The sequence below is a fragment of the Perissodus microlepis genome, chromosome 7 (genome assembly GCF_051167445.1).
Source record: "Perissodus microlepis isolate ML-2025 ecotype Zambia chromosome 7, ASM5116744v1, whole genome shotgun sequence".
NCBI classification, from domain to species: domain Eukaryota; kingdom Metazoa; phylum Chordata; class Actinopteri; order Cichliformes; family Cichlidae; genus Perissodus; species Perissodus microlepis.
This window is the reverse complement of record NC_140467.1, coordinates 14,222,630-14,359,822: the sequence shown is the minus strand read 5'-3', so window position 1 is coordinate 14,359,822 and position 137,193 is coordinate 14,222,630. Positions and strand designations below refer to the sequence as shown.

Below are 137,193 nucleotides of genomic sequence, written 5' to 3'. Positions count from 1 at the left end.
GTGTGAGCCCTCAGCATGGACATCACACCGTACGCCTAAGACCTCCAGCAACAAAGGTAAACCAGCAGAAGTCTGATAAAGAAAAAAAACGTACATTTAGCTGCTTTAAAAAAAACAAAAAAACGTCTCTGCAGGCTCATCACATGATTGTGATTCTAGTTTATTCCCGTTTTCATGCAGTATAAAAATAAATTAAGTTTAAAAAGCAAATTAGTAAATGCTACAGCAAAGTGAAATCAGATGGTGTTTAAACCTGTAACTAGCAGAACCTTTTTTCTTTTGTCGCATCGCTGTTTGGCTGCTCTTTGAAAACCAGGACACTAGAGTTCATGCAGAGTGGCTAGCATATGACTGGAGTTTGCTGTTTTAGCATTGTCCCACAGTCTTTGTGTTGGTTACTCAGAAACCTTTGCCCTTTGCTGTCAGTGATGCTAGATTGGTCTCAGTCACGGGTCATAAAGAGAGGGCCTCAGGCATCTATGTGGGGGAAAGAATATCCTATTTTCATAGCCTGATGTGCTGGGGAGGTTGTTTTTTGTTTTTTTTTTCCACCAGAGCTGAATTTTAGCTTTATATTTACACATTGTTGTAAAACACTAAAACCAAAAGGGAATTCTTGGTTTGACTGCAGCGTCAATCCATTCTTTGGCTGCCCTGTTGTTATTGTTTTTTGTTTTCTGTTATGTCAGTAGTCTCATAATTCTCATGAGTGCTCTCTCTGCTGCCTTCTTAGTGCCTTCAGCCCCTATTCTTCAACTTGAAGCTTTAAACTGCACCTCCATTGTGGCACGCTGGCAAAGCTCCCTTGAATCTGTGGCTATTCAGGGCTATCGTCTGTGTTACCATGAGGAAGGACAACCAGAGCAGCCCGACATCCAGCTGCAGGCTCAAACCAATACGTACACGATTGGTGGCCTTGGTGAGTGTGCCTAGAACCCAGGAGTAAATTAAAAAAATGTTTACGATTAGTGAATTTCCTTTATCTGCACCTGTGCTTTGGACAGGAGACAGCAGAGAGTGATGGGCCATTTTTGCATCAGTCAAATTTAATTCGATGGGCAGTCGGCTTCTGCATTTGCATTTCCACCCCCTATCCTGATCAATATGTGCTGACCCCTCCTGCCTAACCAGCAGTACTCTCCAGTCAGGCTGGAGTACGAGGCTCCCAGGTTTAGAGGTCAGGTTCCAGATGTCCCTCCCACCGCTACTAACCATCTCGGGCCTTGCATAATTATGCTTAGCCATTGTGTTTTGTCCAGGGCCAGACGTGGCATGTAAGACCCTGGCTGCTACCCTTTTTTCAGATGGACACTAGTGCACATGAACAAAGACCAGAGCAAGCCACTGACCTCTAGCCATGGGACAGCACACTTGGATTAGTACCCTACCCCCACCAGTTGTCTCTGATGTCCATTTAAATAATCTACAGATTTAAAAAAGAAGAAGAAGAAGAAGAAATTATATATATGAATTAGTCTTTGAGCACAATTTGATTTCTAAGTCCCAAATAAGCTGAAACGGGAGAAGTTTGCATGTTTCTGTTTGGAAATCTATTTGTGTTACTAACCTGTCTAAAAATCCAAAACTCTTCAGTATTATTTAAGTTAAAAAAATCACAAGTGGCTATTAGTCTGATATTTCACAATATCGCTGAACTTCTTTTGTTGCTCCAAGTTTAAAGCTGTAACACAAAAGCGATAGAAAATAACAAAAGAGGCCCACCTCCTATCCCACAGTCCTGCTCCTGGATTCTTTCTGTTCTTGGCCTGACCCGGTGACCCCAGTCAAACCCCCCTCCTGTCCCATGGGCCCACAATCCCAGCAGCTGAACGCTGCCCCTACCCCAGCCCCCACAACAGGCCTGGACATATTGCCTTCACTGGTCAATACCCAAAGGATGACCTTTCACTCCAGAAGCATTACAAATTTTAACGCTCCCTAAAAGCATCCTGATTTAGGTGCTGAGGAAAAATGATAGTTTCTCAAGTTAAAATATACAATGTGACAGAATATTTTTAAATGAAAAGTTCAGACCTTAAAGGTCTTGTTTACTTCAGATTTTTTGTGGCTGTCCTGAATGTCTTATTCAAATATTTTACCTCATCCACCTTTGTTTATTTCTGTGGACATCAGTAATTTGTATTGTATATTGAAGCAAGCTTGTGGTGTCAGAGCTTCATAGTTGTAAAGTCAGTTAAGTGCAGAATCATGGAGTGACAACATTCATGCTGGAGATTTGAGCGTGTCACCTTATTTACATTGGCTTGGGCCTGGTTGAGCTTTCTCATGGTCGTTACACATGACACCACGAGACAAATGAAAGGTTGGGGTGACTCAGGAGGCCATGTATTGTCCATACATGGGGGATGGCCAGTTAAGACCAGCAGTTACCCTCCTGCAGCTAATTGTCCTTATGTCCCCCTCTCACTCTCACTTTTTTTAAATCGATCTTGTTCCATTTATTAACCACCATGATCTCTCAGCTAAAGCAGCTTTTTTTAAATTATTAAATGTTTTATTCTAGCAAAATGTCCATTAAAATGTCTAAAATCTGAATATTATCTTTCCAGATCCACGGAAAAAGTATCACGTCAAGATTCTGGCTGTCAGCAAAGTTGCAGATGGTCATCAGAGAGACCAGACCATCAGTACCCCAGGATGTGTGTGTAAGTATTGGTGTAAATCATCCATTCCCAAAGACTGCTCTTTTGCAGCCAACCCAAACCTTTATGTGAAAATCTTGTCAACACACAAGCCTTAGATGAATAATTTCTTTGTGTTTTCATTCATTCAGTTTGGTCTTCTGATGATGGTCTTGTACAATATAGTGTATTTATAGTAAATGACTTCAGTGCTTTCATGGCTGACACTAAAAATGAAATACAACCTTTGCCTGTAAATTAAAAAAAAAAAAAAAAAAAGATTCATGTTCTTTCCTCCTTTAGCGGCTAGAGACCAACTTGCAGCAGCTCCTCCACCTCCAAATCAAGTCACTGTTTTGGACGGCAATTCATCTGCAGTGTCTCTGCGCTGGAGTCATCCTCCTTTCCCCTCTGGCAAGGCTGTCAGTTATACAGTCCGCTGTACACCTGTGGGCACTCATAACGTCTTTGCAATACGCTACCTGCAAACGTAAGAACCTCCCAAATGCATGAGAATTGAAGCCTGCTTTTAGTTTGGTTTGATGAGTACATCCCTTTAATAATTCACATCTTGTATTTCATGTAATTTGTGAGAATGTATTCTGGGCTATTTCCTGCCAAATTGCCATGATGTGGGAATCGTGTTTCTCTGCAGTACGAAGCAAAGTGTGACAGTTCAGAAGTTGGATCCAAACACTCGTTATGAGTTTGTGGTGCGCCTTCATGTGGACCAGATGTCGAGTCCCTGGAGTTCTGTAGTTTACCATCAAACCCTCCCAGCAGGTAACAAACTAGATATCAGTGCAACGTCATTTTACTGTAAATGTGTTTCTTCCTGTTTCTTTCTGATCATTTCATTGCATATTTTTCACCAATGTACTCAGAGTTGTTCTGTGTTCTGTGTGCCTAGCACCAAGCCAACCTCCCGCAGGAGTGCGAGTAACTCTGATTGAGGAAGACACCGCTCTGGTGTCCTGGAGGGAGCCCACTGAGTCCAACGTGGTGATTACACGCTATACCATCCTGTATGCTTCACAAAAAGACTGGATTGCTGGACACTGGCAAAAAGTCCAGAGAGAGGGCAAGTAGTTTACTTTGTTTTTATAATGTGTTAAATAAGTTTTTCAGAATAATTCTTTGGGGGATTGAATGATCCAGCCATGGTTATTGTAGTTAAGTCAAACTAAACTAAAACTGAGTGTGAAAAAATGTTTCGCACCCAGTTTACCTCCTCCTTCTGGTATACTTTACCTCTTAATTGCATATGATGATGTTGTCTTTGCCTCCATACTTAATTAAAACATACAATGAAAACTCCCAAATTTATGATCTCCTCGTTTGTGACTGAAATATTTTGCGAAGCAAAGTTGGACAAATTGGATCTTCTGGTGTTCTAGTTCTGTACCTCTGGCCATATGTTTGACAGCCATGATCTAATCTCTACTGTGTGATTGTGCTGTCATTTATAGGGAGTCATACGATGGCCTTGCTGGAGAAGCTGGAGCCAGGAAATGTCTACCTTGTAAAAATAGCTGCCTCCAGTGAGGTGGGTGAAGGTCCTTTCTCTGAGATCGTGGAGCTGGCACCGAAGCGAGGAAACGTCCACCGAAGCAAAAATCCCAGACACTCTGACTGGTTTCCAGATAGTACAGGTCAGACATGCTTTTATCTGGCTTTGGTTTCTAAGGCATTGCATTTCTATGTCTGAAATGAAATGGACTGAAAATCCCGTGTGGTAATTGTGTTAGGATTGTGTCTTTAGGTTTAATTTCAGTTCATTTTTATTGAATGGACGTTCCTTTTGTTGACAAAAACTGTTTTTTTTTGTTTTGTTTTTTTAAAGAGTGAGATGAATCACAGAAGCAAAAACAAAAACTGTGGGATGTATCTCACTTCCAAAGAACTTCCAAAATGCACATAATGTTTTATTCAGTAAGACTTGAAACAAGTGACTGATCGCATAAATTCGACAGGAAAGAGTTTACAGAGGTCTGGGCAAAGGTCTGTCCCATATCATCCAGTCCAGTGTATTTTGATATTTAAGGGGGGAATATAAGTGTTTTTCTAATAAATGCCTGGTGGACTTCACTTCAAGTACTGCATGCAGTATTGACGGTGAACCACAAACATGCAGGTTTGTTTAACAGGAGTTTGAATATTATAATAATAATAATAAACGGGTACGGCTGCTTTCCGTCTCTTAGATGTATTTTAAGTTAATCCTATAATATAGCAGATCTTTAATTGTTCTCTATTTATCTTCCAGTATTCTCTGATGGTCTCTACCACATAGACCAGAGGTCTATGACGGGGATCATCGTTGGTGTGAGCATCGCTTTGACCTGTATAATTACATGTGCTTTGATTCTGATCAGTAAGGGGAAACAAAGGTACTGATTATCTGTATTTTAAATGATGAAAAAATACTTGGAATCATATAATAAAGCATAAGCATTCTTTCTGATATTTATATATTTATTGTCATTTGTTTAACTAATAGAAAATCTTCCAGTCATAAAGTCATTGCTGTAGGAGCTCCTGAAGGTCCACGTTCTGGTTTTCCCAGTGAACGGCATTCGGAGAATGTTGAGGCCCTTATACCCATGATGAGTGATCACTTCATAGATGCTAAGGTGAGAAACGGAACAGTAAATAGGGTTCTCGTGATTACACGTCTGTTGAGAAAACACTCTCATGTAGTTTCCATACGTTCTCTCATTTTTACAGGGTGGATCTAGTATCATCATAAATGGTACGGGTCCAGTCAGCAGCAAGAAGTGGCTGCTTTTCAACGGAGAAATCAGAAATCCAGCTGACAGCGATGTAAGTGATGTGGCATTGTTTTTGCTTACTCGGCTTTTTCCCCAAATAGATTTTTCTTTTTGAATCTTAATTTAATTTTGTCCTCATCTTCAGATCGAAACCAGAGCCAGCTTGTATGAAGCTGGCAAAACTGTTCTGAGATACGAGGAGCATCTCGGTTCAGCGCCCTTGCCGCCTTCATCACGGGAGATCATCTACGGACCTCTTCGCTCAGAGAGCTCTCACACCAGTGAGGGCAGCCAAGAGACGGGTGACTCTGGACACTACTCCAACGAAGAAAGCAACGAAGAGATGAGCAGCCCGTCGAGCAGCCGAAGCTCTAGGCCTGAATCTTTAGGGCCAGACGACAGCATCGCAGTCTTGGAGCTGAAGCAGTCGTTCAAAGTGGAAAAAGAGGTTGATGCTACCTTGCTTCGCGGCATCTCAGAGGCTCATGTGGTCTCCAGTACTTGTCAAGCCAGCTGCTAACATCATCAGGCCTGCATCTGCTCTCCCAACAGCCAGAGTCATGCCACTTCTACCTCATCCGCTTCCTGATTGGAAGCCCTTTAGGTATCTCCTGGGAAACGAGGGATCAGGAATCCTGCTGCTGCAAAGGAAGATGTGTGCGTTTGCTTTGGACTTACCTCAGGATTTTGTACGAACATTTGTCCTAACATTTTTATTTCCATTTTTTTAAAACAACTTCCTACCTGTATTTCTGTGTTTGGCATGGTCTGTCCTAAACCAAAACTCACCCACGATGAATGTCAAAAAAGAGAATGTCAGAAATGTACTGCGGTGCATTTTCATTATATTTAACTACTTTCCACTGGAGCGGAGGATGTAGTTGAGCCTTTTTAGACTGATTATCTACCTCAGTGTTCTATTCTTTATATACATTACTACCTCCTTTTGTTTTTAACCACCTATTGTGCAGTATTATCTCTGACTCAGGGGACAAAGTGAAAACACTTCATTGCCACGTCTTGTTACCGTGTTCGAAAGTTATCGCGTAGTTTTTGTTTTCATGGTTGAAAGGGCTTTCGTTACATGTTGTTTGTCTTTGAATCCTGTATGTTGTGAAGATGAAAAGTGCATTCAGTTTTTTTCAAACCTTGTAGAGCTTTATCAAACAGTATTGTTTGGCGTTTCCAGTGCACTGAACTTCAAGCTTTAATAATGCCTTAACGTCAAAGGGCTTTGCGTACTTTAGATGATGACATCCAAAGACGGGAAAAGTTATACCCAAAGAGTTTTTGATACTACAGAAGATATTCTAAGGCAGCCAAAAACTTAGTAGATTTACATTAAGAGTGTACTTGCCCAAATTTTGCTTGTGCCAGTGATGTAAATTTCCCTTTAGAATGCTGATTTTCCTCTTTGTAAATTTTATTAATGCTTTATTCTGGTGAAAGCTTTAGCACGAGTCTCCGGGGCTTGTTTCATTTGCCTTCTAGACCATTGCTGAGTGCAGCGGTGATGCCGATGCTATTATCCAAAGAGTTGTCTGCTTCCTCAGATGGGTACAGCCTTTTTTCTTTTATTCAGTTGATCCTTGGTACGAAAATGTTGATGCCAAGACCAAAGATCCAGCGTCCCAGTGACAGATGATGAGGTTTATATTTTTCAGAGAATCATCTGTCACCTTTCACAAATATTGCCGTATGGGAAAGACTTATTTTTCTCTCTCCATAATGTTTCCTGTCCAGGTGCGACAATGAAGGATTTTGACTATCATAATGAAAACCCTATGTGTGAAGAGCAACATAATCAATTTTTGATACCTTTCTAAAACAAATAATGCTAACCAAAGAATATTGATGTGTATTATTTAGTAATTTTCTTTGGTTTTCATTTACATTATATACATTATTTGCATTTAAATGTGATAATATCTGTGGGTTTGGTTGCTGAAAAAGCATTTTACATAGGGTTTTTTTTCTTTTGTTTTGTTTTAAGCTTGAGATGTCAAAAAACAGTGCTTATCACCAAAAAATGTTTTTACCTGAGTAATATGTTTAAATAGTTTAGATGACCCATTTTATAATAATGTCAAGAAAAACATTTCCTAATTTTAATGTGACATTTTGCAAATTACGGTCAGTTTAAAGTTTCTCTGTGAAATGCTTTAATATGAAAGATTGCGTTGTAAGCCACTGATAATTTTGCAGACTTCATTCAGGTTCAGAGTGTAGATTTTAGGGTGTAGATGTATTTGTTATTATTTAAGTTATGTTTTGTTTTTTGAAATATTTCTGCTTTTAAATACCAAATTACATGTTTGATCCAAAGAGAGCAACAAAACAAAGAATTTGTGTTTTAAAATGTTCCAAAAAGCCTTTTTTTTGATACTCTCAAGATGATCACACTAGTAGATGATGATGATGATGATGATAATAAAATTCTTGGAAAAAATAATGTGTTGCGCTTGTTTCCGTTTGTTTTTTGTTTTTTGTTTTTTAAAAAAAAAAAGCTCATGAGGTTTGCTAGGACCACTTAGGTTTTCATTTTTTGATCTTGTGCCTCTATAAAGGTAGAGGTTTTAGCAGTATTCAGGTATGTATGAACAATGACAAAGCGCAAAGTAATGAACTTTAAGAAAAAACTGCTGCTGCCTAGCAATTTAGAAAGGGTTATAGGGCCATTACCAAACAATTTTTAAGTCCATAATTATTCAGTGAGGAAGATTATTCACAACTGGAAAATGTTCAAGATGGTTGGCAGTCTTCTCAGTAGTGCATGTTCTAACAAATTTACCTCAAGGTCAGACTGTGCAATCTTCCGAGAAACTGCAAAAAGACACAAGAGCTACACCTCAGACTCTGCAGGACTTAGCATGTTAAATGTTAAAGTTCATGAAAAATACTGAACGTGTGGCTTGTTATGAAGAGTTGCCAGGAAAAGGCTTCATCTCTCTAAAAGAAGAACATGGCAACGTAACTTGTAAAGTTTCATCTGAACAAAATGCAAGACTTCTTCATCAATATTCTTTGCACAAGACCATAGTCGGGGTATCTGGCTATGTTTGGAGAAAATCAAACACAACATATCAGTGCAAACACCTCATGCCAACTGTCAAGTGTAATTGTGGAGGGATGCCCAAGTCACCTAAGAATCACTTGGTTCCCCATGGACTCCGCTGTATACCGAAGGGAGGTTATCTCTCTGACAGCATGACTTCATGAAAAACAATCTTGTATAATTTACAGAAAATACTAAAGAAGCAAAGGCATTCGGTCTTAGCTTTATCTGTAGTAACTTAGTTTTAGAGTGCATTAGTCAGACTGTGAGATGTAATAAGTTCAGGACACTACTACTACTAATAGAAATACTAAAACACAACAGTACAAACACTCGAAACAGTCACACAGGCACCCATTTCTTAGTAAACATTTCCATCCAATGCCACCAAATTCTAGCTGTGCTGACAAATTTGACCAAATGTACAAAGATTTAAGTTAAATGTGTTTCTGGAAATTGTTTATTTATACTTTTTTAATACACAGAAATTAGTTTTGGAATTATATAATATATAATATAAATATAAATCTATTTATTTATTTACATTTTTGTTACATATTTTCTTCCACAGTTTAGTTACGATGCTTGGGAAAACCTCCGATCTCTTGAAGGATAACTGCAGTTTCAAGTCTCGTCTTTAGGTGGCGGTAAAGACACCAAACTGCTGGATGTCAGGCAACAAAAAGAAGCAGAAGAAGAGGGAACGGTCTTGTTTTTGTCAGCGGCCACACGCAGCACTCCTGATGCGAAAATGCGCATCGAAAAGTGTTATTTTTGCTCGGGACCAGTGTACCCCGGACATGGGGTGATGTTTGTACGGAACGACTGTAAGGTATGGCGCAGGTTTTTGCCCGAACAATGCTGTTAATTTTAACCGAAGCTCCTGTTTTGACTGATAATGGTGGCTCGTTAGTGTACGGCTAATACTAGCATGCTAACATAACGTGCTGGATTCATTCACGTGGGTCCAAAGCAGGGAGTTAGGGCTGGGAAACGGTAAATAACAGTCGTAAATCGTATTTGCGACGGAAAAGGGAAGAAATAGACAGTAAAGTTCTTTTTAAAACACATTGCTTTATTTCGCAAACCTAATGGACATGAAGTTGTTGGGTGAGTCTGGACGTGTAAATCGGAGGGCCTCGGCTTTTCCTGATGGAGTGAGTGCGCCCTCTTATGCTTAAGTGTGAAACCAGGAGCTTGGAATTGTAGGCTGTAAACAAATGTTAATACAAACACTTGATGGTCCTCATAATCCTGACTTTTGTTCCACGGTAATGGTATTTATAAACATCTTAGTTTGTAGGGAAAATATGCTATATGTCATTAAACTTGCTTGTGTTTAGTTTACGTATGTCTCTTGTCTTCCGGTTATTTGTGAATATATACTCAGTAGTACAGTTACAGCAATGTTTCATAACTTTGTTCTTAAAGATAAAAATGTATAATGTAGTTCTTCTTCACAGTGTATCTGATTTCGTACACAGAGAAATCCGGAAGTCAAAAAGACTGTTTAGATAAAGGATTTAATAATGTACAATAAATGTAGGTTTAAGTGCTAATAACAAGCAGTAAACGTTTTGAAAATGTATTTTTAAGTTGTAAAGTATCAACTATATCCCCTATATATGTATGTATGTTTGTATATGTAAATTCATAATTTTCCTGTTATTTTTGGAGGTCGTCTTAAACCATTTCTCCAATTTCAGCTATTGATTTTGCCAGTGCACTTCCAATCTTGAAATTTCAATCATTAAATTTTCAGCAAATGTAATATCTTTACTGCTGATAATGTCTCACTTTCTATCATTAACTCATGTGCTTGTTTATATCCACACATTTTCTTATCGGGTGATCCCTAAATTGTTTTTCTCTCTTTAATAAAACAGACATTCAGATTCTGCAAATCAAAATGCCACAAGAACTTCAAGAAGAAGCGCAACCCAAGAAAAACAAGATGGACCAAAGCATTCAGAAAGGCATCAGGAAAGGAGCTGACAGTGGTAAGCTGTTCATCAATGAGGACCATCTCGTCGTTCATTTGTTTGACTAAACCTTAACCAACACACTTGCTGTCTTTCAGGATAACTCTTTGGAGTTTGAGAAACGCAGAAATATTCCTGTTAAATATAACAGGGAGCTTTGGGATAAGACAGGTAATGTATATATTTATTTATTAGAAGCTTTTTGGGCAAAAACGTTCACATTAATTGTATGTATACCATTAAATACCAACATTAGGAATCTCAGAGCACTTAAAAAATGTAAGGTTAAGAGTTTCAAATACAGAACCCAGCTCGGGGGCCCAGTTAGGGGAAAGAAAAGGAATAACATGTAAGCACGTAGAGAGGCAACAGAAGGGAAACCACAAACTGTGAGACAGACTAGAAACAAAGGTAATGGTAGCATACAAACACACGAAGAATGAAAGATGCATGAAAATAGGTAATATAGTTGGCAGCAATTATTCAGGATCATAGGATCTAATCTTACTTTTAAGCTTTATCAACAACAAAAGTTTGAAGTTTAATCTCAGAGGAAGAGGGGCATCTACCTGCAAAACCCAACCCAGGCAGAAGAGGAGCCTGATAGCTGAAGCCTGTGTACAGTTTTTATTGGGTTATTATAATCCTCTAAGGTCTTTAAGGTATCATCGAGCTTTGTGAGTAGAAAGGCTTTAAATTGTATATAGGTACATATATATATTTTACATTTTATCTAGCAGAAATGTGATCTGTCTCATTAGTTGTTCCTTCTCTGACTGCAGCATCTTTGATCAGCTGAAAGCTTTCAGGGAGGTTTTAGGACAACCAGTAACAAATCCATGGGCTAGTTTTTCAAATATCACTCTATAACAAGATGTTCTGATTGTCACATACATGAAAGAACACACTCATATAAACCTCTGGTTATTGTCTCATTCTAAGCAATGTGTTTATGTTCTGATAACTTTTGCAGTGGAAGCAATGAAGAAAGTGAGCGAAATAAAACATAAACGACAGGCAAGATTTATCATGAACAGGTGAGCTTTTTTTTTTTAATACTTTAATAGACTTTCTTCAGATTTTTGAATATTAAATATGATACTTTTAAAATCTCTGCAAATTAGGGAAATATGTTTAACGGTTGGGATAAAAGCACTTGCCTTGCCTAAACCATTTCTGTTTCTGTTCTGTAGATTAAAGAAGGGCAAAGAGTTGGAGAAAGAAGAGGCCATCAGCGAAGTCAAGAAAAACATTCACCTCATCAAAGCACCACATGCAGGTAAAGACTCATGAAGTTATCCATATGACTGTGCATGTAGTGAATTTGGTGACAGTGATTTTAGTACAAGTGTCTTACAGCCAAGTGTGACTTTATCAGACAAAACAGGGTAAGGGTCAATGGTGCAGCACTCTTTAGGTATAAAAGAGATGATGAACCAATGTCTGCACATAAAATAGAAATAAGATTACTATTCTTGCTTTTCCTTTCTTCAGAATGGAGGTTCTTCAAGTAGAATCATTATAAATGCAGTTACTGATCATACATATTTGTTGGTTACTTTTCCATTTAATAAAGATAATTTCAGCATGGTTTGCACTATCTGTTACAGGAAAAGCCAAACAGTTGGAAGACAAAATGATGCAGAAGTTGCAAGAAGATGTGGACATGCGGGAGGAGGATGATTAATCTTCTGTTGCTTTTTTTTTTTTCATTTTTTTTTTTTTTTCTCCTAAAACTTTATTGTATATTTGTTTGGAAATTTAAGTTTGCAAATAGCAGTTGTTGTGCTGAGTAAAGCATTTGGCTTTCAATTGCTGTGAAAGATTTGAAGGTATTGACTTCATAAAGGCCTTAGTTCAAAGCAGCAGCCATTAACTGCAGTTTTCCCAGTTGTTCTGTTTTGGTTTTCACTGTGTGGTATTTGGAGCAGTGAAGAAATGGATTTAACCCTGTTGCAAAGTCTAATGTATTACAGTTGTTCTGAAAATATTAAGATTGCCGATATATTAAAAAGCATCTTTTCTGGAATTTCTCCTGCTCTTTATTTTGTGAGATGATCATAATACCAAATAATACATGAATGAATATTAAAGTTGCTGCCAATAATAGATTCAATTTTGGAAGACTAATAGACCATAAACAGTGTTACTTTTTTCAGCAGGTTATTATTTGGCATGAGCATCATAAGAGATTAGCTGCCATTGTATATATTGTACAATGTAAACATTTAATCCTTATCTGCAGTAACTGTTATACAGCAGGAAAAAAAACTATAGGCCTGTGCCAGTCATTCAATCACAACTTGTCTGTACAGAGAAATTGTGAGGGTCAGTTATTACTATACTGTTAAAATGGTGGCTGTGCCTAATAAACATGTTGGAAGTTTCAAATAATGAGGTCAGAGTACATATAAGTCCTACTTTTGGCTCTTTATGATGCCAGGAAGAGCAGATATCCTTCACATGGTCATTTTGAGCATGTAGCTCTTCACATCTTTAAAACAAATGTAATTATTCATAGGTGGATTCAACAAGCTGCTGGAAACATTGCTCAGATTTTGGGCTGCATTGACAAAATTGGCATCACATAGTGGCTGCATATCCATGATGTGATCCACCACGCCCCAAATGTGTTTGATTGGATTGAGATGTCCTAAGTGGGGTCATTTGAACTCATTGTCATGTTCAAGAAACCAGTCTGAGATTATTTGAGCTTTGTGACATAGTTCACTATCTTGTTTAAAGTAGCCTTAAGAAGATGGGTGCACTGGGAGTACACTGTAGTAAAGGGATGGACATGGCCAGCAGCAGCAGTGAAGTAGGCTGTGGTATTTAAATGATGCTCAATTTGTACTAAGTGGCCCAAAGTGTGCAGAGAAAATATCCTTCTCACTTTTTCAAAACCACCAGCCTGAACTGTTGACACAAGGCAGGATGGCTCCATGCTTCCATGCGGATTATGGCAGATTCTGGCCCTATCATCTGAATATTGCATCAGAAGTCAAGACCAAGTACATTTTTCCAGTCATCTGTTGTCCATTTTTGTGATCCGTTGTTATAGCCTCAGTTTTCTGTTCTTCCTGACAGGAATGGCAGCCAATATGGTTGCCTGCCACTGGTGCTCATCTGTTTTAAGGTTCAGGGTGTTATGCTTTCAGAAATGCTCTTCTGCATATCTTTGCTATAATGAGTGGTTATTTGTTTTACTGTTGCCTTTCCCATCAGCTGGAAGCAGTCTGGCTATTCATCTGCCCTTAGAGATGGCTGTTTGGAAATGGCTCCTTCTGAACTACTCAGACCAGCCTATATGCCAACAACAACTATGTCATGTTCAGATCCACTTAAATCACCTTTCTTCCCCATTCTGATGCTCAGTGTGAACTTCAGCAGGTTGTCTTGGCCGTGTCTACATTACTAAATACATTAAGTTGGTGCTATGTGTGACTGATTCGATATTTGTATTAATGAGCAGTTGCATAATTTCCTCTGGGGTTAATAAACTATTATGTTTCTTATTTAACAGGTGTACCTGAACAAAGTGACGGGTTCAAAAAAAATCCATATACAATGCAAAATAAAATTTCAACAACGCTATCATATTTTTTACGCGTGAATTAGTCTGAAGAAAAACAACTTTGTTATTAGCGCCTACAGATTCTATGATCGCTATCGTCCCGCCCATCTGCGTCTCTAGCATCGATTCACCGGCCTGTTGCTACACAGGCTGCATGACAGGCTGCTGCTGTCCTCGCCCGCTGCTTTGACAGTGCTACCTTTTATCTTCCCGAAGAGGAGCTTATTCGGCCATAACTACAGTTTTGCGAACAGAGCGGGAATACAGCACAACCATGTCCGAGGAAGTTGAAGAAACGAGAACTTCGGAGGAACAGCAGGTAAACTGTAACCACTAAATGGAAAATTACATCAAATTAACACCAGTTAGCCAGTGCTGCTTGGTAAGCTGGCGGCTAGCACCAAGCTAGTTAGCCAGCTGCTAACCTTGACTGAGAGCCTTAGCGATGCTGTCGCTGAATTGGCTAATATTCTGTTAGCGTTTGTTGGTAGAGTAAAATTGTGCTGTTTTGGGTCTGGCAAACAGGTTTCTTCACTGTACATGCAAAATTGTACAGTAGCTCATCATGCTAACAGTAACTTTAATGCTAGTGCAAACAGCAGTTTACCTCATGGCGGCGCCGGTATCTAATCAAACAAAGTAATCTGTGACCATAGTATGTGCTGCTGTCAGTATACAACATATTGAAGTTTCGTTATTGTCACGCTGATGCATATGGCTGGAAAACCGAATTGCAAGTCGAAAGTTTTACTATCCTTACACATTGCACTCTGTCAGCAGGAAATGGAGGACAAGGTAATCAGCCCAGAAAAATCAGAGGAGGCCAAACTGAAGGCCAGATATCCCAACCTTGGAGGCAAGCCAGGGGGATCTGAATTTCTCAGGAAAAGACTCCAGAAGGGGGTGAGTTTTCTCACCTAACTTTGGCTAGCTACTACAATTAAAAGATGTCAGCCTTATAGAGATCTCACTCTGTTTATTCTTGTTTACAGCAAAAGTATTTTGATTCCGGGGACTACAACATGGCCAAGGCAAAAATGAAGAATAAACAGTTGCCATCCGCCCCAACGGAGAAGACTGAGATCACAGGGGGACACATCCCAACACCTCAGGACCTGCCTCAAAGAAAAACTTCCATCGTGGCCAGTAAACTGGCTGGTTGATGGTTTTATGTTTACTGTTTTGCTACTATTCCCATGTCCATTTAATATCTACTTCGCACACTGTTTACATTTTGTTTATTTTTCTCCTTTTGTTTGTATTCTGTAAGAACAAGTCATGTAACAAGCCAAATACTTGAAGAATTGGCAACTGTGAGGCACTGGGGCATCAGTGAGACAAATTCAGCTAAGTGAAAGTGTTTCTCAGGCTCTTACAGACTCAATACATTGATATTTCCTGAACAGGTATCGCACTTATATATTTAGATGTTATGGCTATCTTATGTTGACAAATTATTTCGCTTTTAAGAATATATGCCTCCAAAGTAAATGCTTGAAAGCTTGTGAAAAGGTTCCGTTTTCCTCTTTGTTCCTGCTCATTAGGCTAGAAACACAGAACTATGAACAGAAAATTGAATTTACAGATATTTGAGGGATCTCATGCTCTTATGGAGGCATTTTAATGGTAAAAAGTCAATAATCCTCCATTTGTGTTTTTTCCTTCTACTCTGTTTACGTCCCTCGTTTTCTCTGTCATGCTACTTGATTCCATGCTTTTGAAGTGCTCAAGACTAGCTTTGTATCCAGTTGTGTTTAAGTCTAATTAGTAACATTGGTTTGCATTGACTTGCTGCTGGTCTCAATCTCATCCTGACCTCTAAAATGGCCTTAAAATGAATGAATGGTTTCTCTTGAGCAATATTTGCTCCCTCTGTTAGAATATTAGTTGTGAATCTTGCCTGAAATGTCCTTCACTGTCTGATTGGGATTTATGATTTTATGGAAACAAACTCCCCTGTCATGTCTGGAGTGTGCATGTGCATTTACTGTGCAGTCGCACTGTGCCATTTGTTTTGTAAATAAAAATAGTTTTGCATAATAGCTTACACTTTTTCAGTGGAATTTGTCCTTGCATGATTTTTTTTTTTTATGCTTCAATTTTACTAAGAAACAAAACTACAGAAGAACTGCTTGAAATGTTTCTATTGCATTGATATATTTATAAAAATGATATTTTACTTTTTATATTGAATATTTTTTAGTTAGTATACAGATACATTCTGAGGTGTGCAAGTAAATTACCCCATGTCACTGAGCTGGAACCTGTTTATATTACAATGCCCAAAACCATTGGATGAGAGCATGAATAGAGTGGTGAAATGTACCTGTACTCTCAAGTATTTCAATGGTATGCCCATTTCTACATTTGCTCCATAATATTTTGTATGCAAATAATATGCATGTTAATGAATCAATACCGATGATCCAATGATGTACACTCACTTGCCACTTTGCTAAGAAGACCAGTTCAACTGCCATTAAGCCAGTTTGTTTGAGATTCAGCAGGACCACAGAAACTCAGTCCAATTAGGCATGTGGACATGATCAAGACAACCTGCTGAAGTTCAAACCAACTGTCAGAATGGGGGGAAAGGTGAATGTGGCATGGTTGTTTGAGGCAGACAGGCTGGTCTCTATCTTTATTTCAGAAACTGCTAATCTATTGGGATTTTTCTGTGAGCGTGTAGGATTCTGTGTAGTGGGTACTTTAACTTTTTGCACTAACACTAAACAGGACTTTGACTTCAGGTAAAGACTATAATCAAATGGAACCGGCCCATGAAGCATCTCAATCTGGCTATCCTTAAAGTGAAACAACCTCAGCCTCTCATCAACCTACAGACAAACGGAAGCATGGTGGCAATAGTTTGACTTAAATGACTAACAAAAGTCCATATTGCTATTTCATTCAATTCATTCAAAGTGCTCCACTCATGTTCAGACAAACCTATGATGAAAGAATATTCATTCTAATAATAATGTTTCTACAGCATTGACGCAATCTTATGTCATTGTTGGGTTTTGAAAAACTCACTCAAATGTGTTTTGACTAACAACATTTCCTATATTTTAACGTAATTTAATAATGTGATTTTCTCTTCATATCTAAGAAGCAGACTGATATGAAGTAAGTGAAAGGTCACATTATGCACAGCACATCTTACTCGGGCACAGAAAAAAACCGTCTAAATACTTTTTCCACTGCCCTGCAAAAACAGTTCGTTAATACAAGAAGATGTGATCTTCTGCGCAGTGCCCCGTGATGCTCCCTGTGGACAAGTAATGATTTCGAAAGAGTAATATTTTCCACTATAATTAGTAGTTCCGCGGTTACAGTGTGGCGTTGTCCTCGCGGGCTGAGATAAGTTTGCTGGCCGCTGGGAGGCACTCAAGACGCACGAGAGCAAACCGTGCCTGAGCACGCGCATGTGTTGAATCCCACTCTCCGCTAGGCGCTCGGAGTCCCAGAGAGCGGAGGAGGAGAGGAGAAAAGTTAATGGTATTCTACTCCGGGAGTCAGTAAAAATGCTCGGCGCCTCTCTTCGCGGTAGGAAAACGTTTGAGCAGGCTCACTGAGGACGTTAAAGAGATGGCAGCCGCTGAACTTTACTCCAAGGTAGGTTTGAATTTGACTATCAGGTATCCAGCTTCTCCACCCAGCTGAGTTAGTTAACTTTTAGGTAACTGTCAAGTATGGCGTTTTTCTCATAGGAGTGTCCGCTTAAATGAAGAGTTTACTAAATGAAGAGTATAAGAACTCTTCATTTAGTAAAGGTCTTTAAATCAGACCTTTAGACTGTGTCAGCGCTGATGATATGAGTGAATGCTGTCTGGCAGCTTCATAATTGCTATTCTTTAATTTTCCTGTCACTGATGTTTATGCTGTAGTTTTTTGTACGGTTTCTGTAAGTGCAATGCTTGAATGGCTCTGACCCGTTTCCCCTCAGTATGCCCGTGTATGGCTCCCAGATGCAGCAGAAGTGTGGAAATCAGCAGAGCTTACCAAAGACTACACTCCTGGCGACCAGACGCTGTCTCTGCAGCTGGAGAATGGCACGGTGAGACAATTAAATACCAACTACTGTACATACGGGACACACAAGAGTTTCACACAGAGGCACTGAAATGGACATTGATCTTCTGTCTGAGAGCCATGCGCACATTTCTCTGCAGGAACGCTGGCAACAGAGCCTCATAAATTTCTATGTGCCCTGAAGGATTATTTGAGACAGCTGAGTTGTTTGATGAGCGCACAAAAATCCTTAAAAAACACTTAAAGAAGTCAACAAATTCATTTGCTGGCTTCAAAATAGGTGGAAAATAGGAAAAAATTATGTGGTGAAAGAGTTATCCTCAGCTATGCTGCTGCCTGCAGCTATGATGTCGAGTTTGGGCATGCACAGCAGGTATGAAAATGAGGCCAAAGCTTTATCGTGAGTGAACATGAACAGGGGGAGCACAGTGGCTGCTTTTTAGCTTCATCATTAGGCACACCTGGTGATGCCATTCCCTAAAAGTGGAAGCAACTTACTCTCTTCTCTTCTTCATGTTTTGCTACCTTTTTGTGTCTTTCTAGAAAGTGGAGCACAAAATAGACCCACGTACCAACAACCTGCCACCACTAAGAAACCCAGATATCCTGGTGGGGGAGAATGACCTCACAGCTCTCAGCTATCTCCATGAGCCAGCAGTGCTACACAACCTCAAAGTGCGCTTTATCGACTCCAGGTTGATTTACACATACTGTGGTAATGAGCGACATTTCCTTTGACTCGCACTATCACTGTCACTGTAGACTTTGGAGCTCTGCTCACTGTACACTCTGACATAATCTGCACTACGTTATGCTGATGTATGTGCTGCAGGTCGCTTTTGAAGGAACACAGCACCATATAATACAGGATACTTCAAATAAGTGAATTAAGTGAAAGCTAATGGATACTTGATTTTACCACCTTGTAGCCGGCGGTTGGTTCCCAGTGGACATTCCTGTGCTCCTGTTGCCTACAATAATGTGAAAAACAACGTTTATTTTGACTGTAGGCAGCCTGGGCCACACATTGGCTCTAGAATATTTTGGTGAACTCTGACTCCAAGATGACCAGATCCTGTGTGTGCAAACAAGCCCAAATCATCACCCCTCCACCACCATGGTTCAAAGTTGATTACAGGTGTTTGTGCTGCTCTGTTTGGTTTTTATATGGTGCTATGGTGGTCATATTTGTGGATGATCAGTTAACTACAGGTCATTTGATTAGCTGAACCTGCTTTTTACCCTGTTAATGCCTATACCATCAGTAAGAGCATATTTAGATTTTCACAGGACTGCATTGAGTTCTGTGAATATTTTGTTTTCTGCATGAGTCTAGGTAAGCCTCTAATATATTTACCACCCTGTCATGTAGTTCCAGATCCATAGTTAGTTGGATAAAACCACATTTCTTTTGAAGTATTGCCTCTCAACACCAACAACACCTGTGGATTTTCATATAACAAATTTTTCAAACAATCAAGATGTGATTGAATTGCAATTTTTCAGCTTTAATCAAAGGGGCGTTTTTCAGAGCTAATTGTTAATTGTAAAACTAACAGTCATTTTAACAATAGAGATTGTTTTTGATTTCTGGTTGAAAATCCTGGTGCTTGTTTGTGGATCTTTCTAGATTTGGTTTTGTCTTCAGTAAATAAAAGCATGCTCTTTTTGGGTTGAGATCAGGTGTCTGACTGGAGACACTGAATTGAAGACATTCACAAGAATATGCCTTACAAAACTCTTGAGGTACTTTTGCAATATGCTTTGGGTCATTATCCATTTACAATATTAAACTCTGTCTGATCAGTTTTGGTGCATTTGGCTGAATCTGAGCAGAGAGTACAGCCCTGCACACTTCATCCTGTTACTGCTATCAGCAGTCACATCATCAGTAAACACTAGTGGCCCAGTTCCACTGGCAGCCATGCATGGCCACACCATAACATTGCCTCCACCATGTTTTACAGAGTGTGTTATGCTTCAGATCAAGTTCACCTTTTCATTTGTACAAGGATTTTTTTTCTTTCTTTCCAGAACTGTGCTGCCTCTGTTAGACGATTTCTGGCAAAATCTGGTCTTCTTGTTCTTGAGTATAACAAGTGGTTTGCATCTTTTTGTAAACCCTCTGTATTTATACTCATGAAAGTGTCTCTTGATCATAAAGCTTGACATTTAGTCGCAGAGTGTTCTTGACTTGGTTAGATGTTGTGAAATAGTTTTTCTTATCCCTGGAAATAATTCTGTCATCATGCACTTTAGTGGTCTTTTGTGGTCTTTCATGTCTTTTTGTGTTGCTGGACTTACTGTTGTTGTTTTTTAAGACTGTTTGTTGGCTGCTCCTAAAATTATTGCTATCTCTTTGACAGGTTTATTTTTAGTTTTTTCCCCCAGCCTAAAGAGTTCCTCTCTTACTTGCACTGACATCTCTCTGAGCCTCATATTTAAAATTACAGTGAAAAGCTATAATATGCAAATTCAACGTTGAATTCACTTCAAATAATATGTCGTCTCAATTTGTCTTGAAACACTGATGGTACAGGCCTCACCTAGCCCTGCTTGAAAATAAAAGTTGATAAAATTTCTAAAACAGTAATTGCCATTTTATTTTTTAACTCCTTGAAATAAAGCTGGAAGCTTATGCTTCAGTCAGATCTTGATTGTTTTAAGTCCCTGGTGGTGGTATACAGAGACAAAATTACAAATATAGCTATTGTGCAACAAATTATGGATGACGAATGTCATCCCTTTCTAGGGTCTCTGGTTGCCAGAGTCACTGCCTGTGTGTGGATGTGATGAGCGAGGTGTGGCTCTAACTGTGAAACAACATACTCACTGAAAAAAGACGTGCCAGTCAGAAGTCATTGTGAGCATATCCTGGATTATTTTCTCCCAGACTCTTTCACAAGTCTTTTTTCATCCATAATGGTATCACGAGGCTGAAAACAAAAGGCGACAGAGCTTTTGTAACTGTGGCCCCCAGACTGTAGAACTCTCTCCCTTTGAGCTTGAGATCTGTGGACTCAGTGGTCTCTTCTAAAAAAAGGGCTAAAAACTTATCTTTTTAAACTTGCTTTTAGTTGATATTTGTTTTTATGTTTTAGCTTCACTGTGAAGCACTTTGTGATTTTTATCTTGAAAGGTGCTATATAAATACATTTTTACTTACTTTACTTACCCCCTGGTGGCTGTCAGAAACAATGCAAGTTTAAGTAATACATACACATGTGTGTGTGTGTATATACACATACTATATATATGTACAGACTTCTTTCTAGTGGAGGGCTTAACATCATTTGTCGTACCCAAGCTGTTTTTTCCCCCCAAAAAACTATATTATCAGCTTTATCAGATTAAGAGACTGATGTTCATTCATGTTTGTTAATTTCTGTCATATTTATGTATTTCTGGATATAAAGAAAGTGAAATTGTTTTGGTTCCACTGTAAATACTTTTGAGATATTTTCATTTACCAAATTTGAGTAATATGTTTAACAATCCAATAACCAGTCTGCTTTTGCAGCTTGTTTGCCGTGGTGGAGTTTAAATACATGGGAAGAAGTAGTTTTAGACAATTCATGATGTTGTAATTGAGTGTGAACATTTTTCTTGTGGTTGATTTTTAGGAATTGTCCTGGTTGCCATCAATCCGTATGAGAGACTGCCCATCTATGACGCTGGCATCATTAATGCCTACAGCGGACAAAACATGGGGGATATGGATCCCCACATCTTTGCAGTCGCAGAGGAGGCATACAAACAGATGGCCAGGTGTTGACATTTCAAAGTACATATCATGTTAAACTTTAAAGCAAGTCAATTCTTTTGTATTTCCTCTTACTAATGTTCAGTCTGTATGACACTTTCATCCAGGGATGAAAGAAATCAGTCCATTATAGTAAGTGGTGAGTCTGGGGCTGGCAAAACCGTCTCTGCCAAGTACGCAATGCGTTACTTTGCAACAGTCAGCTCCTCTGGAGAGGCCAATGTGGAGGAGCGAGTTCTTGCATCCAGTCCCATAATGGAGGTAAAGGACTTAGGACAAAAATAGAAGATATTAAAAGTTACTGAACATCTGTACGAATATTGATGTTATTTATGTTATACACTAAATTTGTACTTGTGTCATTGTTTTCAGTTTTGTGTCCAATTTTGTTGTTGTTGTTTTTAAAAAAAACTTATTTACCCTTTCATTTCATTTAATTGCAACTGTAGTGTAAATCATGATGCAACTTTCTCTGCCTGTGGTCTACATGTCTCTGCAACAATTAATTTAGAAATACCCTTTCACTGTTGGGATGAACACTCCTGTCACAGTAGAAATAACACAGCGTTGCGTGGGTTGATTCTGATCTACCCTGATGCCTACGTGGCTTTTGATTATGCCACTAAGCACTAACAGATTGTTTGAGCACGACAACTGCAGCAAGACAAATAAATTAGAAATAGATTAGAATTCAGAACAGCAGACCGGGACCTTTACAGAAAACCCTGCAACTATCACTTCTGAGTGCCCAACACATGCCTGATCATCTACATCAGAATTCCCTGTCCATGGTCAGAGCTTCATCTTATTTTAACTTGTTGAACTGAAACTTTTTATGTTTTATGTAGGCCCTCGGAAATGCGAAGACAACAAGGAACGACAACAGCAGCCGCTTTGGAAAATACATTGAGATTGGGTTTGACACGAAGTATTGTATAACTGGGGCTAACATGAGAACCTACTTACTGGAAAAGTCTCGAGTTGTGTTTCAGGTAAATTTCATTTCTTTGGATTTTACTTGAATATTTTATCTTTTTATATGAAGCATTTCTCCTGAATATGAAGCTATTTTAAAGCACTGTAATGTTTGTGTAACAGTGTGTTTAATGCGCAGTGTAGTAACAATGAACCATAAACAACCCACTGTTTGATCTGTCTGGGAAAACACCAGCTATTTTTAAGGCAACATTTAGTTTGAATTTCTGCCTAATTTTACTAAGTTTTCTTTGTTGTACGTTTTCGTGGTAACTATGTTACATCTGTATTCACAACTTTAGGCCCACGGTGAAAGGAACTACCATATATTCTACCAGCTATGTGCCTCTTCACATTTACCAGAGTTCAAAGCCTTCAGGTTAGGTGTGCAATTCTCTAAAATATAAATTTCCTTTAGGCATTTAAAAAAATAAAAATAAAACATTTTGCAATTGCAGTTGTCTGTATTAATATAGTATTTTCTTTCACTAATGAGGTAAGGTTGCGCAGATGACTTCCCCTGCACTAACCAGGGTCAGAGCCCAGTCATAGATGGAGTGGATGATGCCAAAGAAATGTGCAATACCCGTAGGTCTTTCTCACTGTTAGGTGAGTGTTTGCTGTGTTTTAGTAAGGTTTACATGTGCATGTAGAACAGATTGTTTGATGATTGTGTTGTAGAGTTTTGTTTGACACATAAGCCCAAAGTGGAAAGGACGCAACATTTAATTCACATTATTTTCATTTTCAAAACTATCAGTGACTCGTGAGATCCAACGAGTCTGGCCATTTTCTTGCTGAAAGAACAATTCCCTTTGGGGGAAAAATGTTTCTTTGTAAAGATAATAATTTAGAATAACTTCGTATTGAGTTGGAGTTACTTTTGCTTTAAGGCAGTGGCATCAAACATGTTGCCCAGGGGCTAGAACTGGCAGGCCAGTAGGTCTAATTCAGCCTCTGGATAGCATGATATCTTCAATTTTGATGGAGTGATCTGAACACTGTGAAAGAGTGATATTAAATTGTGCAGAAAGTATTTTTGGATGGCCACAAGTTGTTTGCTTCATACACAGTAAAATAGTTACACAAACTGTACTCTCTGTGCTTTGCAGGTCCAGTGTGAATTATAATGTGAAACATTACAGAAATGAACTTCATGTGGTTCCTTAAATGCAAACATTGTAGAACATGCATGCACTTCTTTACATTAAGTAAACATGTTTTCTGTCCAGCCCACTTGAGATTAAATTGGGCTATATGCTGGCAATTAACTAAAGCCCCCCTCTTATAGAAATATGGGATCCCCTCCCTATAGGGGTCAAGGGTTCATTTGTCATTCATCTTTACAGTCTTGGTTTTGGACTCAGTGACATTATAAATCCACATTTATTGTCTCGATTGTAGGAATTGGGGAAAGTGATCAAATGGAAATTTACCAAATTCTGTCAGCTATTCTTCATCTTAGCAACGTGGAGGTAAAAGAACAGTCAACAGACAGATGCAGCATAAAGGTAAACATTATTTTTCACAGGACACAACATACAATTTTATAATTTTAAAAAATATATAATTGTATGAATGTTGCTTTGAGGATGTGTAGGTCTTTATCAGATCAATGTTATTCATGTATTTCCAGCAGGATGATGTCCACCTGATGGTTTTCTGTGACCTGATGGGAGTGCCTTGCGAAGAAATGGCCCACTGGTTATGCCACAGGAAGCTCAAGACAACCACGGAAACCTTTGTTAAGCCTGTTCCCAAAGTTAATGCGATCTATGGCCGAGATGCCCTAGCCAAACACATTTATGCCAGACTCTTCAGCTGGATTGTGGACAGTATCAACAGTGCCTTAAAATCCACAGTGAAGCAGCACTCATTCATTGGTGTGCTCGACATTTACGGGTCTGTTTTTGAACACTAGCTTTGCTGTTCATTTCTCTGTTTATACTCTGCAGTTCACCAGATATGTTTGTTTTTAATTTAACTTTGTATTTTTCCTCAGGTTTGAAACTTTTGACATCAACAGCTTCGAACAGTTCTGCATCAACTATGCAAATGAAAAGCTTCAACAACAGTTCAACCTGGTATGTGTCTTTTTCTCTTCAAAATGGTTTTACATATTTATTTATTTAGAACAATAATGACAGATCTTATTATCTTATGTTTTGTTTTTTTGTCAAAACATACAGTACCTGTAAATCATTTTTAGCTCCCATTCTTTCCAGCATGTCTTCAAACTGGAACAAGAGGAGTACATGAAAGAGGAAATCCCTTGGACACTGATTGACTTCTATGACAATCAGCCTTGTATTAATCTCATCGAAGCCAAACTGGGCGTCCTGGACCTTCTGGATGAGGAGTGTAAGGTAAAATGCCGTTTTTGTTTATTTTCTTCCCACCAGAAGTGTGTCCAGCTGCTTTTCAGACTCTCCGCCACACTGTGCTTGGAGGTTATGAGTAATGCCGTGACTAACTGATGTGTCAGCTCTTCCTCTTTCCACAGATGCCCAAAGGATCTGACGAAACATGGGCACAGAAGCTGTACAACAACCTCCTGAAGCAGAATGCTCACTTTGAAAAACCAAGGTTGTCAAATAGAGCTTTCATCATCCACCACTTTGCTGACAAGGTGAAAAGGAATTGTATGGCTTACGCTAATGTGCCCTTGCTTCAGCTTGAAGGGTTCAGGATCTTTTTCTGTTTTGTGTTCGTGGGTTTTCTCCAGGTGTCTCAAATGAACTTTAACTGAATTGCTTGTGTGTGCAAATGTGTGTACTTGTGACTTGATTGGTTACTGACTACTCTGTGGTATAAACCCATGCTTTTGCCCAGTGTGTGCTGGGATTGGCTCCAGCTCTCCATATCCTGAACAGAACAAGCAGTGTGGAAACAGACGGATGTGTGACTCATTTACTAAGCAAAACTAAAAACAGTGAAGTTGTACCTGTCTGCAAAGTCAAAATCCATACCTTTCCTACAAATGTTTGATTCATATGATTCTGTTTATTGAAGCCATACCACTCAGTCTGCTTCAGGCTTTGGGTGAATATGATCTTTGCTCTTTTAGTGAGAGAACACAGTCTGACCTGGTCCTTTGTGCCTAGGTGGAGTATCAGTGTGTGGGCTTCCTGGAGAAAAATAAGGACACAGTCAATGAAGAACAGATTAATGTGCTGAAAAAGAGCAAGGTGAACTTATAAACTTTCTGTTGTTTATTATATTCTCATTTCTGCTAATATTCAAGGTTTTTTTTTGTTTTTGTTTTTTTGTGTAAAAGTATTCGGAAGGTTTAAATTTCAGCATCACTTAGCCAAGATCAAATGTCGTAAGTTTGTGGGCACACACCCTTGAATTGTTCAGGCATAACTATTGAAGGAAGTACACACTTGTCCGCATTGAAAATGCTGCCATCTGCTGTTCACTGATTACTTCTGTTGTTTCAGTTTGATCTGCTGCTGAAGCTATTTGAGGATGATGAGAAGGCAGCAAATTCTTCTAACAAACTTACAAGCAGCATTGGAAGGGCTGGATCAGCTAAGAAGGATACTAAGAAGACTGTTGGACTGCAGGTGAGAAAATGACTCACAGGTAACTCTTTGACTGTTTTTTTTTTTTTTCCCCTTTTTTTTTTCAGTCTATATTTTGGTAGAACATTAACGAGCAAACAGGAAATTAGGGTTAAAGTGAGGGAGGCATGAAGAATATGGTCTGGGGTGGAACCCAGGCTTCTCTGGCCTTCTCAGCATAAAGGTTGGATGTACAGCCAGTTGAGTGGCAACTACCCCAAGGAACTTTGACATTTCCACTCACATAACTCTCGTACTATAGACGGCCATGACATTGGACAGAATTACAGGGTTTTAGCTGGTCTTTCTTGTAACTGTGTGCTAATGAATTCTGTAAAGTGGTACAGTGTCTCATTATGTAAGCATAACCATTGTAAAGATGAATTTATCACAGTGTTAGTTAAACCTGTAATAACCAGCTTGTGCAGAACAGACAGAGAAGCCGATATGCTTTGATTTAACTGTTGATTTGTACTCCATGTTCACTAAAGTACTCATATTTAAGGTTTATTTTGCCCTTCTTTATAACTGTTAAATTATAAAGAAGCGTTGTGAATGTGATGTTTGATAGTTCTGAAGTCCCTGTTCTCAAAGCCTGGAGAGCATGCATGATTGTGGACATTGTATCAGCTGTTCAGGTTCAAGTCTATTTAGGATCCTTGCATGATGGGGGAGAATTAAAACAAACGTGGAAATTTATAGTAATTGACCATATTAATTATTGTATTTTTTTTATTCTCTTAGGAAGAATTAATTCTTGTCTTTTTATTCAGTTTCGACAGTCCCTGCATTTGCTGATGGAAACACTGAATGCTACAACTCCTCACTACGTGCGCTGCATCAAACCAAATGACCATAAAGCTCCGTTCACGTGAGGCAGATTTTGCTTTTTGTTGTTGTTTTTTTTGTTTCCCACTTTTTCTTCATACAGCTATGTTCGACAAGAACAGATTAAAGGTTCTGCGCTTATGTTATTTTAAATAAAGATTGGACCCTGTGAGGGCTGTACAACAGCTTCGAGCATGTGGCATCCTCGAAACTATCCGGATCTCAGCTGCAGGCTTCCCATCAAGGTAGCATATCAGCAAGCACTTCTGATACAGAGCAAAGAGCCACGAGAAGCTGTTAAAAAATGTTTGCAATAGATAATCCTATATAAATTATAGATATAATTTATGATCTGATTATTGCAGGTGGACCTATCAGGAATTTTTTAGCCGCTATCGGGTTCTCATGAAGCAAAAGGACTTGCTTCCTGATAGAAAACAGGCCTGCAAAAATCTCCTGGAAAAACTTATAAAGGTATGGGTGTGTTTTATAAAATCAGCTTTCACAGGCTCACTTTAATGTGATGTAATACATATTGGACTGTTTTTTTTTTGTTTTTTTTTTTTAATTTTGTTTTAGGACCAGGGGAAATACCAGTTTGGCAAAAACAAGATCTTCTTCAGAGCTGGCCAGGTGGCTTTCTTGGAGAAGCTGCGCTCGGACAAATTGCGTATGGCTTGTGTCTCCATCCAGAAGACTATTCGCTGCTGGCTGGCACGCAAAAAGTACCTGAGGATGAGGGAGTCTGCCATTACTATTCAGAAACGTGTACGGGGTCACCAGGCACGCTGGTAAGTGGGGATGCCAAACAAGAGCAGAAGTTTGATTTTAGAAACTTTATGGATATTTTAGATGTATTTCTGAAATGCTTTTTTCTGTCAGTTATGCCAAGTTTCTGCTGCAAACCAGAGCAGCTATTATCATTCAGCGCAATGTGCGAATGTGGTCGAAAAGGAAACTCTACCAGCAGCAGCGTTCTGCAGCTATCACTGTTCAGTGCTTCTGGAGGGCCCACATGGCTAGAAAGCAGTACCATAAGGTAACATCATGTTGATCTTTAGACGTTTACTATATCCTACCTATTTTTTTTTTCTTCTGTATTCATTGAGAGATTTGAATGCTAATCAATAAACAAAAAAATAAACAATATAAGTTGACCATATACCGACAAACTAAATATGGGAAAAAGAGCATCTTTGCCTAATAATGTGGGATATGTTACAAATGAGACGTATTTAGCATCTGAACACATTATATTTAAAGGCAGTCTTCCCAACCCCTTCACTAAGTCAATGCAGTGAGCATAAAAATAAGCTAAAGTTTAATTCTTATGCGTTATGTCTTTTTATTCTTATGTATTCTTCTGTTTTTTTCCTGGGTAAGATTTAAAATGATTATTTTAATAGCTGTTTTTGCTGGTAATCATCACTGTAGCCATCAAGTAGTATATGTTTTGAGCTTTAAGTTTCTTGTGAGAACACAGACAGTTATTAGAAGTTTCCTGATTTTAGCTGTAGCTGAACTTCCTTTTAATTGTGGTATTTTTCATTGAATTCAGTGCGGCTTGTGACCTTGTGATGATGTGCTGTTTTCCGCCTTGGGTTTTAGCCCCCGGAAACCCAAGCCTGTCATCCCTTCCATTCAGTGAAAGCCAGATTATTTTTTTTAATGCTCCTGCCTTACAGCAGTGACTTTTGAAAACCTCTCATTACGAGAAAGAAAAACACAGTGCAGACCCACATAAAGAAGGATTTCTGCTCGCTCTATTTCTATATGATTCTCAAGTTAAAATCTGTAATTAATGACGTTTGAAACTGAAATGGTCTGGGATTATTCGTGTAAGACAGAGATGCACTTCTAACAGACTTAATTTTTTTAATATATGATAAGCACTATGTACAAGTAACTGTATTTTTTTTAAGTGAAAGTCTTTTACTTCACTTTTAAATATGACGTTATGGACTTGCTTTTGCCCTTCTTTGTTTTCACAGTTGATGTATGAGAAAAAGGCAATAGTCATTCAGAAGTGGGTGAAAGGCTGGCTGGCCAGACAGCATTACAAGCGCATCCTGGCAGCCATTATCCTGCTGCAGAGTTGTGTGCGTCGCATGAGGGCAAAGAGGGAACTAAAGAAGCTGAAAGTAGAAGCACGCTCTGTGGAGCACTTCAAGAAGCTCAATATTGGCATGGAGAACAAGATTATGCAGTTGCAGCACAAGATAAATGAGCAGGTGGGTATTGTGTGAGTATGGAGGTCTAGATTTGTACGAGGTAGGTATTTGATTACTCTGTCACAAGAAAAAAGTTCATTGGGAGTTGTCATATCACATGAACAGCATGTGTTTGTACCCCCCCTCCCGCAGCAAAAGGAAAACAGAGAACTCAGTGAGAAGCTGAGTGTTATGGAGAAAGCTCAGACTATGGAGATAGAGAGACAGAGCAGTGAGATAGAAAACCTGCGTAGATCAGAGCAGGAGGCCAGAGCTAAAGCAGAGAGGCTACCCTCACTGCTGGAGCAGCTCTCCTTCCTCCAGCACGAACTGGAAAACACCCGCAGAGAGAAGGACGACCTGGAAGAGCAGACAAAGGTCTACAAGGAGCAGACAGAGCAGGTAAGCCGTTATTCCAGTCTTCGAGATTTGCCTCAAACCTTGACCTGACTTTCTTTCATACCTGTTAATTATAAGAAAAGGTGACATCGTAGATTAATGACACAATGTCACATGCAATTTAGATAATATTGTATTCCATAACACCTCAGACTATAGAGAATAACAAGTTGCCTTACTGTAAATGTTGAATAAAGAGTGTTATATGACATATATTTGGTGGCAAGAGGACCTTAAAAATGTGTCATTTTCCAAAGAATGAACAGAAATAATATCTGATGATTATGTCCACTCTCACAATCAGGTGGTAGATGAACTTAACACGAAGAACAACTTGTTGAAAAATGACGTAGATGAACTGAACAAGCAAATCACTGAACAAGCACAACAGCTGACAGGTACTAAACGGTTACCGTCAGGCCTTTACTAGTCATCGATAATTCCTGACATTTAGAAAAAAAATATGCATAAAGAAAACTGTTTTGACCCAGAGATTCAAACCAACACTGAGAACACCAAACAGCTGGAGCAGGACTTGACTGAGGAACGTTCTCGATACCAAAGTCTGCTGAGCGAACACCTGCATCTGGAGGAGCGGCACAGAGACCTGAAGGAACAGATGGATCTCAACACTGTGAGGAACTATACTTAGTATTCAAACACACATTAGGAATTTCAAGCATAACTTACAAACCATGACCAGTTTTTACATGGTCACAATGACTTACAGAGCATACCAAAACCAGCTATAAGTACTAGACAAAGACTAAGTGCTGCAAACATAGGAATGCTTGTCATGTTTACTCCCTGTATGACATGTTGTCTTTTTCATTTTCACCTAGACTTCAAGCAAATCTAGTCTGAAGAGGACAGACTCCAACTACAGCAGTAACTCATCTGAGTTTAGTCAGAGCTTAGGCTCTACTGAGGGTGAAGACAGCTCTGTACAAACAGAGGTATGAAATACTCGCCTGTCTGTCAGCTTTGAGGTGGCTGTGAAGCATTTTGTGGGATGTACTATGAGGAATTTTACAGGTAACACGTTTTTATGAGGCACTTCAGAGGACGGTTCTGGGTAGAGTTCGCATGTTATCTATGTGGGTTTCCTCTAGGCACTGGATACTCCTTCCTCAGATCATCTGTGGGAAGATTTCTTTCTGGCAATGTCTGTGTTATAATCCTATTAGTGCAGCATTCTTAGTTAGATTCTAAAGAGATCAACCAGGGCTTTCTGTGTTTTGTTAGGATGAGACCCAGACTGCAGTGGACCTGCCAGTCCTCTTGAAGCTTCAGAGGAGAGTGAAAGAGCTGGAGCAGGAGAAACAGTCACTATGGCAGCAGCTGGATAAACGAGAGGAAGACCAGCAAGAAAAAGCAAAAGTATGAATGCAATTTTTCTCTCTCCAAAAATGTAAAATTGCAAAATATACATAGCTGCTTTTTTTTTTCTTAAAGGGTTTTGGTGATTTTATTTATTATTATTATTATTTATTGATATTTTTCAAAATAAAAGGAGGTCGAGGAACAGAGAACAAGTGGAAGAGCAGAACTGGACTTGGAAACACTGAAGGTGTGATGCTCTGTGGTTCAGTTTCAGCATACCAGAAATAAAATGCCCACAAATAGTTTTAACATATTACCACAGTCTATAATAACCTTTCTTTGTACTGAAATACTGAAAGATGATTATAAACAAAATATATTTATTGATTCTTTTTGTTTTTTTGTCTTTCTTGTTTCTAAATGTCTCGATGCAGCGGCAAGAACTGGAGTCTGAGAACAAGAAATTGAAGCAGGATCTAAATGAGCTGCGAAAGTCTCTGACTAATGAGAACAGTGATTTAGTGCCCCCTGCCCCTGGTTCTCTGCCCTACAAAGTCCTGCTGGAGCAACTCAATTCTTCCACGGAGGAGCTGGAGATGAGGAAAGAGGAGGTGCTGCTCCTGCGGTCGCATTTGGTGCGCCAAGAGGCTCTTAAACACAAGGTGAAAAATTGAATGATACTGTTGTTATTCCCATTAAAAGAAATGGAAATACATTCATTTAAAACACAGTATTTTCATTAAAATGTATAATGAACAGTAATTAGAGGGATATAATATTGATCTGACCTGCAGGACTCTGCACTGGGAGAAGGCGTGAAATTGGATCTCAGTGAAATCCCCTCATATCAAGACGTTCACAAGTAAGACCTCCTGGCTTCTGCTGAAATATTAATGTTCCTGAAAAATTTGAATGCAATAAATTCATTTTCAAAAAGGCCATTAAAGGTAAAAAAAAAATGTCTTCTGTGTGCTGGAGGTAATATGAGTAATAATTTGTGATTTTTGAATTTGCACACAGAAGGCTGGTAATTTTTTTTATTTTTCTGGGGGAGGTGAAACACTGTCACTACTGAAATGTCTCGTGTGTTAAGCAAAGATAATTATTTGTTTGGTTTATCCATCTCTTTTGGCTTTAATACTTGTGTGCAATGTTCCCTCTAAGCTGCGCGGGTGCGCAATTGTGCACTGCTGGCACGATCTCTGCGCACAGAAAATCTGCGTTGCGCACAAAAAAAAAATCTACGTGAAATAAAATTAATACTTTAACAATTCTGTTTTGCAGTGTTAGTCAGTAAGTACTGGCTGCTCCCGTATGGGATTACAACGATGCCACCTTATCCCATAGTCCAGCCAATAATGCGATTCACATTCGTATATACGCAGCTAATCAACGTGGTTGACAGGCTATGACAGCGTCCTTATGTGCCGACACCGGTGTTTTAGCTAGCAAAGCGGCGTGGGTGATGTGGAGTGAAGCCACGTTAATGACAACGTGTACAACCATTGGAGATGTGAGCAGGAACGACGGAACAATTGACGGAAAAAGTGTGGACTTTATACCAGTTTTTAAATTGTGTTGATAGGCCACGTAAAACCAGAGTTATGATAAAAATATATGCAATGTTTGGTTTTCTTCCTGAATACTATCGTCGTTTATATTTACTGCGGGAAGAAACGGTAAAAACTGCGTTTTATAAGGAAAACGCTCGAAAGCTAGTGATGTGCGGATCGATACTGAAATATCGATTCCTGATACAATCATTAATGTTCTAGAATCGATTCTCACATTAAAATATCGATATTTTAGTAATTTAGGGTAAATTTGTAGTTTATCATTAACAGGAACACAGTGGAAAGAAACTATTTCATTCGGATTGTCTACAATTGGAAGGAACTACTTCCTCTTCCACCTTTCATAGTCATGTGCGAAATATGGCTGTATAAATGTGGCAGCCCCGTGGCGTGCGCACTCACAACAATGGCTGAGCGTAATTGGAGTCATGTGCGGACGTATTTTACATCCACAAACAGCCGAGACATGGTTTGTGATACATGTGGCAAGAAAGTGAGGTGTTGTGGCAACACCACAAATTTGTCAAACACCTCAGAGTAAATCATATCACAGAATATGACGAGCGTTAAGGCGAACTGAAGAGGAGTGGACAGGGACAGGTGCTGCTAGGGCGAGACAGACGTCTCTCACGGAGTCCTTTAGTGCTGCAGGCAGGCAAGGTGTTCAAATAGCGCACAACTTCAGGTTCTTTATTTCTATATGATGAATTCTGCATTATTAAGTGATAAGAACAAGTAATCTGATGTCCTGTAATCATTATGAAACTATAATTTGAGATACAATAAATAAAATACGTTTTTGTACAAAGTATCGGTATCAGATCAGTATCGTAGATACCACCCTGAATATTACTTGGTATCAGATCGGAAAGGAAATCGGTGGTATTGCACATCACTATCGAAAGCCCTCTCCACCTGTGAGCAAAGACAAAACCAAAAAAAATCCACTCTTTCCTATTGGTCGAAAAATGTACCATGTCGACCAATCAAAAAATGATATGCCAACATGGCATTTAGTTGTTTAGGAAGAGGGACGTTTTAGGAGTGACGGCAGTGTTTTGAGATGTGAGAGATTTGCGATGTTTAGCGCAAATCTTATGTTGTTAGTGTGTAGTGTAGTCAATAGTGTTGTTGTGTGTGTCAGAACAATGAGGCGACTGCTGAATGTTACAGGTGTTACAGGAGTGATACATCTCCTGTTGTCAGGCCTGCAGGTATCAGGCTGTTGTTCTCCTTTATCTCATAGTGGACAGAAATTATTTTTTGGAGCGGCACAAATGATTTGTGTGGCATCAAATTTGATGCAGAACAGCTGATTGTTCTGTAAATAGTTTGAAATGTTTATTTAAAAAAATGCCTTGGCTGCATTTTTAGGTAAACAGCTGCAAAAAACTTTGTTTACATAACTCAGTTACTTTTTTGAAGAAGTAACTATATAATTAATTGCCCAACATTGGTCATTATTTACTGTATTTTGCAGACAGAGAGTTACAGGACTCTCTCCCAGACCACAGACTCATACTCATAATACAAGTCAGAAAAAAAAAGAAAGTTGTGTTTTCAAAACTGGAGTTCAAGTTATTTTTACTTCCAATAGTGTGCTACATGCTACACAGGTCATGAACAAGATTTTTTTTTAAATTTTCATTGTAAGTGGGCTAAAGCAGTTAATTAAAAGTAGTCTAACATAAATGTAAATGCTGTAATTTGATTATTTTAATAAACCATGTAACTTGGATGGATTCGATGCTGGCGTGACCACAGTGCACACGTCTGCTGTTGCTCACAGTGGTCCAAGGGACCGCTCAGAGAGTTTGTGTGTTCGCTCAGACACATGAAAAATTAGGAACATTGCTTGTGTGCATCAGAATCTGATTAATTTAGGTAATTATTTAATTGTAAATTATTGTTGTATGACTTTTGAAAGTACCACAAAGTACCATAAAGCTTTGAAGGATTTGATGCCATATCATCTCAACTGCCCTTGTGTCATACTTTAACTTATGAGTTGTTATTATTTATTATTTGTATATTATCTTATGTGGAGTTAGAATGTCTTAAAATGAACTTTCATGTTGTGATGCTCCAATTACTCAGATCCACTGACATCCACACACTGAATGAAGATGGAGAGCTGTGGCTGGCTTATGAAGGCTTGAAAGAGACAAATAGGTAATGAAGTAATAATAGTCAGGACTTATTAAAGCAAGTTCATGTTCAAGGCCATTGAAAGCTATCCCTCCATCCTGCAGGCTTCTGGAGTACCAGATGCACGAGCAGGAACGGGTTCACAATGAGAGGTACATGAAGCTGGTAGAGGAGATGAACAAGCTGAAGGATGAAAAGGAGCAGCAGCAGAAGATGTTGGCTCAGAGCCTCCTTTTGCCTGAAGATGCCCGAATTGAAGCAAGCTTGAAGCTTGAGATTACACGGCTGACCAGAGAGAGCCTGGTGGGTTTATCCAACATCTATCACTCTGCCTTAAAGTGGTAGTAATAGCAATATTAGTAATACTTTTAGTTTCACAGTTTCAGTAACAAATACCTCTCTGCCATGTATTAGCCTTAAAGTAATAATGTAATCATGGAATTTTAGGAACTTCTGGAACAGCAAGAGAAACAAGACAAAACCATAAGAAAGCTGAAAAAACAACTTAAGCTTTACATGAAAAAGGTTGAAGATTTTGAAGGTAACCACAAAGAACTGAGTTTGTACATAGTTACACTTATTTTTAAGAGCATGTTAGCAATAATCCTGTCATTGCTCATGTTATTGCTGTGTTTAGTGAGCACTGAGCAAGAGAACAGACGCTCAGTGGTGAGTCCTCCTGGCAGAGCAGTGAACATCACCCGCAAGGAGAAGGAGTACCAGGGCATGTTGGAGTACAAGCAGGGTGACGAGAGCCGGTTGCTTAAGAATCTGGTCATAGGTGGGACAAACATATGTTCAAGGAAATAATAAAATGTGGTTGATGTTTTTTGTAATGAAATAGTTCAATCTGCTCAGATCTGAAGCCTCGCGGCGTTGCTGTCAGCTTCACTCCAGGCCTTCCTGCCTACATCATCTTCATGTGCGTACGATATGCAGACATTGTGAATGACGATCAGAGAGTTAGCGCTCTGCTAAATTCAACCATCAGCAGCATCAAAGGGGTCATCAAGGTGCAGTATATAACTTAAATCTGCATTATTAAAGTAAGTGACGCTTTTAGTTTGATTTAATTTTTATAATCTTTCTGCAGAGGAGAGGAAATGACTTTGAAGTGGTGTCTTTCTGGCTGGCTAACTCCTGCCGGTTAATGCACTGTCTGAAGCAGTACAGTGGTGATGAGGTAAGCTTGAAAGTTTGCCAGTATACCAGTGTTATGTATGTAGCTGTACATAGAACTTAATTAATCCTACATATCTGTACGACTTTTGTGGACTTCAGGTGTTTATAGTGCACAACACGGCTAAGCAGAATGAGCACTGCTTGACCAATTTTGAACTATCAGAGTACCAGCAGGTCTTTGGCGATCTGGCCATTCAGATTTACCGTCAACTCATCAAATGTATGGAGGACATCCTGCAGCACCTCATAGGTGAGGAGACGTAATCTAATGATACTTAACAAGTAACAACATATGTTATTAAGTCTGTCATCTACAATTTGTGTCTTATGTGTAGTTTCGAGCATGCTGGAGAACGAGACAATCCATGGTGTTTTAGGGTCCAAACCAACAGGCCTGAGGAAGAGGAGCACCAGTTTCTCAGAAGAGGGGGCTGTTACAATGGAGGTCCTCCTGCAGCGTCTTGGCCTCTTCCACACCACCATGAGTCAGCATGGGATGGACTCAGACCTCATTAAACAGGTGGTCAAGCAGCAGTTTTACATCATCTGTGCGGTCACACTCAACCACCTGCTGCTGCGGAAGGACATGTGCTCCTGGGGTAAAGGCCTGCAGATCAGGTACAGCCAAACACACACTGGGCATGAAAAACAAAAAAAGATGGTAAAGAGAGTGAAGATAAAAAATTAAAAAATAAAAATGATAGTCTATTATTTATATCAGGCAAGATTTCTGCTTTATCATCAATCAGCATTCAAAAGTCAAGACATAAAATACACGGCTGCTTGTCGTATTTGAATTACAGGTATGAATTTCAAACACAAGACCTCAGTCCCATCTTACTGAGTTGTGTTACATTAGCCTTATATGTTTAGACCTTGATTTTAATCTGAAGTTTCCCCCTTTTGACACAGACTGATCACGTACTGCATATAATTTACCTGGCTGTCCAGGTAAAGAAGATGCTATTATTTTATAGCTGCATCATTACATGAAATATAAATATTCCAGATATAATACAAAGGAGGTTTTTAAACACATTTCACCATTTCTTAAGCAAACACATTTGGAAAACAGTTCATATGATTAACAAGTTCAAATGCACAATGGTAACTCAGGAGAGATGGTTAAGATGGGGTCTGAGGGGAGCCAGGTTCACCCAAACTAATGTCAAGGTCACTGATGGCACACTGAATGAGATCTAGCTGGGAGAACGATGGGAGAGAAATCTAGGGACCCAGCTTTATTTCAAAGAGCAAAATGTAAGGTAATACCATTTGAGACAACTTTTTGATTTGAGTTGGGCATTCACCAGAGAGAAAACATGAAGAGGGCATCAACTGATCCTAACATAAATACTATATTAATTGACCTTTACCCTTGAATATGAGGTTAACAAATAGCACTGCCAAAATCATAAAGGTAGCAGAGTTTTCAGGTAATATAATACATATCTGTTTTTTATATTTGTTTTAATTTCTGTGGTTGGATAGAAGAATGATGGAAGAACTTACCTGGGCAGTATGGAGCTTAATCTGTATTCTCTGGGTTCAGGTACAATGTATGGCAGCTGGAGGAGTGGCTGGCTGAGAGAGAGCTGACAGACTGCGGTGCAAAAGAAACTCTGGAGCCTCTCATACAGGCTGCACAGCTTCTACAGATCAAGAAAAAGACTGAAGCAGATGCCCAAGCCATCTGCAACATGTGCACTGGCCTCACCACAGCGCAGGTTGATCATCAGTTAAGACTCAGCTTTGTTAATCTGTAGACAGTTAATCCTGCTCGTGCTCTGATTGCCGTTTGTTTATTGTTGACAGATTGTCAAAGTATTGACCTTGTACACACCGGTGATTGAGTTTGAAGAGAGAGTGTCACCTTCATTCATCACAACGATTAAAGTGAGTAAAGCTTTGTCCTCTTTTACTATTATGTTGATGTTTAATATGTTTCTTTATCTGGCTTTGTTTGTTTGCTTTGCATTTTAGAACCTTTTGAAAGACAGAGCTGAGTCATCCACTTTGATGATGGATGCCAAGAAAATCTTCACCGTCACCCTCCCGTTCACACCTTCCTCTGTGGCTCTGGACACCATCCAAATCCCGAGTAGCCTCAATCTGGGCTTTCTTACTCGCATCTAGACCTGTAACTTCTGACACTTGCAGTATAAAAATATCTTCACAGTTGGCTTTTATTGGACTCCAGAAACCAAGGAGAGGCCGTGTACATGTTATCTGTTTGCTTTTAGTATGAAGCATAAATGCTCTTGGAACAGTGAATATAAAATATAGGTCTCTTAAGGGTTGCAAATCTTGTGTTGCTGACTGTATTGTAAACACACTGGTTCATTCTTGTGTTCATGGGTCGGAAGTATGGTATTTATGATTACATGGATTCATAAAAGTGGAGTTCATATTTTTAAATTTAGTAAGAAATTTGGGAGCACTCCAGTATTTCTTTATATTTTTATAACTGCTGATGTAACGTTATCCTATTTATCCACGTCATGGCAAGGGGAAGGAAGAGAGAGTTCAAGTACATATATGTATATGTATTTAACTGATGTTGTCGCTCACATTAAAGGCTGGCTGATCAGTAACATGATGATGTTAAAATGCTGCACAGTGTTTAACTACCTCGTGAGGTATGTCAAGCTTGGTGTTCTGTTGAATTTTCAGAACAATCAAGAGTATTTTAGTTATGGTCAATATTTCTCTTGACACTGTAATGCATCCACTTCTCTTTGTAATAAGGTATACAGCTGTGTCTAACTGTAGACATCCTTCATTAAAGAAACTGGGAGTAAAATTTAATTAAATGTGCTGGCCCAACATTGCCTTTGTAGCTGCACAGCAATGTGCAGCTAAATAGCATGCTATCTCCTGTTCGCAAGTGCTGTGAATTTGCAAAAGTTTAACAGATGAAATGACCTAAAAATTTATGAATGATTAACCTGCTGCCCACTGGGGATGTGTTAATGTGCTTCCTTGCCTTTCTGGTTCACTCTTTTGTGAGTCTTGGGTCGGATTGACTTAAATGTGATGAGTTAGTTTTTAAAAAAGTTAAGTGTTTGTGTGCTTACATCTGCTCATATATGGTGAGGTGGCCGACGTCAGCATCCTGTTTCTTTAGGAGTGAGAATCCTTGATCAAAAATGAGCACACCCACTCTGGCAAGCCGCTGTCACAAGACGGGAGGGCGGAGTCATCCAAAGTCCGGAGCAGGTGAGCGACAAGGCACCGAGAAAATGAGGAGACAAACCCGGAAGATGACTGATCGGTTTTTCAGAATGAATGCAAAAGCTTTTTCAACCGCTGCAGTCCCCGGCCTTCACGTGTGATCAGTTAAACCTATGACTACATGAGACTTTTCAAATGATTTATTGATAATTTACTTCTAAGTAGTGACAAAAACTGTGTTGACAATAACTGAGATCGCTTAGAATTAAATATCAATATAATTCAAACAATCTATGAAAATATTGTCAATGTTTAATTGTTCTATTTCAATGCTTTTATATATTTGTTACAGACTGAATGCAGTGGTATTGAGACAACAGACAGTAAACAAAATTATACATGGATTTGAATCTATTTTGGATCAACTTAACCAGAGAGGATTTAGAGAGGTTTTAATAGTTTACCGCATCTAGGTGTCCAGGGAAAGAGCTTCAAGTAAAATGTAAAAATTGATCTGTACAGCAGAATTGCTTTTCACCCTTTTAATCTTTTGATTCTTTCAAAATGGACAGTAACAGGCTACCAACAATAAAAAAGTAAATTTATAATAAGTACAATTTAATTGCTTTGAATGATACAAAACAGTGCAGACGAATAAATTAACACAAATAGATGACGTAACGTCTGTAATGATGCAGAAAGTGTATTTCAAAAAATGCCTTAGGGTGACTCTTATTTTGAAAAAGATCATCGGGAGTTTGTAATCTAACTTGACAGGTTATTCCGGAATATTTGTGAGGGGCGGGGAGGAAACGTGTTGCTAACCTGGAAAGCGGTGAAACAGCAAGTGATAAACACACGGACCAAAAAAGTTACTAAAATAATGCACAAACATGGCTGTGCTGGAACTGTACACCAAGGTAAGAGGGAAAACAAGCCTAATCTTTTAAAATACACGTAAGATCATGTTTCCATACAGTCTAGAGGTTGCAAGTTTACAGACGCATATGGAAACTTTGTCAGCGCTCTGAAAGGTTGTAAAACAAACAGATCCACAGGAATTTAAAGGCGAAACACTTAGCTACATCTTTTTATAGTATAATATTATGAGGTAGCATATATGATGGAGTATTGGTTCCTATTGGGTGGATTTTCTCTTGCATGTATTGGTTTTAGTCACTTGTACAGTAAGCCATGGCATTAATAACTGAAATAATTATTTGTCACTTTTTTTAATCATTTTAGTACAACAGAGTGTGGCTATCAGATGAAGAACATGTGTGGAAATCGGCAGAGATTGTAAAAGATTTCCATTCAGGAGATAAAGTTCTTGAATTGCTTCTGGAGGATGGCTCTGTAAGTAAAATGGAAAGTGACTAATAATACCCTCAATATATGACTGTATTACATTTATAATGGTGAGAAGCACCAGCTGACCTGATTCTCCTACATCACCTATCACTGGACAGGAGTACTGCTACACTGTTGACCCGTCTAAACCACAACTCCCTCCTCTCCGAAACCCAGACATCTTGGTGGGGGAGAATGACCTGACAGCTCTGAGTTACTTGCATGAACCTGCAGTCCTGCACAATCTCAAAGTGCGATTTGTGGAGTCCAGAATCATCTATACCTACTGTGGTACAGCTGCAAGAAGCCTTAAACTGACAAATGGGTGATAAATTAAAGGAAAACCTCTCACGCTTGACCCTTACGATGAGGTGGTCCTGTGGCTCTGTAATGCATTTTTACTGTAAATTCATACGACGTTGCTCCAAGTGATCACAAACAGGATACTGATGCAGCTGATGCAGCCATGATGAATCACTGAATAACATGATAAGTATACAAATAATGACTCACATATTATGGCTTTAAGAGTCATCAGAGATTTTTGGCCAACATAGTGAGCCAACACCTTACTAAAACACTTTATGCTGTTGTTGTTTTTTTTTTCGTTTTTGTTAATTTGTCACCCATTTGTGTAACTGAGTACTGAGGTGTTAGCAGGTTAAGTTTCTTGCTCAGTCTGTGTTGTTCCTTCATTTCAGGTATTATATTGGTGGCTCTAAATCCCTATAAGCAGCTTCCTATCTATGGAGATGCAATCATTCATGCCTACTCAGGACAGAACATGGGAGACATGGACCCTCATATATTTGCAGTGGCAGAGGAGGCTTACAAACAGATGGCTAGGTAAATAAAAGTTGAGATTGCCTCATTTAAGTTTTATAGAAGTTTTACATCAGCGAGAACTGATGACTGTATGCAGATTGGAGGCAGTGAGCATGAGTCTGCAGATTTAAAAGGACTCTACTAACATATGCATGGGGCAAACTTTCTTGGTCAGCACCAAGAAAGTGTTAAAACATCTAAATAACTTGTACTTATGTACAGTTGTTTGAACTGATGCTCTTGGAATCTGCAGATCACTGAGTTCATTGGAGTCTCCCATTGTTCTGAGTATTAGTCAGTCCAATAAGTGCTGTCAGGCAAATCCTTTTTATGCTGGAAAAGGGAAACTGACAGTTGTAGGCAATCATGATCACTAATGAGAAGTTAACAGACCTTGGCCTTGTTAAGATAATTAACAATGTACAACCTTCAGCCCCACTTATTAGATTTGAGTGAGTGTATGTATATCTATTTGACCCTGTGGGGGTTAGAGAAAAGCCAAACTCACTTCAAAATGCGCCTAATTATTGTTGTTTTTTTTGTTTGTTTTTTAAACTCATTAAACATAATCATTCCACCCTGGAAAAAGAAAAGTCCAAAGAAATAATTAAAGGCCCCAAATTGCCATGACATCACCTGACCACAACTGTATGGTTGTGTGCTATGCGTGCATGCGTTTATGTCCTGGTGATCATTAAAATGAAAGTTAATCTAGTCAATAACTGCCCAAGTAAGTCCCAAGTAATGCTTCAAGACACAGTGGTGCGTATTTTGTTTATATCCCCCTTTTCTTTCTCAGAAACCACAAGAACCAGTCTATCATAGTCAGCGGTGAATCTGGAGCTGGTAAAACGGTGTCTGCTCGATACGCTATGAGGTACTTTGCTGTTGTGAGCAAATCTGCAAATAAGACACGAGTTGAAGACAAAGTCCTGGCATCCAATCCAATAACAGAGGTACCATCTCGAGACTACACAAAACAGCTGTTGAACTAAACAGGCAAAAATGTTCACATATTTATTCATACACAAAAAAAATCTTAGAATAGTTCTTATAATTCATTTCCTCTTAAGGCAATAGGAAATGCAAAGACCACTAGGAACGACAACAGCAGCCGTTTTGGGAAATACACAGAGATCAGCTTTGACAGGAAGTACCGGATCATCGGAGCAAACATGAGGACCTACCTGTTAGAGAAATCCAGAGTGGTCTTTCAGGTATGCATGATTGTGAGATCAGGATTCTTTCAAGTTTCGTTACTGTGTTTAATCCATAATACTAATCTTAAATTCTGTTTTTGTTTCAGGCAGAAAATGAGCGTAATTACCACATATTTTACCAGATTTGTTCCTGTGCAGACTCACCAGCGTTTAAGAACCTGAGACTACGTAAGTATTTGCACTGAGGGTTTATTGTGGATCTGTGACACTTAACTGCTGCTGTTTTATTACTATTTAAACTAACTCACCCAGAAAACACAACTAAGTCTTGCAGTAGTTTATTATAAGCAGCATCAGTAATATAATCTTTCATCTGCAGAGAGTGCAGACAAGTTCAACTACACCTGCATGGGTGGTGACATAACCATTGAAGGTGTGAATGACAAGAAGGACTTGGAAGAGACTCGACAGACCTTCTCACTTCTGGGTAAAGGTTGCTTCGGCATGACTGAAACCTCCCTTTATCATTTTAAAGTTTTATCTTAGCTTTAACGTCTTTTCTCCAGGATTGAAGGAGGACTTTCAGTCAGATGTGTTTAAAGTTCTGGCAGCCATTCTGCATTTGGGTAATGTGGAGATTAAAAACACAGGCGATGACAAATCATTAGTTCCCGTGAGTAGCTGTTCATAACTTGTGTGTGCGACCGATCTTGAATCATTCACCAGGTTAAGTACAAAGCTTGATTTGTATATCTTTCAGCCCAGTGATCCACACCTGGCTGTCTTCTGCGAGCTGCTGGGGGTGAGTGCAGAGGGGCTCGTACGCTGGCTGTGCCATCGGAGGATCGTTCTGGTAGCCGAAACGGTTGTGAAGCCGGTCCCCAAAGATCGGGCAGTAAATGCCAGAGACGCTCTAGCTAAGCATATCTATGCCCATCTGTTTGACTGCATTATAAACAGGATAAACACAGCACTACAGGTGCCAGGAAAGCAACATGCTTTCATTGGTGTTCTGGACATTTATGGGTAATGCAAGCGCAACTCTTTTTTCTTTTTTCTTTTTCAATATGTGTGCAGCTTTCTTTTGCTGCCATTTTTAAATGTGCATTCTGTTTTTTTTCCTTCAGTTTTGAAACATTTGACATCAACAGCTTTGAACAGTTTTGCATCAACTATGCAAACGAAAAGCTTCAACAGCAGTTTAACCTGGTCAGCAATGCCTTCTTCCACATTGACTGCTAATTACCACACGCACCTCTTTACCAGCTTACACGTTTATTCTCTTGGGTCTTTTCAGCATGTATTCAAGCTGGAGCAAGAGGAGTACATGAAAGAGGACATCCCGTGGACGCTGATAGATTTCTATGACAATCAACCTGTCATCGATCTGATTGAAGCAAAGATGGGGATCCTTGACTTGCTCGATGAAGAATGTTTAGTAAGATCTGATTAATAATATGATCTTGGTGTTATCAGTCACAAATTGCATTTTGACTTGATTGTCAGCATCTTTTTTTTTACGTCTTTCTGCTTCACAGTTCCCTCAAGGCACCGATCAGAGCTGGTTGCAAAAGCTTTATAACTACCTACAAGCCAGCCCTATGTTTGAGAAGCCCAGGTTATCAAATGAGGCCTTTGTGATTCAGCACTTTGCAGACAAGGTGGAGTCTAATCACCTGGCATTTGCACAATATAGCAAAAAATTCCCTGCCGTTATAAACTTTATGAACTGTTTTCTTACATACGTATTTCTACAGGTGGAATATCAGTGCAGAGGTTTTCTCGAGAAGAACAGAGATGCTCTCTATGAAGAACTCGTGGACATGATGAGGTCTAGTAAGGTAATCAAAAGCCTTCATGTATGTTCACTTTATGTTTGCTTTTCCTCATTTTAACAGATTCCTCTTATTTGCAAATGTTATCAGTTACCTTTTCTGGCCAACTTTTTCCAAGAGGAGGAGAAGAATGCTGCGATCGGTAAGAGTGTCAAAGTGAAGCCCGCCAGGCCTTCAGTGAAACCAGCCAATAAACACCTGAGAACCTCAGTGGGAGATAAGGTGCTAATGTTTGCTCTGTTTCTCTGCTTTGCTGTAGGCTGAACTCACATTCTCACTGAAGTTCACATACTGTATTGTTTCCTATCCAACCGGCTGAATTTGTATTTCTGTTCTGTCTCTTGAACGATGTTGTTGAATGCAGTTTCGCAGCTCCCTCTCCTTACTCATGGAAACACTGAATGCGACCACGCCTCACTACGTGCGCTGCATTAAGCCTAACGATGAAAAGCTCCCATTTGAGTATGATTACTAGTGAATCTTTAATTCAGATGTTTCACTCTTGCGTCACTGAAGTGTTTGCTTATGTTTCTGTTTTTGGTGTTTTCTCATGTTTTTAGGTATGACTCCAGGAGGGTAGTGCAGCAGCTGCGAGCCTGCGGAGTCCTTGAAACTATTCGTATCAGTGCACAGAGCTACCCATCCAGGTGACTTTATATATATATATATATATATATATATATATATATATATATATATATATATATATATATATATATATATATATATATATATATATATGTATATATGTATATGTATGTATATATATATATATATATATATATATATATATATATATATATGTGTTCATGCAGCATAATTACAACTTATAGCATGTTCAGCTCCATGTCATCATGCTGAGTATTGGCATGGTTTTTGTTTGTAGGTGGACATACATTGAGTTTTACAGCAGATACAGTATCCTAATGTCGCACGTGGAGGCAGACCTCAATGACAAGAAACAGACTTGCAAGAATATGCTCCAGAGGTTGATTCACGTATGTTGTATCATATGGCACTCACTAATGTAAGTGTCATTCATGGCCGTACGTCACTTTGTCCTCATGGCTTGCTCCCCAGGACTCTAACCAGTATAAGTTTGGCCGGACAAAGATCTTCTTCAGAGCTGGTCAGGTAGCTTACCTCGAGAAGCTGCGTCTGGACCGACTTCGAGGAGCCTGTGAGACCATCCAGAAACATGCTCGTGGATGGAGCCAGAGGAGGAAGTACCTGGCCCTAAGAAAGGCTGCCATCATTCTCCAGCAGTATGTCCGTGGAAAGAGGACAATCCGGTTAGAACCGTTCACTTGTTTGAGTTTTGTTGACCTGCATCCTGTAAAGATTCCTCTTAAGATTATAAAATGAATATACACTTATTTTGTTTGTAAACCTTCAGTAAAACAGTGACTGCTGCGACACTGAAGCAGGGCTGGGCAGCATTGGTGATACAGAGACACTGGAGAGGCTACCGCCTGAGGCAGGTCTACCAGGTAGTGCGTCTAGCAACCATCACCATCCAGGCCTTCACACGAGGTTGGATAGCTCGTAAACGATACAAGAAGGTCTGTAACAGACAGTTTGCGAATCATTTTCATCACTAAAATAAATATTGTTGACAAATTGAATGTAACCTCCTGATTTATGTAAACCTCAGATGATAGAAGAACACAAAGCGCTGGTTATCCAGAAGTATGCCAGAGCGTGGCTGGCACGACGGCGATTTCAGACCATGCGTCGGCTCGTGCTTAATGTCCAGCTCTCCTACCGGGTGCAGCAGCTCAGAAAGAAGATTGAAGAGCAGGTAACGGTGCTTCGAGACAAATTTTAGCTGTGATTTTCTTTTTGTTTTTTGCAGATAATGTAATTTAATGTGTTCCCTGACAGAACAAAGAGAATCGTGGATTATTGGAAAGGTTGACAAGCTTGGCAAACTCACACTCCCAAACTATGGAAAAGCTTCAGGGTCTGGAGACACAGCTGGAAAAATCAACCAACCAGAAGGCTTCTTTAGAGAAACAAGAGAAGAAAGCTAAAGAAGATGCCAGTTTGGTTAGTATTGAAGTTGATGCCTGAAGTCTGTTTGTGTCTTTGCTGCATTTTTGTTTGCAGAGGAAGCGCTCTGTTTGAGATCCTTTAGGAAAACCTGTTTTTCTTGCCTAGACAATCGCACAACTTCAAAAGGAAGTAGAAGTTCTCAACCTTGAGAAGGAGAAGTTGGAGAAAACATTTGAAGCTTCTACCAGAGATGCCAAAGGTAATAAGAGTTGAGATTTCTGTATAAACACCACAGTGACTGCGTTTGCGTCACATTTGTGACCGGCCTCACAATCTTTCAGAGACCTTTGATCAAGTAAAGAGGAACCTTCTGGAAGAAAAAGAAAATGAAGCAAGGCTTAGAAAGTAAGTATTTAAAAAGTGAGATTTATCATCTACAGCTGGGGTTCCAACTCCTTTTAGTTTATGTGCAACACACAGCCCAGTTTGATCTCAAGCGGTGGGACCAGTATAACAATTGCAGAATTCAATTCAATTCAATTTTGTTTATATAGCTCCGCCTATGAGCAAGCACTTTGGGGACAGTGTGAAGGAAAAAGAAAAACACTGCTGGTGTACAGCATGGTTGAGCAAATATTTAAGCTAATATTTTCCCAGCTTCTTTGGTTTAATCAGATAGCTTTTTCTTCTCTGAAGGATCGCGGAAAACAACATTGAAATTCAGAGACAGGACCACGAGGCCGAGGTGGCAACCCTGAAAGAGGAGATAAAAAGGCTGAAAGAAGAACGAGTCATCCTGCAGAGAAAGTTAGAAGAGGGGGCGCAGGCGAACTCAGACCTGCAGGAGCAGGTCATCCAGCTCACCAAGCATGTCAAACTAATTCCCGAGCTACGCAGAGATCTGAACAACCTGCAAAATCAGAGAAATAACATGGAGAGAAAGATGAAGCAGCAGTCGGAACAAGCAAGAGGTGTGTATAGAATTTTATGTAAAAAAATAATCTCCGTTGTGTAAAGAAAAAGAAGTCGTTTGTTGATGAGCCTTGAATGTTTTCTGCAGGTAAAGTGAGTGAGATCGCAAGGCAGCTTCTTGGAGGTGTTGTTGAAGAGGAAGTTCTTCTGGGGTAATCCAGATATTTTGAGCACTGTGTTTCCTCACTTCATCTCTATTAGTCATTTAATCTGACACATTGTTTCTCCAAAGGATGACTTCTGACGAATCAGAGAAGATTTATGAAGTTGAAGATTTGCTGTCAGCCTTTGAACGCCTACAAAAAGCCATCAGGTCTTCATTTTTCAACCATAGCAAACCACTTTCTTATTAACAGAAACGTGCAGCTTTCCTTCTGGGTGTCTGTACTTGAATTTGTTAAACGTCTCACATTTGTTGGCAGGATTCTAGAAAACCACCAGAGGGAGCAGAAGGAAAGCTATGAGACTCAAGTAGAGGGCTTGAAATTGAAAGTGGACCACCTTGAGAATGAGAACAGCAAGCTGCAAAACCTGTTCCAGGAGAAAAGCAATGTCAATGAAAATATTTGCCAAGAAGTGTCCAGACTCAGCAGTGAAAACTCAGTATGTCATTGCACGTTTTATTCAATACGTCACGGGTTAAAGGGGCGAGCTTCAGAATGTAACTGTGACGTCTGCTTTAATTTCATTCGCAGGTGATCCCGGAGCTGAAGCTGCGGGTTTCAGAGCTGCAGAGACAGAAACAAGAGCTTGAAGGCCTTGTCGAGGAGCAGAAAAGAGAATTAACAGGTGCACTCTTTTGTTCAGGAGTCTCGCTGTGAAGCAGATTACTGTTTTAACTTGCTCTTTTGTTTTTATGTCATTCAACAGAAAAAAACAAAGAGATCTCTCACAATCTTCAAAAGAAGATTACAGAAGAGAGCTCACAACGGAGGTAAATTACTCAGCGGTAGTGATGTCTTTCTTGATTAAAGTAGTGATGGTCATATCTGGTTCATCCTGATTTTGGATGTTTTCTTTAGGTACTTTGAGGAGAAAGCTGAAGAGCTGGAGGGGGAGAAGAGAGAGCTTCAAGGCAGAGTAGAGGAGCTGGAAGAGGAGAATGATCACTTGAAGAGACAGCAGCTGATGGAGAATGAGGTCAAAAGCAAACTCAGAGAGGAGACTTCACGGTTAACTGCTGAGAACATGGTGCGTTGAGCGTACGAAGGGTAGAAGGTTACAGTGAGAGTAAACCAATAACTGATTCCACTTTTAATTCAGGACTTTGACGAGCTGCTCGACCAGAAAGACAGATTAATAAAGAAACTTCAGACTCAAGTTAAGAGCCTCGAAACGTCACAGAGAGGTAGCACCGGAGCTCCTGCGCCACATGTAAACAAAGAAATCGAGTCCATACAAGCTGTCTCAACTTTTTCATCACATTTATTGTTTCTCAAACAGCGAGGCAAAAAACTGCATCCACCCTTCCCAAAGATTACCTTGGCATGTTGGAGTACAAGAGAGAGGATGAACCAAGGCTCATTGAAAACATCATTCTGGGTATTCTTCCCCTGCACTATGTCTGCAATATGCCCATGTTACCTGCCTTTTATTTAATAATCATATAAGCTATTTGATCCATGGATGTGAGCAGGAGTGAGGGTATTAAAACTCGGATGAATGGATAAACCATATTCTCTGACAAATTTGTCCCAATTTCCTCGCAGATCTGAAACTCAAAGGCGTGGCGGTCAACATGATCCCGACCCTGCCAGCTTACATCCTCTTCATGTGCATCCGCCATGCGGACTACCTGAACGATGAGGCAAAACTCAAGTCCCTTATGAATGCAATCATTGGTGGAGTCAAGAAAGTCATTATGGTAAGGTTAACTATTTTTGTAACCCTTGTTTAACCAGGAAGTAAAACTCTTGAGCTCAAGATTCTCGTTTGGGGTTTTGCACCCCAGATAGGTGGGGTTAAGCTAGCTGAGAAACAAGTCCTAGCAGGAGGAGGTGGGGTAGACCCAGGACATGCTGCAGAGATTATATCTCTTGGCTGGCCTGGGAACACCTCTCTGTTCCCCTGGATATATATGGATAGACTGGTGAATGGATTGATGTATTTTGAGGTATTGTTTATATCTAATAATGTAAACAACATTTTCCTGTTTTAGAGTCATCAAAAAGATTTAGAGTTCCTGTCCTTCTGGCTCTCAAACACCCACCAGCTCCTCAACTGTCTGAAGCAGTACAGCGGGGAGGAAGTACAAATTTACTTTTTTTTTAAATTCAGTAGTTACTGTTTCATTTCTGTCTGTTGATAATATCATATACATATTAAAATGCTCTTGTTTTCCATCCTGTTAACAAAAGGAGTTCCTGAAGCAAAGTACACCTCGCCAGAAAAAAAACTGCTTGCAGAATTTCGATTTGTCGGAACACAGACAGATTCTCAGCGATCTGGCCATCCAAATCTATCATCGGTTTATCTCAGTCATGCAAAAGACTCTTACTCCCACTATTGGTAATGTTTTTTCAAATGTAATATTTTGCAAAAAATCCTTACTATGACTTTTATGAGTAAGCTAAACCCTACTTATACACTTTCTTAGTACCCGGCATGCTGGAGCACGAGAGTCTACAGGGGATTTCTAGCATGAAGCCGACGGGCTTCAGGAAGCGTTCCAACAGCTTCTATGAGGAATCAGAGACCTACACCATCTCCTCCATCCTCCAGCATCTAACTGTCTTCCACTCCACCATGAACCACCATGGTCTGGACCAGGGCCTCATCAAACAAGTGATCAAACAGCTGTTCTACCTCGTGGCTGCGATCACTCTTAACAACATCATGCTCCGCAAGGACATGTGCTCCTGCAGGAAGGGGATGCAGATCAGGTCTGTGCTCGCAGATCAGGTATGTGCTTTGAATAAAACTCAAAGAGAGTTTCGTTTAACAGCTGCTTTCTCTTTTCAGATGCAACATCAGTTATCTAGAAGAGTGGCTGAAAGAGAAAGAACTTCAAAACGTGAATGCTATGGATACTTTGAAGCCACTGGCTCAAACTGCGTGGTTACTGCAAGTCAACAAATCCACTGATGATGATGCCAAGGAGATCATTGAAAAATGCTCTGAACTCAGCCACGTTCAGGTACTTCCATCTGTTGTTTAAAATGTGGTTTTGGTGGGGGGGGTTTTTTTCTTTCATTTTTAAATCTCGCACTAAACTCCAACCTAACATTAAAATTTGTAGATTGTCAAAATTTTGAACTCGTACACGCCCATTGACGATTTTGAAAAAAGAGTGACATCATCGTTTGTCCGCAAAGTTCAGGTGAGCCCAGCTGTTCATTTTCAAATATAAAAACCCTCCTAGCCAAAATAAATACAGTTGACTAAGCTGTCAATATATTTCTCATTCCAGTCTTTGCTCCAAGACCACGAAGGCTCCGCACAGCTGATGCTGGACGCAGATTATCGTTTCCAGGTCACGTTTCCTTTCTGCACGTCCACACAGGCTCTGGAGCTGCTGCAGGTCCCAAACAGCCTTCATCTCGACTTCCTCAACAGGATCTGACACACAGATCCTTTGACATTTTTACTCCTTATACTGAGTCTTGGTCAGTTTGTTTAAAGTTGCACTAGATTGTAGATAGAAATATTTAAGCACTTTCATTAAAACCCTGTACAGCACATGTTTAAAACAAAGAACAACTGAATAACATTGCAACATTTTGACCAAACACGACATAGCAATGATATTTTATTCTTGTGTACTGTATATAATATGTGTGTGTGTGTGTGTGTGTGTGTGTGTACATTTTTATTTAAATTGCAATAACATGCTAAATAAATGAATAAAGGCATTATCTTGGATTAAAGCTATACCAATGCAAACCTATTTTATACTATCATATACTCAGGTTAAAATACAGCAAGGCTAAAATATGAGTTAATTAAATGCTCACTGTGTATTTTTTTCATATGTGTGTCCTGTAGTTGAATCAGAGGATGTAAGATGTGAAAATGAAGTAATATGAATTAATAAAATGGCATGCCAAATCACCAACTCATAACAGCTCATTAAAAAAAATGAAGAAGAATAAAATTACTTTAACAAACAATATTACTTGTTTTCTCAGTAATTCTTTTTTGGTTAAAATGAAAACATCTTTTCTCCATTTCAGCATATTAAAATGCCAGAAAGCCCTCTCTCCCTCTCCCTCTGCCACATTAATGCCTTTCAGGCAAACGAGCTTGTCCCTTCTCTTCATGTGGGCAGTGTGAAAAAAATGCATTATTAATCTGAGTGTAGTGTTGCTTAGGGGATGCATCCTGTGTGTGTGTGTGTGTGTGCGGCAGCATCACCGGGATGCAGGATCCTCCTCCCCTGGAAACTGGAGGAGCATCTTCGCCCTCTGACGTCATGACAGCAGCATCAGCTGTTAGCTCTGCTCTAAGCCTTTTCGCTGCCGATCGCTTCCTGCTCAAAGGAAATATATGAGATCCCCTCCAACCCCTGAAATGGCGACACAGGAGGTACCGCTGAACGAGACTCTGGCTCACCTCAAAACGGAGTCGGAGACGCTGAAGTCGAAGCTGGAGGAGGAAAGAGCGAAGCTGCACGATGTCGAGCGTGAGTGCTAAAAAAATGGAGAGGCCCTGATTCATTCCTGCGTTTACTCTGTGACGGGACGGATAACAGCGAGCGTCTCCTCTTAGCCTCACGTTTCTCCGCCAGAAGTCAAAGATCGCCGGTGTTACCGGAGATGGGGGATTTGGCGGAGCAGATTATCGATCCGATCGGCGCCGATGTCACCGATTTGTCAAGAGACGGGGGCAGGCTGTTTTGTTTGCCTCCCCATTTCATAGCCGAATACTTTCATCCATGTTTCATCCATGGACTGTTTTCCTTTTCTTTCTTTCTTTTTATTTATTTATTTATTTTACTCATATTTTACTCATAATATCTGAACAATACGACAATTAAAGCAAGAGTGTGAAATAAAAACGTGAAAATCAAGCACAGGTCATTTCTGATGAATATTTTATGTGATTCGGGCTATCTGAGACATGGCAGATTAAAGATAGATTAATTCAATATTCCTCCATTTAGATGGGCCTGCTGTAGTTTAATCCTGGCTGCTGCCACCAGTGTTAATGTGGGGACATGTTTAATGTATAATATACATGTGTGTTTGTGCAGTACATCAGGTGGCAGAGAAGGTGGAGGGGCTGGGCCAGTTTGTCATGAAGACCCGGAGGACCCTGAAGGGGCACGGGAATAAAGTTCTGTGCATGGACTGGTGCAAGGACAAGAGGAGGATCGTCAGCTCCTCACAGGTCACAAACCTCTAGTCTCGTTTCCAGCTGACTGCAGAGCAAGTTTGTTGTTGGTGGCATGTGTTTTAAAAGTGTACAATCCTTTATTATCTTTTGATGCAGGATGGAAAAGTTATTGTGTGGGACGCTTTCACCACCAACAAGGTAACATTTACTTTTCATGGGTCATCATGACGTATTCTTAGATATTTATAAAATAATATTATATATTATTATTATAAAATAATATAAATTTCCATGATGATAATAAGTTTGCTTTAGATAGGATTTTTTTTTTTAGATCAGATAGGAGTGACACATAGGATTTGTGCATCAATATATCTATTGTGTGCTGATGGTAAATCCAACTGTCCTGTTTTTATGAACGAGACATCAGAGTTAGATGATAAAAACTGACCGCCAAATTGTGTAAAAGTGTTTTCTAAAGTTTTCTGCATGGGACAAACCAAAGCTAGTTGTTCTGCTTTGATTATGGATAATGAATTCTCCCTGTGCGGCTCGAGCACAAAAGCCTTGTCTTCTGATGTTTATAGGAGCATGCTGTGACAATGCCTTGCACCTGGGTGATGGCCTGTGCCTATGCCCCCTCTGGCTGCGCTGTAGCTTGTGGGTGAGTGCGTTACTCTCCATGATGATCCAGATCTGGTTGTATTTTGCTGTACTTTTGTTGCTTTTCTGTATTTTGTTTTTGTGGTAAAGTGTGTAGCTTCTCTGTTGCAGAGGCCTGGACAATAAATGCTCAGTTTATCCTCTGTCTTTGGACAAGAATGAGAACTTAGCTGCAAAGAAGAAGTCAGTGGCCATGCACACAAACTACCTGTCTGCTTGTAGCTTCACCAACTCAGATATGCAGGTGAGAAAACTGTCACCACACTCTAAAAACATCCACAAACCACTGAGGATCATGGGTAAAATGCCTGTGGAAACAGTAGCTGCAAGCTACCTTTTTATTTTTCTCTCAATCAGATATTACTTCCTTCTATATTCCAGTGAAAGAGCTCCCATACTTTGTTAATAATTTACAAGTTTGACTTCCTGGTCACATGAGGCGTCACACTGCAAAGGCAGTCCATTTACAACTACATGATAGCCTGTAACGACTTCTATTTTTTTTTCTCTCGCCGCATGCATTCAAGATCCTGACATCCAGCGGGGATGGAACATGTGCATTATGGGATGTTGAGAGTGGGCAGCTGTTACAGAGTTTCCATGGACACGCTGCAGACGTGTTGTGTCTGGATCTGGCCCCATCTGAAACCGGAAACACGTTTGTTTCGGGGGTGAAGACACTTTCTGCACAGCTTTCGGTACAGCTTACTTAAAGAGGCTAAACACTGAAATTTTTGACACTTTCTGCTTTGCTTTCATTGGCAGGGCTGTGATAAGAAGGCCAATGTCTGGGATATGCGTTCAGGGCAGTGTATTCAGTCCTTTGAAACTCACGAGTCAGACATAAATAGTGTACGGTAAGTCTCCCCCTTGTAATGGCTCCTGAATATAAGTGTAGAGAAGGTAAGTGTAAAGATGAGTGCATTTTCTATTTATAATTACGCATTAAAAAAGAGGTGTTTTAAAGGCCTCATCATGTGTGCATTATCATAACATATTTTATGTTATTGTAATGGCCTCTATATTTTTGTTTGCAAACAAAAATGTTAAAATCTGGAGTCTCATTTTTTTATGCTACCACTAGGAGTTGCTATAAGTCAGAAGTATTCAAATCTTACATGTAAGAGCTTTAAAAATTGATTTCTTATTAGTGCTGTCTGTATTTTAACAGATACTATCCCAGCGGAGACGCTTTTGCATCTGGATCGGATGACGCTACAGTAAGAATTGATTTCTTCATGTTACCTTTGACTGGTGAAGCCAGTTTTCATGTGCAGCGTGCTGCACATAATTAATCATAATTACACTGCACCATAAAAAACAAAAAACAAAATGAAAACACTTCCCTTTGTTACAGTGCCGCCTGTATGACCTAAGGGCAGACAGGGAAGTGGCTATCTATTCCAAAGACAGCATCATATTTGGCGTCTCCAGTGTTGATTTCTCGCTCAGTGGTATGATATATAGAATATTTACCTTCGCTGTTGTTTGTACTGAGCTTAAGGATAATGCCGTTAAAACATTTTGGGTGTGCCCTCTCTTTCCCTAGGCCGGCTACTGTTTGGTGGCTACAATGACTACACCATTAATGTTTGGGATGTTCTCAAAGGAACACGGGTCTCTATTCTGTTTGGACACGAGAACCGTGTCAGCACCCTGCGGGTTTCCCCTGATGGGACAGCCTTCTGCACAGGTTCCTGGGACCACACTCTTCGGGTATGATATCTGATCTGCCACATGTGATTGCTCCAGGTTTCTGTCTGGTTACATCTTGTAATGTCTATTTTCTTTGCCTTCCAGATCTGGGCCTAAGCATCAAGACACAAAGGATTAAATAGTAGACAGACCTACTGAAGACACACTGATGTTTCTGTTTGCTAGAGTACAATCACAGAGATAGAGACTCGGTTTTGATTGTACATAGGGCACATCAATAGCATTGTATATACTCCAGTGTTTTGGCCAGGGTAGATTTACATATTTTAAAGAGTAATAAACCAAATGGCTAGCTCGCATTACAATGTGATGGGAAGAAAAGGTGCACAGAAGTTCTTATGATTACAACTATGAAGTTGAAGACAAGTATATTACTGAAAATATTATTGGTAGTGGCTTGCATCAGTCTAGGATAGAAGTGACACAATAATGTGATGTGTTAATTAGCCCACATGGAGGAAAATACATGTTTACTTATTGTTATTATTTTTTATTAAACAAATGAGGACATTCATTCAGAGGAGACATAAAAGAGCAGGGGGGCTTTTCTGTGAATGGAAAAAGTTATGAGAAATAATAATGAGATTTATGGAGAAAGGTACAAATTAGTATTTTATTTTGGAAATTATATTAAATGTACATCTAACAAACAACGTGTGCACCCAACAGCTGCTTCTCACCTGCCAATATAATACTGTATCAATATCAATGCAAAGAAAGCACATGAATAGGTAAACATGAGATTAATGATCATTTCTGTAATTTAAAATATGGTTTACTACATCTTTTTTCGTTTCCAGATGTGGAAGCCACTCACTACTCGATGTGCACTAGAGACACCCTGAACTTGTGCTACCCCACTGTTGAAATATTAATACGTTAAAAAAATTTATTAAAAAAAAAAAAAAATACATATAATTGAATGTACTCCTTTTCATGCAGTTGTCCAATGGTTGTAATTTCATATTTAGAGTAATTATTGTAGTTTAGTGTACAGATATGCAGGGGACTGTTAATCAAACTATTACAAACATAATAAAATCAGCTTTGAATATCGCTCCTACGTGTCTCTTTCTTCTTCTTCTTCTTCTTCTTATTATCTCAACAGAGTGAGGGCCCACTGTTACTGTTGAGGGTTTCCAATAAAGTTTCAAATCAAGCGGAAGTGACATCATCAAAAAGCCTTGCCGATTCAAAACAATGGCCGACAGGAGAGCCAGTGTTGTAACTCTTTTAGTCGTTTTAAATGTTTAACTAGTAACATTTACTGTGTGTATGTAAGAGACTCTTATTGTGATGTTTAGCGATTTAATAAGTGTGTTTTATAAGAGAGAAGCCAGCTGCTTAGCCCGCTTTTAGCTGCCAAAATGAGCGATGTTGTGGAGAAGACGCTGACAGCTCTGCCGAGCCTCCTCTCTTTAGACTCTCACCCTGGGTCTGCAAAACTGTCCTCTACTTCAAAGCTAGGAAACCTCATCAGAGGAATCACTGAGCTAACGTCTAAACATGTGAGTTTGCCCTTTGAAATGAACTAAAAACAAGATAAGTTGACGATACCGTCTAAGGTTGCTAAGCTAAGCTGCCTGTGCTAACTCATTATAGGCATGTCTTTACGTTTAACCTACTTACTGGAGGCCTTACATTACTGTACTAAGTTAGAGGCTGGTTTACAGGCGTTGTGTTGTTTTTGCCATGTTAATATCATGTGGCAGAACAAATGATAGCAGTGCTACGTCACGCATTTATCCTCACTGGTGCGTTCATGTCATTTTCGTAAACTCAGACAAATTGGAGAAGTTCGTCTTCTGGGATTTCCGAGGTTGTGGTAAATGTTTTTTGGACAGGATCCTGGTATTTATCACGTCTAGTCTCTGTGGCAGAAAGCACTCAATGCATACAGGACAAGTAGTCAGCAGTATTCACTCACTTGCCACTTTATAAGATACACCTGTTCAGCTGCTTTTTAACACAAATCTCTAATTTCGTTGCAGCAGTTCCATGCATTTAGACATGCGAACCCGCTGAAGTTCAAACTTGACCACCCGGAATCTGGGAAAAGGGTGATTTAGGTGATCATGGCATGGTTCTTAGTGTCAGACAGGCTGGTCTGAGTATTTCAGTCTTTCAGATTGCTCCTCTGCTTGGATTTTCTCTAGAGTTTATAGAGAACGTTGCCCGAAAAAGAGAAAACGCAGAAGAGCAAACCTGAATGTTTAAATTCTGAATGCACAACACACTTAACTGTGAAGCAGTTGTGCTATAGCTGCAGAAGACCACAGCAGGTGCCACTCCTGTCAGCTAAGAACAGGAAACTGACTGGAGGAACTGATTAATAAAAGGGGGGGAAAAAGAACAGGAAACTGAGGCTACAATTTGGATGGCCTCACCAAATATTGGACAATAAAAGATTAGAAAAATATTGCCTGGTTTCACATTTTCTATTGGAACATTCGGATGGTTGGGTCTGAACTTGGCATAAACATCTTGGATCCATCCTACTCAGTGGTTCAGGCTGCTGCTGCTGGTGTAATGGTGTGAGAGATATTTTCTTGGCACATGTTGGGCACCCCAGTGCAAACTGAGCATCAATTAAACTCCATAACCTGAATAACACGCCATGTCACAAAACTCAAATCATCTCAAACCGGTTTCTTGAACATGACAATGAGTCACTGTACTCAAATGACCTCCTCCTCTTGGAAATGAGATTTTTAATCTCAATGAGATTTTTTACCTGGATAAATAAAGGATTAATAATAAACAGTCAACAGATGTTAGTCCAAAAGAACACCTTTGGTATTTGTAGGATGGGAGTTTCACATCATGAATCAAGAGAGTGACTAGTCACTAGTATGAGCTAGGTGTAACTAATAAAGTGGCCAGTTTGTATAAACCTTGTATTGTTAAACCTGCATACCTGAAATTCTTACTGCATTTCTTTGGTGTTAAATGGTGTGTCTGTATATTCCAGTTACCTTTTGGCAAGCAAAAGCTTGCTGGTTCATTTCCGAGCACAGATACAAATCCCCTTTGAGGTTGTGTCAGGAAGAGTATCCACCGTAAAAACTCTGCCAAATTAAGCATGTAAAACTACTTGCTGTGGAGACTCCTTATGAAAAGGGAGCAGCCAAAATTAACTTTTCACACCATCTTGGAAATTCCAAGCAAACATTTCCCCGTTTTTCTGAATTAAGAAGATATCTTAATATCCCAAAAGAGTTTCCGTCCTACTTGAAGGGTTGATTACATGAGTAACAATGACCACCACCCCATTATTGCATATCTTCAAGTCCTATCAATTCATTTGACTGTGAAGAAATATTCAGAAGACTCTTAAGTCTCTAACAGTACAGTGCCATCTGTTTCGCCCACTGATGCCAGTATTTCCCAGTGTTTCAAAGTGAATTACTCATAAAATCAAGCTTTTGAGAAAATAGAGCTTCTTAGGACTTTAGTAGGAAATTAGTAGGAAAATTATAGCAGAAGTGCTGCCACGTGTCTGGCAGGAAAGAGAGTACCAATTTGTTTATTTGCAAAAAAAAAACCCGCACTACATTTTCGGAAATATTTGTGGGTGTTTTCTATTTTTTGTGGGGTTTTTGTACTACATGAACACTAATGTGGCCCCCCAATGAGATGACAGTGCCAACAGTGGCCCACGCTCATTTAAGTTTAGACCCCTGCTCTACAAGGTATCGCCAAGGCCGAAAACTTTATGACAGAATTCAAATAATTCTCATGTTCAGTAGGAATACTCTATAGGAATAAACCTTGACGTCTCACAGTCTGAAATACATTTAAACTTATGTTTCTTTGCATCACTGGCTCGCTGTAAACTTCTCACTACCTTGAAATAAGCATGACTCGGTAAACCACCAATGTATTTCATCTTACTTCCCATTGTTTCCTGTTCTATAGGAGGAAGAAAAACTTATTCAGCATGAGCTTTTGGCGATCAAAGAACAAGTGTCCTCTCCCAACACCACCATGGTAAATCTTTCCTGGTTTTTCTCTGCTGTCTTACACAAGAAATCATATATATTAAAATTCCACCGAGACACGAAGTTACCAGTGTGTTTACTTCTTCCTTTTGTCATAATCTGATTCAGAGGCAGATGAAGGAGCTCATGGTGCGATCGATCTACTGTGAAATGTTGGGCTACGAGGCTTCCTTCAGCTATATTCATGCCATTAAACTGGCTCAGCAAGGCACTGTTCTGGAAAAGAGAGTCGGTAGGTTTAATAAATAACTCATTCCTCAGTCTCGTGTGTCAGGGCCCATTTGTTCTTATGATCTACACACAAGGCCAGGAGGAGCAGCTGATGATGAGGCAGGTTGCATAAACCTGTTAGGACAACGAGGAGAATATTGCATAGAACAATAAAAGCTTCGTCCTTTGTGGCAAATTCTGACATATGTCTAGTTTCATAACTCATGTTTGATTACTTGGGAAAAAGAGAAGGGTGTTGATGAGATGAGAGTCAGCTGAACAGAATGTACTGACAGGAGGTGGGCTCCAGCTGGTTGTTGAAAGCTGCTGATCTTCCTCTAAATCCTTGGCACACAGAACGACATGTAAAAGAATACTACGAAGGAATAAAAAAAACCCACCGCACCTGGTCTCATGAATCATTTTACATTTATGTTCCAGTGCGAGTCCTTACGTGGCCTCACTCCCTCCTCTTTTCTTAATTTAAAGGATAATACTGTCATTTTTGAGGATTTAACAATAAAGATTTATACAACAAAAAGACACAAGGTGGTACTTTAAAACAGCGGTCCCCAACCTTTTTTGCGGCACGGACCGGTTTATGCCCGACAATATTTTCATGGACCGGCCTTTAAGGTGTCGCGGATAAATACAACAAAATAAAACTAGTACCGGTACCGAAAAAAAGAAAATTTATTCATAACACACGTGAAAATACCAAGGAAAACCGAGTAAACGATAACAAAAATAACGCTGAAAACTGTTAAAAACCCTGAAAACTATACATTTCACACCTGAGCCTCAACTCTCGTGGCCCGGTACCAAACGACTCACGGACCGGGACCGGTCCGAGGCCCCGTGGTTGGGGACCGCTGCTTTAAAAGCTTCAGAGTGTTGAGAGTGTTGCAGAATATGGATTTATTTACAACATCAGTGTTAAATATGAAAAAGCTAGACTGCTTTGGTCACAAATATGTTTATTTGTGGTTTTTCAGGTTACCTCGCTGTGTCCTTATTTCTGAATGAAAGTCACGAGCTTCTGCTCCTCCTGGTAAACACTGTGTTAAAGGTGGGCGTGGGCTTACACAACATTCGTCATACGATGTCCAAAAGGGAATTTAGGATATTTGATTGTCGTGTTTTGTGTTCACAGGATCTTCAGAGTACAAATCTTATTGAAGTGTGCATGGCTCTGACTGTTGTCAGCCAGATGTTCCCCAAAGATATGATCCCTGCAATCCTTCCTCTAGTGGAGGAAAAACTAAATCACCCAAAGTAATGAACGCTGCTCATCACCTGCATGCATGGTTGAATATTTTTTTGTGCCGTTGAGCTTGAATATTTTTATTAATACGTTTTTGTCGGAATAAACTTTCAGAGAAATCATTAGACGGAAAGCAGTCCTGGCGCTGTACAAGTTCTACCTAATAGCACCAAATCAAGTTCAGCACATACACAACAAGTTTCGCAAAGCTCTTTGTGACAAAGATCCTGGTGTGATGACAGCCTCACTACACATCTACCTGCAGATGATCCAGGTAGTTACTGGTTTCCTCATAATTTGCAGTACTCTGTTGAAATGTACATATGTATGTATTTTTTTTTTTTTTTTTTGCTTTAATGCAGGAGAACCCAGAAGCTTACAAGGACCTGATGCCAAGTTTTGTCACCATATTGAAGCAGGTGGTGGGAGGAAAGCTGCCCATGGATTTTAATTATCACACTGTTCCTGCTCCATGGCTTCAAATTCAGCTGCTCAGAATACTCTCCTTACTTGGGAAAAATGATCAGAGGTAGATATTATTTGTCCCATCTTCACATCTCACTAAAATCAGCCGATTCTTCACTGATTTTGTGCATGTTCTCTCTCTTCATAGTACAAGTGATGTCATGTATGAAGTCCTTGATGAGTCTTTACAAAGAGCAGAGATGAACCATAACATCACTTATGGTATGCAGCGTTTCTAATCAGTATGTTTTTTGTAACCATTTAAGTTCTTCTGTCAGCCACTTATATATGTTTCTCTTTATTTCCAGCTATTTTATACGAGTGTGTAAAATGTATTTACACAATTCATCCAAAGTCCGACCTTTTGGAAAAAGCTGCAAAGTGCATTGGAAACTTTGTTTTGTCCCCCAAGATAAATCTAAAATATCTAGGTAAGAGACAAAGAGAAACACGACTGTACATAAATAATGTCTCTTTGTTGAAAATCTAACAAAAACACTTTCTCTATGATACTGCAGGCCTGAAGGCCCTCACCTACGTTGTCCAGCAGGATCCTAAACTGGCCTTGCAGCATCAGATGACCATCATAGAGTGTCTTGATCACCCTGACCTCATTATTAAGCGTGAGGTGAGGCTCACGGTGATGTAGTCTGAACGTGTGAGGTTGTAGGGTTGCAGGTTTTTAGCATTACCAGGCTTCTTTTTTTTTTGTCTTGTAGACGCTGGAGTTGCTCTTTCGCATCACTAATGCCCAGAATGTTACAGTCATTGTTGAGAAGATGCTGGAGTTTCTGCGTATCAGTGAAGATGATCACACTACCATTGACCTGGTGGGGAAGGTGGCAGAACTGGCGGAAAAATATCCTTTAAAGTGTAATCGTCTTAAATGTCCATTCATTATCACTCCTGTGGCCCTCTGGAGCTGTAAAATGCTGCGACTAAGAAATCACAGTCATAGAAACTCATATTCAAAGTAACTCTTTGTAAACTTATGTTGTTGTGCTGAGTCACAACAGGCTGTCACTTCAGCTTTTCTGGTTTGATTTCACATAAATCAAACTTTAAAAAGTAAAGAAGAGATGGGAGAAAGACCCTTTAACCACAAGTAGTATTTGGTCACCTTCCTTCACGGGCATATGAGCTTCAGTGACTTCCCATGTTTAATCCATAGGAAATAATGTGATGTCAGCTCACACTTTGCAGTTGTAACAACTTTTTTATGGGAATTTTTAACCACTCTTCCAGAATTGCATTTGTGAAGTGAGACATTGATATTGGACAAAGAGGCCTGGCTCGCAGTCTCCACTCCAATTCGTCCTAAAGGCGTTCTGTCGGATTGAAGTCAGCACTCTGTGCAGGCCAGTCACGTTCTTCCAGTCATCCATGTCTTTATGGACCTTACTTTGTGCACTGGTATGCAGTCATGTTGGAAGGAGTTGCCATGGCCAAATTGTTCACAGAAGGTTGGGAGAGTCAAATTGTCTAAAATGTCCTGCTATGAGACTGTAGTTCAGGTGGTAGAGCACTAATTGGTGGTGGTTTGATCCCCCGTCTGCTCCAGTCCGCATGCCAACTATGATAACAATGTATTATAATTAATGAATGTGTAAGTATGAGTGTGTGTGAATGTTAGAGAGAAAGAGAGCTTGTGTGAATGGGTGAATGAGGCAAGTTGTGTAAAGCATGTTGAATGCACACTTAGAGTAGAAAAAAAAAAATATAAGAACCATTTACTTTCACTGGAACTATGGGCCCATAATCCAACCGTTAAACCCAGACTCCTCCATCAGGTCGTAGTGATTGAGCCTGCAGAAAGTCGGTGACCTCTGTGCACTATGTGCCTCAGCATCCGCTGACCCTGCTTTGTGGATTTTACGAGGTGTACAACTTTGTGGCTGAATTTCTGATGATCCCAATCACTTCCTTTTGTGATAAAACCTCTAACAGTTCACTGTAGAATATTTAGTAGCTAGGACATTTCACAAATGGACATGTGGTGGGGACTCAGTGTTCTTCACCCACAGTGAATGCATGATGAAACTGCACAAAAAAGGTTTTGAAAAATCCTGATGTAAATTTATACTTCCTAGCAATAATATGACGAATTTAGAGAAAACATTAACATTCAAGTTTCTTTTTATTGGAAACCCTTGATACTTTTTTGAGTTAATATTGCGCTAAAACATCATAACTATCAACAATTGGAGGTTGAGATTACGTGACAGAAAGTAAACAGAAATTAACAAAAGATTTTTAAATATAATCTCATTTATGATGCTAAGTTAGTACAAATTCACTGCAATTTTATCCTTGATAGATTTTCAACCTGTTGCTCAAAGTGTATCTTTTATACTTTGTTTGTTAAATTTCTTGTATTTTCCTATAAACCACTGTACATATGCACCAGACAACGAGTGGTTCATAGAAACGATGAACACTGTGTTTTCTCTTGGTGGAGACATGATGCAGCCTGACATCCCTAACAGTTTTCTCAAACTGCTGTCTGAGGGTGAGAAACCCACACGTTCAAATGATTCTGTTGTGATTTTCTTGCTCACTGATATGATGCTGATTGATTGAAATTTTAATTGTGAATGATGGATGATGAATTTCTCTCTAAATACGCAGGCTTTGACAGTGTGGAGGAAGACAGGAAGTTGAGGCTGTTTGCTGTGAATTCGTACATTCCTCTGCTGCGGGGAGAGCCTGGCAAACTGCCACAGCGCTTCCTCCAAGTCATCAGCTGGGTGAGTGATGCTCTCACGATGTGGATCATTAATAGACTTTTATATTATTATGTAATAAGAGCGAGAAGCAAAAGAACAGTACATGCAGTTACTGCTCGGTTTACGTCATACAGTTAAATATAAAAGTGCTTGAAATACAAAATTCTTTTAAATTAATGTTCCGAAAAATGGAGGAAAAATAAAATCAGTGCTGTGAAAAAATATGAGCGTACAAATTCTGCACAGGTTTCAGGATCCAGAAGCTGAACGTTTAGTCATGTCTGAGTCTGGTCGAGAACATGTTAGTCAGCTCACAGGAACTGAAGCCTGTGACAAATAAACAACACAGCCAGGTTAATATGTGTTAGCTTGAAATATAGAGGCAGTAACCAACAAGAACAAGTGCAGATGTGTTTGCTTTTTCCTGACCCAAGAGTCGGGAAGCCCAAAGAGATCAGCTAATAAAGGAGCACAAATGTTGCCTCACATTAAAGTGGATTATGTGGTAACTTTGATCTTTTGACTACTGAATTTATAAAGAATTACGTTTTTAAAAGGATTCAAAAAATAACCAAACTAGTTGAACCGCAACACTAAACCAGCCTCCAGTGTATTAAACAGGTGGCCTAGACACCCACTATTATTCCTCTCTCCTGATCACACCACACCTGTAAAAAGGGTTAGCAGTTTCCCTTCCTTAAGAATGGCTTAATAACCACCCTTCCACTGTGACCACTAACAAAATACTTAAAGATACAGATTAATACTGGTTCTTTGCTAAATTGTCTATTGTATGTGTAGGTAAAACACTAGTTCATCCCTTGATTTAAGTGCTTGAATAATTCATATGTCCATATTAAGTGGCTCAGGACTGAGATTGGACTGAAAATGGGGGACAAAGCAGCCAATATCCAAAGAAAAACTTAAAAAAAAAAAAAACCTTCACAAAGCCTGAAGAACTATTCCTCAAGACCATTTTAAAAGAGTTGCTCCTTGGAAGCAAAATATTAAAAAATGAGGGCTGGCTCAAGACTTTTGCACAGTGCTGTATGAAAACGGGATCATAACCAGGAACTGTTCTTTAGAAATAGGTGGAGAAACTACTTGCTTTGGGTATCACTACAGAAGGTGACACTAGTTCAAAAGAGAGAGACAACAACAAGTTTACAGTTTTCCTGTGTTGCAACTAAAAACGTTCTACAGAACTTCATTAACATTTATGCTAAACCTTTACTTACTCTCTGTAATTCCCAGGTGCTTGGGGAATACTCTCATTTGAGGGAGGATCTTGAACCTGCTGAAGTCCTGAGCCTGCTAGCCAAACTTTTGGACATGAAGAACAGCAGTAGTGAAACCAAGAGCTGGGTCCTCATGGCCATGACCAAACTCTGCAAAGGTGGCGCTGATGCTTCTGTAACTCAGGAGGTTTCTGAGACATACAGCAGCTCCCTGGATACAGTGCTGAGACAAAGGGCGCATGAGTTGCAGTACCTCAGCCAAGACCCTGAACTAAGAGCCAGGGTGTTGCCACGAGGTGCCAAACCAGAGACTCTGGAGGTAACGTGTTTAACTTGTTTGCAGTGAGCAGAGAACCCGGCCACATTAATAACATTTAAATATTAACTCTGTAGCTCTTTTCACAGTAAAAGCAGGTTAGTTGACGGTTGTGAAAACCTGCAAACACTTTATGGAAACACCCCTCAGGGTGCAAAATTGATTAGATTGATGACAGCCTTTACTGAAATCACATTATTCATTTCATGAGTCATCAAAACTGTAACATGTCTGGAGAAGTCTGAAGAGTGGGGCTCTCCAGAGAACTTCATTCAGTATCGGACTCACTTTCATTCATTTAGAGAGCAAGAAAACCAATCTCTCTTCTTTTGGCCAAGAATTTTATTTTAAACACATAAATTAGTAATGATATGTTTTTATGTAGCTGAGCAGGCACACAGAGCACTCAGGCGCAACGTCTTCAGTCCTGCGGCAATTTTGTGTGACTGTTTGATTGTTTCTAGGTGGATTCCTCGCTGTCATTTCTTGACAGATTTGTGTCAGAGGCGTTGGCTGCCGGCGCTGCTCCATACAAACCTCCCCACCAACGGCAAGAGGAATTAGATCAGTCAAAAGGTAAAATGTAGATAAATATCTTGGCAGCACATTCGGCGTCTTGTTTGGATTTGTTCTGACTTTGTTGTCTATCTCAGCCTTGAGCCTGGAGCCCTATGGCCTTTCTCTGCCTATCAGCATGTCCTCCTGCAGCATCACTGACAGACAGTCTCCTACACTGTTGTCCATGAGTTCGGGTCTGTCAGGGGATAGCGCTGACCTCTCACACAAAGGAGGGTATGTGGACACCACATGCATGCATTTGTTGGTGTAATCAAGTTCCTAGTTTTAGTGTTGAATTCACACTGAAGACTTGCTGTTCGTGTTTCAGCTCTTCAGCTTTGAAGCTGGATGGCGTAAAGAGGGTGTGGGGAAGGGAGGGCTATCTGGCCCAGAGAGAACCTGTAGAGGAAGCTGCACAGGTTGAGGTTCCCAGTCCCATTCAGTCTCCCGGCCGGCAGGGCGAAGGCGACAGTTTGCACAGCCAAACTCCAACTCAGACACCGACCCCAGAGCCTGAACAAGAGAAACAGCAGCTGGCCTCTTCGCTGTTTGTTGGCCTGGCTTCCCAAAGCTCTGTGTCTCTGGTGAGGTTATCAATCCATATACCATATGTGCAAAGAGCAAGCATCAGCTTATGGTTCAGACTGTTCTGATTTTTATGTGGAGGATCACTGAAAACACTTTAGCCACAGGAGTTTTAGGGCATCAGGTCAGAGTTTAAACTGTCACTGGAGTCAGTTATGCTGTAAACAAGCTGATCACTTGTACATGTCATAATGTGCCTACTGACAGCACATTTAAAATACAATTAAAATTAATATCTTTTTTTGGCCTCGACAACTCAGTCTGTGCTTATCACCCAACTCACCAGATTTGCCTGCCTTCGTTTAATTAATTCAATTCTTTTGAAGGGTCATCATTTTGAAATGAGGAGGAGATAAAGCATGCATCACCCACAAGGGCAGTGGGGTAGAACAGGAGTTCCTCTGATTCAAAAATAGCAGCCACACTGAAAACATGGGAGTGTTGCCGAAGGAGATGACTTTTAAGGAACATTTAAATCAGTGACGGTTTTTGATATTTATGGCCAGAGTTGTGGAACTTTATGATCGCACTAAGTCCCTGAAGGTAGCCCTGAATAAAATATGTGTTAATCTATTTTTACATTTTTGGCAATTTCAACATAGAGGGCAACATTTTTTTGGAAGAAGTATTGCACAAAGAGGACCGGATGAACACTCGTCTGTTTTTATTATCAAAATTAATGATGATGAACCAAACAATGATACATTTTTGTGAGGCCCGTTTAGCTACTTGGTGAGTCTAAGATGAGACAAAAGGTGTTGCTTTTTAGAACATATTCAATGATTGGCTGAACATTTTCTCGGGTGGTAGGATCTACTAATGCTATTAATTTAAGGATGTCAAACTCATTTTACATCATAGACCACATGCAGCCCACTTTGATCTTAAGTGGGCCAGATCTTTGAAACTACTTGATAAATGCATAAAAAGTTCTAGTAGTTCTTTCATTTAAACTTTCATTTAAACTTGCTTAGGTATGTCTTGAACACGCATTTCAAAGTCCAAAATTAATGATGTTCTTCATATTTTCCAAAGCTGTCACTGGGCCAGATTGGAGACCTTGCAGGGCCAATTCTCGGCCCTGGGCTTTATGTTTAAAACCCCTGCTATAAGTGAAAGTGTTTAATGTGGAGCTATTTGTGCAGCTATTTGCATTGCTGATTCTGAACATTTTTTCCTACATATGTGTTTTTGCCTCTAACAGATGGGAAAATCTGAGCCGACACCACAGCGATTCCGAAGAAAAGCCAAAGGTCAAGGTCTGGGCTCGTCCTTTAACGCAAACGAGCAAACATCCAGCTCCCTCATCTCTCCTCCCAGTGCTGTAGATAACCTGCTGTGTAACAACCTACTAGACTCCAACAACGCCTCAGAGCTGGCCGAACAGACATCTCAGCTCTCTCAGAGCCTCACTACTGCTAATGGCACCTGTCACGCAGAGGCAGAGTTAACTGAACCTGACACAAAGGGATGTAACCCTGCTCTCCGCAGGGATAACTGTGTGGTAGCTGCTGATCCTGGTCCACATAACGACCCAGGCAGACTAACAGAAGTGTGTCTGGATTCTTATCTTCCTGCAGAGCTTTCTGGCCTTTCACACTCAGAAATCGCTCCTTTGTGTGCCAACCAAAGCCTGAATCTCTCAGCCTGTCATGTGCAGAAGGAAGATTCATTAATATTAGTTGTTTTTATTATGAACTCCTCCGAGTCTGCCATACAACAGATGCTGCTTCAGGTCGACTCTGAAGAACTTGAGGTAAATTATTCAGTGGAAAATGATCAATAGAGTAGTTTGGTGTCCATTAGTCTTTCATAATGAGGTTGCTTCGTTGTATTGTTTATTTTTAGGTATCCTGCCTATGTGATAGTCCAGCGGGGGAGGTGACAAGCCACAGTGTAGCAGTGGGCCAGTATTCTCTAACTGTGAAGAGGCCTGCGGTTCACGTCGAGGTGGTCGGGACGGTATCTTACCAGCTGCCTGCTGGGACGTCTCAGTCATTGCAGTTTTCATATAAAGTCCCTTTAACCAGCTTCATCAGGTGAGATATGTAGTGCTCGTATTTGAAGTGCAGCATTTAAGTGACATAAAATTAATCCAAGTTTCCTGCAGGCCTTTTGTGGTGTCCACGGAGGAATACGGGACGATGTGGCTTTCCTTCTCTCACGACACAAAGCAGAATCTGACGTTGATAAATGACAACCAAGAACCTCTCACAGCCACTCTGAATGCTCTGAAGAAGAAGCTCCAGCTTCATGTTGTGGAAGTTATAGGTGAATGAACATTTGTTTCCTGCTCGTATTCAAGCTGTTCAAACTGAGAGTATCATTTTATGCTTAATACATATAAAAGCAGCATTCACATCAACATGTATGTGTTAGAATATTCACCAACTCATCTGTGGTAACTACTGTATATTTATTCTTAACATTAGGAATAACTGTTTTAAAAAACTACATTAATTAAAAAGATGAGATAATGCAGCTTGACTATACGTCAAATATGCCTCTAATGAGGTGTAGTTAGGAGTTTATGAAGAAAACTTACAAATTCAACTTTCGCTTGTATGCAGCATGAACATCATTAAATAACACGACGGTACCAATAAACAGCATTACAAAGGGGAAGAAGAAGAAGAAGATTTTAAAATTGCATACAGAAAAGGAGACATAGATATTAATATGTCCTATACTTTTTGCTGTATTTTCACACTGAGTAACCTTCATTGTTTTCTGCTCAGGCATGGAAGGAATCGTAGCTTGCCGTCTCCTTCAGGATCTGCCGTGTCTGATGCATTGCCGGGTGAATGCCGGCTGGCTGGCTGTCTGGCTGCGGTCGCCGGTGCCCGACCTGCCTGACTGCCTGATCTACCACTGCCAGAGAGCTTTACAGAGCCTCTGAGACTCAGAGCTGCAGCACCACTCACCACCACTGAAACCACTGAGGAACTAAACCCACCAGACCCTCACTGAAGAGGAAGGTACACAGAGCTGAAGTGCTGAACAGAAAAGGAGAAACCTGCTGTTGTGGCTTTTGATCTTTATTTTGCGGTCTTTATGAATTTCACTCAAAGTTATTTAGTAAGATTTGGTTTTATTTATTTGGCAGAATTCTAACACATTGAAAGACATGGCAGGTTAAAAGCTCAGGGTCAAATGATGGTGTTTAATCATCTGTGGGTGTTTCATTATTGCCTTTTAGTCGTGAAAGAGCTCCATAATCACTAAACGATTGAAGCCTTCTTTCCTGGTTAAATTCTGATGGTATGCTTTGTATAACAGAAAATTCTCAAAGTGTAAAATAATGAAGTTCTCAGTTGTTTCTTTTTCCTGTAGACCAGAGAGAAGATATATATATTTTGTGATCTGAAATACATTTTCTAGGCTACAACAATCATAACAGTGGAGCGAGTAAGTCCACAGTCACTTGTCCCTCTTCCACTTTCACATTTACAACAGATGCATTGAAGAAAAGATAGTGTAGCAACTTCAGTGTATGAATAACCACAGACAAATCAGAAGGATTACATGACGGCCACGGCAGAGAAACTGAAGGATCATGTCATCACTAAGCCACTTTCTATTAGTTCGTTAGCCAAGCATGGTTGCTAAATATGCAACACCAACCAAAAATGGCCCCTTGAGGCTGACTCCCAAATCAAATCAATCCCACATTAAAATGACCAACTTTACAAAAATGCATACTTTTTGTCTTCATAACAACTATATGCTGTTTTCTTGGGCTTGGGTCCTTTGATTGGCAGACGTGTTTACACAGGAAGCTTCAGCCAATAGTAGCCTAATAGGACTTTACTAAATTAAAGAACTGAAGTGGACCTCTCCATCTGGCCAATCCAACCTTTGATCTAATTATGATTGCTTCTCTCTCCAAAAAACCAGCACGGTGGCTGATAAAATGCAAACGTTGCGGCTTCAAAATTAGCAGCACCACTATATACATTCTACACCTTTAATAACCACATGCTCATGGTGATCATGCATATTAGCCCTATTGAGCTGTGATGGCTAATGCCCGGTAAAAGCATGCTAGCTTTAATATTTAAAGACGCTTAATGGAGATTATTTCTACTTGGTCCAATCATGATCTAGCGATAAATCTCATGGTAAAACCAGCCCAACCACCTTTTCCTGCTTACAACTGAACCTTGGATTTACAGAATTGCTACACTTTTAATTTTTGTTTGACTTTCACCATAATAACATCAGGCTGAAATGCAAATAAAACTGAAGAAAGATGCTCTCTTGTTCACTTTTTACAGACTTGTCTCATGAGATGCTAAACAGAAGTGCAGTGTTTGATTATTTTCCAAGAATCAGCAGCTTGTCGTCTGATTTTGATTTAGTCTCTTGAATGGATGAGCACACAGTATATTTGCACTAGTTCATTTTATTTGCAGCTCTTTTGCTCCTTTATTGAAAAAGCACAGGACGATACTGACAACGACTCCACGTGGAGGTTAATAAGAAATTGAAGCATTTGATCAGTCATGTTTGGCATATTCATGGTCGTCTTCCAATGAAATTTAAAGTGTTGTAAATATTTGTAAAATATCCAGTTGGCCTGCTCGCGGCTGACGTGAACTTCCCCTTTTTTCTTTCTGACACGTACAGTGAGAGCGCTCTGTCTTGGATGGTATGGAGTGATTATTTAAGCACTCATGTTTCTCATTAGGTGGATGTTAAGGGTTGTTATATTTTTGTATGACTGCAGTATTAAAAGAACATATTTATGCGTTTATATTCTTACAAAATGTTTACATGCATTTAACTGAAAGAAAGGGAACCATTGTTCTTCATGTGCTGTTTGACTGGTCTGTGCCAGATTACACTTGTATGTTTCTTTGACATGTTTTGGCTTGTTTTAAGTAATTCAGCCTGAAGGGAAAGTTTGCTTTCTGCGTTTCTTCTATGCCCGTGTGCTGGTTTGAAGCACAGTGTGATGCTAACAGTGTCTCTAATACTCAGTTTTAACCCTACGCCTTATGTTTTAATGCCAGTACGGCATGTTTGATTTGTGCCTGTGGTACAGAGGAAAAAAAACATCCTTGTTTCTTGGAGTGCCTGTCATTACATTCAGTTAACTTATGAATAAATTCAACATGTGAAAATGACCCTTTGACTTTGACTCATTGGTTATTTAATAAATTGGGGCTCTCATGGAGTTTATGCTTATTAACACATGTACTGGGTGTGAAACAGGAAGTAATAATACGAAAATTTATATGAACTACTGATTCTGCACAATAATGAAAATGAATATTTAAAATGAGCTTTTTTATGTGAAGTTATTTGCATAGTGAAGCTGAAGTATATACAGCATTATAGCATATTTCTACACTGATTATATAACATAGAAATACCCACAAAGGCAAAGTAAATGCAGATTTTATTTACGGTAAATTATTCATGAAAAGGGTTATTGTTCTTAGCCATAATGTACTTTTTCTATAGCTTTATTTTTAGTTATATAAATTAAAAAACCTTTTTTAAAAATCAGGCATAATGTTGGGTAATTACAAAACCACAGAGTAAAAAGTCTCAAGTTAATTTGACCAAATTTGTCAACACAGCCAAAAATGAGACTACACTGAGTACCCGGAGAGATCATGCCCAAGCCAGGTGGTGGAGTTGAACTCAGGACCAATCACTGTGCCACCATTGCAACAGTTTAGTTTGAGAAATTTTGAGAAAGCTTCATAGCGTGAGATTCTGTGGCTGAGCGGCTCCTGTAGTAATGTAATGTTTGGGTGACCCACTTACAAAACAACAGATGCTAAATGAGATGAGAAGAAAATGATATCAAACTGAAAACATAATACAAATAAAACTAATGTAAATACAGAACCATTGTTCCTCTGCATGTGATTTTTTTCTTCAGTTATTTCAGTCATTGTAAATGCATCTTTATTAAATGTATGAGCTGTGTACACTGTCAAAACATGAATCAGAAATCTATACTTAACAAGTGTACTTTGTTAAAGATTAGTAAAGTTTAATTTGGAGTACATGTGCTGTTAATACAAATTTACTGTGAGTATTTCCTAGTACAGGACTTCATTAAGGCCTTTAAACCCATTTCAAGATGTTTTCATCTGAAGTGTAAAAAGCGCTGTTATGTTTCGCAGCTTGATGTTGTGGGGTTATGTCGTTCGTGGGATGAAGCGCATGGCCAGGATGTGCTCGTCTTCCACTGGCTGCTGTGACAGGTTGTTGGTCTGCTTGATGCTGTTGAGCGTGCAGCCTTGACGAGGACACACAGTGTACCGAGACAGGAGAGTGACCAGGATGGCCTTCATCATCACCATGGCGATGTGTTTGCCCACACAGGAACGAGGCCCGCAGCCAAAGGGCTGGAAGTAACGACTGGGTACCTGCCAAAGAGAGAAAGCAAAGACTCAAGTGTGTGTGTGTGTGCATGTTTTTTTTTTTTTTTTTTTTTTTTAGTTTAAACCATGAAACCTTTATTGCTGAACTACGCTCGGCTCACTTACCGTTTTTTCAAAGTTCGTGAGGTTGAACTCTTTAGGTTTGGGGAAGAATTCGGTTTTGTGCATGAGGCCAATGTTGAGAATGATGTTGGTGCCTTTCTTGATTTTTGTACCTGCGATGTCGTTGTCCTCCAGAGCTTTCCTCATTGTGAAATCGACCACAGGATGAAACCTCAAAGACTCGTTGATGAAGCTCTCCATCACTTTCAGACTTTGGTAATCGATATTTTCCACGTCTTTTTCATCTGAAAGTGAAAGATCTGTCAGAATACTTCTACTCACCAGAGTGAAACTGTGAATATGGAATATGGAAACACTGTAAAGCTGCACTAACTCAAGACGGTGTTCATCTCCTCCACTAGCTGCAGCTCTATGTCCGGGTTCTGTTTCAGCAGCATCAGCATGAAGAAGAGGCTGATGGAAAGTGTGTCGGGGGCTGCGATCACCATCTCTAGCACACACTGCCTGACATTATCTGCTGATAGCTCTCCGTGGTTCTGTTAAACACAACAGACGGGAATAAGAAAAGACAATTGTATCGGGGGACGACAAAAATCCCTCCAAAGAGACCGACCTGGGCGAAGATGAGCTCTGTTGCAAAGTCGAGCTCGTCGTCCAGTTTCTCGGCTTCATGAATCATCTTTTTCTTAACTTCAAGCAGGCTCTCCATCGCATCTTGCAGCTCCTGTCTGTTGGCACAAAAAGCAACACAAACATTAGGTTGAAGAAATCGCAAACCACAATACTGACTTACTGTGAGATGAGGTGTCTTACGCTGCTCTCTTATGCTTGTTGTACAGCCATCCAACCTTGAAGAATATATCTGGTTTTATTAGAACTGTCTGCCAGGTCTCAAAGTAGTTGTGAATTTTCTTCAATAAGTCTTTCTCTGAATTATTAAAAATAATAACAACAACAACAACAACAAAAAATCAATAGATGCAGCGCCAGAGCTCATGCATCACAATTTCTTGCAGATAGTATGCGGTTTTAGGAATCTATGTGCAGTAAACACGCAACTGACCATTTAACGGCACTCTTAGGAACAGCCTGTTGGAGATGTCCAACACGATGGCTCTCAGGAGATTGAGAGCATCCACATGTCCAGAGGGGTCAGTCATATCCTGTAAGTTGTCCAGGTGTTTGGCTGTGGAGCTCACACAGATTCCTACGGTCCTCTGCAGGCCGGGTCCAGTCAGAGCTGCACAGTAACATTCAGTAGCTCCACAGTTCAAGAAAGCAATAGTCTAACCACAGTATGTGCTGTCAGTGTGTGGTAATCGCTCACCTTTAGAAAAATATGTTCTCACTTTTTTCCAAAGCAGGACATCACTGTTGAAAATGATACCATTTCCGTACATGCCGATGCACTCGAGTCCTTTTTTGCTCGCAAATCTGGAGGTGTAGTGGGCACTCCTCAAAACGTGGTACACTTCAGAGGACCTGCAGAAGAAACCAGGCTTTACCTTTATCCTGTCTGAAAGTTTACTGTAAAACAAGTTCGGTTTACTCTAAAAAACAAAAACAAAAAAAACAACCCACTTGCCTGCTCAAAATCAGGGTCTCCTCTCCGCTTATCCACACCCGCACAATGCTCCCATATTTGTTGTTATAGTAGTTACACGCTGTTCCAATCCCAGACCAGATGAACCTGCTGTAGGAGAGAATGGGACCGAGTCCTGCTAAGAAGGAAGGACCTGACAGAGAGAAATGGGTTATGATAGTAGACTCCCACTTCTACTGCAAATTAGCAAGAACCTTGTCTGTTGAGTTTAATTTGAGAAAGATAGTGTATTTTTTTGGGATAGCTGCCAGGCTCTGATCTTAGTATATAGGAGAGTGGCAAGTAAGGACGGCACTCTTTGTTCTGTGTGTAACTGTTATTTGACTTCTGCATGAACCTTTTTCATCAGTGTACAGGAATTTGCACCTGGAGCTGCAAAACAGAGACTCTTTGTGATAGTTTTAATAGACAAGGAACACGCTCTGTGATGGTTGAGTAAACCTTGTTTTGTCATTGATGAATTGCAGACCTTCTGTGTATATGAGGGTTTCCCTTTCTTTGTCATTAGATGCTTGCTGACTTTACTCTGTATCTGATTCCTTTGCAGTGGATGGCTAAATGATGTAAAAAGACACTTTGGAGCCTTTAATTAATATGGTATATAAATACTTATAGTTAGTACAGTAATTACAGTAATTACACTCTAAATACACTTCAAATTACAATTAAAAAAATCTTTACCTTATTTATCAAATCCTATTATTCATCCTAAATATCTCTCTATAAGGAACACATTATTCCATTATATCAACATTATATCAATATGTGTGTGTGTGTGTATACTATATATATATGTATATATATATATATATACATATATATATATATATATATATATATATATACACATATATATACATATGTACATATATATGTACTACCTGGTATGTGTGACTGTTTTCTTTGTCTCCAGGTGGTGAAAAGCAGCAGCAACAGCAGCAGAAGTAGCAGGACAGCAGTGACTTCTGATGCTCTATCAGCCACCATGGGGCCAGCGATGAGCTCCTCTACCGGCAGCATCCTCTGCGTTTCTCTAGCCAGGTACACCCAATGGAGAGCACACACACACACACACACACACACACAGTGTGTCTGCAGTCTGCGTTCAGATCTTTTAATAAGCAGCAGACAAAACAGAAGATGATTAGCCTGTGGGTTTCCTCCTCTCTAATCTCCTGTGGAGTCTGTCCTTCAGTCTAGGACGTAACATAGCACTGAGCCACATTCAAACCAAAATATACCCACATCAACCTTTCATTAACTGTTTGTATTACTGAAGTAGTTAGCATCAAATATACAGTAATTACAGACATCATTATGATTTTTTTTTCATAATGATGTCTGTTATCTTACAATTATAGGGTCATTAGCCCTTATCTTACTTATTGTCTTTGCTATTTTCTAAACTATTTATACCTTTATAGTTATTTTACAATTACAGTATTTTGTCATGTATCTTAAGTTTTTCATCACTGTGCTGCAGAAAATTGAACAACATGAATTTGCAGCTGTCAGACTGCATCAGAAGGACTCTGATGAGCAGCGAAATGTGAGCTCATTATAAATAAATAGACTAAATAAGCAAGATGCCAGACGCAGAAACTCATTTAATATTAAAGTCTAATATCAAACACAGTGTCTCAATTCAAGGTCCAGATACAAAATAAAAATATGTAGAAAATATAAATTTAAAAAAAAATAAAGTCTATGTGAGAGGTTTGCTTCATAAATCTTTGTAACAAAAAAAGGTTGAATAATTCTACTTACTTCTCTTTCCTCTCCTGCTCCAGTCCAACTTAGAGTACAATTTGAAGAGGTGCAGTACTTCCTCTACTGGTTTTAAAGGTGACCAGCATCCTTTGTGCAAATAAATCCAGTGTTTCAAGTGTTTATAAATCCTTTGGCTGAGCTTTCACTTTAACAGTTGCCTGGAGACGTGGTCACTTGAGGATTACAAGCACCATGGCAGAGGAGTGAACCTGAGACACAGCAGTGCACATCTGAACCACAAAGCAGTTTCCAGCAGAACAAAGGAGGTGCTTTTTATTCATAAGAATGGAGAACCTGCAAGGCTTTCACTGGTTGTGCTCTGCATTAGTGTTTAGATGGGCTTACTTCACATTTAGCTTTGTTGCACCCAGAGAAACCCCACTGTCCAATTCATCAACCCGGGAGGCTTTTGAAAGGGAAATTAATTAGCTGGGTCAGACTGACCTGTGTCAAAGGAGACAAGGACTTACTCAGGAGTTCAGAAAGGGAAAAGAAGAATTAAAAAATGTCATAATTATATTCTTAAAAGCTCAGTTTTAATAATTTAATCTAAAAGTGCTGTCAAAGCGATTGATTGATTGCATGTTAGTTAGTCCAGTGTAAGAAATCATAGTTGCAAACTTGAAAGGAAAAAACACTGTTCATGGAAAGCTTTTGTGAATGAGCTGGCTTTCATGCTTGGTACCTGTGAATAGCTGGTATGCCCTGTTTAAAGATACTGGTCACACATCTAGGGGTGGATGTGTTGGTCTTGCTCTGAAATTAGCAACAGAAGCTACAATGACCTCTTCCCCCCACCCCCGAAAAAGCAGCAAATCAAAAATCAATCAAAAAAAATATGTAACATTGACTATTTACGAAACTTTCAATTTCGAAATTCATATTGCAATGAATAGAAAAAAACAAAACCCTTTCATAAAAAGGATATTCTGACACCCACACATGTACATCCGCACACTCGCAGACATTTGCTGAAAGCTCTCTGAAAGTTCTTTTGTAGATCCCAACAATGTGTCCCTTGTTCCCAGCTTATTTATTCCACTTCCATGTAATTTTGAGTAGGACAAGCTAGTGAAAATGCTGAGGAAAAGAGGCACCAGAATGATGGGAAGCCCTATGCTGCCTGGAGGATGTGTCATTCTGGAAATATGTCCATTAGCTGCATTTAAATCATGCAAGCCTACAGATTTCAGCAGTCTTGCAGATGTTTGTTATTATGCAATGCATCACGTGTCTCTCTCTCTCGCTGTAGTTCCAGGCAGATTTTGACATGTTTATTCCTCTCCAACTGCTCTACTGTGGTTTCTCTCTGACGTGTCATCTGCTGGCAGGTGTTCAGAAATGTGCTGTATGTGCTTCTGAATTACACAGCCCGGATCACTGTGCAGCGAGGACCAAGGAACGGGGCACAAACATGAAAGAGGGAAGTGTTGTTTCTCCCATGTGGAAAGTGTTGCTGGTGGGGATGTGCGTGCTGCTGCTCCTGAGCACGGCAGGTTTAGTGTTTCTGCTGTTTCGGCAGAAAGAGTTGGCAGACGAGCTGTTTAGGCTGGAGTCCCAGATGCAGGAGCTGACAGAGAGCTGCAGGTTGCGGACGGGAATCCTGCCCATCGACCCCGGAGAGGCCCGAGAGTTCAGGAAGCTCCACCGCCGCAGGAGAAACCAGGAAGAAGATCCAATGCAAAGCGAAGATCAGAAGGATATGCTGATGCTCATGACATACTCTATGGTTCCTGTAAGACATCAGCATGCTTGGATGTTTCTGTAGGACTGTGAATACTAATGCTATATGTTGTTTACTCTATTATGACAAAAACTGAGTTATGAATCTCTGAATATATATTATGAAACGGAAGAGAGGGGGAATTTTTTATTTTTCCAGAGTTTGGTGTCTTTAATACGATTATGTGAGGCATCTCCTTGCAATCTAAGAAATCCAGGAGTCTGTTGTAACCATTAATAAATTTCTGGTTTTGAGTGCTTCCTGGAAAAGTACTTTGTGCTGTGAAGAGTGACTGCTCCTCCCTCAGCTCCACTTTCTTCCACTACAAAACTGGCATTTCTTCAAAGCTGTGCTACTGTATACTTTGTGAGGGAGCCGGGGGCAGTATCATTGTTTTTATTAACAATTAATCTTCGCTTTCAGTTTGCTTCATCTAAAGCCTAAAGATTAAAAGAACAGCAGAGATTTAAGAAGTGAGAAAATTTTAGGGAATTTTAGTTGTTGTTGTTGTTATACTCTAACTGCTTCAGCTCTGTTAACGAGAATGATTCTTTTGCTGGATTCTGGGAATAAACACTGTTAAACAACCGGTTTTGCTGAACATGGCAAAAGATTAAAATATAGACCTTTAGAAAACACCCTGTCCTTTCTGTGTTAACAGCGCCTAACTAAAATGGCCTTATATGTGGTTAACTTACACCTAAATCAAAACTTTCCTCATGCCTGTCTTTTTCTTTATTTCAGGTCAAAGCCTTCACAGACATGTGCAGGAGCTCCAAAGGAATTTGTTTAACAGGTGCACATCATAAAAACATGCATCTCCACTGTTTTCATTTGCGTATTTACTGCCCATAGTTGTTGTTGTTTTTTTTAAATATGTGAATTGTTTTTCCTTTCCAGGCCCACCTGGACCCCCAGGTAAAAACTGAAATTTAAATTTACTGAGTAAATTTACTCAAATTATGCTAAATTCCTACTGCATTACAAAGTGTTTTTGTTCTGTCAGGTAAACCTGGTCCACCGGGGCCAGAGGGGAGACGAGGTAGAAAAGGTGAGAACTTTTATATGTCTAAGAAATCAGAGAACCCATCTCCTCTCCCATTCAGCGAAAAGCTGTATGAAAACAACCAAATTTGCAGAACAGAAGCTTCTCGTGCATTTCAAACAGTCTTTGATTGTTCCTGCTGTGATTGCACAACACAAGCATCCCACTCACTGTCTGCAAGAAACTTGTATTTAGCTGCCACATAGCTGTTTACTGCAGTGGGATAAGTGTTTGCTGCACTGATTAGCACTGATTAGCCCAAATTATAGTATTTTTGTTGTTTTGAAACTGAAAATTGCAGTGTGGGCAATGTTTTTTTGTTTTTTTTAACTTTCACTCATTCACTGTATCTTTTTACCAACTCTGCATGGCTTAAACTCTGAGATTAATCTGAGATTCTGAAGATATTTAGGTTTTTGAACTAACATGAAGCTCTTGATGAATACTCAAGGAGCCTGACATTACCTTAACAGACTGTTAACTGTTATTGGTTCCTTTTCCTTCCTTCAACTCTTCAGTCTTTTTGTGATGTGTTAAACATATGCTAAGTAGGGCTAATCCTTACTTCTCTTTTCTGAACTGAATAGCTTTTGTCATTTTTCAGGCCTGCTTCCAAAACAAAATAACTGGGTGTGCATCAAAGGTTAATGAGGGTAATCTCTGCCCATACAGCTCACTAGGGCTACCTGAAAACCCCAGTGTTCTAATTTCCATCAAAAAACACACCTTTATTATGTCTTGTGTCCTGTTTCCCTTCACTCACTCCCAAACCAGTCATGGCAGAGGCTGCCACTCCCCGGTAGTAGTTTTTCTTTCCCACTGTCCCCAAGTGCTTGCTCATATCACCTGATTTTTGTGGCTTTCTCTCTGTTATTGTAGCATCTTTAACTTACAATATAAAGCACCTTTATTGTGGTCGTTGGTTGTTGTGATTTAATACTAGGGTAGCCCACATCACAGCATTCCTTTTTCTTTTATTGTTTTTGTTACTTCTGTGCCAGACTTCTGTACTTACCTTACACCTTATAACAGGATGCAGCTGTTCTAAAACTCTGCAGCAAGAGTACTTACAGGGAGTAGAGAGAGGTGATATTTCTGTCATAATAACGCCCTTTCATTTGTTTCCTGTTAAATCTAGAACCGAATTGCAATCCTGCTTAATCACACTCTGACACATGTTATAGATCTCATGGTACCATATTCTGTAGATAGCACCAGAGGGCAGACTTACTTCTGCTCCTCAAAATTTCAGTGGGAGACAGAGCCTTCAGATATCATGCTGCTCTCATTTGAAACCAGCTCCCAGTTTGGGTTTGTGAGGCAGACACCATCTCTACTTTTAAGATTAGTTTTAAAATGGTCATTTTTGATAAAGCCTGTAGTTAGGGCTGAATCAGGTGACCCTGAACCATCACTTAGTTATGCTGCTGTGTCAGAGGAACCTCCCATGATGCATCAAGCACCTTTCCTCTACTCTTCTCTCTTTCACTCCACAGACTTCAAAGGGCCATGAACATTGCGTGCCATTACCTCCCTGTGCTTTCAGCAGAGGTCTCTGGCTCTGAAGCTGAATGTTTCTGACTCAGCCAACCTCCTTCGTTTTAATTGTCTCCTTGACCTATTTTCTCCTCTCTCCCTTTAACCCAACCAGTCAAGGCTGATGTGTGCTCTTCATAAGTGTGGCCCAGGCTGATCTTTCTTCATGTTAAAGTCACTCACCTCATATTTATGCATCCAGTGATATTTATGAAAGTGGCAATAACTGATAACAGCTTTTTTGGCTGGTAACATTCAAAATGAATATAAAATCATAGCCCCCACCCACCCACCACGTGAAGTCTTAGCCTTACAGTGTAAAAATACTCTGAGATGATTTATGTTTTGACTTTTCACTATATAAATATAATTGGGTTAATATTAAAGAGTCTATAGTAGCAGTATTGTTAATTTGGTCTGTTTTGCACATCATATTTTTAATAATCTGTGTACATAAAGGTCTTCCTGGTCCACCTGGTCCACCCTGCTCCACCTGTTGTTCCAGTGACATGAAAAACAAGATTACTGAAGGAAGTAGTCGTCAAATTTACGCATGGAGAGGTAGGAATAATGCCACAATGAGCCAGTGGACCAAGGACCGCAAACATGATATGAGAAGCTGTGTGATTATTAAAAAAACAGTGTTGGCTGACCTGAAGAGTGTTCAGTTGCTTTTGTTCACTGTATATTCGATTTCAGTAGTAGTTAAAAATCACTTGTTTATCCACTATGATATTAAGCAGTGTAACATTCACAGTTCTAGTTGTTTTACCACAAAGTAAAATCTTTTCATGTCTCTCCTCACAAATCAGACTGGTCAAAGGCATGATTAATGCCAAGATTTTAAAAGCACAGAAGCCATTCTCCTACAGAAACAAGATGTAAGACTGTTATTTAGATTTTATTTTAAACTCTTTGATTGCCTGGATTTGTCTCCATTTTATTTAGTCTCTTAGTTTCAGTCATGTTGATCTTAAAGATAAGTTCCCAACACACTGGTCATAGAGGTGTCCATTAGCCTGATCGACAACTGTCCATCCATTCATCCATCTTCTGATTGTTTAGAGTTAGAGTCAGAGTCAGGGTGATCACTGATGATGACTTAGACCTCACAGGGTTAAAATTAGTAGCTAATAAAACAACACAGAAAACAACAAGTTGCAAAGTATATATGTATGTCTGTATGGGTGGATGTTATGGATGGTGTGTGCTTCGTAACTGCTCTAAGATAAGGGTAGCAATTTATGTCTCTTTTTTTCTTCTTCACAGAATCACCGACACCACGTCCAGCTGATAACACAACTAATGTTTTGAATGTTAGTGGCACAAATATAAAATTAGGTTAGTTACCACTCTGAGCGATAAGAAGTCTTGTTTGGCAGACTAATATTTGACTAAGAAAGAACATCAAACTCAACATCTTTTATTTCCTAGATTTTGGTTCTTTTTATCCAAACCACAGCCAAGACGCCTTCAACAATACCAAAGAAGAAAATATCACAGAGGTCCCAGCAGGTGAGAAGTGCTGAACTTTAACAACAGTGAGCGCAGCCACGATCATTTGTTTTTTGTGTCACAACTGAAAATGCTGCAGAATTGTAAATGTCTCCTTTTCCCTCCAGGCCTGCTGAGTGTAGCCTTAGGCAACAACAGCGACTCCTTCAGAAATGTTACTGTTACTACAGTGGAAAGTGGTAAGAAAATGTCTGCTGTGTTTGCTATCAGTATTGCCACATCACTTCAGAACACAAATAAAAATGGTTGAATAATTGCATTTCCCACTCAGTTAAACCTTAAATGTGATCTTTTATGCTCATTTCCATTTTGGCTCAAAAGGATTTGAAACTTTGGCCACATATACAGTATAATAGTGTATCTGGATTCATATAAAACATTTATGGTTATGCTGATCGTGTTTCTTTTCTGCAGACTGGATATCACCTCACCCAGATTACCAAAGTGACAACCTGACTGAAATCGATCCTGAAAATGTTACAGAAGCACCAATGAATTTATTAGCAGGTTAATATTGGTACTCATTCATTGTACACACAAATCTTATTTCACACTATACTCATTGTACTGGATTTCCTCTTTGATTCCACAGTGTTACCAACACCAGGTGAGCCGCATGATGCTGGAAATGCTCTCTCTGATGAAACTTTAGACACATATTTGAAAGCTGGTAAGAAACCATTTGAGTGTCAGAGTGTCTCTGCTATGATATTTAAGAGACGGCTGAATGTTTTATAACTGACGTTAACAAATTCATTTAGATTTTTTTTTTTTTTTTTTTTTTTGCCTGTCCCATTTGGTTCTTTAGCCGTCAGAATTGTTGTCTGAAGACCAACAAGGATACCCAATGGATTTATTCTGCCAAATGGATCATCATGGCATTGCCGTATTGGTCCATTTGATCGACCTTTGTTTTTATTATTTATTTTATTTTATTTTCAGTTGTTACAGACGGGACAGACATGAGTGAGGGATAGGAAAGGGAGAAAGAAAGAGGAAGGAAAAGAAAAACAGAAGGGGAGAGGGACAATGAGAAAGGGGAAAAAAATCTCCTGGATCACCTGTTGAGAGAGAAAGAATAGAAAACAAGCAAAAAAAAAACAAAGCAACATACTAAACACAACACCATCGCATTAATCTAGCTAAGTGTAAACAGCAGTAAATACTAAATATTGAATGTTGTTGTGCAGCACGCAGGACAGACAGCGCACAATGTGCTTTGAAGTAGCAGCCAAGAAAGGTGTAATTTAAGTCTACGAACAGTGAACACCCGTGTGCACACCTGTGTGGATCAGCGCGCTTGTATTCAAATGGTTTCCCCATGTAATGGTCTGCAAGAGGATGTAGAGAGCCATAGCCCTGTCCCCCAGGGCATGAAGCAGGCATGGAGGAGATCCAGGCCCCAGACATCCAGAGGCCCCAGAGTGCGAGAGCCCAAGGAGGACCACAGGAGGGGCATCCGTGCCACCCTCATGGGAAGTGCTGAGGATCCCCAGACGAGGGGTCACCCAGTAGCCACCGAGCAGAAGCTAGAGGGGGCTGCACCGGCGTGCCCGCCGGTTCTGTGCCAGAATGAACCGAGCCGCAGGCCCAGAGGCCCGAGGGCCCCCCGCGCCCCGGAAGAGGCCTGACCGAGCAACAGGCTAAATTCATTTAGATTTCTACAAACGATACATTTACGATCACCTAATAACTGGGGACACTAAAACTGGTGAATTATGTGATTTTAAATTACACACGATATAACATAAAGATCGCTTGCTGTTTGTAATAAACCGGCAAGTTTCTTCTACGATTATGATAAATTGTGTGTGTCCAGTGACATATTCTACGTTCCTTCTGCAGAATCACCAACAGCACATCCAGCTGAAAACCTCACAGATGCTTTGAATGTCTCTGACTCTGAGAAACTGGACAATAAGACAGAATCAGGTAAATGATCAATTTGAATATATGAAAAATGTATTTAAACCACACAGTTTAACCCCCCCCCAAAAAAAACCAAAAACATTCTAGACCGTTCACCGTTGTATGAAGATTACAGCTACAGCACAGCAATTCTTACAAACCCTGAAGTCATCACAGAGGCAGCAGGAAAATTAACAGGTATTAAACTCTAAAACATCCTCTTTCTGTCACTTTAGAAGTGCTTTCACTGTATAGACCCCAGTGATGCAGATCTAAACAGTGCTGCATTTAAGGGCAGCAGAACTGTCAGTGAACAACAGTAAAAACTGGTGTGTTTTAAAAATGCTCCTGTTGTGAGTGTATGGGCTCATAATTGGTTTGATTAGTTTTACTGGCTGCAGATACTTTACTCGTTCACAATCATTCACAAGCTGACGTTACAACTGACTAACAGACTGTGTACTAATATCTTTTAGACGTCTTTGAATACTTACCTTAGTTATATAGTATTATATTATCATTTCATATTTTTAATCCATACTTATTTTACTTCATTTGCTTTCAGATTGTTTTTTAACACTTGTTTTTAATCCTAATGTGATCATACTGTACTCTATGTTATTGAGCTCTATTTATTTAAGCTACTTAATCATGTCTGCAGTGTTTAACTTGATTTTAACTTCTATGAAAAAAGATTTTCCCAATTTTGGGATTAAAATAAACTGCAAGTTAAATTTTTCCTAAGAATGAGAAACTGTTTAAAATATTTGCAGCAGAGTATGAATTTGAGCTCCAAATTGAAGCAATTAACTATTCGAATATATAATTTTTCTAATGTGTGGACCAACTTCTCTTTCTTACTGAAGAATCACCAACAGATCGTCCAGCTGCAAACACCAGAGGAGGTATGAACATTTGTAACCCTTCTGACACAAAAATCCAACACAAAAAATTCACCAGGACTGATTAATGACAACATTTTAATTCCTCTAGACACAAAACCATTTATGCACAACTTTAATGATACCAACACTGAAAATGTTACAAATGGACCAGTACAATTATTACCAGGTAATAAATCGTGTGCTTTGAGTTATTAACTGCATGTCCTCCTCTTGTTGTGCTTGGTATGCAAAGAAGACATGTTGAACTTTGTTGTCTTCTTTTCACAGCTCCACCTGATGCAGATATAAACAGTGACTCCTCTAATGGCAGCAAAAGCTTCATTAAAGCAACTCTGAAAACTGGTAAATTCAAGCTGTTTAAAGTTCAGCGATGTTTTATGTTTCTGTAGTAAATGTTTTGGGGTGGTAAGAGTTTTATCTCTTAAACATCATTAATTATGAAACTATATAGTTTAGGCTTTTTATTTTTTATGTCATGAACAGTGAGATTTAACCAGGAGTGAGAAACCAATTTTTATATATTACTTGTATACAAATCTAATGTGTGCAGCAGAAATTGTAGTTACATCTTGTGTTTCTTCCTGAAGAATCACCAACAGCGTATCCTCATCAGAAAACCACCACAGATGCTTTGAATGTCTCTGAATCTGAGAAACATCTGAGCATGAAAGTGAAAACTGGTAAATCATCAAGACTGCAAAGGCAAACATAAGTTTGAATATATTAAAAAACAAAATTCAACCTAATACTTATTTTTTAAAATCATAGAACCAGTAACATTTGATGACGATGAAAGCCAGGGGACCTTGAATGACACAGAAACTAAAGGACCAGTAATGCTGTTAACAGGTATGAAATCATTGCTTTGGATTATGAAATATCCTATTTTACTTTGGTTATTATTTATAAAACATTCTTGAACTTTATCATTTCACTCTAATCTTGAATAAATATCCAAAATGATGCCCGAGCTGCTGACAAAATCAGGAGCTATGCTGACTCATGGTTCAATATTTAGCTAAACCTTAAATATCTTAACTTTTTACATTTAGTGACAGGAAGCTCAAGCTTATCAGGACTGGTTGATTCTAGTTGGTGTGCCAGCTCTTCTAGTAAAAGTTTTCTTTCTTTTTGTAGAATCACCAACAGAACATTCACCAGAAAAATCCAGAGGTGCTTTGAATGTTTCAGATGCAACAACAGAACTTGGTAAACCTCAGATAAGACAAACCTTAGTTTGACTACATGAAGAGAAAATGCTAAAGCCATTTTTTTCTTTCAATTTTCCAGAGTCCTTAAATTTTGATCAAAATGACAGCCAGGGCTCCTGGAATGATACAGACACTGCAAATGTCACAGAGGGGCCAGTAAGAGTATTAATAGGTAGGAAATCACCTGCTTTTAATGGTTAAGTTACTTCTTTCATAATAAAAGTTCTGAATGTGGTTCCAATTTCACTCTGCAGCCCCACATGATGCCAACATAAAGAGTGATACATTTAATGGCAGGAGAACCATCATTAAAACAAGCACAATAACAGGTAAAAAAAAAAACTGCCATACTGTATCTGATTCTGGTTATACTGTTTATATGTGTACTAACTCACTTGTATCTTTGTATCTGCAGTAACACCAACACCACATCCAGCTGAAAACACCAGAGATGCTTTTACTGTTCCTGGTTCTAAAAAGGATGCAGATAAAACAATAGAACCTGGTAAAAGATTAAGATACTAGAGATAAACTGAAGTCTAAATATATGAAAAAAAGAGAAAAAAACCCCAAGAGAGTAAGCACTCTACTTTGTTCTCTAGAGCTAAAAGCAGCTGATAAAGATGTTGCCTTCAATGTTGCTATACGAAATGCTACAGAGGCATCAGTGACACGATTTATAGGTAAGACTAACACACTCGTTATGAACGTTACTCTCATAGCGTTATTTATTTATATGGAATATTTCATCCTATTTATATTGGAGTCTTGATTTTTGCTGGAACATTTGGATGGTATGGTTAAAATTTTACGTAAACACCATGTGACAGCATGGATCTTTGGGCCCCTAAGTACAAGTTAAACATCATTAAAGACCGTGGCCTACCCGCGTATTGATCCTGATCATGTCCATGTGCTTATGACCACAGTGTACACGTCTTCTGAATGGCTGCTTCTAGCAAACTGGTTAATTGACATAACTCAAATGGGCTCCACATTCACCAGAACTCAATCCAATGGAGCACCTCTGGGATATGTTGGGTGGGAGGTTCACATTATGGATATGCAGCTGACAAATTTGCAGCAACTGTGTGTTGCTATCATATCAATATGGACCAAAATCTCTGAGTGTTGTTTACAACACCTTGTTGAATCTATACCAAAAAAATCAAAGGTGTGAAGGAAAAAGAGGGCACAACCTGGTGCCAGTAGGGTGCCTAATATGGTGTTTTTTAAACTATAACATCATTAGAATCTCTATACACTCTTTAATTTTTTTTTTCAATTTAAAGGTTCACTTTCTGAAGAACTGGATAAAAACAGAGACACTTTCAATAACAGTGGAAACATCAATGATAAACCCATGACAACTGGTGAGGAATGGCCACGTGTCCCATATTTGACCTCAATACTGACACTTCACTTTGTTGCAAGGCTCAATAAAAAGTAGTATTGATAATTTATAGTCACCTCACACAAAAATACAAAGTAATGATCACTTGCTATGACTCAAACATCATTAATATTTACATTAAAAATGTTCTTTCTTTCTTTTTTTTCAGATTCTTCAAATAAGCTCTGGTCTGATAATAAGATCAGTGTGACCACTGGTGACAAATCAACAGAAAGTGGTTAGAGACTTGCTAAATTAAGCTTCAAATCATGCCATTATCTAATTATCTTCTACTGTATAGTTTACTGAAATACAAAAGTGTGTGTGTGTTTTTTTTTTGTTTAGTGTGTATTATTAAAAACATAAAATGCGCAGAAAAGCCCACTGAAATGGAAAGCACCTATGGAGCCTGGATGTCAGACGCGTCGCAGCTGGATGAAGATCAGTACTGGCTGGCCGATCATTTTTCAGGTGACTTACACAACATCCATGAATTCTCACTTCATAACAGACTTTTGAGAGTTATTTGATTGGATTTAACTCGAGAACTTTTTGTCACCAGGTCGACATTTGGGGGAATATCAGGACCTTTCAACATTGCAAAACACTAAAAACACTATAGACACCAAGAGATTCTACCAGGGGTGTGGCCATGTTGTTTATAAAGGATCATTTTACTACCACAACGGTGGAAAAAACAGACTTATAAAGTAAGTGCTGCACCTGTCTTGAGGTGTTTGATGCCTACAACATTTATTTAATGGTCAATATTTTTAATTTTTACAGATTTGGTCTGAAAACGAAGAGAACGCAGATTCTGACCATGCCAGACACCAGATATCACAACCTGACTTATCTTTTTCGAAACTCAAAGACATACTTCAAGTTTGCTGTGGATGAAAGTGGACTGTGGGTCATCTTTGCCTCAAACGCAGATGACAGCACACTGGTCGCAAAGCTCGACGATGACACATTCTCTATAGAGTCTGTCATAAACACCACCTACCCGACAGCTAAAGCAGGAAATGCTTTCATTGTGTGTGGGGTGCTGTATTTTACAGATGATAAAGACAGAAGGGTGACATATGCCTATGATTTAAAGAAAGAGAGTCCTGTGGATGCAGGTTTTGACATAAGATCAGGTAATGGAATCTTGGCTATGCTGTCGTACTATCCCAACAAAAAGCTATTGTACGTGTGGGATAACAAAAGTGTGAATACCTGCAGAGTTAAATTCAAAAAGACCTAAAAATAAATAATCAAACTCTATGACATCATGCAGTTGGATTCACAAGGCATTGTATGATTTAGTTTTGTCACAATATACAGGTAAATAATTGCGCAATTTTTCTTTTTGTGTGCTTTTCAGTTTAATTTGTTTGTGAAAAACAACCAAAAACCAAAGATGAATAGTATTCATAGCAACGTATATTTTTGTATTTTTCTGTAGACAGACTTCTGTACTGAAAGTCTTATAATCCGGTCAAATAAAAGGTGTGTAAGGCCTCTTTAATAATAATCAGGTTCTGCTGTGTCAACATGATATTTAGCATTTTTCACTTCTCTCGAGAGCCTGCCTTAATGAGTATGTGGATGTGATAAAGCTATCTGAATACATGATGGTGGTGTACAGGAGGTGGTGGACGGCAGAAGCTCACAAGCCAAGTTTTGTCCAGGAGCCTTAAGAGATGACACACTGGAACAGCTTTTACAGCTAACTGTGCAGCTGGGTTGAGACATTTGAAATCAGACTTTAAATGTACATTTATATGAGTAGTTTTTGTTTGCATGTCTTACTTTGTACAACTGACCGGGTGAAAAGTTGTAACCTTACACATACACTCATTGGCTACTTTTATAGGTACACTTTACTAGTACCGGGCTGGACCTCCTTTTGCTTTTAGAACTGCCTTACAAATGTTGCAGTATAAACTGAGAACCATTCAATCAGGTAATGTTTTTTCAGATCTTCTGTTGTCCAATTTTGATGAGCATTTGTGAATTCAATGTAGCTTTGGTTTCCTGTTCTTAGCTGACAGGAGATGCAGTCTTGAGTGTTATGTTTTGCTGCTGAAGCTTCAAGGTATGCTCTTCTGCATACACTTGGATGTAACGAGTGGTGATTTGAGTTACTGTTACCTTCCAATCAGCTCAGAGAAGTCTGGCCATTCTCCTCTGACCTCACATTCATTCACTTATATTTAACAAGACATCTTGTGACAGCCATCTGTTTGAATGATAGTAGCATACAGTATATTTCTGATGAAACATGTCCCTAAAATTAGTAGTTTTTCCGTTATCCATATAACATCCATGACAAAGTGTCATGGCCCCTTCTTAAAACAAAAAAACAGCTTCTTGTTTGTAGCATACAGTATATTTCTGATGAAACATATCCCTAAAATTAGTAGTTTTTCTGTTATCCATAGATAACGGACAGAACTTCTGATTTAAAGTTCTGTCTGTCTTTTATCAAGCTGCTTTGACAGGGTGAACAGTTAGCTGTGCAGAAACAGCATGACATATGAAACGGTCAAGATAATCATACACCTTTTTTTTTTCACTTCACAGACTCGATCTCATCAAGTGTCCCAAAAAACCTTGTCAGCAAAACAGTGACACAAAGACAACTTTATATGGGACTGCACAGTATTTTTTAAGCCTCGGGCCCTTCCACCACATATAGACAGACAAATGGCCCTAACTTTGAGTGGCTCTGGGTTACAGAGGCGGACACATATCACAAGAATCCATAAGTGATGTACTGAACTATAAAATCGCAAACACTCTATTGGATAGCGCAACAAGAAATACACAAATTAACAAGAACACTGCACAGTATCAAGAACAAAGACAAAATAGTGCATATTTGCCATTAACATGGGTGATGTCAAACCTATAGCCCATATTTCTGAGATTATTTCTTCAGTTCTTTCTTTGTTTAAAGTTACATGCATTAAAATGTCAAACTACCTCTCATGAGTACCAAGGCTGTGTTAAACTCCTACATAATAATGCATACTGAATCTGAACTGAGCCTATCAAATAACAAAGTGTGACTGAAACGACTGTCAACAGGTTACAATGCTAGATGTGATATGTCCCTTAACTACCAAACGCAACTTAATTTCACAATATCTTTGTTAACGTTGCATATTACGATATTGTCATGAACGCACCACGAATCGCGCTATGTTTGAGCAGATCTCAAAATATCTGGATGGGTATTGAATGCGCTGGCACGAATGAATCCACCATGCTGCTGACACCCTGCACACTGTTTCTATCGCTTCCTTTGGGGAAGGCTAGTTTGCTAGCCGGGTAACCAACCTAATAACCTTGTTCATAACAGCAGGCGTTACATCACTTTAGTTCGTGTCACACCTGTGAAATAACGGTCTAAAGAAGTTGACACTTTTCAGTCCATGTAACAGGCACTGTGGCATTAGCGTGACACACTGACCTTTCTAGCTGTAACAAACGTGCAGAAGCTTTAGTGATTTAGCAAATTTGTGTTTCAGAGAGGGGCTGTCAAGACGCGACTGCTTTCAACGCGCACTGTGAGTAAAACTGGAAAGCTAGTTAAATGTTGCTTTGTGTTTCGTAGTTAGTAGTTTTAAATAAGCTGGGAACGATACCTGCAAATTTGCTTTTCTTAGGAGTCACTCTGCCTATTAGCTGTGTAGCGTCGGCTGCTTGTCATTTCCTCTAGAAGAAAACGCTTAGTGAATTTGGTTAAGGCCTAGCATGCGAAGCTAACAGTTACCTATTTACGTAAGCTAACTAGATACAGTGTTCATACAGGGTACCTTTATAGCATTAGCATTGCGTGATAGCTTAAAATACCAACACATTTTCGTGTGGTGTACAGTGTAAATATTTTGACTGTAGTGGCGACTATCTAGTCTCGTCAACGAGCTGCTGTGCTAATGCTAACTGTGACGTTGGAGTATTGAGGCGTTAAACCGGCCTGTCTTATTCAGCGCAGTCTGTTAGCTGTACGATGCTAACTTGACACTTTTTTGTTTGTTTAAGGAGTTTGAGACAGAAGAAAAGATGTCCTGTCCATGTGCTTCGGCTGCCAGGTTGTTCCTAAACACTGCTAACAGAGGTACGAAAGGGAAGACGCACACACTCCCTGCCCTACAGCTGCGTTAAGCTGCATGACATTGAGCTATTTGGTTCAACTTGTGGAATCAGGGCCCCAGCTGACCTAGATTACTGTTTGTTATGACATTTCTGTAGCTAACGTCAACAGGAGGTAAAAAGGTAATTCATGACAGTTTAGAAGCTAAAGTTAGGACAATGTTGTCACATCACCTACGTTTTCTTTTTTCAGATTTTAGACCAACAATACATATGATTTCATGACAAACAACAAAAACATAAGGAGCGATTTTACCTCATGTAAATACAATTCTTGCATCAGACCGTGAAGTGCTGTTCTTAATAATATACATGAAATAGAAATATGGTCTTTGGTATTATGGTATTTATGCATTATGTAGCCTTATAACATGTAATATTAGACATGTTGTTAAAATGCCCCTTTTTAAATCTTTAAACGTTTCTAAAAAACATTTTTGTTTTACTTTTAACCTTTATTTGCCCATTTCCCAGACACAGGTGAAGCCTAATTGAAAACTAAAAGAAAATTTAAGTGAAAATATTATGCCCCCCTCCCTCTTCCTCCAAAATGAATGCTAAGGACACTATGCATTGTATAGAAAAACACAATTAAAATCATATGTAAATGTCATTAGTTTTCAGACTTATGGCTGATAGAAATCTAAAGGGATGTTGCTTTTTTTTTTTTTTTTTTAAATTTTTAACAGGACTGTTGTGCTCTCGGATTCAGTTGTTTTTTCTGAGTCGTCACGGGTTTCGAGAAACTCATTTGCCTCCTCGAGTACATGTGAGGTTGTTTTCAGAGACCTCTGTCTGTTATGGCTCTAAAGATGGGACAACCAAGGATGGTGGAAGTGATGGTGGAAAGGTAATCTTTATTTACAACATTTTGTAAATGTGGACGTACACAACCTAGTTAAAGCAGTGGTTGATAATACTTTAATTTAACACGTGCTAACACAGTTGTTTTTACACAGAAGAGCCTCAGTGAGGGGAAGAGAATGTCTGGCTCCGGAGGATCGGGTAAGGGTGGAAGCCAGCTACGCTGCCCTAAGTGTGGGGACCCCTGCACACATGTAGAGACCTTCGTATGTGAGTACACATATTACTCTTCAACAATTATTTACAAATGGTCTAACTGTTGAATGATGTCATGTGATGTTGTGTGGAAATGTTTGTGTCCCAGATGTTTTCTTACGATATAAAGTTGTTGTTTACCAGTTGTTTAAAAAAAAAAAAAAAACCCAAAGTAAATAAACTGATCATAAATAAGTAGATGGTATTATCACTGCTAGAAAACTAATGGTTGCTGTTACTGGATTCCTCTCAACATGGAGGATGAGCAGGGAGAAAAAAAGATGGATTATGCATTAGATGTCACTTAAATTCATGATTTAGTGTTAAAACATGTTAACATCAACTTTCATATTTCTCTGTGACACAGACCTTTGTGCATGGAAATAACTATAAACACTAGTGTAAACACAGGAGATGAATAGTGCACCACAAATCACCACTTCAAGTATTTTCCTGGCACAGCTTGTCAAAATAAAGATGTGGATATAAACTGTGTAATGTCGGTTTTATTGCTGTCTCAGGAATGTTTTAGATTTTGCGGTGCCACATAAACATTTTGACTCATTGCTTTAAACCAAGAGGGGCTGTTAGGATTGTTGGACGTGTGAGAAACATCTTGGACACGGGTATATTTGTTTTTACGACTTTCTGACTTTAAATCGGCCAATCATAGTGAGTACTATCAATTAAAAATCACATTTACATCAGCTGCACCTGCTTTATTAATTTTTGCCAATCTAAATCTACAATGCACTTTCCAGACAGAGAAGTGGTTTATGATGTACAGTTCGTGAGCTGTTTAACAATTTATCCTCTTATAGACCACAGGGAAAAGGTGGAAGTTTGTTTTGATGCTCAAATTAAAACAAAAATAAAAGCTTGAGAGTCAGGTGTTCCAGTTAGGAGGATAAAACCTGAGTTGCAGGTAATAAAGGTCTTTATAAACAAAGGCCTAAGAAAAATCAATATCTGGGTTTTCATTATTTCTCAATAAGACAAACAAATGCAGAAAATGTTGAGCTTTTCCTGTTGTCTAGGGGTGGATGGTCGACACCACACTAGTCAGTCAACACATCTCAGAAATATTCATGAACTATCTATAGCTTACAGAGGAAATGAATATGAGCAGCTACAGGAAATCTGATGGGGTTATTGGGGAGTTTATTTTCCTAAGCCTGTAGTGCATGCGATGAAGAGAACTGCTTGTTATGTGTTAGATTGTGATTAAGATTGTCCTTAACTGGATCTTAAATGAGCATGCGTTGACTGTTATTGGTAATCAAAGCTGAACAGTATTCAAAACAACGAAGGATCAAAAACATAATAAGGTGCAGTTTTTCACTTTTTCCATATTTAGTTTAGGTTTCAGCATCAGTGGGATTAATGCATAAATTTATGTTGAAGTGTCTTTAAAAATTGCTTCAGCTTGGTTTAAAAATGTCTTTAAGACTGTATGTGGTGTTTTTTTTTGTTTTTTTTTGTAGCATCAACACGATTTGTCAAATGTGAGAAATGTCATCACTTCTTTGTGGTGCTGTCTGAAACTGACTCTAAGAAAGGGCTAAACAAAGAGCCAGAATCTGCTGCGGAGGCAGTGAAACTGGCATTTGCACAGAAACCACCTCCACCTCCAAAGAAGGTAAGAAACTGAAGCAGGAAACAATTTGTCAAAACAAGCTTTTAACATTCGATTGGGAATTTGATTGTGTTTTTCTCCTGTTGTGAAGGATAATTTTTTTTTCCTTCCCAGATATATGCCTATCTTGACAAGTATGTGGTTGGCCAGTCCTATGCAAAAAAAGTGTTGGCAGTTGCTGTGTATAATCACTATAAGCGCATCTACAATAACATCCCCTCTGGGAGCCGACAGCAGGTGGAGGTGGAAAAACAGCCATCTTTAACACCTCGTGGTCAGTATCAGTCTTCTCTGCAGACACGGCATCATTCTGCATCTAAGGATTTATTTCAGATAATATCGACCATTACTGTCTGATGGAAACCATACCTGATTTTATCTATTTATTTATTTTTTTTAAAGCTTATGAAAGTCCCTTTTCGGTATTGGTAGATAATGCCGAGCTTAGTCAAATTTTGGGTGAAATTCTTGTCTTCATTTAACACCAGAAACACGATCGATAAATGAACAAGAGCTGAAATGTAATATGAATCTTTAAAAAAATGAATGCAGCAGATTATTTTTAATGATTTCAAAACTAAACCTCAAAGTGAAAATAGGCTGTGCTGAATGTCTGTCAAACACAGAGTCGAGAATTAGTGAATTCTAAGTTGAATTTGGACACAGCAACAGTATCTCCTAGAAGCAAAGCTCATTTAAATAAGCTGGTAATAAATTAACAAAATATGATCATGCAAGTTTTCACTTTGAAATGTGTTCATGCAAATGCCAAAATAAATAAGCAGACTTTAAAGTTTGCCACATTGAAAACAATATTAATATTTGCATGTTAAGAGTATCAACAGTTCCTCTTGAAACGTCCTTACAAATAACCGTAGAGAGGTTACAGCTGTGGCCTTAAGTTATAATCTGTATTATTTGGCATTTGTTCAATGTTTATCATATGATTTCATAAAGCTCTTTTTCAGCGACTGCATTGATAATGTTATAATGGTAATATAGCGGTATTAATATTGATTTAAGCACTTTCACACTCTCCCTGTAGAGCTAGAGATGAGAAGACGAGAGGATGAATACAGGTTCACAAGTAAGTGACTGTCCTACTCGCTGTTGTCTTTTAGCACTTTTGAAGTCACTTAATCAGCAGTTTGTTGTTTTTAAGTTGCACAAATGCCAAAGTGTACAGACCGCTGTGACAGTCAAGGGTTTGTTTTGCCTTTTTCAGAGAGATTACATTTTTTATGCATTTATGGCCGTGTCCAATTTAAAAAATGATGAACTTTGAACTAAAATGATTAAGGAATTTTGTCAACATCAGATAGTAGGGTATATTTCCAGTTTGTAACAGTGACCTTTTGTATAAAATAAAACCTAGAAATTGAACCAGTAAAATTACACTTTTCAATGATTGACAGACCAGACAAGCAGATGAAGTTGACCTTTGACCGACTTTCAGATGTTTGCTAATTTTAGTCGAGCTGTTCTCAGTAAGTCACAGTGACACTGAACAGGGTGTGTGTATTTTTAGCCCATGTATGGGAACTGTTACTCTACACAAATGGTTGGATTCATGATCAGTGAATGGCACGTTTGTCTAACAGTGACTCAAAGGAATCCATTACATTGCATTTTAGTGATTTATGAAGCATAGAGTTTTTACAGTTCTTTTTAGTAATGAGGTGACCTGTCCAGTTGGCTTGTTGTTCCAGAGCTGCTGCAGATTGCAGGAATCAGCCCTCATGGAAATGCTCTCGGGGCATCCATGCAGCAGCAGGCGAGCCAACAGGCACCTCAGGAGAAGAGAGGTGGGGAAGTGTTGGACTCTACACACACTGAGATTAAACTGGAGAAGAGCAACATTATTCTGCTTGGTCCAACTGGTTCAGGTAAGTTTGGTTTGTAATACTTTTAAGCCGATTCTGTCAGATACACTGTGCAATGTGTTTGTATTATGTCCTTCTCCAGACAATTTTATGATTCACATAAATTTTCACAGGAAAGACATTGTTGGCGCAGACACTGGCACGTTGTCTGGATGTTCCATTTGCAATTTGCGACTGCACCACACTAACTCAAGCTGGATACGTGGGAGAGGACATCGAGTCGGTTATTGCCAAACTCCTGCAAGATGCCAACTACTCAGTGGAAAAAGCACAGCAAGGTGGGCAGAGGGACTTTATTTACAGAAGGAGTTTCCAGTGTCAGAATGATACGTATGTTTACTAAGTAAGAAACTGCCTGTTTTGAAAACACTGAGCACAAGCAGCAAGCACCAGCAGTATCTAACACAAACATAATCTCGTTCCTCCCCCTCACATCCACCCAACTGTTTCTTTAATGTTAACATGCAATTAATAATAATATTTCATTTGATATAGGAAGTCTCAAATCACTACCTAAAATTAAGACAAGTGTTGGATTAATGAGCAAATATTTGAATGTCACAATGTTTGGTTTACCATACAAACCATTGTTGTACAAATTAATGAACCTGATTATTAACAGATTCATTTATGGTGACCCTAAAAGAAAGCAATCACAGTGGTATTTTATAAAAACAAGGCCTCAACTGCGAGGCCAAAACTCAGTAATTAGATTAGAGGACTGGGAGTAGATAACATTAGAGTATAAACAAATTAAAATGGTACCATAGGACTCTTGTATGGAAAACCACTTTGTGAAGCTTAATCATTGAGAAGATTAATGCTGTTTCATTTTTATATACATTACTGAATTACTCTGCTACAACACATCTAAAAACTAGAATGCTTTTTTTCATGTTGCATCCCTTTCTGTGCTAAAGAATGTGTTTATGGCTTTACTATGTTGAATATACTGACAAGAAGAGGAACAGGTTTAAATTAATTGGATTTCAGGTTAAATTAACAAGTTAGCTTACACATGCACTGTACTCTGCACTGCATGTTTACAAGCTTTCAGCATGAATACTGGTGAGGTGTATGCACCAGAAAGCATGAAATTGGAAGAAAATACTAAGCAGGTATCCACAGAAAGCTCATCAAAGACAAGAAGTGTCTCAGGCAGTGTCTTTGTAAGACATTAAGCTTTGTTCTCCTGTTTCATGTGCAGGTATTGTGTTTCTGGATGAGGTTGACAAGATTGGCAGTGTTCCTGGAATCCATCAGCTGAGAGATGTGGGTGGTGAGGGAGTTCAGCAGGTTAGTGTGCAAACTTTATGCAGCAGTTTGTTTAAAGGCTGCAAGAAATTATTTTTGATTATACTTTTATTTAATTTAGAGATCATATGTTCGATTTATTCCTCCTTGTTAAAGTTTTAGGACAGTCCAGGTTTTTTTTTTTGGTTTGTTTTGTGCAAACACAGACCGATTTTGTTTACATTTATGACCTTGCGGTTTTCTGTTTGTTGTCCTTTTCATTCTGTATTGGTCAACTGAGACTTACATTCACTTTTTCCGCTCTGTCAGGGTTTACTTAAACTTCTGGAGGGTACAGTTGTCAACGTTCCTGAGAAAAACTCCAGGAAACTGAGAGGAGAAACTGTGCAGGTCGACACAACAAACATACTCTTTGTTGCATCTGGTGCCTTTAATGGACTTGACAGAATCATTAGCAGAAGAAAGAATGAAAAGGTAAACTTGACAAGGCTCAGACGTATTGCACGCCAGCAGGTGTTCAGCCTGTTTGTTATTCCTGCCTTTAAAATGTTCCTTGTGTTTCATGTCTGTCCAGTATTTGGGTTTTGGAACTCCCTCTAACCTGGGGAAAGGGCGCCGCGCAGCCGCTGCTGCAGATCTGGCAAACACCAGCGGCGAGACAGACACCGTAGCAGAGATCGAGGAGAAGGACAGGCTGCTGAAGCACGTCGAGGCCAGGGATCTAATTGAGTTTGGAATGATCCCAGAGTTTGTTGGCCGTCTTCCCGTTATCGTTCCTCTGCACAGCTTGGATGAAGACACGCTTGTCCGGATCTTGACTGAACCACGCAATGCTGTAGTGCCCCAGTACCAGGCTCTGTTCAGCATGGACAAAGTAGGAGTTCTAATATTGTAGTTGCTGCAACGCTGTGTGGGTGGTGGGGGTAGACATTCTCATATTTGGGCTGCTGTGTTTGCACAGTACAGTTTTCTTGAGTCAAAATACAGCATTGTCCTCTCAAATATCTGCACACACTCCTTTTATTTATAATACGAACACTTTCCAGAGAGTAATCTGATGCAAGTACTTTCTCGTTTCACTGGTACCAAAAAATCATGTGTCTCTCTAAACACAGCCTCTATTTCTTTTGTTAGATCAGATGTACAGAAACATAATAATACATTTGTGTTTGTGACTTAAATGACTTGATTTTTAGAATTAAAATTAAATGGTCAATATCTTTTGTTTCAGTGTGATCTCAATGTGACTCAGGATGCCTTGAGGGCAATAGCAAGAATGGCTTTGGAGAGAAAAACTGGAGCTCGTGGCCTCAGATCCATCATGGTATGTGATTCTTACAGATGGTGCCAAACTTAGGTTTTTATTTTTTTGTTGTGGTGTAAAGTGAAAACTTGTCTTCATGCACAGGAAAAACTCCTCCTTGAGCCCATGTTTGAGGTGCCCCACTCTGACATCATGGCTGTTGAGCTAGACAAAGATGTTGTCCAAGGAAAATCCCAGCCCAGATATGTCAGGTCAGTACCTCTCCTCACAGTGTCGGGGTAGATGGGTCATGCTAGAGATCAGTTTTCTTACACAGAGTACACGGCGACTCAGTAACTGAAACTCGACCTGCATCCTTTATTTGAATTTCAGAACTCCTGCCAAGGATTCGGCAGAAGAGGAATACGACTCTGGCATCGAGGAGGACAACTGGCCTAGGCAGGCAGACGCTGCTAACAACTGAACCATTTTACCCTAAAGGCCACGCTGTTGCAAATCATTAGATCACTATGAACCTTTTGGATACCAAGTTTGGTACCAACTCTTTTATTAAAGCCCCTGACGAATAAGCTGTGGACACTGGTGGGGAGGGTTTTTGTGATGAAGTTAAGAGAGTGTAACAGCCTTGGGTCCTGTGCATCAGATGTAGATTCTATAGTGGTGCACTCACAGGGTGGACCTTAAAATATTTCAATCTCTGGGGATTGTTAACATTTTATCTATATAAAGATAATGAAATTTTATTCATGGAAGTATTTGTAGCTAGCTTGTTTTTCCTTTTTGTAGTGAGGGGTTGTAATGGCAAGGGAAGCAAATGGAAATTATGGGATCATACTGTACACTTGCAAACATGGGATGCTGAGAAAAGAAAGACCCGATATGATGTTAACATGTTAGCTGATGCCTCATCAGGGCATCATATTCCATGAGCACATCGATATTTTTGATGTTTTCTTTTTCCTTTACCACCATTGTAATAATGGTGCTCACAGTGAAATCAGCTGTAAATGTTTAGGCACGCTGCTTAGGTAGCATTTGTAAGCAGTTTGTATGACATGACCTCTAATTATTAGAACATATTGTGAGGTATAATGCACCAGCACACTAATTACAGCAGGTGAGACACAATGGTGACCTTTTAAACAGCCAGAATGGTTATTTTCAGTTTTTGGCTTCCTCCTTTAGCACACTTTTTAGGGAATGTATAAGTGTTTACTTACAGACCTCTGTCTCACAGAGGGCTGTTTCACAAAGCTGGTTAGCCGGGTCACTTTGAAGTATCAGTGAAATAGCTTCTGAAGTTTTGTTTTATAAAAACTGAACCGTGTTCAGATGCTCTCTTTCCTGTTAATGCTGGCTGCCTCTCCAAACCTGCTTTGTCAAACACCCCTCAGAGCAGCATGGATATTTTTTTATTTTCCTTGTGGTTGGCTGTTGGAAGCTCACCTTACCTTTAGTGATGTAATATCCTGTTACTAAATGGTACCTCAGTACACGTCTGTAATCAAGCCTACTTAAATGCTCTGACTGAACCATGCTGCTGTTGTCTTTAAAATGCTGTTTGTGCTTTCAAACTAGATTAAACTAGATTTGTTCCCCCCTTTGCTTGAAGCTTCATTTTATTTTACTAAAGTTTTCAGAGGTCTGTTACAGAACCTGTACCCCCCACCCCCAAAATTTTGTGAATCTTAAATTTATTGTGATTGTTTAAAGTGTACAAATAAAATGTATATCTCTGTACAATTTTTTTTTATTTTTTTTTTTAATTGTTCTTTCATTCTCATTTAAGTTTGAGGTGCGATTAAAACCTTAAAATAAATGAATGCAACAGACATCACAATGTTGCGATGCACTGTTAGGCTGTCACCTTTATGTAATCAGCTAATCTCTGGAAAGTATTGTGCTGTGCTTTGTTTCCTGATACCTCAGCATTTCCCTAATCCTCCTAGTACACAGGAAAGTCAAAGTGTCCGTACAAAGTCTTTAGTGTGGCCTTGAATACAGATGGAAAATAATACAATCTGCTGAAAGGGATAAAATAGTGAAGTTTTAATAATAATACTTATAAATGTTAGAGACCACTGTATTAGATTGTTTTTCAAAATATAATATGTATAATATGTTTTGGTGTTATATGGTTTAATTGATATGTTTGTTTGATATATTTCTAATGGCTGTATGACTGTGGGATTAACCTCCTAGGACCTGGCGTCCACATATGTGGACATCACATTTTGGGTTATTTAGACCAAAATACTCAATTTTGCTCTACAAGGGCCTGATATCCACTTACGAGGACATTATACTGCTACTGTTCTAAAATTTTAAATGAATATCCTCATTTGTGGCTTTTATTTTTCTAAAAACAAAAATAAGGTAAAAAAAAAGAAATTCTGGTAATTCTTTGTTTTTACATTCATCGGGCCCCAATATGCCCAAATATCAAAGAGAAATTAAAAATGCATGCCGTTTAAGAGTTCGGGTCTTAGGAGGTTAAAGCAGGCACCTGAGGTATTGGTAAACAAACTCAATGATGTCAGAGGCTTAGTGGCGAAGGGGTTTATCACGTCTGCTGTCTGTGAGTCATTTACTCCAAACACTTGCCGATTGTTTCAGAGGACCGTGGACCTGGAAGAACATATCTGACCAAGGTAAAAATTTCAAAAGGTAAAACTTTCTTTTAAAACTTAAAGCTGAAGATACAGGAGATCTTCATGTCTTCTGATGCAGGTTGGTGATTTGAAGCATTTTGGTGGTGATGAACATGCTGGAAGATGTCCCGTTTCAGACCGAGCTGGGTCCACTGGAGGAAGAAATGCAGCTGTTGCCTGCTCCGGACATTACTCTACCAGACTGCCGACAGATAATGAAGGAAACTGAGGTCAAACATTAAAAAAACATTTCCAAAAATTTCTCAATATAGAGCCTGTGTGTTCTTTCTTGTTCAGTATCTGCTTGCAATTTTACTTTCTCAGTTTAATTACTTTAAAATCCAGGGTTTGAGTTTTGGAGTTTAGCAAAGCTTTTTTTTTTTCCTTCATTTTAATGCACTTCTGAAGTTACAGATTCTAATAAGAGTTTAAACAGTGCTGAAGACAATGTTCTCCTGAAACAATATGCACACTGTAATGAAGGATTAAGTTCAAATAAAAGAGCTAGATTGGGCTTTTACTGTGAAGTTGAAAATGGTTTTTATTGCACCTTATTAACATTACTGGTATAGGTCTTTTTCCCCTGGAAGAAAAGCACAGGTATGATAAAATTAGTATATTTAGGGTCATGTGCACACTTGAATACTACACAGTTATTACGGTTTTTAGTAACCTCCACAATTGTAAATGTCAGCTGTGAAAAAGGCTAATGCTCCAAATCTTTATAATTTTTCTGCAGTACGGATTCAACCTGGAGAGATGGATTTTAACTGGCCAGCAGCCAGTCTGCCAGGCTCCATCCTGCCCACCTTACTGGTTGATGTTCAGCAGCCCTAAGGAGAGTCACAGAGTCACTCCCAGGAGCAGCGATCAGTGGGTCCCCAACCCTCGGCCCCGCAGCCACAGCTTGAACTCTGCAGACGCTCACTGGCTGCGCCATCGCACCGTCAAGTTCCTCGTATCTGACTCTGATGATGAAGATGAGGACAATGAAATGTCCTCTACTGAAGATGCCCCTCACCTCATCAATTGCAGGGAGTGGCCCCGGAGCGCTTCACTCAAAGGCCCGATCTCCAGAGTCAAAGACATGCACTTTGTTGCTTCCCCTCACAACTGTAAGACTGGCTCAGCCCAGTGTTTCAGAGGTCACAGGGGCACGTCTTCTCCCCAAGAGTGCAGACAGCCTCTGCGTGTGCTCGAGCAGCACAGATCACAGCAGGCCAGCCCGCTCCCTCAGGGCCAGAGAAACGTCAGGAAGAGGCAGCGCTCTTCAGGCAGGAAGTTCTCCCAAAACACACCACCCGCTGGACCTTCCCCACCGAGGCAACAACAACAACAACGACCCTCCTCTGCAGGGCCTGTTTTAAAAAACCGCAGAAAGAAGGTTGGTTTTTCTGAGAGCGTCACATAACAATATAATACTTGAAGCAGGTAAAGCTGTTTTCTATTATTTGTGCCTGGTCTTCCCTTGTCATCATCAGGTTCTGACGAGCGGTGCCTCTCGGGGGGTTTTCTTCGACTGTGCAGCAGAGCTTTTGACAGCCCTCAGCCAGGAAGAGAGAGAGTTACTTGAAACAATCACTGAGAAAGGCTACCCTTTAAGAACAGCTATCCTGGCGCTGCAGAAGACAGGCTATAGGAGCCCTGAAAAGGTACGTAACACACTGGGGTTATAACATGCTGTTTAATGATTGCATTTTTCTACGAAACTGTGAACTCTTAAGTCTGACTGAGTAAATTCTGACTCGAAATTAAAACTTTTAGGATAGAGCGGCACAGTGATACAGTAGTTAGCACCAAGAAGGTTCAAATCTACTAGCCAGCTGGAGCCTTTTGTGTTGAGTTTACATGTTCTCCTGCCTGTGTGGGTTCTCTGGCTTCTTTGCACAGTCCAAATACCTGCATGTTGGGTTAACATGTGAATCTAAATTGGCCATAGGTGTGAAAGTGAGCATGAATGGTATCTGTCTCTTTGTTAGCCCAGCATCACAGTTATGAGTGGTGGGATAAGATATATGCTATTGTATTTTAATTAAAGACACTGGGCATCAAGTCTGGCCTCAGGTGCTCTTACTACTGAAAGGCCCCAAGGTATATGTCGAGTCCCCAATATGCTTCAATCAAGCATTCAGTCCAGGTTTGGAGGACTGTGTGTTTAAAATCTGGAGGCAGAAGGGTATAAGTTATTTGGGAGACATCTATATTGAGGGCTAGCTTGCCCCTTTCCAAAAATTACAGAAGACATTCAAGCTTTCCATTGAAAAACTGAAAGACGTGCGCAAACTTGAGACATGTATCCTTTTTAAAGATGAACAGAAGCCCAGCCATGCGGTCTTGGATGGTCTCCTGAAAATTAAGCTATTTTCCAAATGAGCTGTGTCTCAACTCTACAGCATCCAACAAAATGTAAATGATCCATCCTCAGAGTCATTCCAGGCAGATTGGCATGTAAAATTGGATTGGTAAACATTCACAGTATCTCTATAAATGCTCAGCACACCTCAATTTAAAGCTGTCCATACTTCTATCCAACTAGATTACGTAAAATATTCAAAGGCACTTCACCTCTGTATGTAAATTTTTGAACAGAGCAAGGAACCCTATCTAATGAGTTCAACAACAGTTACAGTAACAGTTTATAGACGTTTTGGGGTAACTAATTTGAGTTTTTCCACCAAGGCATTAAATAGGGAACTCCTGGGGAACCAATCACCATGAAATTGGTGATCAAAATAAATCTTTATTCTATCCATTGTTCTGTGGATTAACAATATCACATTGTACTATGAACACTTATAACTCAAGTAATGCTTTTTCTGAGCCGCCGCCAATGGCCTGTTTGTTTTGTATAAATGCGTTTAAGTATTTAAAAACCAATACACACATCCTTAAAAAAAAAAAGTAATGGCATCAGAAGAAGAGGTTAAAGAAAATACAGCAATCACAATTATCCATCACCTAATTTGCAATACTTGGCAAACCAATGTTTTTCTAATGCATTAAACATAAAACACATCTGTAAAGTAATAGTATGTAGGTCAAGCTATATCCTGTATTCACATTCTCAAAAGTTAATGAATAGACTTCATAAAAATTGTACACAGAAATGGATAAAATTCATGCTTTTTCTGCTATCGACAGGTGCTAAAATATCTGGTTACCTGTGATCGTCTGTGTCAGCTGGGTTATGACCAAGCACAGGTGGAAGAGGCTTTGGAGATGTTTCAGAACTGTGAAAGCAAGGTAAATCCAGTTTTTCCAAATCAGGTTGAAAAGTCAGCACCTGTCACACACTATTGTACCTTGACATGAAGGAGCAAAACAATATCTTCTTTTTCCAGGCTGCTGAGTTCCTACGCCTGTTGGCTCAGTTTAATGAGATGGGCTTCCAGCAAAGCGCAATCAAAGAAGTGCTGCTTGTTAATGAAAATCACCGTGAGAGGGCTCTTGAGGAGCTCATGACACGCATGGCTTAAATAAGTCATCACATTTCCAGTGAAAAGAAGGGAAGGACTTTTACATCCACTCACTAGAAGAGCACTCGTGAGAGCTCAGTTCCTCCAGACCAGTCCCCTACCTATAGTTTTATAGAAAGAACAATACTTTACAATTACAATGATAACTCTGGCAAGGATTTACCTCTGGCTGAAATCAAATACTGCGTTTTGGCTTACACTCAGCTGAAGTAAAACCATGTTCAGCTGAAAAATTAGGGGCAGGAATGATGGGAAAATAATAGTCACAGAGAACAAACTGCTTTTAAAACGTTTATTTACAGGTTAAGGAAAAGAATAAAACCACCCTATGTTTGGTTTCTGATAAGCAAAATTAGCTGTCAATCCAGCTCGAAAAAGAAAATCATGGTGCCACTTTCCAATTTCCACTTTAGTAAAACAGTAGTGCTCTAGATAACAGATAATATTTAATTTAAGCCAAAATAGGATCAAATAAAAAGACATCGTAAAAAATTTAAAATGCCAGAGAAATGCAAAGAGCAGAGGAAACCCTGGAATAAATTCTAATAAAGAGAAATGTTGACAAAATATTTACAGTTTTTTGTAAGAAGTTCCCTCTTGTTCATTGTGTCACCAAACTACCCCTGAGGTGGGTGACCCTCTGTGCCAGAGCAGCTCCGTTGAACCATCACTGATGACTGACAGTCGAGTTCAGCAGTCCTGACTTTACATTCGATTTAGAAGACTTCGTGAGGTCCCTCTGTAAGAAACAGTCCAAATTAATGTTTTCATATTTAAAAAAAAAAAAAAAAAAAAAAAAAGATCAAAAGGTAAAATATTTGTGTATCAACATGGTTTTCTCACATGACAAATTAAGTAGATGTATTCACTTTGGAAACCTTTAACCTCATGATGACCAGATTTGAGTCATGTGGTGGAAAGTTTTAGCTGCAGCTCAGAAAAATAAGTCATTGAAACTTCGGCATGACAGGAATTTATTTTTGATTTATTAGTTATAGCACAGGGCCGTAGCCATTTCAATATTTTTTTCATAAGACCTAGTGTACTTTGACTATTTTAATTTGTACATTCATTGTAGACAGATTCTTTTGGCTGTCCCTTTATTAACAGGGGGTTGCCTCAGTGGATGAATCAGTAACTTTGATTGTATGCCGGCTGGCCCTTCTGACGCAATCCCCCTGCCCGCTCTCCCAGTGGATGTGTCAAACACTATATGTATACTTATATGTAAAAGGTGGTGGTTCGTGTAAATCTCAATACAAATAATCAACATTTTCTATATATTAATTACTGCTGACTGTATGACGAAATTTGGAATACATGTATTCAAACATTAAAAGATGGCAGACAGCTTTGTTTCTTAAAGTCTTGTCATCATGTTATAAATGATTTTTGTAGCTTTTTCTTTGCATCACAACTGCATAATGTGGGAATTTCATCTGCATTATAAAATACATGTACACCCACATAGCAAGAAATTTGAAAAAGTTGTACATTTGATCGTAAACTTAAACTGTGAGCCAAATGTTTAGTCTTACAATAATCTTTACTACCGAGTTGACTAAACAGATGTAAAAACCCCATTTACCGCAAATTCCGAATAGGAGCCAGCAATAGAGTTAAAGGTGAAGGTGTGATCTTGAGTATCCTGAGACCTTAGTGGTGTGCCACTTGGAGTGTTTCTATTAAGGTGGGAGATATTTTCCTTGTTTCGCTCTAGCGCACGGGGTGCCTTTCCATGTCCAGGGGTTCGCAGGCCAAGACCCTACAATGAGACCAACTAGAATGATGATGTGTTTTGGCAAGCCCTTTCATTTTAAAGACTATATAGGACATTATGACAGATGAGCACTTTCACCGTGTCCAATATCTTGACATACAAAATAATGCATTTCATATTATTTATATTTATCTTAGTTAACGACACTGGACTTGACTAGTTGGGTAGAATGAAAAGTTATCAGTGTCAACGTCTGCATCATATTCAGGACACACTAAACTCAAACGTTGACCAACATTGAGTCTGGGTACAAACTAATTTAAGAGGTTTTACTGTTTCAACATGAAAAAAAAAAATAATGATGATCAAACCTGTCTAAGATACTGAACAAACCAATCTAATCCTGATGGTTTGACTGTCAAAAACAACATGAAGCACAATACCTTGCTAGCAGACAACGGTGGTTTCTGGGTGGACGACAGGCACATGGTCCCACTGAGGCCTGAACTCAGGAAGCTGGTTGGAGTGGAGAAAGTTGAGGTGCCATTGAGCTGAGTGGACAGGGGACAAAGGTGTTTCAGTCAGTGCTCATGTTTGACATTAACACAGTTACAGAAAAACCACAGAAATATCTACCCATTTACCTTTTTCATTTTTCCAGGTGTGGGAGTCCCTCCTATCCGCCTTTTAGACGGGGTTCTCACCGTTGTTCCATACAGCATTTCCTCTTGTATCTGCTTAGTTTTCTTCATTTGCTATTTTCCAAAGAACAATGCATTTAAAACAAAAAAATGCACTGGCAAAACTACAAAACTACTGCTACAGGGAAGTGAAAGTCACGACAGAGTGTGTCACAGCAATAACCTCACATACCCTTTCAAGCTTCTCCTTCTCCTTTTCATTGTGGTGTTGATCCCACTGCTGCTGCACATAATCGAGGAATTTCTGTCCATTCACCAGAAAATCTTTGCCATGCTCCTGCTCCCAAGCGTCGATTTGGGCTTTCAGACTCTTTTCCAACTGAAAACAAGCATAACAGTTTTTATGTTGTCACAAAAAAGGGGTCTTCTTACATTTACTTCTCTTATATGTACACTTTAAAAAAAACAAAAAAACAAAAAAAAAAAAACAGACACCACTGTGAAACAATACCAATACTTAATGAGGAGGGAGTCTAATGTGAGAATAATCCCTGTGAGCCAAAACTCAAGGCTTCAAACTGCACTCAACTGGTTTTTTAAAGACAGTGTGGGCCTGAAGTAAGGTAGGAAAGATTACATCCAGTCATCACGGACATAATGTCAGAGTAATTTTGAGCATTTAATGATTTGCTCTGAACTGTTCTTTTTCCAGAGAAAATCCCAAAGCAGTTGAACTCACACGATAAACAGTTGACCATAGACTGCAAGGCAGAAATGCAGGGCCACCCACCAGAGGCCCTTTGCTGCATGTGTCCCCTGACTAGGCTATCTAAATAAAGCCCATTTTGAACAGCAAAATGTGCATTTTTGGATTAGTAGAGCTCAGCCGATTCCCTTTTAACAGCTTCTGCACTGACAGTGGACTGTCAGATTACATCAATTTCTGAAATGCTTTTGATGAACAGACATATGCACCTGAACCAGAGAGTGACAGTCATTTAATATCCCCATCTGTTGGACAAAACCTGCAATACAGTAATGGAGTTTTTCTTCATCTCCTTTTATTTGCCAATTCATCCAATATGACATCTTTGAAATGTCTTCTAAGAGAATATCTTACAGGCTGGCATCTGCTTACAGTAATGCTATATTTACTGAAGCAGCATAGAAATTCTCACCTTAGGCAAACTTTTCTGCAGGTCAGTTCTCTGCTTCTCTTCTTTCAGAAGGTTCCCACCCCTGTTGTTGAATCTTGAAGGGTCATTAGCCTTTTTCTAAAAGGGGAAGCATACAGCCACATGTCACCATGCCCAGAGATAAGCATTTTAAAAGCTTCCACAAAAAACTTATAGAGACAGCACTCACGTCAAGCTCCAAGTACAACGTCCAGTTGTCCTGCCATTTAGTGACTCCCTCAAAGAGATCTTTGTGGTCCTCATAATACTTCTTCAAGGTCGTGATCTTAGCCTCATGTAGATTGAGGAGCTCTTCTGTGAAATCATCTGAGTAAAGAAAAGATGTACCAGAACAGTAACTCCCTCTGTGACCTTTGGTGCATATGTTTGAAATAAAGCAGTCGTTATTAAAACAGACATTCACCATCATGATATGGCGCAAAAGCTTGTTGCTGTTCGGGGCTGTAGAAACATTTCTTCCATAGGAGGGAAATCTCTGCTCGGATGGCCTCAATGACACTTTGCATGCTCTGCATTTTCAGCACCTCTAGACGCTGGACCTCAGCCTGGAGCTGGAAACACAGGATACACATTATCAGAACCTTTTACGAGGGCTTAGTGGATCTGGGTGGAAAAATAAACAGACACATTATTTAAAATCATAAATCAAAAGGTAGGTTTGTACCGCTTCCATGTTTCTTTTCTTTGTGTTGATCATATGCTCTGAGAAAATGTCCCTGTCCTCTTGGGGAATCTGAAGCCGTTCCCAGAGCTCCTGGATCTTAGTGCGGTAACCTGAACAAAGGAGCTCATTCTCAGCCTTGCGGTTTTGCAACTGCAAGAAGAAGAAATCATCCACGTTATTCTATGCAATACCGTAGACGGATCACATTAGAAAAGGAAAGATCACAAACTCACTTGACCGAGGAGGAGTTTGAGAGCAGCAATGTTGTCATTCGACAGGCAAAATGCCTCTTCATCCTCACAAATCACATCAGTCTCAAAACTGGTCTCTGGCTGCTGCTCCAGATCATCCATGCATACAATGATCTCCTTTTTGATGCTCACAAATTCCTTGCGACGATGCTCCTGCAGTGACGAGACAGGTTACAAACCAAAAGCAAAAACTGTAATATTAAAGAAACAAACAGAAAATCAAAAACACCTTCTCTTTGGTGAGATCATCAAGGTAGGCCCGATAGCCCTCTAGCTGTGTCAATGATGGAACAGAGTCCTGGTTGATGCAAAATGGGGTAGTGCACATAACATCACACAGCTCTCGGTCTTTGACAACGAGGCCTTTCAGCTCTTCCATTCTTTGCTTTTTGTGCTCCTTCATCACCTCCAGATGTGTGCGGCAGTTCTTCTCCATCTGCAACATGCTGCAGCCATCCTCCTCCTGCAAAGAAATCCAAAAGGTAAGGCCTAACACAGATCGTCTTGTTGGTTATAAAAAACACTCAGACACACTTCTCAAATGTAAATACCTCAAAAGGGGGCATCTGAAGCTCACTATACAAAATACTGAGTTCCTTGCGACAAGACTCTATACTTTTGAGTACTCGCTTCTTGAGCTCCTCTTCTTCTGCAATCATGAGGTCCAGCAAACCCTGAAGGCAAGAAAAACCAAAGAGGCAATTGTATGATTAGTCCTACATGGCCAAAAGGTACCATAATGTACACCAGTGTCAGAACTCACTTTAATGTGCTTGTGAACATCATTGGTTCTTTGTAGGCGCTGCTCTTCAGGAATCCCTATCTCTTCCCAAATATCCTGCAACCTGACCAGGGCTCTGTTCAGGTAGGCAACAGACTCAGCGGCATGGACTTCACTGGAAGAGAACCAGATCCTCAAGTTCGTTAAGATACACTTTACCACAAAAGTTGAGCAATTCCTTTGTTGCAGCAGTTCAAAAATAAGCTAAATACAAAAAACAAACAAACAAAAAACATAACAAAATGGCATAAAAAGGAGAAAGGTATACATTTCAGTGAAATAAAATACAACATGACAACGCAATACAAGTAAAAATTTAATTTCATGAAGTAAAAATAAAGTTCAAGAGCTCATTAAACGGAAAAACGTATCCGCTCACAGGTTCAGGGTAACAGAGTGTAAAGTGTGGTGGATACTGTAATAAAATAAGCTGGTGTACACAGAGGTTACGGGTGTGTATTCGGGGCTAGCAATCAAATCAGACAGGTTTCACTGGGTTTTTCCTGACTCAGAGTGGCCCTCGGGGTGGGGGTGTGGGGCGGCCTGTACGTTAGCGGGACTTGGATATTTTAACTGGTGTTTCAATTACTCAAAATGTAAACAAAAATGTATATTATTTTATATTACAGTAAGCCAGGGAGTTTAAAACCAGACAGGAAACAGCTGTGTTAGCACCCGCAAAGCCAGACGCAACAGCCCTTCCACCATCGACCGAGCAAACTAACATTTAAATAGTTGCAGACGGCGTAGCATATCCGTGGTATCCCTAATCCTAAATAATATGAGTGACCAAAAAAACCCAAATAGTAATGACAGCATAACCTAACGACTGCTCCGTCTCAATGTGTGAAACAGGCTGTGCGACCTTTCTCACAATTAACATTAAATGCTAACGCTAATCAGCAAGTTTAGAACACAACTTACATAAACCGCTAGAAATTATATTTATATTCAGTACTAACCTCACTCTCATTTCGCCACCGCAGACAATTGAAATGTTTTAAAAAGAATCGTCCTGTTCCTGCAAACGGTCTTTTGACTCCTCAAATAAAAAAAAGTCTAGGTTAAAGTCAGTGTAGTTGCCCGACTGCCCGTTCGTTTGTCGAGTGCATTTGAAATTTGCACCGAAACAATGCTTGGACTCTGATTGGCTGGTGAAATGACGTCAGCGGAAATAGCTGTGGAGCGGAACCAGAGAACTTGTAAAATAAAAGCTTATGCTGTACGTGGAACTTCTCCCACTTGTCCAAACGCGGGGCTGCAGCAGTCTTCAGCAAGAGGTAAATGGGGATATATTGCTTTAATGATTCATACAAAAGTGTTTGAAATGTCTGCAACAAACAAAATAAAACAAAACAAAGAAAAATAAGTCCTTCCTCTTAAATAGCCAGGTATAAGGACTGGACTGACGAGTGAAGAAAAAGCTATGTCCAAAGAAGGACGTTACATAGGTACAGACTAAATACACCTTTATAATTTACTCGCAGGTCATTTCGTAGCAATAATTGTACTTAATCTTTTGCACGAAGAGTGTTGTTGCGTCATCTATTTAATTTACTATTCTAATGAGTTCTCTATCTTTCCAGAGAGGGACAGCTCTATTCTGCCTTTTTAACAAAGCTAGGAAAATTTTTATTTTAAGGAGTAAAACATATTTTTTGTTTGTTCAAAGACAGACCCAGTTCATTTGAATAATTTGACAAAAATAGCAGAGCATTATATTTATTTACACGCATTCAGAAAATTACAATATGCATTTTTAAAACATGTATTTGCAGCTGTCACTGATCTTTTACTCTTAGTTTTGTTCTTATTAACCCATAATTTGAGTTTAAAATTAAGCTGTTTATATAGACATTAGCAAATGTCACAGATTACAAATAAATAAGGAAGGAAACATGGTAGAAAAACAAACTGAAATTGTAAATCTACAGACAAAATTTGAGTAGTTTAGCATGATTAAAGACAGCGTTTGTTCCCTTGTCATTGAGGGTACTGACGTGAATATAAGTTTCTCAACACATTCTCACTGAACTGGTAGGTTAGCTTCTTCTTCACTTTTTTAATCTCTCCGGTTTTACCATAGTTTCTCAGAGCTCGAGCCATTTTCTGGTATGTCATTTTTTTGCGGTTTCCTTTCTGAATACCCCAGTGGTTCGCCAGGGCTTCCTTGTGTTTGGTGGAGAACTGGAAGATGCCCTTGTCCTGGTCCACCCACCAGATACTCTCACTCATGTCGCCGTTTCTTAGCATGTCCAGGAGGAACTGGTACAGACGGATTTTCTTCTTGTTGTCTGGAGTGGAAAGTATAAGAATTGCTAAAGCAATTTTATTCAGTTTACAAGGTTTATGACTGAATGTAAGAAAAAAAAGAGGTTTGAAAATACCCACTAGTGTCTCTCCTGAAGGAAGAAGGGTTATGACCTTCATATTCATCCTCGCCCTCTGATACCTCAAGCGGTGGACTGATTCCTCTCTGGTCCTCCTCTGAGTAGTACTGTCCAGGTGAGGCCGAAGGCGGGTACTGGTAGCACAGGGGTGAGGTGTAATATGGGATCTTTAGGGGAAATTTAAAACATGTTTATGCACAGAAGTGACAGACCGGGCAACGTTTTTTGTTTTGCAGTTATTCATCACCTGACATTTTCATTTAAACTCAGTCATTGTGTTAAAAGAGGAAGTTGCCGTGCCAGAATTAGAATTCAGTGCTCAGCAGTACCCAACAGTGCAGATGACATTTCAGAGGAAATATCCCAGACTGTCCACATCATGTGCTGTATTTGTGTAGATAAAATCACATTATAATCTTCTAAATCCCCGATTCAGTTCACAGCAGCACAGTTTGTTTTCATTTCTTGGCAGCAGTTGAATGATTCTGAAAGTCAGGAGCACGTACAGTTTATATACACAGTTATGTGTGAAATGGCTAATCCATTTGTTGATTAATCTGTCAACTAAATATGTTCATTACAAGTGTGTAGTAGAAAAATACCAAATATTGTCTGGTCTTCTTGGCCTGTGATTCTGCTTGGAGTATAGAAAATTGTTATAGCCAATTTTCTGACATTATGTAGGATTCATAGTGAACGTGACCCTTACATGAGGAACATTTTAATGTCAAATGAATCAGAGTAAAGTCAAATAATTTACTGTTACTTCAGACACGGCTGTGTTCAAGACAGTGAGAATAATTACCAAAACCTTAGGGTTTTTTTTGTTTTTTTTCTGAGTTTCTTTTAATGTTTGAGGTCTTTTTAAAGACTCCAGTAAATGTATTCTCCCTCAGGGAAGAAATAATGAGCAATCAGACTGATGTGAGTCACGCAGTGTAGTAACAGTTGAGTAAATGTTTTTTTCATCACTGCCTAACATCACTGCTGCATGTTAATACCTCAATCACAGTAAAACAAATAAAAAAACCCGGCAGTACACTTAAAAGCATTTCTCTACTTTAGAATAGTAGCTTGGGCAGTGAGTGTATCCTAATAGAAGGGGGTTCGTTACTTGTCAGGCCACTTGTCAGTAATTCCAATCACATCAATAGAAACTGTGTTTTTTCAAGCTACCATACATGGACTTACTTGTGGTGATGCAGACAGAGGAACAAGTGGAGGATCAAGTTGGAGGTACAGTGACTCACTGCCATAGCGGTAGGGTGGTATCAGCTGTGGGGGAGACACGGCCTGAAGCTCCGTGAGGGGATTCTCAAAGTCCGACGGCTGGACCCGCTCAGATTGGAAGGTCCATCTACGTTCTGAAAAGAGACCGAGGTTTAAGCATATGGCCATATGATGAGTTACCTTCTAACACTGAAATCCAGTCTACTAACCATCGCAAATCTCCCCCACGCCGGTGAGGTAGGGGTACAGCTCCACAGACGGTCGATAGTTCTCTGCCTCATTTGCAATAACCTCCTCTGAAGCCTTTTGGGGGGGAAATATGAGATGTTGTTTCTGAAAAATTAAAAGTTTGGGTCTCTTTGTCTTTCCAAAATGTTTTCAGATATGATCTTCAGCTATTACTCATTGCTTTTAGAAGAACATAAAACAGACAAAAACAATCAAATCAACTGAATAAAGCAGGAGTGCAGATTATATACTGGACTTTACCACATGTTAACGGTTAAAATGCAGTGAAATAAGTATATCCTGTTTAAACACAAACAAAAATCATCTTTGCAGACATTAATAACAAATAAAATACCACCTCCAGTGTCTTAAAGCTCTACTTTGGTCACTAGAATAACCTTCAAAGGTAACTGAAAACTCAATCTAACAGAAACCCACATGGGAAAAAAAATACCTTCACGATGTCGCAAACTGAAATCAAAGCCTTATCTCCTGGTGTATGACATATACATGGTAAAAAATCAAAAGAGATCCACTTACAGATGATATAGCATAGCCATCCATCATGTAAACAAGGCTTCATGAGCTTCTTGGTTCTTTAAGCTTGTGGTAATTTTTAACTTTTTCTTATTGCTTCACCGATAAATACGGAGTGTCGCCAGGCACTGACTGCAGCACGCAAATGGGAACTGAAAGTGAGAAATAAGCTGGAACATATACAGTCTGCATTCATATCCAGTTGCTAGATTCATATGGTGAGTTAGTTCCTGATGGCCATATACCATGTTTACATGCATTTATTAAAAGTCTAAAGCCCAGTGTGCTTTTTTTGTGTGTTATAGCACACTCTGAGTGCAAAACATCTCCACATGTCTGTGAAAACATTCACACCCTTAAAGAAGACGCAGTGAGAGGAGAAGGTTATCGCATATTAAATGACGAGCCCTTCCCTGCTTCTCCTCTTCTCTCTCATCAGTTCAACTGATGTGATTAGAGAGACATTAACTCTAATCTTTGCACTCATTCCTAACATGATTAAACTTAAAGATAATGCGACACTTATTTCATTTAACACATCATAATTGAATAGGAAAGCAGGCTTTATGAGATTCTAACTCTCAATTACAATGAGTATGATTTATTCACACTGGAATTTTTTAATCGCTACTGCAGGCAGCAGTCGAAACCAAAAGTGAAGTTTGGACCAGGCTTGTTCCTCTTTTTGTTTGGCATTATGGTTTCAATTGAGGAAGTTCTGACCATGAGATGAAACCAGTGAAAAAAAGACCGAAAGAGCTGGATTCACTTTGTCCCTGTAACTTGTCTACGTTTTTATACATACAACACTGAGATTTTTATAACCACCTTCTGACTTTTTTTTTCTGGCATGGAGGTGGATTTTTATGACTTCTTTTAAAATAATCGAATGAGTCAAACATTATTACGCTGTGCTTTGACATCTTTGCCTCTGTTTAATGGAAACTTACCAGAGGCAGTCTGCTGGCTGTGATGAAACAGTTTCCTGTGAGCACACCACAGGGAGAAAAGCAGGTTGTTTGTCTGCATTTTTGTGTTTCACGGAACACATCAGCTGAGGTGCCTTGAGACATGGTCTATTAAAAGACAGCAAAGGTTCCTTTATTTTGTTTAACCCCAGAAAATCGTGTTTATGACGACTGCAAACCGTGACCCACGGTGCGTAAAGTGCAGGTCTGGGGCTTCTTGTGCTTTCAAATATTTGCTCTGTCTCCATCTACTGGAAAGAAACGTTGAACTGGCCAGTATCTAGGCTAGACTGAGTTCAGAGGCATAGAGGAGACAACCAAAATAGCACATCGAGGCCCAAATCTATTTATCCTCCGCCCCCGAATATGGCTCTTTTAGGGGATGCTTGACAAATTAGAGAAATGAGGGCTTCGCCGATTTATCAGCATTTCCGATTTCCACGTATTGCCAAATTTCCTCCCCACCTTAGACACTGACAGCAGCAGCAGCCAGGAGCGGAGTCCCGCTGTCCCGTGGAAATATCACGGCACCGAGGCGAGATACGCATGGAACATGGCTGCTATGAGGACTTTAACCGTGGCAGGTCTGTTTTTGGCTTTTTGCGCTTTGGGACTGATCGCGGTGGCGATCAGCACCGACAACTGGTACGAGACTGACGCCAGGAGGCACCGGGAACGCTGCAAGAATTACTCAAACAAAAGAAACGACCCCGGCTACATTTACATCTCCAACAACAACCTTCCGCTTCGGATGCTGCCAAAGGAGAAAAACGTTGAAAGAAAGGGCTCCAGTGTCAGCGGCGAAATGCTGCTGCGGGCTAAGCGGCACTTCTTGCCTCCTGCCCCGGCAATGGAGTCTCTCTGCAGTCGGCATTTCAACTCCACCGTCACCGGACTGTGGAGAAAGTGCCACAGAGAAGGGTTTGACTTGGAGACGGAGGATTTGATCTTTAAAGGTTTGGTGTCGGGCTTCGTGTTTTTGTGCTGTAACGTGTTTGTTTCGGAAGCTTTGTGTCGAGTGACAGGCGCTGTCAGTAACAATACTTTGTGCACGAATGCGCTATCCAAGGTGCTGATGCTGCGCAAAGACCCTCGAGGCCTACGCAGTATCGCACGGAGTACAGTTACAATGCGATCGACGTGCTGTTTTTTTCTCTCGCCCCAGCACAAAAGGGCAGCCTGTAGTAACAGAAGCCTCGGGATGCGTACAATAAGCTACTCCACAGTGGTGTGGGTGGATGGGTGGGCGGTGGTGGTGGAGGGGGGGCTGGGTGCGTATTTTTGGGAGGTGGGGGGTGGCAGGAGCGAGCCTTGTGATATCCTCTTCATCTCGTCTCAGTGCTAATGTGAGACATCCTTTTTGTGTTGTTTACATCCACAGGATTGGTTCCACGCTGCACACCAATAAAATACTACTACTCATCATCAGAGCTCCCCAGAAATCTGCCAATCAATCTGACGAAGACAATAAGGCAGGATGAGTGGCACGCGCTTCGTGAGTTACCTTTTTTTTAATCTGATGAATTAATGTAGAAAAACTGAGCACGCCCCCTGACATACACGGCGTTTTCTGCTGTGCCTTTTTTTTTTTTGCAGATCTCCAGAGGATGACTGCCAGTTTCATAGGAATGGCCATATCCATCATCATGTTCGGCTGGATCATAGGCGCTCTGGGCTGCTGTCAAGACCACGATCTGATGCAGTATGTCGCCGGACTTCTCTTCCTCATGGGAGGTAAGAAGTTCTTTACATAAAGAGCACTGCCCCGACTCACCGCAGAGGGGCGGTGTGGTCTTTATTAACCGTGGCGCATCAAAAGGGGGGGGATCAAATCGGGTTGCTGACTTGTTTCATCCTCGCTCTCTGGCAGGGACGTGCTGCATAATCTCCCTTTGCACGTGTGTGGCCGGAATCAACTTTGAACTGTCCCGCTATCCGCGCTACATGTTTGGCATACCAGAGGACATCAGTCATGGTTACGGCTGGTCCATGTTTTGTGCGTGGGGTGGACTGGGCCTCACGTTGCTGGCTGGCTTCCTGTGCACACTCGCTCCCTCCCTCTACCCCCCACAGGCCAGTGCGGTGCACAAGCCCAGACAGGAGAACGGCTGTGTGTGACAGGCCGCGGGCATACCAAACAGACACCTGTCTCATCTGTGAAACAGTGACGAGCCCTGTTCCAGAGACAGCTTCACCCAGGGACTCAGAGAGAAGAGAAAGCCTTCACTTAGCCAGGCACAGAGAAAGCATGGGACACTTGCTCGCACTCATGATAAAGAGGTGACATTTGACTGAAGACGGTTTCAGTTCCTCTGGTGCTTTTTGATTTTTTTCTTCTGTCCCTCTTTATGAATAAACTGTTGAGTGTCATTGCTTGCCCTTCAAGAGGAGAATATAACAATTTCTTCTTGTAAAATCTGCTAGTTTGAGAAGAAAAACAGAATAAAAAAGAGAAAAAGATGCACTGGCAGGAGGTCAATAGCACAACTTTCAAATGGGAACTGAAGATCAAACCATGGACTTGTAATTCACATTTCAAAGGGCAACTGTGTATCATTATGTACCCATTCAAAACAAGATATGTACATGTACTTTATGGATTGTATGTATGCAGATGCATTTGTGTTTATTCAAGGAAAAAAAATAATGAGCATTAGACCAAACTGTGTTTGAGGGAAGTGTTTTGTTGTTCTTGAGGTCTTACCCCTGTCGGAATATTTTTGAAAAATAAAAGAGCCATGCAAAAGTATTTTTTTCCTCCCCCCTCATGTAATGCACTGAACAGACATCATATAAAAAGAAACAAAAGCAAAAAAAACCTTTGTGTTGTCTTATGTCTCAACATGTGTTCACTGTTATGCCAGCAGGCAGAAGAGGCCTGCTAACCGAGTCAAAGCGTTTACAGCATTGTTTTAAAACTGCAGCTGAATTTATTTCTCTTGGTGTTACGAGGAGCTGCTTGCAGGCCACCGTTTTATGCAACCACTTCTAAACGCTTAAATGTGCAAATGTCAGTGACCAAAACTGAGTGACAAAACTGACAGAAATAAATCAGTCCAAATTTAATAGAACATGAAAGTGAAGTCATTTTTTTCCCGCCTGCACGCTTCAGTGGAAATTAAATCTATGTTTATAAACATCAGGGCCACATAAAATGAGGAATGTCCGGATAACTTCATCCAAAGCTCTCGGATCACAACATGCTGACAATTCACAGATTAACACACTGATGTTGCTGATAATTTTTCAAGGTTTTTTTTTTTCATGCGTACTAGTTTTAAGAAAAAAATTAATCGTTCTGACAGCTAATTCAAATATTGGCTTCACTCATTTCCTGAACTTTCGCTGCTCATCGGTACTATTCTGTTGCTCAGATTGTGGCAATCTTCATCTGCAGTCTTCAAATAAATCCCTGTTGTTGATTAGGCACAGTATTTGTTTACTTAAGGCACTGGATATTTAAGTAAACAGACACTCTACAATTATAAATGAACAAAATATATTTAGTGATAAAATCATTTGCCAGAGGATGCACAGACTCTCTTAGTGGACCGTTAATTCATTGCAAAGAGCTCCTTTTTATTCCGTTAACAGCCCCTGGAAACATGAAAACATTTTTCATGTAAACAAACAGTAGTCCTCTGTTGTAAATGTATCTAACTGTTCAAACGAATTGTGAAGACTGGTTTGTTTTGCAGTGTTACAGTGTCTGGTATCAATGATACAAAGGACTGTGTGGTTAATGAGGAGGAATCATACATGTCCTACATGTGCCCACATCATTAAAAAGTCATCTGGTGCTGTAGGTGGTCTAATTATGCTACATACCCATGGCTTGTTGGCCAAAGTGCATTCAATTGCTTGAACTTTAAGTATGCTTTGCATTAAAAACCCCAATCTGAAAAAGTGACTAATACCATGTCAGATAAGTGGAGTAAAAAGCGTGTATGCTTTTCTCTATATAAGGTCATATGGGACTCTGTGGAGTCTTGTGAAAAGAAAAGCTAAATGCAGCCCATGATTCAGTAGCTTGTAGCCAGCTTTTCTTTACAGCGTGGCTTCAGTTCACTGAGGGACTCATTTATGCACAGCTCTCTTAAGGTCCTATCACAGCATTTCAAACAGGTTGAGGTCTGGACTTTGGGCCATTGCAACATCTTTGTTCAGCCATTCTGTTGAAGATTTGCTGCTTTGTTTGGGATCATCGACCTGTTACATGATGCAGTTTTACACCAAGCTTTAACTGTCAGACAGATGGCTTCACATTTGACTATACAGAAGAGTTCATTGTCGACTCACGACTGCAAAACAAGCCTAAATCATCACTTTTCCACCACCGTGCTTGACAGTTAGTATTAAGTGTTCGCTCCAGGACGAGTGCTGTGTATTATGGCCAAGCATCTCCACTTTGGTCCTGTCTGTCCAAAGGAAATGGTTCCAGAAGCCTTTTGTTTTGTTCTGATGCAGTTTTGCAATCCAAAGCTGTGCAGTCATGTTCTTTTCAGAGAGAAGAGGCTTTCTCCTGGCAACCATTCCAAACAAACCACACTTGTTTTCCTGATTGTAATATTCATGAACTTTTACATTTAACATGCTAACTGAGGCCTGCAGAGTCTGACATGTACCTCTTGTTTTGTTTTTGGCAGTTTCTCCGAGCATTGCACAGTCTGAGCTTGAAGTGTCTTGAAAGCTTTCCACATGTGAATAATCTTCCTCACTGCACAATGATGAACTTCAAATTGTTTGGAAATGGCCTCATAACTCATCTCAAATTGATGGGCAGGAACAGTTCTTGGTATTCCATTAACACCTACCTGAATGCTGCAGACATCAAACTGCCAAAACATCTGGTTTTACAAGGGTGCTCACACATACAGATGATTAATTAATCAAGTGCATTTAATTAGTAGCACCTCACTGTGCCTTACTCTTTGAATTTCAATGGAAGCAGTAAGAGTGTACTTAGTTTTCCATAGGCCTGTATGCTGAAAGTAGCAAGGACTATTTACTAAAGTACAGTTTGAAGGCCATTGTACTTAAATGTTGGTATTTTATTCTGGTTTATACTAAAATATATTTTGGAAAAATATTGTACTTTCCATTTCTCATCAATTAAGTAATGACTTCACAAATATAAAAAAATAAGACAGACTGATATACATAAATAGTTATAGTTGATCACCAGCTACTATAGAGTAAGGAATCAACTTTTCCACTTACACCAAAGTAATGCTTTTCCATTGCATTTAAGCAGTGAAAGAGGTCATCCGTCACTTCCGTAAGGGCTATTCTGCATTCTGTTTTCTTTAACAATACTTCCTATACTAAAGTTAATTTTAAATGTAGGATTTTTGCTTACATCCCTGCATACCACACTGGTATAAGTGTTTATTTTTTACTGAAGTTAAAGCTCTCACTTCTTTTCGTCTTTGACTTAGTTATGTTGTCTTGTTACATCAGCAACATTTGTTAAGGATGTAAATTAATTCTGCTCCTGAGTATGTGAAGGGGGGGGGGGGGGGGGGGGTTGGCCTTCAACACAGCAATCTGAAAAAAAAATCTTATCTCAAGGTTCACTTTCCTGCTCTTTCAAGAGCTTTCATGGTCTTTAGCAGAAGGCAGACTTTGCTCAGTGGGAAATTTCTCTGTTGTCATGGAGCTGGTCCACTGAGATGTGTTAAAAAACTTGAGAAGTTAAACAGTATCTCTATTTTTATTGAACAAGAGCTCCTTAAAAGAGCGTCAGATGCAGTTGAATCATATTAAAACTATCAGTCGTTTCATTGCAGTAATAATAACGGTAAGACTAGTAGCAGATGGAGCACTTAACAAATCTCTCCTTTCTAACAATAGCACCCCAGAGGCCTGTCATTTTCGGGTCAGAGTAGTTTCAGGTCGACTCTGGTCTGCATTCTTGACCTTTCTTTCTTTTTCTTAAGGAGAATAAATTCTTCAACAGCATGCTTAACGCTCGGGCAGTCGTGCCTCTAAGCAGCGTGGATCTGAATCTAATCTCGCGGGGAAAAAATATTTTCCTATAGGTGGATTTATATCAGAGCCAAAAAAAGACAAATTAACTATGATGGGCAGGTTGCTTATGAGAGGTTTTGCGAATAGCTCCACTTTTACTAACACAGTGGAAATTTTGTCCAAATGTTTTAATCAAATCTTGGAGCCCTGTACTGTGCCCCTGGAAATGAAGAGCTGTATAGACATATAGGGTTTCTCAGGAGCTCCTGCAGCTCTGGGTTTTTGCTGTGCTGGTCTGCACTGTGCTAAGAAAGAAAGAGCTGTTTTTTTTAAAAGGGGTCCCTCAGGGGAAGCTGGACTGTGAGGAAAACCAGACAGAGGAAATCACACCCAGTTGCGCCCATTGCAGCCCATCTGGCTCACTCACATCTGCATAGACATTATCTCTGTTAACAAAAAAAAGTAAGAAAGAAAAAAAGTGGGCATGCTTGTAGCTGTTACTTTGTGGTTGTTGCAGACGTTGGCTGGAATAAGAACATTTTACGGTGGTCAGAGAGAGAAAATACAGAGATTACCACCAAAGGCATTTGTGATATTAAATCCAAGGCACTTCAAATGAAGACTGCCTAACAGATGTGTTTATGTGTGACCCTGTTAGCCAGGGTTAATGCTTATTTTGGAATTTCAAAACAATTTTCCATCCATAAACAGTGTCTGTGAAATAAACTCAAGAGCAAAACAGGGCTTTTTTTTATAGACATATAAAAAACTTGCCAGTTAAAAGCCTATTTTTAGTAAAAATGACATAATCCAAAACAGCTCAGAGTTTAAACACAGTAACATCTCATATCAACCTCGAACTGTGTGGATTATGACAGACAAAAGACTAGATAATGATAACAGTGACGGCCTTTGAAGAAGCATATTTCATACTCGAGCAGATTACTTCCAGATGGAAGTGGGAGGCAGTGACAGACTTCAGACGCCAATTAACCACGGCCACTTGAAGGGACAGTCGAGCCTGCCACTTGTAGTGCCAACAGCAAACACGGTGATGTCAAGACATGAGGGAGGAGGAGGGTCACATGAAAGTGATGAAAGTGAAAAAAATTACAATTTCAAAGATTTTGAGTTCTTATTGCAAATCGCAAATTTTAAAGGATGGGAGACGTCTCACATTGGTCTCAGGGCAAGCAGGAAAAGCATGAAAAAGAAAATACCTGAAAGTCCTGATGTGGTGAGAAGAATGAAGAACATTTTGTCTTGAAAGAAAGGGGGAAATATCAGATATTTAATATTTATTTGATCAGTTATGACAACCTAACAGCGTGAACAGCATAGTTAAAATGATACAGAGTTACATATTTTACTGACAATAAATCCATGTTGGGGGAGGGGGGGGGGGGGGGGGGTTGTTTTCACACTCTCTCTTCTGGATAAGATTTCTCCTCTGGGGTGGCACTGAGGGTTCCTTGCAGACATAACTTATGCCCACATTTCTTTGTTCCCTCCTGATTCAGAGGAATGTGCTAATATTTCTGTTAGAGCTCCTTCAGTGACACAGCTCCAAGGAATGGGAACAACCAAAGGTCAGAGAAGTTCAAATGCTTAAGAAGGATATTCATAAGCCACAATAAACTTTCCAGTTGGTTAATGAACTGGAGCGTCCTCGCTCTCTCTTTTTCTCAGTCTCTCGCTCTCTCTTTCATACACACATACACAAACACACACTTAAAGCTACCACAGCCCCACTAAGAACCAGCATTAAGATACTCAGTCTTTAGGCGGCTCAGCCTGGTACCATGACTGCGAATGATGAGAGACAGCAGCTCATGTTTATCTTTCAGGCCCAGCGAGATGTCGGTGGTTTCCTTCAGAGCGTCCCTAACGTCACCCACTTGCTTCACCACATGCCCGTTCAGCTGTTGCTCTTCCCTTAGCTCAGTCTCTTGACTTTGTTTAAACTTCACCTCCAGCTCCACCAGGGACTTGTCCACGTTTGAAAAAGCCTCGCCGATCTGGGAGATCTCCCGCCGGAGGAACTTTCCGTAGCTGTCCTCTCCGTCCAGATCCTGGGCCACAGTCCGGCCGATGCCCTCGAGCAGGCGCGCCGAGTCCTCCGCCTGCAGCTTCGTGAGGACGAAGTCCTCCCTCACCACTGAGTCACTGTCCTCTAAGGCCGCGCATGGATACACGTCTGAAAATTTAAACAGCATCTGGCACTTCTCGGGATCTTCTGTCTCCTCGTAATCTCCATCCGGGACGAAGAAGTGATGGAAAGTGCCATTGGAGATCTCGGGCTGCAGGGGCCCAGTGTAGACTGCCGAGCAAACTGGCAGAGATGTGACGATGATGAGCAGCAGTGGGACGGGATCCATCATGCACCTCCTCTCTCTCTCCAGCGAACAGCATCTGGACTGGCAGCCGGATTCAGCGCGCAGTTTTCATCCCGACTCATATTACACAGTCCCCCGTCACCTAAAAGGCGCAGACTGCCTGTTTTAAGGCAGAAGGGCCCCTCTGTGGTGGCTCCAGGGTCAGGCAAAGCGCGCAGCACCAGTGCAGAGTCATGCGGCTGATCTTTGAGCGTCTGTGTTTCCGACCGCAGAATTTTAAGGCATGGTTCACAGCAGAAAAATATCTTTGGGTGGAAAATAAGCATTCCGTCAGTCATATCTAGAATAAGTGGTTTTTCTACAGCGTGTTTTGTGCATTATGCTCTATGATTTACAAATATAACCTCGTATTTAACAGTTATTTGCAATCGATCATGTATCAGCTGTCTGGTTTGCATTTTCATTTTCCCCCTTTGTTACAACCAGAAACCTTGCTAGACACTTTTCTGGGCATATTTGCACTTTTAGGAAGAACATTTGCACACTGAGAAGCATAAACTTAAGCACGAGAACCATTAACCATTATTGATTTGATATTGATCCTTTTAATGCTCTTCTCTCAGGCCCTTGAGCCGCTACTAAGTGCATAGTGAACAGACGCTTTAAGATAAAGAGACAGCATTGGCCATAAATGTAAGTGATTGTCATATGATTAGAAAAGGGTGCAGGTAAGTGTATTTATGCAGCTCTTGTGAAGAGCAGTGCTTATTTCAATACAAGTGCATTCCCACTGTTTGCTTTTAGTCCTCTGTGGGGCGTTTTGGGGGCCTGAACATGATTTAAAGGGTCCAGGAAACAACAAGAGCAAGATTTTTGTGGGGAAAGTTGCAAGTGATGTTTAGGTGTTTAGCTGGTTTTTACACGGATATAATACAGATACAGTTTTTTGTGGCAGCTGTTGGTAATAAGCCATAACATGCAAAATTGTTACATGTCTTAATTGCCTTTTTGGAAGCATGGAAACACCCATGGCATATAATAAGCAAAGCGTGGCTCATCAGCAAGAGGGTACAAAGTGCTTCCTTCTACATTCACAGTGACACTGTGCTGCTGAGAAATTGTGGGTTTTGGGATTCAGATGGATGTGACTTTGACATTTACTAACTAAAGGCGCTCCTCAATAGAACAAACCTCCTACAGGAGAATAATCTCACACACCACATGACAAATCCGGTGTCAGAAATATCAAAAGGAAAATGACAAAGAGCCAAATACAGCGATGGAGCATTAGACTTAAATTGGGTGAGCACACTCAAAAAAATAACTCTTTGAATGAACATAAAAAAAATCATGGAAAGAATTTCCACATAATTAAAATTGCTCTATTTTAGCATTATGCAATTCTGTTATTCCACCTTAATGCACTTGATTAATTAATGATGAATCAACTGTTTCACTACATTTGAGTCCAACTTAATTTAATTGAGTTGATCCAACCCATGCCAATTACGTTAGTGTGACAAAAATGCTTAATCGTAATAGAAAGCCATTTATTAATGTGGAAATCCTTTCCATGATTATTTTAAGTTCATTAAATGAGTTATTTTTTGGAGTGTTCAACAGTCTAGAGTCTGGCTAACATAAAATGTTAATGGATTTATCATAACTTCCACTCCATCCATCCTCTTATCTTTACCAGGGTTGCAGGGAGGCTGGGGCCTATCCCAGATGTGATAGGGTGAGAGTCAGAGTACTGGACAGGTCACCAGTCTATCACAGAGAGACAAACAACCATTTGCACTCATGTTCACAGATATTTTAGAAACACCAATTAACCTAATCCTAATTACTGCATGACTTTTAACTGTGGCAGGAAACCAGAGTACCCAGAGAGAACCCACTGCAAACTTGGCCAGATTGCAGATTTACACCCAAGACCTTTTTGCTGCAAGGCATAGCTGGACTGGGTGGGCTGATGTGATTTTTCATTTTTATGGGCCGATCTTTTTTTGTTTTTTGTTTTTCCGTAACGGTATAAACACTGAAAGGTGGTGGATTGGCCAGATGCTGGGAGATGTGTAAAAATAACTCAGTTGTTTGGTGGTGGCTATCGCGGAGCTTCCACAGATTCAGTAACATTAGCAAGTGGTGGAGGCCAGCAGGGGAGGCAGGAGGAGGAGAGACCCGAGGCGGCTGCCGGTCCGAGTGTCAGGTGAACTGAACTTCAGGTAAGAAGTTATGACCTGCAGTCTATCTGGGTCAGATATAAACCAAGTTTAGGTGGAGTTTATTTTCGTTATGCTGACTTTTTACAGTCAGTTACAATAACTAGCATGATGGAGTTTCTATACAGCTGGGTGGGTGCTATGATGTTACCGATAGTGAACTTTATTTAATTCATAAGGTTAATTATTAGAGTTGCCAACCGTCCCGGAATCATCTCGTATTCAGAGAAAATATTACAGTTTTCGTATTGAGGTGAAAAGGAACACAGTTTGTCCGGTAATGAAAAAGACACAAAGCTGGAGTTATACTGTGTCTTTATGCTGCACAGCTGTTTCTTCTTCTCTCATTCTCTCCCCCCGGTTGTTATTTCAATCATGAAACTGATCAGTGATCAGCTGATCGCTTTTCTCTCTTGTTTGTTTATCGCCCACTTTCTTCCAGAAAGAGGAAACCAGCGGATGTCGCGCTAAACAACAGCAGCACGTTTAAGCTTGATCAGCTGTTGTTAGAATTTATTTGATATTAATTTCTAGTATCAGCTGATGCTTGCTGTAGCCTCAGCTGTACAAGCTGCTGGTCATGATGTCGGTTTGGATATGTGGTGAGAGGGAAACATGAAGATGGAACCAGGTGATGTCCTTACTGAATCATCAGAGCTGAACAGGTGATGGAGGTGACATGAATGAGTTGAAGGGAAGTTATGAACTGTTTCTGAGAGACAAATAACACCAGGATCCTTTTCTAAGCAGCTGACAGCTGGTAACTGTGCAGGGGCGGATCTAGCAAAGTTTTGCCAGGGGGCCAGGTAGGGCATTAACAGGGAAAGGGCGGCACTAAGAAATATTTTTCTTTGTTATGTCATTTTAAAACTTTGAATACATAATTATCTGAATCTTACAACAAAAGTGGTCATCTGACTAAATGTATAGAAATCCATTATTGTTCATAGTAATTTTTTTCAGGGTCCCATCATAATTTCTTCAGAAATAAGTACTGTATATGATGCCAGTATTTCCCCACATTTTCTAGATTCTGTACCAGTACTGTGTGTAAAATGCCATCAAAAAGTCAATTAAGTTTTATTCTTTCTCACCTGTCTCTCTATCTCCTTTCACTTTTTAAAGGTTGCCATGTTAGAAAAATATCTTGCCCTGCCATGCTGTTTATTGATGTGGTAAATGAATAGTTTATGAAAATATCTCTAAATCTGTCATTTATTATTTTTAATATTCACTAATGGTCATGTCTCACCTGTAGTCTTCTCTGTCTTAATTTCAGGTTTCCACCATGTGTTGTAGATAGTTCAGGAGGTTAACTCGACCAAGCAGTCTTTGGGTTTCTGTACTGTTTAGAATGCCAGCATAGGGAGGATGGTGTATATGTATCAATCTAATAAACTTTAAGTTTATTAGATTGATACATATATACCAACAGGACAGTGTATATCACTGTGACAACAGCGTTTGTTTTCATTCAAAGGCTTTATGGTTTTTCCTATAATACCTGGTGGGCCGGTCTCTAGTCAAAATGCCCGGGCTGATTTTTTGTCCCAGTCCAGCCCTGCGAGGCAACAGTGCTAACTACTGTGCCACCGAGCTGTCAATATAGACTTCAAAAAATAGGGAAGCTATGATTACAAGGCTTGATGTAGAATTTTCTGTACGTTTTTGTCCTTTGTACAGGTTAAACCACAAGGCATGTACATAGTGTGTGTATGGTTGTCTGTCTCTTCTAACCCCAGTGATTTTCCTGTGGTTTGAACTCTTGTGTGATCTTGTGAATTTTGTGAGTCCAGCTAACTAACCACTCTTAGTAGATTGCATCATGTCATCTCAACAAGAATAATTTAAGTTAACCACAGAAACATGAAATTATTTTGTTCACATTACAAGCTTGAATTTTGTAAATGTAACAACCACCCAACTTCATTTTTTTGAGTGCAATGTAACAAGCCTGATCCACGGAGGCGTCACCCCACCACCTACTGAATCCAAAGGATCAACTGTCATTTTCCAGGTGGCACACTAGCAGGGGTGGGCAACATTTTTTAGAAATGTATTCGCTAAAGTGAATGAAGAGCTGCATTTTGAACAAACTGAGTAGAAACATTCTGTACATAATGCTCAACTCTATGAACTTTTGTGGGAAAAAGAATGAATTCTTAATTCAAAAACAAAAATCTTTGTGTTAGAAATTGTCTACTTTTCCTCAGTATGGTGTATTGTGGCACAAAACAATCCATTTAAAAGCTGTATCAATTTTATTTTTCACAATATAATTTTAACCTTTAGAATAAAGGTACTGAAGTTTATTGCAGAAAAAAACATTTGGATTACCCTGTGCTGAAATCAAGTCATAGGGCGTACAGACTTGCTATAGTCAAAGACGTCATGGTCCATTAATTGGAGGCTGTGTTTTATAGATTTTTTTAATGCTAGCAGATGTTTAATTTCCCATTGAAGACATTAGGGGTCATCTTGAGATAGCGCATGGGTCAGTTCTGGCCCTCTGGCTGTATGTTTCCTACATTTGCACTAGAGGTTACCTCCAGAACCCCCCTGTCTATATACTGATGGGTTAGAGCTGCTGTGGTGGTGGTGGGGCCTCCAAATTAATATGTAGTTTTAATGTTGTGGCTGTGCCTCCATGGGGATAGGAGAGTCTCCAACAGATTTAGTAGTTAATGCATTTTTATTATATTTTCAGACTGCGAGAATATAGTGAGCAGTGAGCACTCACTCTGATGACTTTAGTCAGGTGATTACATTACTGAAAAGGGGAGAGTCCCCTGGGCTTCGATCCCCTCTAATGCACATCCTGTCCAAGATAATTGCATCATCACCGGGTGGTCTCAAATATGGCTCACAGCTTGTCAGCAATAGTCACCCAAACTGGAAACATATGGTGAGTTGTAAACACAAGGCTGGAAATGTCTTGTTTGGTCCTGTATTTGATCCATACAGTATTTGCTATAGAGGGGATGCATCTTTGTCACTAAACAATGAGGTAGAGCGGTTGGAAATGCTTTTTTTTTTTTTTTTTTTTTTTTTACAATAATACAAAACAGACTGGATTTATTCATGAACTAGGAACCATGCAAAAATATTCAGTGAGCTCTAAATTTGCAGTATTTCACATTCAGCATGCAGGAGTTGCTGTTCCTTCACTTGCCTTTCTTGACTGACACCAACAAGCAGTTTAGAGCAGCAGGATAAAAGCAGGATTTATAGGATTTGTCAACAGGAAGGATATAGGTCAGCAAGATGTAAGCTGACAGCAGCAGCAAACAAAACCAAAAAAATAAAAAAAGATAGGAAAACAACAGTTGAATAGAGATTGGGGTTACTCTTATGGACAGAAATGGATTGATGGAAAAGTGGGAATACAGGGGGGGGGGGGGGGGGGGGACAACTGCTGCAGAAAGAGGTAATGGGCTTTTCTGCATTCTGTTTTTTATTTAATAATTAATGCTAACACAGTCTAGGCTCCTTCTAAGAGTATCAGTAAGCCATGTCAGCATACATAATGGGAGTATTACAGTCAGGTTTCCCTCTCTATAATGTTAAAGCATCTCTTAAAACCTTGTGGCAAGGCAGACTGATGCTTGGATAAAGAGGATGATTAATCAGAAGCAGAAGTGCTGTTTAGTCAGAAAACTCACGTTTGAGATGATTTATGGCCCCAGAAAAATATAGTTAGAGTTCCCCACAGTTATGTCACATATAGAAATCAGGGAGCCCATACAGGTGGATGTTGAGGTGGTGGAGGGGCTGACACAGCTGGTGTCATTATAGGGCAACAGTGGCAAAGAGATTGAACGTTTGGAGCTTAAATGCACCCCAAAAGTGGGGTGGGGATGATGGGAGCGGACAGAGATATGATGTATATGACACAGTGCAGCTTGAGATGACTGGTTGAACTAGCTCCCTCCAGATTTAGCTCATTGCTATAATTGTTCTAATGCAGGGATTTCCCATCTATGGGATAATAAGTGAAGTGTATTCTATCTCATCTTAGTCTTCATGGAAATATGTTTCAATTGCACTTTGAAATACATGTGAGAAATGCTACAAATGCACATGTTTTTCATTTCCCGTCAGCTCTGGGTCATCAGAGTGTTGCTTGTTTGTTTGAAACTGCTGTTGCACTTCTGAACACACTGCTGAATGAGGGAAACAAGCAGAGACAGCTTGAGGCTTCTCGGCATGCAAGCCCTCTCTGTTTCTTCTTAAGTCACACACCTGAATAAATACAGCGTCTCTCTATATAAACACGAACAGAATAAACTGTCCTGCTCGCAGAGGCAGAGCGGGGTACCATGGGGTAAAATAAAGCCGCCCAAAAGCAGATGTAACAACACATGCAGAAACAAATATAATTTAGCGGAGTTGGAAGGGATGTTCTTGTTGATCCACTATTGTTGACTTTGTGAGTGTATACGTGTGCATGTGAATAAGAAGGCCCAGTGTCTATTGTTTCTAGCAGATCCCTATTTGATGGTGATGGGCTTCCTCATGGTGCATAGGTCGAGGCCCTGCGGGCTGCGTGGGAGACTGCAGAAACAGCGAGCTGACTCACTGTGAGACTGTGAGTCAGCTCGCTGTTAATGACTTCATGCTCATTTCATTCCATCAAAAGGATTATTTTGATGTGATCATTCATATCAGGCTCATGCTCACATGTTTTATTAAAGCAGAGGATTTAAAACGGTGACCTCCGCTAATCAGCAAAAAAGTTTCCAAAGCACGCAGAGAGGACAAACCTCAACGCAACCCTCTAAATCTCTCTATAGCCTCTTCAAATCTACACAGGACTCCCTCAGTCCAGAAAGCATGCGTGTCGGGTTAGGCAGTGATTCCAAATTGGCCACAGGTGTGGATGTGAGCATGAAGGGTTGTTTGTCTCCCTGTGTCAGCGTGACAGTCCTGGTACCAATCTGGCCTCAGCACCCTCTGGCTACACACTTGACTCCTTTTGCAAACCAAACAGCCTCAAACAGAAGTGGGTTATGAATCTTGCTATTGTTAGCTGATAACTTAGCACGCCACCTTCTCGTCCAAACACGATCACTTGTCGCATCAAAAAACATGTTAGCAGCCAAATTGATGGATGACATTATGTGACTACATCTATTTGTTTTTATACAACCTATGAACTCCATAGCAGAGACTCAATAGAGTTACAACATAGTGGAGTAGGAGAGGGATTGGATTTGAGCCTGTGGAGACCTGTCTACTGTGAACTGGGATAGGCTCCAGCCCCTCTCACCGCCCTAGTTAGATGAAAGATTAATGAAGGACTGTTGCTGCAGTTCTGTGAGAAAAAAATGCTATCTTTGGAGGACTGCATCAGACTGGCATTTTGGCCATATGCCCTTAAGTGTTTTTTCATTAAATATTCAAGAGAGGTAGTTTTGTAAAATGAGCTAAATTTGGCAGCAACATACAGGAAAACAAATCAGAGTGTTGAAAAAAACAAAAGGGCCAAACAGAAGTGTAAGAAATTTTGGTGAAAAGCTGGAAATACATGTAACATTTTAAATGAAAAAAGGATTGTTTTATATCTCATGCTTCAGTAAAACAAGTTGGATCTTCATAAACACATGGGGAAGCCTTTCAGTCTTGACTGTGCACCACCACAGGACAATAAAGTGTTTGTTTCAAGCTGTTGGTTTGATTTTTGCAGATCACATGCCGAGTCAGATCAGTCAGATCTCACTGCAGCTGCAGTTGAAATCGATTAGCATCCAAAGCGTGAACTGTAAGGGGTTAGGGAATTAACCGTAAAGTCAAAGGGCTTTTCTCTGGCTTGCTATTCATCCCAGTTTGACAATCTTACAAGCAAAAAGAAGAAATCCACTGAAGCCAATCAAATAATTGTTAAATAATTGTCAGTAGCCCCAATAGACTATTAATATAACTACAAAACATGCCACTGTCAGCTTTCTTACATCAGCTGTAGCATTATGATCAGTCACAGAAGGGTTTATGCCTTTATGTTGTGAACTGCGCATACTCATCACCGAAAGCAACAAGGTCTCCAACCCATCTGTGATGAAGGAGCATTAAATTATTAATCCACTGGAAATCCACCTGCTGAAGGTCACATTTATATTCAAAAGTCTAAATGAGGGAGATTTTTCTCACACTGCCCTTCCCTCCTGTGCACTGTCTCTCTGTCGTCTCCCCGTGCTCATCACTCTTGTTTCCTGTGTTGAGTCGCCCGCTTTAATGATGACTTTTCGTGTGGAAACTCTGCAGATTTCACCTCCCACGCAAGTGTTGACACGGAATTAAGTGCCCCTAGTTCCACACAGCTACACAGCTTCCACTGCTTGCTTTACTAGAGTGTGCTTTACTGAACTTCTTGTAAAAGTTCACACATTTTTCTGGACTGCGTTCACTTTTCATAGATTTTCTGAGCATTGTGTTGCAGCTTGCACCTTTAAAACATAAAGAGAACCAGTTTGCTAATGATTATCACACCAGCATTGAGACCATCAACAGCAGCGCGGCAGTGTGCGGTATGACTGTCTTCAGTGCTACCAGCATAACGGTTTGTATAAACACACACGAACGAGAATAATCAGGATAATAATCACAAACATGAACCAGTAATATGTTAAAGTGGCCAAGCAGATGCAACATAACACATTTTTACAAGGTAGGACCAGATGTTGGATTAATCTTTTCATGTTTACTTTGAAGCAGCGTGCACTTCACTGTCAGTTTTCATGTTCTCTAATAGGAGAGGACCGCAAGAGCAAACGACCAAAAATGCTTTCAAAAGTAAAATGAGTTCTGGTGTGGGAGTACACCCACTCTCCTAATACTATTACTGCTAACTGTATTATGAGAATAATAGCATGATGGCATAAAAAGATGTTTATTAGTAGATGAATCAAAGGGAGTCTGCTCATTAAGGTCCTGGTGCTTCAGAGACACGGGTTTTGCTTTGTCCCTCTGCACAGCCGCCAAATCCTTCATCCATTGAGCTCTGTGAAGTAATTTGAGGCTGCTTCTCTGTGCAGGAGGCTTTACCTAGGTCCACTCATCCATCATCGCTGTTATTCACGCCTCATATCTGAGTCTCACCTCTTTACACCCAGCTCATTTTCCCAACGTGCGTGCTGCACATCTATCTTCCCCTCGTATGCTCTGCAAAATACCAAATTATATTCTTATAAATGTTACTCAAAGTGGTTCAGCTGCGTGTCTAAAATTGTCTCTCTCTGATAGGTATTATGCCACCAGATAAAAAAAAACTTGCTCACGATGACAAAAATGGCTACCGTGTATCCATTTAGAATGCGTGTTGCTAACAAAAAAACAAAAACAAAAATGAAGCTGATGGGAACGCTGTTTGGATTGTTTGGGCTACTAAATGACCTTTAGGAGCAAAAAAAACAAAAAACAGACTATGAGCCCTAACTTTTCTAATGCTGTGACAGAAGAAAACGTGTTACTTGATGGAAACTCTGGTGAGCACTTAATCAGAAGGTTTGGGGTTTGATCCCCTGGCTCCTCCAGTGTTGTTGCTGTGCCAAACAGCGATTTCGAATGTTTCTGTATATTTTCTGTGTAATACTTTTGCTTACACTGGCACATAGACTGGAGTCAACAGGAATTATGAAGGGCTTATATATAAAATAAACAAATGACCTGTTTTGTAAGTATCTTCATGACTGCATTATTGTGCCTACAGTATAATCAGTCCAGTCGTTTTTGATCACAAAGAATATCTTTGCAGAGCTGTGATGTTATATTTTTTTTGCAATTTCTGCTGCCCTCTTGGCCACATCTCTCTGGAAAAAGACATTTTAAATGTCAATTACACTTTTAGTCACTGATTGCAGCTTCTACATCGTGACATGAATGTTCTTTCTGGTTCAAAATGGCTTGATATCATTCATGAGAGATATGTTTGACAGATTATAGGCCAACAAGTGATTTGCAACAGTTCAAATATGGGCAATCATTTTTGGCAGATGGTCACGTTTCGACACAACAGTTGTCGCCGATGAATTCATTAGCATGTTAGCTTCTGTGTTAAGCACTTAAACTGCATAGAGCGTGTGTCAATGGTTGAACACAGCTCGTAATGTAAAAGCATTTTGAGTGGTAAGCAAAAAGCCAGACCAGTAAATACCAGTCCATTTAGCTGGTGAGAAAACTCACTCGGAACATCCTCCACGCTGACGCAGAGGGTGCAGAGAAAAATGTTAGTGGGCTTTCAACCTGTGAGGATCATGTCTGCACAAAATGTCATGGCACACTGACTAAAAGATTGTGAGATCTCTTTCTGGAGAACGACCATGAATCATCTTTGAATCATCTCTCTAGGACAGCTAAAACTTAACTACCAGATGAAATCAGTGGAAAATTCATACATATTCTGACTTGCTTGTGAAAACACTTTTTTCCATTACAAATCTCATTAAGTACACATTATGGAAGAGTAAACACCTCCCTACATAATGCTGAGAGCATTTTCCTGCACTGAGCTATCTCAGTGCTCTGATTTGTTGCTGCTGGTCATTATTTACTCGCTGTCCTGTTTACACATCTGTGCTGGTGGATTTATGACGGCAGTCTCAGGGGATCTATTGATTGCCTTTCTAACTTGTAGCGGAAATCTGTGTTGTATCAATAACGTCAGTCACATGGTGCTGCTCTTGGAGACCAAGAACTGATGTCTGCAGTCAGGGGTGGAAAGATGGTTAAATCATACAGCATATGGTTGCTCAGCCTAAAATGTGAATAACCTTTCTGTTTTAGTGGCAGAGCTACTAACGTGCTTCTCAGTGGAGAATAAATATTGTATTGAACCAGAGCATCTGTCTTTTTGTGGGGAGCAGACATGTGAAAAGATTGCTTGTCTCTCTGGAGCCTTTTTATCCATTTGTTTGACTTTCTTACATTATTCATTCATTTTTTTCCTTCTTTTTTTCAGCAGAATCAGAATGTTCTCAGTTTGTTTTATTTGATGAGATATATGACAACAATAATAATGCAAACGATAATCATGGCACCCATCACAGCAATATTTGGACACCGAGGGTATCTTTGGTCTTTTATTTAATCCTCAGTTTGAAAACAGCCACAAGAGCCTCACAGTAATCGGAACTTGTTTATATGGTCAGTATTTTCTATCAGACGTGCTTTAAAACTGAACAGTGAAAGTTTTTGTGGGTAAAATATAAAATAACAAGTTGAGCTTCTCAAGGGTTGACTGTTCAATCAAGCCTTGAAAAAAATAACTATGTATATAACTTTTTTCAGAGTGTGAGAGAGCCACTTTGTTAGGTACACCTTCATAGCACTGGGGTGAACCCCCTTCGGAAGCAGAAGCTATCTCCTCTTCCAACACAGGTTCTCTATTGGATTGAGATCAGCTAAGCATTTGAGCAGTGCACAGTGTGTTCTTTATGTATATAAAACACAGTTTGAGTGAGGGTACACTGTGGTAATAAAGGAATGGACATGGTAAGCAACAATACTCAAGTAGGCTGTGAGGTTTAAATGATGGTCAGTTGGTACTAAGGGGCTCAAAGTGTGGCAAGAAAATATCTCCCACACAATTACACTGCAGGCCTGAACCATCGATACAAGGATACAAGAGGAGTGTCACTGCGCTTCTGCTGTAGCTCATGTGCTAAAAGGTTCAGCATGTTTCAAGTTTTATTTGTCATGTACAGGTAAAATGACACATTACTACTGGAAATGAAATTCTTGGGTTCAGAGCACTCTCAATATCGCACATAAAAAGGTAAGTAAGTAACACTTGGATAAAAATAAGGTATATAAATAAAGAAAAAAAATATAACAGAATAAAATAAATAAATACAGATTACTAAAACTACTGTAGGCTCTAGTGCAGAGGTGTAGACTGATTGTACAAAATAAACTGCCCAGTGTTTCAGTAGTTCAGTAGCCTGATGGCTTGTGGGTAGAAACTGTCCCTGAATCTGCTGGTGCGGGTCTGGATGCTCCTGTATTGGCAGGAGCATAAAGAGTGTAAGATCAGTGCATTCATGTTGTGCCTACAGACATGCTCTTCTGCATATCTTGGTTGCTTGAGTTACAGTTACCTTCCTCTCAGCTCAAAGCAGTCTGACTATAATAATTGCAGCTCACTGAATAGTTTCTCTTTTTCAGACCATTCTCTGTAAACCCTAGACACACTTGTGTGGAAAAATCACAGTGGATCAGCAGTTTCAGAAATACTGAGACCAGCGCGTCTGGTACCAACAACCATGCAACATTCAAAGTCACTTACATCACCCTTCATGCCCCATTTTGATGCTCAGTTTGAACCATATGGTTGTGTTGACCATGTCTACATTGCTGACATGTGATTGGCTTTTAGATGTATGTGTTAATGAAATTTTCACAGGTTTACCCAATCAAGTGGCTGGTAAGTGTATTATTACTACTCAAATGTATTTAGAGTGCTGCAGGATAGTAGATATCTGTTACTGCTACATTGTTTCAGTCGCTGGTTTTTCCCTCGTCTATAATTTGATTCTGTTTTTGGGTGTTTTGCTTCCATTTCATTAGTTTTTTGTCCATTAGTGGCATTTTTTTTTCCTTCTATAGATCTGAGGCTTTAAAGTTTTTCCATTACCACATGGTCTAGCTCCCCTCACATGGAGCAACAGTACTAGAAGATAAAAATATCTGTATCCACTTTTGAAATGCTATTCTCCCTGAAAGGCTCAACACTGACATGAAAGTCAAACCACAGCTTTCTAAGTCAAAGAGGTGAAAGGATATATGTCAGTGTGGGCGCCAGAAGAGAGGAAATACTCAGAGTATAGAATATCAGTCATCGGGGCTCAAAGTAAACGAAACCGTACCATGTTTCTTCTGGAGTGTTTAGATTTCATTGTAAAAAATGAAGCCTAATGTTAACCATGACGACATAAACGGAAAAGCAGATAGAAGAGAAGCAGCATTTAACAGTAACATAGTTGTGGTGGAAAAATACCCCTGCCATACTCAAATAGTGGGTTTGTTACAGAAATGCAATCTTTTTTAACAATATGTTACATGAACACTCTGTGGCCAGAGGCTTGGTGGTTTATGATAATAGTGAGGAAAAAAGAAAGAAAGGGAAAAAAAAGCACCCTTTAGTGTGTGAAGAATATCAGCTATAGGCACAAAGGCCTTTTCTCTGCTGTTTATATGAGAGACAAGAATGAAGCGAGCAGAATTGATTTAAAAGATACAATCCATGATTTATTACAGAAAAGAG

General features: G+C 39.7%; 16 protein-coding genes across 27 annotated transcripts in view; 11 read left to right on the top strand and 5 right to left on the bottom strand.

The window, feature by feature from the left end:
- Nucleotides 1–7,849, top strand: part of LOC146382775 (protogenin B-like) — a 14,717-nt gene extending 6,868 nt beyond the window's left edge. Inside the window, exons 9-19 of the mRNA XM_084933608.1 lie at nt 1–56; nt 734–919; nt 2,571–2,666; nt 2,946–3,132; nt 3,298–3,425; nt 3,553–3,723; nt 4,112–4,294; nt 4,909–5,032; nt 5,143–5,275; nt 5,370–5,465; nt 5,559–7,849. The exon at nt 1–56 is cut by the window's left edge and continues 250 nt beyond it. Of these exons, the coding sequence (XP_084789734.1) occupies nt 1–56; nt 734–919; nt 2,571–2,666; nt 2,946–3,132; nt 3,298–3,425; nt 3,553–3,723; nt 4,112–4,294; nt 4,909–5,032; nt 5,143–5,275; nt 5,370–5,465; nt 5,559–5,933 (1,735 nt within the window). The 3' untranslated portion in view covers nt 5,934–7,849. The remainder of the gene's footprint in view (nt 57–733; nt 920–2,570; nt 2,667–2,945; nt 3,133–3,297; nt 3,426–3,552; nt 3,724–4,111; nt 4,295–4,908; nt 5,033–5,142; nt 5,276–5,369; nt 5,466–5,558) is intronic.
- Nucleotides 7,850–9,155: 1,306 nt separating this feature from the next.
- On the top strand, nt 9,156–12,479 carry rsl24d1 (ribosomal L24 domain containing 1). The gene is made up of 6 exons (XM_084933675.1): nt 9,156–9,300; nt 10,355–10,468; nt 10,549–10,621; nt 11,424–11,487; nt 11,644–11,729; nt 12,061–12,479. The coding sequence occupies exons 1-6, from the start codon at nt 9,220–9,222 to the stop codon at nt 12,135–12,137; spliced, it is 495 nt and encodes a 164-aa protein (XP_084789801.1). The 5' UTR covers nt 9,156–9,219; the 3' UTR covers nt 12,138–12,479.
- A 1,658-nt stretch (nt 12,480–14,137) lies between these two features.
- arpp19b (cAMP-regulated phosphoprotein 19b) lies at nt 14,138–16,066 on the top strand. 2 transcript variants are annotated; one of them, XM_084933676.1, is made up of 3 exons: nt 14,138–14,343; nt 14,802–14,927; nt 15,017–16,066. In XM_084933676.1, exons 1-3 carry the CDS (start codon nt 14,299–14,301, stop codon nt 15,185–15,187), a joined length of 342 nt encoding a protein of 113 aa, XP_084789802.1. In that variant the 5' UTR covers nt 14,138–14,298; the 3' UTR covers nt 15,188–16,066. The 2 variants fall into 2 exon arrangements, with proteins under 2 accessions (XP_084789802.1, XP_084789803.1); XM_084933677.1 differs by having other exon boundaries at nt 14,141–14,343; nt 14,805–14,927.
- A 1,367-nt stretch (nt 16,067–17,433) lies between these two features.
- Nucleotides 17,434–38,275, top strand: LOC146382772 (unconventional myosin-Va-like). The gene is made up of 40 exons (XM_084933606.1): nt 17,434–17,642; nt 17,974–18,084; nt 18,603–18,774; nt 21,683–21,827; nt 21,930–22,083; nt 22,671–22,814; nt 23,100–23,181; nt 23,299–23,406; nt 24,202–24,308; nt 24,434–24,699; nt 24,800–24,881; nt 25,023–25,163; nt 25,301–25,426; nt 25,902–25,985; nt 26,241–26,366; nt 27,137–27,234; nt 27,350–27,436; nt 27,557–27,665; nt 27,771–27,982; nt 28,074–28,230; nt 29,183–29,422; nt 29,555–29,803; nt 30,105–30,198; nt 30,292–30,434; nt 30,643–30,756; nt 31,046–31,180; nt 31,314–31,370; nt 31,558–31,785; nt 31,918–31,985; nt 34,795–34,869; nt 34,950–35,148; nt 35,293–35,386; nt 35,483–35,626; nt 35,704–35,858; nt 35,939–36,028; nt 36,127–36,277; nt 36,363–36,645; nt 37,580–37,754; nt 37,843–37,923; nt 38,011–38,275. The coding sequence occupies exons 1-40, from the start codon at nt 17,616–17,618 to the stop codon at nt 38,161–38,163; spliced, it is 5,466 nt and encodes a 1,821-aa protein (XP_084789732.1). The 5' UTR covers nt 17,434–17,615; the 3' UTR covers nt 38,164–38,275.
- A 1,720-nt stretch (nt 38,276–39,995) lies between these two features.
- On the top strand, nt 39,996–51,447 carry myo5c (myosin VC). Its single transcript, XM_084933607.1, has 40 exons — nt 39,996–40,121; nt 40,447–40,557; nt 40,671–40,842; nt 41,253–41,397; nt 42,176–42,332; nt 42,450–42,593; nt 42,683–42,764; nt 42,916–43,023; nt 43,103–43,209; nt 43,297–43,562; nt 43,664–43,745; nt 43,834–43,974; nt 44,075–44,197; nt 44,294–44,377; nt 44,462–44,593; nt 44,736–44,833; nt 44,932–45,018; nt 45,258–45,369; nt 45,452–45,663; nt 45,768–45,933; nt 46,026–46,172; nt 46,256–46,420; nt 46,532–46,625; nt 46,708–46,771; nt 47,063–47,337; nt 47,427–47,490; nt 47,571–47,651; nt 47,761–47,941; nt 48,034–48,127; nt 48,209–48,272; nt 48,361–48,529; nt 48,602–48,686; nt 48,782–48,880; nt 49,048–49,202; nt 49,497–49,586; nt 49,696–49,846; nt 49,935–50,220; nt 50,300–50,474; nt 50,577–50,657; nt 50,748–51,447. The coding sequence occupies exons 1-40, from the start codon at nt 40,095–40,097 to the stop codon at nt 50,898–50,900; spliced, it is 5,229 nt and encodes a 1,742-aa protein (XP_084789733.1). The 5' UTR covers nt 39,996–40,094; the 3' UTR covers nt 50,901–51,447.
- Nucleotides 51,448–51,678: 231 nt separating this feature from the next.
- Nucleotides 51,679–56,048, top strand: gnb5a (guanine nucleotide binding protein (G protein), beta 5a). Of its 2 annotated transcripts, XM_084933654.1 has the most exons (11): nt 51,681–51,959; nt 52,530–52,666; nt 52,769–52,810; nt 53,200–53,276; nt 53,387–53,519; nt 53,803–53,946; nt 54,041–54,132; nt 54,447–54,495; nt 54,633–54,729; nt 54,825–54,991; nt 55,076–56,048. In XM_084933654.1, the coding sequence occupies exons 1-11, from the start codon at nt 51,824–51,826 to the stop codon at nt 55,085–55,087; spliced, it is 1,086 nt and encodes a 361-aa protein (XP_084789780.1). In that variant the 5' UTR covers nt 51,681–51,823; the 3' UTR covers nt 55,088–56,048. The 2 variants fall into 2 exon arrangements, with proteins under 2 accessions (XP_084789781.1, XP_084789780.1); XM_084933655.1 differs by lacking the exon at nt 55,076–56,048 and having other exon boundaries at nt 51,679–51,959; nt 54,825–54,997.
- A 107-nt stretch (nt 56,049–56,155) lies between these two features.
- Nucleotides 56,156–71,483, top strand: ap4e1 (adaptor related protein complex 4 subunit epsilon 1). The gene is made up of 21 exons (XM_084933609.1): nt 56,156–56,499; nt 58,910–58,981; nt 59,101–59,224; nt 60,198–60,271; nt 60,356–60,477; nt 60,581–60,740; nt 60,829–60,995; nt 61,080–61,153; nt 61,240–61,362; nt 61,450–61,559; nt 61,651–61,794; nt 63,332–63,440; nt 63,560–63,678; nt 64,912–65,214; nt 65,676–65,787; nt 65,865–66,003; nt 66,098–66,353; nt 67,559–68,110; nt 68,203–68,393; nt 68,465–68,625; nt 69,093–71,483. The coding sequence occupies exons 1-21, from the start codon at nt 56,359–56,361 to the stop codon at nt 69,251–69,253; spliced, it is 3,414 nt and encodes a 1,137-aa protein (XP_084789735.1). The 5' UTR covers nt 56,156–56,358; the 3' UTR covers nt 69,254–71,483.
- Nucleotides 71,484–71,741: 258 nt separating this feature from the next.
- On the bottom strand, nt 71,742–76,281 carry LOC146382768 (brain aromatase-like). Of its 2 annotated transcripts, none has more exons than XM_084933638.1 (10): nt 76,192–76,281; nt 75,306–75,457; nt 74,407–74,557; nt 74,149–74,303; nt 73,885–74,061; nt 73,635–73,749; nt 73,435–73,549; nt 73,195–73,357; nt 72,864–73,105; nt 71,742–72,743 (listed from the first exon to the last, which is right to left on the bottom strand). In XM_084933638.1, the coding sequence occupies exons 2-10, from the start codon at nt 75,442–75,444 to the stop codon at nt 72,513–72,515; spliced, it is 1,488 nt and encodes a 495-aa protein (XP_084789764.1). In that variant the 5' UTR covers nt 75,445–75,457; nt 76,192–76,281; the 3' UTR covers nt 71,742–72,512. The 2 variants fall into 2 exon arrangements, with proteins under 2 accessions (XP_084789764.1, XP_084789766.1); XM_084933640.1 differs by having other exon boundaries at nt 72,974–73,105.
- A 108-nt stretch (nt 76,282–76,389) lies between these two features.
- On the top strand, nt 76,390–90,354 carry LOC146382767 (uncharacterized). Of its 2 annotated transcripts, XM_084933615.1 has the most exons (27): nt 76,390–77,929; nt 78,662–78,713; nt 78,818–78,835; nt 78,924–78,968; nt 80,958–81,059; nt 81,768–81,839; nt 81,933–82,013; nt 82,121–82,192; nt 82,428–82,520; nt 82,606–82,683; nt 83,859–83,945; nt 84,030–84,119; nt 84,788–84,826; nt 84,915–84,992; nt 85,094–85,168; nt 85,414–85,506; nt 85,595–85,675; nt 85,964–86,035; nt 86,117–86,209; nt 86,292–86,366; nt 86,453–86,542; nt 86,640–86,720; nt 87,330–87,410; nt 87,600–87,668; nt 87,776–87,901; nt 87,993–88,140; nt 88,217–90,354. In XM_084933615.1, the coding sequence occupies exons 1-27, from the start codon at nt 77,465–77,467 to the stop codon at nt 88,677–88,679; spliced, it is 2,919 nt and encodes a 972-aa protein (XP_084789741.1). In that variant the 5' UTR covers nt 76,390–77,464; the 3' UTR covers nt 88,680–90,354. The 2 variants fall into 2 exon arrangements, with proteins under 2 accessions (XP_084789741.1, XP_084789742.1); XM_084933616.1 differs by lacking the exon at nt 84,030–84,119.
- A 342-nt stretch (nt 90,355–90,696) lies between these two features.
- On the top strand, nt 90,697–100,272 carry clpxb (caseinolytic mitochondrial matrix peptidase chaperone subunit Xb). Of its 2 annotated transcripts, XM_084933627.1 has the most exons (15): nt 90,698–90,990; nt 91,466–91,541; nt 92,266–92,426; nt 92,536–92,650; nt 94,120–94,274; nt 94,386–94,545; nt 95,317–95,358; nt 95,981–96,157; nt 96,268–96,432; nt 97,362–97,450; nt 97,718–97,882; nt 97,983–98,282; nt 98,640–98,732; nt 98,817–98,923; nt 99,045–100,272. In XM_084933627.1, the coding sequence occupies exons 2-15, from the start codon at nt 91,487–91,489 to the stop codon at nt 99,133–99,135; spliced, it is 1,875 nt and encodes a 624-aa protein (XP_084789753.1). In that variant the 5' UTR covers nt 90,698–90,990; nt 91,466–91,486; the 3' UTR covers nt 99,136–100,272. The 2 variants fall into 2 exon arrangements, with proteins under 2 accessions (XP_084789754.1, XP_084789753.1); XM_084933628.1 differs by lacking the exon at nt 95,317–95,358 and having other exon boundaries at nt 90,697–90,990.
- A 115-nt stretch (nt 100,273–100,387) lies between these two features.
- On the top strand, nt 100,388–104,799 carry LOC146382765 (uncharacterized). Its single transcript, XM_084933653.1, has 6 exons — nt 100,388–101,323; nt 101,403–101,553; nt 102,063–102,707; nt 102,805–102,975; nt 104,465–104,566; nt 104,665–104,799. The coding sequence occupies exons 2-6, from the start codon at nt 101,431–101,433 to the stop codon at nt 104,797–104,799; spliced, it is 1,176 nt and encodes a 391-aa protein (XP_084789779.1). The 5' UTR covers nt 100,388–101,323; nt 101,403–101,430.
- A 623-nt stretch (nt 104,800–105,422) lies between these two features.
- Nucleotides 105,423–111,190, bottom strand: LOC146382764 (protein regulator of cytokinesis 1-like). Of its 3 annotated transcripts, none has more exons than XM_084933629.1 (14): nt 111,015–111,190; nt 110,035–110,167; nt 109,823–109,945; nt 109,501–109,734; nt 109,254–109,424; nt 109,021–109,170; nt 108,760–108,907; nt 108,526–108,662; nt 108,339–108,434; nt 107,393–107,539; nt 107,164–107,274; nt 106,963–107,070; nt 106,388–106,564; nt 105,423–105,538 (listed from the first exon to the last, which is right to left on the bottom strand). In XM_084933629.1, the coding sequence occupies exons 1-14, from the start codon at nt 111,023–111,025 to the stop codon at nt 105,467–105,469; spliced, it is 1,818 nt and encodes a 605-aa protein (XP_084789755.1). In that variant the 5' UTR covers nt 111,026–111,190; the 3' UTR covers nt 105,423–105,466. The 3 variants fall into 3 exon arrangements, with proteins under 3 accessions (XP_084789755.1, XP_084789756.1, XP_084789758.1); XM_084933630.1 differs by having other exon boundaries at nt 105,426–105,538; nt 106,455–106,564; XM_084933632.1 differs by lacking the exon at nt 106,388–106,564 and having other exon boundaries at nt 105,430–105,538.
- Nucleotides 111,191–111,744: 554 nt separating this feature from the next.
- spi1a (Spi-1 proto-oncogene a) lies at nt 111,745–115,520 on the bottom strand. Of its 3 annotated transcripts, none has more exons than XM_084933667.1 (5): nt 114,441–115,520; nt 113,882–114,005; nt 113,634–113,806; nt 112,444–112,576; nt 111,745–112,346 (listed from the first exon to the last, which is right to left on the bottom strand). In XM_084933667.1, exons 1-5 carry the CDS (start codon nt 114,465–114,467, stop codon nt 112,036–112,038), a joined length of 768 nt encoding a protein of 255 aa, XP_084789793.1. In that variant the 5' UTR covers nt 114,468–115,520; the 3' UTR covers nt 111,745–112,035. The 3 variants fall into 3 exon arrangements, with proteins under 3 accessions (XP_084789793.1, XP_084789790.1, XP_084789792.1); XM_084933664.1 differs by having other exon boundaries at nt 112,444–112,609; nt 114,441–115,332; XM_084933666.1 differs by having other exon boundaries at nt 112,444–112,609; nt 113,882–113,975; nt 114,441–115,325.
- A 107-nt stretch (nt 115,521–115,627) lies between these two features.
- tmem276a (transmembrane protein 276a) lies at nt 115,628–118,154 on the top strand. Its single transcript, XM_084933663.1, has 4 exons — nt 115,628–116,361; nt 116,787–116,900; nt 117,002–117,139; nt 117,276–118,154. Exons 1-4 carry the CDS (start codon nt 115,959–115,961, stop codon nt 117,521–117,523), a joined length of 903 nt encoding a protein of 300 aa, XP_084789789.1. The 5' UTR covers nt 115,628–115,958; the 3' UTR covers nt 117,524–118,154.
- Nucleotides 118,155–122,265: 4,111 nt separating this feature from the next.
- On the bottom strand, nt 122,266–123,868 carry fibina (fin bud initiation factor a). The gene has a single exon (XM_084933670.1). The coding sequence runs from the start codon at nt 123,754–123,756 to the stop codon at nt 123,127–123,129; it is 630 nt and encodes a 209-aa protein (XP_084789796.1). The 5' UTR covers nt 123,757–123,868; the 3' UTR covers nt 122,266–123,126.
- A 13,283-nt stretch (nt 123,869–137,151) lies between these two features.
- ano3 (anoctamin 3) overlaps nt 137,152–137,193 on the bottom strand; it is a 50,038-nt gene continuing 49,996 nt past the window's right edge. For all 3 annotated transcript variants that reach the window (XM_084933612.1, XM_084933614.1, XM_084933613.1), the window contains exon 25: nt 137,152–137,193. This exon is cut by the window's right edge and continues 3,366 nt beyond it. The gene's annotated coding sequence lies outside the window, so the exon portion shown is untranslated.

Bases quoted from the DNA above. Each gene is read 5' to 3' on its own strand.
- gnb5a (XM_084933654.1), top strand. From the start codon at position 51,824: ATGAGATCCCCTCCAACCCCTGAAATGGCGACACAGGAGGTACCGCTG. The intron at 52,811-53,199 runs GTAACATTTACT...TGATGTTTATAG, and splicing joins ACGCTTTCACCACCAACAAG to GAGCATGCTGTGACAATGCC. The intron at 54,133-54,446 runs GTAAGTCTCCCC...GTATTTTAACAG, and splicing joins TCAGACATAAATAGTGTACG to ATACTATCCCAGCGGAGACG.
- myo5c (XM_084933607.1), top strand. From the start codon at position 40,095: ATGGCTGTGCTGGAACTGTACACCAAG. The intron at 46,421-46,531 runs GTTAGTATTGAA...TTTCTTGCCTAG, and splicing joins CTAAAGAAGATGCCAGTTTG to ACAATCGCACAACTTCAAAA. The intron at 46,626-46,707 runs GTAATAAGAGTT...ACAATCTTTCAG, and splicing joins TTCTACCAGAGATGCCAAAG to AGACCTTTGATCAAGTAAAG.
- spi1a (XM_084933664.1), bottom strand. From the start codon at position 114,467: ATGATGGATGGCTATGCTATATCATCT. The intron at 113,807-113,881 runs GTTAGTAGACTG...GTCTCTTTTCAG, and splicing joins CGTGGGGGAGATTTGCGATG to AACGTAGATGGACCTTCCAA. The intron at 112,610-113,633 runs GTAAGTCCATGT...TTTCCCCTAAAG, and splicing joins CTCTGTCTGCATCACCACAA to ATCCCATATTACACCTCACC.
- LOC146382767 (XM_084933615.1), top strand. From the start codon at position 77,465: ATGTTTATTCCTCTCCAACTGCTCTACTGTGGTTTCTCTCTGACGTGT. The intron at 77,930-78,661 runs GTAAGACATCAG...TCTTTATTTCAG, and splicing joins TGACATACTCTATGGTTCCT to GTCAAAGCCTTCACAGACAT. The intron at 84,827-84,914 runs GTATGAACATTT...TAATTCCTCTAG, and splicing joins AGCTGCAAACACCAGAGGAG to ACACAAAACCATTTATGCAC.
- LOC146382768 (XM_084933638.1), bottom strand. From the start codon at position 75,444: ATGCTGCCGGTAGAGGAGCTCATCGCTGGCCCCATGGTGGCTGATAGA. The intron at 74,558-75,305 runs GTAGTACATATA...TCTCTCTGTCAG, and splicing joins AAAACAGTCACACATACCAG to GTCCTTCCTTCTTAGCAGGA. The intron at 73,750-73,884 runs GTCAGTTGCGTG...TTAATAATTCAG, and splicing joins CCTAAGAGTGCCGTTAAATG to AGAAAGACTTATTGAAGAAA.
- tmem276a (XM_084933663.1), top strand. From the start codon at position 115,959: ATGGCTGCTATGAGGACTTTAACCGTGGCAGGTCTGTTTTTGGCTTTT. The intron at 116,362-116,786 runs GTTTGGTGTCGG...TTACATCCACAG, and splicing joins GGAGGATTTGATCTTTAAAG to GATTGGTTCCACGCTGCACA. The intron at 117,140-117,275 runs GTAAGAAGTTCT...GCTCTCTGGCAG, and splicing joins ACTTCTCTTCCTCATGGGAG to GGACGTGCTGCATAATCTCC.
- LOC146382772 (XM_084933606.1), top strand. From the start codon at position 17,616: ATGGCAGCCGCTGAACTTTACTCCAAG. The intron at 24,700-24,799 runs GTCTGTTTTTGA...ATTTTTCCTCAG, and splicing joins GGTGTGCTCGACATTTACGG to GTTTGAAACTTTTGACATCA. The intron at 30,199-30,291 runs GTACTAAACGGT...GTTTTGACCCAG, and splicing joins ACAAGCACAACAGCTGACAG to AGATTCAAACCAACACTGAG.
- ap4e1 (XM_084933609.1), top strand. From the start codon at position 56,359: ATGAGCGATGTTGTGGAGAAGACGCTGACAGCTCTGCCGAGCCTCCTC. The intron at 58,982-59,100 runs GTAAATCTTTCC...AATCTGATTCAG, and splicing joins CCTCTCCCAACACCACCATG to AGGCAGATGAAGGAGCTCAT. The intron at 63,441-63,559 runs GTGAGAAACCCA...CTAAATACGCAG, and splicing joins TCTCAAACTGCTGTCTGAGG to GCTTTGACAGTGTGGAGGAA.
- rsl24d1 (XM_084933675.1), top strand. From the start codon at position 9,220: ATGCGCATCGAAAAGTGTTATTTTTGCTCGGGACCAGTGTACCCCGGA. The intron at 10,622-11,423 runs GTAATGTATATA...TAACTTTTGCAG, and splicing joins GGAGCTTTGGGATAAGACAG to TGGAAGCAATGAAGAAAGTG. The intron at 11,730-12,060 runs GTAAAGACTCAT...TATCTGTTACAG, and splicing joins CATCAAAGCACCACATGCAG to GAAAAGCCAAACAGTTGGAA.
- arpp19b (XM_084933676.1), top strand. From the start codon at position 14,299: ATGTCCGAGGAAGTTGAAGAAACGAGAACTTCGGAGGAACAGCAG. The intron at 14,344-14,801 runs GTAAACTGTAAC...GCACTCTGTCAG, and splicing joins GAACTTCGGAGGAACAGCAG to CAGGAAATGGAGGACAAGGT. The intron at 14,928-15,016 runs GTGAGTTTTCTC...TCTTGTTTACAG, and splicing joins GGAAAAGACTCCAGAAGGGG to CAAAAGTATTTTGATTCCGG.
- LOC146382765 (XM_084933653.1), top strand. From the start codon at position 101,431: ATGAACATGCTGGAAGATGTCCCGTTTCAGACCGAGCTGGGTCCACTG. The intron at 101,554-102,062 runs GTCAAACATTAA...ATTTTTCTGCAG, and splicing joins AGATAATGAAGGAAACTGAG to TACGGATTCAACCTGGAGAG. The intron at 104,567-104,664 runs GTAAATCCAGTT...TTCTTTTTCCAG, and splicing joins TTCAGAACTGTGAAAGCAAG to GCTGCTGAGTTCCTACGCCT.
- clpxb (XM_084933627.1), top strand. From the start codon at position 91,487: ATGTCCTGTCCATGTGCTTCGGCTGCCAGGTTGTTCCTAAACACTGCT. The intron at 94,275-94,385 runs GTAAGAAACTGA...TTTCCTTCCCAG, and splicing joins CACCTCCACCTCCAAAGAAG to ATATATGCCTATCTTGACAA. The intron at 98,924-99,044 runs GTCAGTACCTCT...TTTGAATTTCAG, and splicing joins TCCCAGCCCAGATATGTCAG to AACTCCTGCCAAGGATTCGG.
- fibina (XM_084933670.1), bottom strand. From the start codon at position 123,756: ATGATGGATCCCGTCCCACTGCTGCTCATCATCGTCACATCTCTGCCA.
- LOC146382764 (XM_084933629.1), bottom strand. The intron at 108,663-108,759 runs GTGAATGTCTGT...TTCTTTACTCAG, and splicing joins TTTTGCGCCATATCATGATG to ATGATTTCACAGAAGAGCTC. The intron at 107,275-107,392 runs GTATGTGAGGTT...TTTGGAAAATAG, and splicing joins AGAAGGAGAAGCTTGAAAGG to CAAATGAAGAAAACTAAGCA.